At 40.3% G+C, this 144,179-nt stretch overlaps 5 protein-coding genes and 4 long non-coding RNA genes across 14 annotated transcripts in view; 5 read left to right on the top strand and 4 right to left on the bottom strand.

Moving 5' to 3' along the window:
- Positions 1–38,745, bottom strand: part of trmt44 (tRNA methyltransferase 44 homolog) — a 188,757-nt gene extending 150,012 nt beyond the window's left edge. Inside the window, exons 1-3 of one of the 2 annotated variants that reach the window (XM_082152033.1) lie at positions 38,229–38,745; positions 38,036–38,150; positions 5,877–6,096 (exon numbers count right to left, since the gene is read on the bottom strand). In XM_082152033.1, coding sequence (XP_082008159.1) covers positions 5,877–6,096; positions 38,036–38,150; positions 38,229–38,568 — 675 coding nt within the window. In that variant the 5' untranslated portion in view covers positions 38,569–38,745. The remainder of the gene's footprint in view (positions 1–5,876; positions 6,097–38,035; positions 38,151–38,228) is intronic. The other variant, XM_082152032.1, reaches the window with a different exon arrangement.
- LOC309486341 lies at positions 24,696–27,861 on the top strand. The gene is made up of 3 exons (XR_014201486.1): positions 24,696–25,177; positions 26,302–26,437; positions 26,553–27,861. It is a non-coding gene; the product is annotated as an uncharacterized lncRNA (long non-coding RNA).
- An 18,839-nt stretch (positions 38,746–57,584) lies between the features above and the next one.
- LOC309486329 lies at positions 57,585–65,180 on the top strand. Of its 2 annotated transcripts, XR_014201481.1 has the most exons (5): positions 57,585–58,964; positions 59,201–59,329; positions 62,252–62,336; positions 62,477–62,569; positions 64,583–65,180. It is a non-coding gene; the product is annotated as an uncharacterized lncRNA (long non-coding RNA). The 2 variants fall into 2 exon arrangements; XR_014201482.1 differs by lacking the exon at positions 57,585–58,964 and having other exon boundaries at positions 58,966–59,329.
- Positions 65,181–76,319: 11,139 nt separating this feature from the next.
- Positions 76,320–81,487, bottom strand: LOC309492982 (DNA transposase THAP9; the record flags this gene model as incomplete). Its single annotated transcript, XM_082162009.1, has 4 exons — positions 76,320–76,448; positions 76,542–76,697; positions 77,984–80,555; positions 81,420–81,487. 4 exons carry the CDS (start codon positions 81,485–81,487, stop codon positions 76,320–76,322), a joined length of 2,925 nt encoding a protein of 974 aa, XP_082018135.1.
- Positions 81,488–87,159: 5,672 nt separating this feature from the next.
- Positions 87,160–95,165, top strand: rpl34 (ribosomal protein L34). The gene is made up of 5 exons (XM_082153464.1): positions 87,160–87,212; positions 87,619–87,689; positions 87,810–87,909; positions 94,412–94,515; positions 95,041–95,165. The coding sequence occupies exons 2-5, from the start codon at positions 87,625–87,627 to the stop codon at positions 95,123–95,125; spliced, it is 354 nt and encodes a 117-aa protein (XP_082009590.1). The 5' UTR covers positions 87,160–87,212; positions 87,619–87,624; the 3' UTR covers positions 95,126–95,165.
- On the top strand, positions 87,916–93,969 carry LOC309486337. Its single transcript, XR_014201485.1, has 2 exons — positions 87,916–92,248; positions 92,285–93,969. It is a non-coding gene; the product is annotated as an uncharacterized lncRNA (long non-coding RNA).
- Positions 95,133–99,799, bottom strand: LOC309486640. Its single transcript, XR_014201627.1, has 2 exons — positions 98,527–99,799; positions 95,133–96,310 (listed from the first exon to the last, which is right to left on the bottom strand). It is a non-coding gene; the product is annotated as an uncharacterized lncRNA (long non-coding RNA).
- Positions 99,800–114,575: 14,776 nt separating this feature from the next.
- Positions 114,576–121,658, top strand: LOC309488788 (uncharacterized protein; the record flags this gene model as incomplete). 2 transcript variants are annotated; one of them, XM_082157169.1, is made up of 9 exons in its annotated part: positions 114,576–114,597; positions 116,038–116,120; positions 117,153–117,287; positions 118,714–118,879; positions 119,132–119,534; positions 119,916–119,977; positions 120,308–120,375; positions 120,669–120,712; positions 121,134–121,658. In XM_082157169.1, the coding sequence occupies 8 exons, from the start codon at positions 116,043–116,045 to the stop codon at positions 121,192–121,194; spliced, it is 1,017 nt and encodes a 338-aa protein (XP_082013295.1). In that variant the 3' UTR covers positions 121,195–121,658. The 2 variants fall into 2 exon arrangements, with proteins under 2 accessions (XP_082013295.1, XP_082013294.1); XM_082157168.1 differs by lacking the exon at positions 114,576–114,597 and having other exon boundaries at positions 116,007–116,120.
- Positions 121,659–130,594: 8,936 nt separating this feature from the next.
- Positions 130,595–139,118, bottom strand: LOC309482199 (uncharacterized protein). Of its 3 annotated transcripts, none has more exons than XM_082147444.1 (17): positions 138,907–139,118; positions 137,070–137,145; positions 136,840–136,969; positions 136,476–136,544; positions 135,562–135,954; positions 135,316–135,417; positions 135,001–135,233; positions 134,508–134,686; positions 134,155–134,248; positions 133,555–133,681; positions 133,228–133,439; positions 132,887–133,004; positions 132,706–132,797; positions 132,405–132,522; positions 131,663–131,848; positions 131,396–131,575; positions 130,595–131,144 (listed from the first exon to the last, which is right to left on the bottom strand). In XM_082147444.1, the coding sequence occupies exons 2-17, from the start codon at positions 137,139–137,141 to the stop codon at positions 130,894–130,896; spliced, it is 2,556 nt and encodes an 851-aa protein (XP_082003570.1). In that variant the 5' UTR covers positions 137,142–137,145; positions 138,907–139,118; the 3' UTR covers positions 130,595–130,893. The 3 variants fall into 3 exon arrangements, with proteins under 3 accessions (XP_082003570.1, XP_082003569.1, XP_082003571.1); XM_082147443.1 differs by having other exon boundaries at positions 138,910–139,118; XM_082147445.1 differs by having other exon boundaries at positions 134,508–134,656; positions 138,910–139,118.
- Positions 139,119–144,179: the final 5,061 nt, after the last annotated feature.

Raw genomic sequence — 144,179 nt, 5'->3', positions numbered from 1 at the left:
TTTGCATACAGCTGATACTTTTATCTTTTAAAGGAATACCTGAACAATAAATAATGTTGAAACTAGAAATGCTATCATTGCTATAAATATTATTTTTCCAAAGTTTGTGTGACTGTCACTCAAAAAGTCCTAAAGACATTTCAATATGATTTTAGATTCTGGTTCTTAAACTTTTCTTTTGAAATCTTCATTTTCAAGGCACTATATGATTTAATCCCATAGACATGGGGATCTCAATGTGGCTCCATGTTCAATTTGTTGGATTTTACCCATTTGCAATGGTCAGAAACCAAATGTGATTCAATTTGCACACAGCTGATACTTATTGCATTTAAAGGGGAATGTCTGAAAAATAAATGATGAAACTAGAAATATATATTGTTTCCCTCTATCAAAACAATTGCATACAACATACCTCTATGAGTGCCAAAAATACACTAAAATAGTCAAGTTGAGGCACATGAACTTGCTCTTAAGTGTTTTTATAAGAATCTATATTTGAATCAGTTTCAGGAATATTTGGAAGAAGGGATTTTGTTCATTTGAACAGCTTCTGAAGTGACCAAGAGTTCAAATACGCTGTATTGTAACTACGTTACTGCATTGAAATCCCAATATCTCTGGTATTGAACCATATAGGGTCTTTAAAATGAAGATATTGGCATATAATGCAACAAAGATTACTGAAGTAAACAGATTTAACTAACCAATCTCAAATAATGATGCTGCTATGTTTTTACACCCCTGTAATTTGGCTCCAAATCTCAAGTGAAAATTGTCATTTTGACCCCCTCTACAAAACCATGAATTGCTTAGTAAATATTAGGGGTGTAACAGTACATGTATTCATCACCCGTAGGTTTCTGAAGAGCATTTTTGAATCTTGGCAGATTTAATCTTTCAACTGCGTAAAGATATCTATAAAACAGCTTGAGAATAATATGCCTTTCTGCCACCACTCATCAATAAACAAAGATTTCATGTTCACTGTTATACATCTGTTGTTCCAGATTGACATGTTATGTGGGCTAAAATTATGTTTTGTAAATTAATTTCCAGTATAATAATACTTGGTGAAAAGCAGAAAGTTTTAGAGGGAGTTTAGAAATCTCAAAGTCACATTGTAACAAAAAAAAACTTGAACTTTTTGAATACAGCAATAGGAATCTCAAACCAGAATGAGGACTAATCATTAATGAAAGATTGATGTTAAGTTTGATGACCCCATTCATAATATCAAAGTCAATCGATTTAAGGCCACATTCTTCATAATCTTTTACCATGACTCTTGATTTTCCATATAAAATCAAAATTTAACTTATTGCCTTTATCTTTTTAGCAGAAACTACTAGAGAGAAACATGGGTAGATAAATCTAGAAAGATTCTCTAGTTCCGTCAAAAAAATTATTCCAAAAATCATTAGCCAAGCTCTCTCTGCAGCCAAGTACTCATTATTAATCTACATTTCTCTGAATTATCAATATTTACATTTTCTAAATCATCCACTGTCTAAAGCACTATTCACACGGGATAAGTATTACCTGGTGACCTCTAGAAATTTGTAATAATTGCGGAGATTGTCTGTGATCTTAATCCCGTGCGAATCGGCCATGTCTGTAATTTGTAAAAAAAGTAAAAATTCCCCCGCAAATGACCTACCATATTTCACCGAACACCGAGGTCCTGTGATAATATTAGTCCCGTGCGAATCAGCATCTCAGCATCTGATTTGGCGGGGTCGTTTATCATTTTTTCAAGGTTTTTGTTTCCTGTGCGCTTTTTTATCCATCTTTTGCGAAGAATGGAGTTGGAGTGTTTAGATAATATTTTGGGTGCTGGGTCATATCGCTATACACTATGATACGATACAACTATACAATTTGCAGAAAGAGAAAGCTGAAAACCATCATAAGAGTAAAAACAAAAATAATGATTAGATGGAGATGGATGACATGTATAGCAGCATGTGGTAAGGGACATTCTTCTGTTTATGTTAAATCATACAGCTAGACCTATAATAATGACAAGATATTTCCAAGCAATAGCCAATTGACATCATATCCGGGAGATAAGTCAGTAATTTCGAGTAAAATCACAGGCTTCGTTTATCCCGTGCGAATGCACCACACGAAATTCAGATGTGGGTGGGTAATTTCTAAATCACACGAGGTCCCCAGATAATACTAATCCAGTGCGAATAGGGCTTTAGATAACCAAATACCTAAATATTTAACTTCGTTTTTAACTGGGATACTGTACATTGTTATATTAGGACGATCATGAATGGCCAATCCCTCGCATTTTGACATATTTAGCATTAAACCTGAAGCTTTTGAAAAAATCTTGATTAACTGAAGTGTTAGGGGTATTTGCTGTTAATTTCTTAGGAAACGAGTAGTTTTGTCAGCAAATTGACCGACAATAAAATTATTCCGGTTTTCAATCTAGAAGCCAGTGCTTTAGTAAACACTTTGTAATCCATATTTCGTAGTGTAATGGGGAGTAGGTTAATAATCTCTTATCTTTTCCTGGCTTTGGTATCAAAATTATAAGCCCTTGTTTCATAGTTCGCAATAATTCATTATCACTTATACAATCATGTAAGGCTTCAAATAAAATATATTTTAGGTCATCCCAAAATAATTAATACAAATCTGTGGTTAAACCATCAGGACCCAGTGATTTACCAGGTTTACGTTGTTTAACAGCTGCATCAATCTATTGTGTGGTTATGTCGTCTGATTCACAAAAGTTGACTGGATATTATTTATTATCATCTGAATTTTTTTTTTTTATAATAGAGGAAATGGATGAGGAATACAATTTAGAGTCTAATGTAAACCTCTTTTGCTATTATGTAATGATTTGATTGTTCTACTTTGTACACAATTAAACTGTCTTTCTTGTCATCTTTTTTCCAAATTAATGAAGTATGAGCAATTATTCTCACCCTCTTAACCACTTAGCCCTAGATCTCACATATGCCCCTTTTGCCTTTTTAATATAGATTTCATCTAAAATGGAATGTAGCTAAAGTTTTTCTTTCTCTTCTTCTGACATTTTAAGTTGGCAACAACATTTATTAATCTCTTGAATTAACTGCATTTCTTTTTCATGTTTCATTTGTATCAGATTTTTGCTAAAGCTCATTGAATATTCTCTCAATTTGTTTTAAATATTCCCATTTAGTACCACTTGACATCTTTTTTACTTTAAATTCTGCAATATTCTGACCTCTGCATTCCACTTCCGCAGACTTCACGAGCATGTTCATGGCCAGTGCAAACAGAGACACAGAGATTGTGCAGCTTGTAATGATACCCTTCTCCAGACGATGCCACTCCGAGACTTAAGTCCCAGAGGACACCCTAAGACTAAAGTTGTTATAATAGTCAAGGATGAGATTTCGAATCTTCTCTGGGATGTGGTACCTGCTCAGGGCCACTTCCACCAATCTATGTGGTATCGATCCATAAGCATTGGCCAGGTCCAGCCACAGCACTGCCAAGTCCCCTTTGCCCTCTCGTGCCTCCCTGATCAGCTGTGTCACCACTCCTGTGTGTTCGATACACCCTGGGACCCCTGGGACTCCTCCCTTCTGCACGAGGTGTCCATGTAGGTATTCTTAAGGAGAAATCCCATCAGACGATTGGAAACAATCTTGAAGAAGATTTTGCACTCAACACTAAGGAGGGAGATTGTCCTAAACTGCTCGATGTTACTTGCATTCTCCTCCTTTGGAATCCACACGCCTTCTGCGTATCTCCACTGCTGAGGTACTCTCCCTCTTCTCCAGGTGGTTCTTAGAATCTTCCAAAGACGTTCCAGAAGCCTGGGGCAATGTTTGAAGACCTTGTATGGAACTCCACTTGGGCCCAGTACTGATGATGTTCTGGCAGATTTGATGACCTCTTTGACTTCCTTAAGGGTGGGTTCGTTGATGTTAAAGAGGGTGCTAGGTTCAGGTGGGCATATAAGGGCTGCACAGTGACCAAGGTCTTGCTCCCTCATGCCATTGCTGTAGGTGTTGCGGATATAGCGGTTGATATCCTCCTCAGGACATGAGAGTTGACCACTGCGTTTCTCTCCCAGCAGCTTCCTTGTAAAACCGAATGGATCTGCAATGAAGGCACTGCGCCTACGGGCCCTCTCCTTGCCCCTCTTCCTGTGCCACTCAGCACGCTGAAGGGTGATTATTTACCTCATTAAACAGCTGCGCTATACATTTAAAAGATGTCTTAATTGTATAGTATATATTTATAAATATGTTTTTCATGAATGTATTTTACAACCATACAAAGAGCAATGTAAACATTTTACGAGATTTAGTGCTACGCTTATTCACTCTTATTTGTTACACTCTTACTCGTATCATGTTTTTTTCACTAAATGTTTAGATTTTATACAATTATTGTGCACTCATGATTTTTCCAGATTAACTTTTGCTGATTATTTATCCACTAATCTAGTTTATAATAGCAGTTTATGACGTAACATTCTCATTTTCCACTAGATATTTTCCTCTAAATCTCATCAGCAATTTCGATTTTGCCACGCTCTGCAGCAGCTGACCAATAAGGAGCGAATGTACAGTGACGTGACATAACTGCCAGATTCAAACTGTGCTTTCGCGCTATGGCTGGCGCTGAGCCAAAGACGTATATCACAACTATTCAGTGTCTTTAACCACATAATGTTTATTTTAGGTTTCAGACATTTAAATACATATAATTTATAACAAAACAATACATTTATAGTTTGTAAAATACACAATGGTGTCTATGGAAGCAGCAATAACAATCCATTCAAATTATATTTGCCGACGTGTTTTATTCATATCAGATAGACAGTGTAAGTAACTATAAAGTTAACTCTATTCTTCTCCCAGTTCACCGGCCACTTACTTTCATGTATTTCAGGAGAAACTGATGAATTCACGTGCTGTAATAAATCCAACAGACAGGAATCTCTGAACTGCAGCCCAAACAAACATGACGGCGCCCATCTCACCTTACAGATCAAGATCATTTATAAAGGTTTTTAAACGACAAAAACTCACTTACACGTATTTGAGAATCGGAATAGAAGATAGATGATGACATGGTAAGCAAGTTTGTTAATATTTAGAAATAAAAGCGCTATATCTGTCATACAGTGCTATTTTGGCTGTGGTGGATCAAGTGACACGTCACCATGGAAACATGGGGGGGGGGGGGGTCGCGAGAACGGCTCAACATCGTGATGACTGTCAGCCATTGCAATGGACGATGGTATCGTCTAACTGCCCAACCCTAGCTGGTGTCAGATCGGTATCGGAACGAATCTGAAAAAAATGGTATCAGTTCATTCGGTTCGTTATCGGTTCTACAGCAAACTTGCAACAATGTACTTGGAATGAATAATTTAGTAGATGCACGCCGGTCTGTTATCGTATAAACATCGACTTTATATTTTCACGCCCCTAAAAATGATGCGGAACAAAATGAACTGTCATTGGTTGCGTTACATGTCGGTCAGACATCCTCCTTGGCTAATAAGAGCTGCGATGGAGTCCAGACCTTCTGCAGTCAGATAGGGAGTTTGATTTTGAGCTTTGTCTTTGTATGGGGTGGCGACAAAGAACACTGCCTACATCATCAATGCCAGGATGCACCACTGCTTAAATTAGCTGGCCAGAAAACACTGACAATTTCAGAATATTTTCTCACTTAAAATCTTTAATTTGTGTATAATTTTGGATTCATAGTAGGTCTATAAGTTGACCGTCTCACTGGAGAAATCCTGGTTCTCTTTACGACCAATTCATCGCTGATGCATGTGGAAAGACACAGTCAAGATTTAAATTGGAAAAAAATAAACAAAATCACTCCCTTACCTTTACTAATGCTTTGTACTTTTCTTTCAGCTGCTGGTAGAGAATACCGTATTTCTCTACAGGTATGAGGGACAGGGTGCTCTTAAACTCACTGGCCTTGCTCTCCAGAGCCCACCGTGATAGTTTGGGTAGAAGTTCTGAATGGAGCCAGGAGAGTTTAGGGTAAGCTACTCCATCATTGTACCACTGTTCAGGCCTCAAAGCATGAATAGACAACTTCCTGGAAAAGATTTTTACCACAAAAAAAACAAAAAAACAAAAAACACATGAAACCATATTGTTTTCATATTCTCTATCAGTCAGCTCTCCAGTGATAGTACACATTCTGCTGCATCTATATACAGTATTATGACATAAGCTAATAAAATGTACATTAATAAAGTACTTAAAAATCAATTGCAAACTATTAGTTTATAGTTAAATCAGTTTATATATTGTGGTCTCTAAATTGTTAATATATTAATAGGCTATATACAAATAGTAAGTTCTTCATTCATTGTCACTGTAATTAACAAAATGATTGTATATTAGGCTAAAATTCAGCTTTACCACGATACCACAGCAGTATAATCCCAAACTTTTGTTGTGTTCCCTTCATTTTAGTGACGACTGCTTCTGAAATCTCGGAGTTCAACGCATTCGGATTCGCAAAACGCTTGCTCTTGAAGATGGGTCAGTACCCAGTTTATTTGGACTAACTTGCTCATCAGAATCACAACCTGTAAGTATGACTAATTGTTGATGTATATATTTTCTACCGGTTGTTCAAAATACTTCGTTTTGTGTTTTATATTGTGTAAGTTTCCAGCTAACTGGCTAACTCGCGTTATTACTGTCTGTCTTACTGAAATACTTATTCTAATCAGCTGTGGGCCCACTATTACCTAAAACTGCGTCTATTAACGCAGGTTGTCTGTCATTCTTACTACTTTGAGTAAAGATAAAGGATGGAGCAAGATTTGTTGTGTATCGCAATTAATTAGAAATATACACATCGGTTTGTTGATGGACATACACTTGCTAATGCTGATGGTGAGGAATTACAGTTGCAACATCTCATTATGTACCTCAAACTGAGTAGTGTATCACTATGAAACGTCCTTGCAATGGAGGTTCGGATTGAATAACTAGTTCTGCCAATCTTTCATCTTCGGACTCACGCTCAGATTGATTTGGTAAAATCGACGTCATAGTTCATTACTGTCTTTAGTTTATGGTGTGTACAATCACTGAGATGTATGAAGCCTCCGGATGGAGCTGACGTTCAGTTATGGCAATGGGCGTTTTTGTTTTCGACGTGCTGCATGTGGTAGACCAATCAGAGCAGAGCAGGCTCACGGAAAGGAGGAATTTAGAGACATTGATTCATCCATCAAGTCGTCTGAGAGTCATTGAAAAATGTGGTGATGTATATTATGAGAAAATGAAACAGTTTTTTTATATCTGATGCATGTAAACCTGTTGTAAAAGACGTTCAAAACTAAATTAGGAGCCTTTAAAATAGCATAATACGGGCACTTTAAACAAACCTTTATTGAACATTAATTGCATTAGAACTAAGTGTAAAAATGTACATTAAAGGGGAAATGAAACGTCCATGTTTTGGCACTGGTAGTAGCTACATATATTAGAAAAATCACCCTGCCAAAATTTTTATTTAAAAAAGTTGTTAAAACCACAGATATGACAAAATTATTTTCGTAATTTCTAGCTATCTATCTAGCTAGCGAGTCACCATTTTGAAGTGACGTCACAGCCTACGTAACGGGGTTGGTTGGTTCCGCTGGTGAGTGAAGAGAGTGAAACGTTACTGGACCGGACTGAATACGCAATTGATTTGAAATGGAGGAAGACGAACTTGAAAGACCTGTTGAGCCCGTGTGTCCCATTGCTTATGCATTTGAGTCGATACGGCGTGGGAACCGAGCAGTGGTACGTTGCTATGTCGAACAGCCGGTGATACATGGCCGTAGCCAGCTATGAGGTCACCGAGGTCCGGACCTCGGCCATTTTTTTACATTCAAAAAGAAAATGTCAAGCTCTCTGAATGATTAATTAGCCATTTAAACCACCTCATATGAGTGTTTGCAATTCATTTTGCTGCGAGAATCTAGCGCAGTGAATGGGGCTTGCGAGCGCGTTGTGAGGGCGCGGGTGCGATCCAGTGTTGCCAGATCCATCTAATGGAAAGGTGGCAGTGGTCTTCTGGACTTGTTTTTCTGATTTAATGTCACACTTTAGGAAGTTATTAAAGTGGAAAGTTGCATGTTAGGGTTCGTGATATATTAATCTTATTTCCAAAACACAAGCTTTGAACTTATTTCGGATTATTATATAAAAAAAAAAATTGTTGCTTGTTTTTCGTAGCAATATCTGGCAACATTTTACTGTCGGCATTAATAAAAAAAAAAAGCTTATAGAAAAACTGTAATTGCTGAGAAGAAGATACCACATTCGGTAAGACAAACGCAACGATCATCGTGATTATCTGTAAGAAATGTATAACACTATCAAAAACAATAGCATAATACAGATCTGTATGTTACAGAATCAAAAACAATAGCATAATACATATCTGTATGTTACAGAATGAAGCAGGAAGACGGCTTTTTTATTTTGTCATTTCAGTGAGCCAAGGATTGAAGAGAAGTCCACACACACACACACAAGCTATAACGTTAGCAAATAGCCTGTAAATAGTTTGTAACATGTCTGTAAAATGTAAAACATTATATTGAATAAAAAATTATTTCACAAACATCTACAGTGTGCAGTTTGTTAACATAACGTTAGACGTCGTCTTTTTGTCTGGTACTAATAAACTTCACTAGCTAAACACTAAGTTAGCGTTATTTAGCTAGTTCATGCTTACAGCTGTTAGCTAACAATGTACTGTACCTAACGTAACTTTGTTCGCTGGTTCGACCAGCACATGCATCTTGTTAACGAGCCAGTGTGATGCAAACATGTATGAGAGGTTTGACATGATAATATGATAGCAGATGAACGCTTTTTATGCGTAGTTTAATGTTAAGTTTTATGTCTTTCACTGCGTTTTACTGAACTCAGCCCAGAGCCTTTAAAGCCAACCAACCCCGTGACGTCACATGTTAGAATACTGCACAATGGCGGCGCCCTGGCCGCGAAAAATATAACGGTTTTTCTTTTTTCTTTTATATGTTTACATTTGACATGTTTCTTATATAATAGTTGATTATAGTGGAAATCCATTTTGTAAATCATGTAAACTTGATTGACTGCTTCATTTCCCCTTTAAGCACATACATATATACATATATATATATATATATATATATATATATATATACACATACATACATATATATATATATATATATATATATATATATAAAATTCCTTAACCCTACCCCCAAAGCTAAACATAACCACTATTCACAAAAAATAATTATGAAATAAAAAATGCAGTCAATATGTCAATACTGTGTCTTTTATGTTTCTATTACTGTATGCCAATACATTGTGTCTACGCAAATGTAAAATGTACATGTGGTAGAAAAAATACATACAAATTATCATGTTAAAATACATCAGTAAGGGTTCGGCATAGGGGATAGAATATACAGCTTTTACAGTATAAAAATTATTTCTATGGACAGTCCCCAGACAGTAATTTAATTACAGACAGTAATTTATTTGTAAATGTTTTAAGGAACACTTAATATGAATGCAATTAATGTCCAATGAAGTTTAGTTTAAAGCACTTAATGACATTTTCAGATTTTCCGTGACCTAATCTAAAGTGAAAACGTACTCGGTTACTAACGTAACCTCGGTTCTCTCTAGAAGAGGGAACGAGTACTTGCGTAAGTATCTTACGCTAGGGGAAAACCTCTTTTCCTCGAGATATTGAAGCCAAAAATTATCCTTAATTTTGCAATAATGTAAAACGCATTGCAGCAGCATGCAGACATGGGCGAGACAGCTCGCGCGCCCATTGGCTGCTCTGCGGCAACTGCACCAGCCTATCGATAGAGGCCCCTCATGACGTCAGAACCAATGAGGGTTCTTCGCGCTCATTACGTCATGTCCCGCCGAAAGCGGGTGGGGCTAGGGCTATAAATACGGCCCAGAGAGGCTGGTTTGGTCAGTTTTTTCCATCGCTGAAGCGAATCAGAACGTGACGCATGCACGGCAAGATACGCAAGTACTCGTTCCCTCTTCTAGAGAGAACCGAGGTTACGTTAGTAACCGAGTACGTTCTCTTACGAGAGGTTCTCTCGTACTTGCCTAAGTATCTTACGCTAGGGGAACACAGTGTAAAACGCTGTGCGTGCTTGAGACATAACACTAAAGTCCCAAGGGCAGGTGTCCGGGGCTCATACAGTGCCTAATCACAAGGGACTCACAGAGAATCCGGGAAGAGGGGCTAGAATAGCATCATTCCTGTAATATGGAGCTCTGATAAGAGCATATTATATCAAGTGTTCCACACAGCCAGGGCGAACTCGGCCTGGACTGATAAATATGGGGGACTTACGCACTGCCCACAGAAGTATACAGACGATCAGTGATCGACGCTCTAGCAGTTTCAGCATCCTGAGCCGATAGCATCGGGCGGGCAATACTGAAAAATTAAACCGAGAGCAACCTAGCTTGTAAAGCGGGAACCTCGAGGTTATAAAACCTTATAAATGTAGACGGGGAGGCCCAGCCTGCCGCCATACAGATATCTTGCAAGGCAATCCCACTGGACCAAGCCCACGACGAGGCCATGCCTCTTGTGGAGTGCGCTTTGACACCTATCGGGCAATGCAGGCCCTTGGATGTGTAAGCTAGCGCTATAGCATCAACTATCCATCTGGATAGACTCTGTTTTGACGCAGCAAGTCCCTTAGAACGTCCGCTGAACAAAACAAAGAGCTGCTCCGTCTGTCTGAAAACAGATGAGCGAGACACATAGGCTCTTAACGCCCTGACCGGGCAAAGGAAGCCTGCGTCCCCTTCCTCTTCAGATACCGGCAGGGCTGACAGGGAGATAACCTGTGCCCTAAACGGTGTATTGAGGGATTTAGGCACATATCCGTGCTTTGGTTTGAGTATGACTCTCGAGTCATTAGGCCCAAACTCCATACACGTCGCGCTCACTGAGAGCGCTTGCAAATCCCCTATGCGCTTCACTGAAGCGAGAGCCAGAAGAAACACTGTTTTGAAAGACAAGAGTTTCAGGTCTATTGACTGTATTGGCTCGAATGGGGCACCTTTCATGGCTTCCAGAACCGTGGAAAGGTCCCAAACGGGAACTGAGGGAGGTCTGGGAGGGTTCAGCCTCTTAGCTCCTCTAAGGAAGCGAATGACCAGATCGTTCCTTCCTAATGACTGGCCAAGCGGTGGTTCAGCGAACGCTGCCATGGCCGCCACATAAACTTTGAGCGTGGATGGGGATTTTCCTTATCCAGAAACTCTTGTAAAAAGGAGAGAACCTCCGGCACCCCACAGCGTGAGGGTGAAGTGCCACTCGCTGTACACCAGCTAGTGAACACAGACCATTTTGAGGAATAGAGCCGCCTCGTAGATGGAGCTCTAGCCTGTGTGATCGTGTTTAACACTCCCGCTGGGAGGTTAACGGGTACCCGTTGATGGCCCACACATGTAGGGACCAAAGCTCCGGGTAAGGATGCCAGATCGAGCTGTTTGCCTGCGAGAGGAGATCCCTCCTCACCGGTATCGGCCACGGGGCGGTACTCGTCAGCTGCATCAGGACTGGAAACCAGACTTGGTTTGTCCAAAAATGGGGCGACGAGTAGCACCGGGCATCCGCTCTCCCTGATTCGCTCTAACACCTGGGGTAGGAGCGTGACAGGGGGAAAACGCATAGAGCGGGCAGCGGGGCCAGACGTGAGCCAGCGCAGCCCTGCTCTTGGAGAAAAATTCCTGACAATGAGCGTTCTCTTGAGACGCAAATAGGTCTATTTTCGCTCTGCCAAATGTCTTCCATAGCAGTTTGACTGTCTGTGGGTGTAAAGACCATTCTCCTGCCGGAAGATAGTTTCTGGACAGTCTGTCTGGTCCCACATTCAGATGGCCGGGCACATGCACTGCCCTGAGCGAGCGCAGATTGTGCTGAGCCCAGACCAGGAGGCGTTCCGTCAGCCTGTGAAGGATTCTGGATCTGACACCTCCTTGGTGATTTATATAAGCCACCACTGACATGTTGTCCGAACGGACCAAGACGTGGTGTCTTTTTATCTGGGGACAAAAAGCGCTTCAGCGCGTTGTCGACTGCCATCATTTCCAGGCAGTTTATATGCAGAAGCTTCTCCCGTTCCGACCACTGGCCGAATAACGGTCTGCCCTCGAGCAGCGCTCCCCATCCCGAGGTTGAGGCGTCCGTAGACACCACCTTCACACTCGAGGAAGTCCCCAGGCTTACTCCTGACCGGTACCAGTCAGTCACTGTCCAAGGTTTCAGAGCTGCGACGCATTTCTGATCGACCTTGAGGCGCGCGAGACCGGAGGTCCAAGCTCTGCGCGGCGCGCGCGCTTTCAACCAATACTGCAGCGGGCGCATGCGAAGCAGACCCAGCTGAAGCACTAAGGATGCTGAAGCCATGAGACCCAGCATCCTTTGAAACTTTTGAGCGGGACTAAAGCGCCGTGGCGAAAAATCTTTTTTTTGGGTACCAGAAAATATCTGCTGTACATGCCCCCTTCGCTCTGAGCTTGTGATAAGGGTTCTATAGCCCCTTTGCTCAGTAACTTCGCTATTACGGCTCGAAGTAGGTGTGCTACTTCCTTTTTCACCGTAGTATCGATTCGCGCCGCTTTGCGTTGTGGGCGTTGCGGGCGTCGACCGAACTGTAGCGAATAGCCTCTTTCTATAATGTCTAGCACCCACTTCGAAACCCCGGGTAGCCTTGCCCATGCGTTTGCACGAATGGCTAGGGGTTGAATGCGAAGCGCGCTCTGGTCGCTCAGCGACAGAGGGGCTTCAGTGTGCTGCAACATAAGCGTCGCGCTTATGACATTTGAGGCAGGGGGCGCGCTGATAACAGCGGGCAGATTGCCCGCGCTCGACTCCTCTGCGGTGGTCAACCGAGAGGGGGAGGGCTGGGCGAGTCCCGTAAGACCTGTCATGTCTATGTGTGAATGTGGGCGTGGGATAGCGGGCACATTTACAACACTGAGAGCATTGTCCGCCTGAGCAGAGCGAATGCATGTTGGTTTCGTTTTACAGAAACCTTGAGACATGCAGAACGTAGTGTTTGTGGGCACTGGGCAGTGGGCACATTTACCACATGCGCAATCGATCTGGGTCGATTTCATGTGCGCGAGCCCTGTGTGACGGGCTGTGTTTCTGTGTAGGAATGAGCACTGGGCAGTGGGCATTTTATCTACACTCATAACACCATCGGCCGTGGCCGGAACACCAGAAAATACACTCTTATGGGATTTATCTGGGTAGCCATAAAAGCGGCGTTTGTGTGCAGGCAAGCGGGCTGTGTCGCCGACTTGTTTACTGCAGAATACACTGGAACAGTCGCATTTACTGGAACTGAACGAGCGAGAAGTTGCCATAGAAACAGAGAGCATCAACATGCTGGCGTTTGTTTGCATGCGTGCGTGTATTACAATAGGCTCGTCCACTGCAATATTGACTTTTCCAGAGAAATGTGTGAGAATGGAGGTAGGTCCAGCCGCAGCTGGACTAGGAACACTCTTTTCTCCTTTCGCCAGTGACGCACGGAAACCATAGAAACGGTGCTTGGGTGCAGGCGAGCGGGTTGTACAACGCGCTCGTTGGGTGCAGGCGAGCGGGTTGTACAACGCGCTCGTTGGCTGCAAAAATACACATCTGCAGTCGCCTTTCAGGGAACTGACAGAGCGAGCATTGACGGCATAATTTTATCTGCCGGTAGACTCGGGATCGAACACGGGTCTCTCGCGCGAAAGCCTGAGAATCTGCCACTGGGCCACAGGGGAAGACACATAGGCATTTAGTTAGCGCGAGTATTATCAGAGAGCGTCAACATGCTGACGTTTGTTTGCAGGCGTGCGTGCATTACAACAGGCTCGCTCACTGCAGTATTGACATTTCCAGTCGCCTGAACTTCAGAGGGGAATGAGAAATGTGTGAGAAATAGAATTCGGCCCGGCCGCAGCGGGACATAAACACTCTTTTCTCCTTTCGCCAGTGATGCACGGGAACCATAGAAACGGTGTTTGGGTGCAGGTGAGCGGGTTGTACAACGCGCTCGTTGGCTGCAAAATGCATATCTGCAGTCGCCTTTCAGGGAACTGACAGAGCGAAGCATTGGAGGCATAATTTATCTGCCGTTAGACCGGGATTCGAACACCGGTCTCTCGTGCGAAAAACCAAAGATTCCGGCACTGAGCCACATGGGGGAACACAAAGGCTTTCAGATGCACGAGCATATAAGAGCGTCAACATGTTTTCTTCGGCGTTTGCTTGCAGGTGCTGCAATATTTATATTTCCAGTCACCTGATCAGGGAACTGAGAAATGTGTGAGAAAATTCAGGTCAGTCCAGCTTCGGCGGGACTATAAACACTCTTTTCTCCTTTCGCCGGTGAGTGACGCGTGAATGGGGCGCAGGGGCAGGGTAGCTTTCTTGTACGTAAAGAAAAACTAACCCCGACTGTCCGCTTCCAGCCTCCCCTGTGAACGGCGCAGTTTGCGCGGCTCGAACAGAGGGAGAGAGAAAGCTAGCCCCGTGACCGTCCGCTCCTGACATCCCCTGTGAACGGCGCGGTTTGCGCGGCTCGAACAGAGGGAGAACAGGTATCATCCTCCAAGCAGGCAAGGCAAGTGGGCGCACCAGCAGTCTCGGAGAAGGATGCCAGGTGAGTCCGCAGAGTCACCATAGGCAGTAACTAGCTCGCAGTGAGGGCAGTCGCCGTCAACGAGCGTGAGAGCGAGAGCTGCGCGTCCTCAGGAAAGGGGCGTCTTGAAAAAGACGCCCGGCTCTTTTAGTGCAATGAGAGTGAGTGTCGCGGCGGCGAACACACACATACACAAAACACAGTAGCAGAAAAAAGGATATGTACGCCGGAAAGCGTGAGCAGGAACGGCGACTGAAGGCGGCGAGTTGTCGACCGGCAGCTTCAGATGCAGAACTAATCCCGCTGAGTGCTTGAATCAGACGGGGCGGCTTCCTCTCAGGATCCAGCGATCCGTAGGCTCGCTGAAGAGATAAAAAAACTGACCAAACCAGCCTCTCTGGGCCGTATTTATAGCCCTAGCCCCACCCGCTTTCGGCGGGACATGACGTAATGGGCGCGAAGCACCCTCATTGGTTCTGACGTCATGAGGGGCCTCTATCGATAGGCTGGTGCAGTTGCCGCAGAGCAGCCAATGGGCGCGCAAGCTGTCTCGCCCATGTCTGCATGCTGCTGCAATGCGTTTTACATTATTGCAAAATTAAGGATAATTTTTGGCTTCAATATCTCGAGGAAAAGAGGTTTTCCCCTAGCGTAAGATACTTACGCAAGTACGAGAGAACCTCTCGTAAGAGAACCCATTTACTCCTAATAACAATTAACAACTCCTTTACTACTTGTTTAAGATCACTTATATGATTAATAAGTTAAAGCATAAAAAAAAATTATCTAACAATTTTTATGAGCTAATTAAATATTTGTTTTAATACATCACTTTATTACTTTATACTTATAAAGTGTTACGCAAAAAAACAAATAGTTAAAATTAATAAAATAAATGTAATGTTGGCTGTTTGTACTCTGACGAATAATTACAACATCATGCCTACTGTTGTTTTTTAATCATTAAGCAGTAACACACCGGTGCCAATCACCCAGTCAGTTATTTACACGGCTGCAATACTTTGATTCCTGTCTTGTGTGGACTTTTGTTATTTCCTGTTCGGTGCCATGTTTTGTAGTCCTTTGTTATTTCCTGTTCGGTGCCATGTTTTGTAGTCCTTTGTAGTTTTTCTTGTTTATTAGTCTCTCCAGGTGTTTCTAATTAGCCCCCCCCGCCCCCCCCCCCCCATTAGCTTGTTTAGCTTGTTTGCCTGTGTATTTAAACCTCTGTTCTTCAGTTGTTGTTTGTTTGGTCGTTGTTGCTGTACCATGTACCATGTAACTGTCCTGAGTTCCATTGTTTTCCCTGAATTACCTGTTTGTTTTATTAAAGTAGTGCTTGCATGTGGATTCTCTTCTCTGCTTCGTTCCTGCCTCTTTGTTACACTAGGGCTGTGAATCTTTGGGTAGACAGTGAATCGATTCGATTCACGATTCATGGGTTTTCGATTCAAGAACGATTTTTGCAAATTCAGAACGATTCGATTCAAGACGATTCACAAAAAAATTTGATGCGATTTGATTAAATCAATTCTGCATTTTTTTTATATGCATTCATAGGATTATTGAAAAGCTTCCCCCAATGTGTCTTAGTCAGGGTGTGAATTACACATAGGCCTTCAGGGGGTAAGAGAGTGGGGACAAAAAAAACTAAAACATTTTGTTCATTGTTAATGTTAGTTCATGTTAGTTTTTAATGATGCTATTATTATTAAGTTTATTTTAATAGCCTATAAACTGGCATTTGTAGAAATTTACATAAGCCAAGATTTAAAAAGGCTTCTTTGTTCTCTTTATACGGAACATTTTCCTTATGATTCTGAAAGAAAAACGTGTCTACTTTGCTATAATAGCGAACGCAACTTTAATGCGCATCTGACTGATAGATAAACCACGCACTCTTATTTTAGTGTGTAGCGACAATGAGAAGGAACCAACCACAAACTAATCTTCTTCCAGAATATTAATTCAAACTCTCTGTGAACAAAGAGGAAGATTTGGTCAGGACTTCGTATCCTCATCCATCTTGTCACGGGATCCAGGCGCCGACCGGTCTGACTAATTACAAGAGCCCCCAGCACTAACACATAACTGGTCAATGCTAGCTTTGTTGCCAAATTACTGATTGGTTAAGAGAAAGACAGAGACCAAAGTCTGGACACAAGAGTCTTCACATCCCAGACTCAAATCACAAACCAGAGCCATAAATCACCCAGGCTCCAGAGAGTCTGTAACCAAAGACTTTTATTGGTTAACTGAAGGAAGAACTGGTCAACTTCGATAGTTTGCAAGACGGATCGATACCAGCAGATGTTGTTAAACCCCCACAACATTCCTGACCCCTTCCCCGTTGGGACCTCTGAACGAACAAACAGAGTCCTTTTCTCTCTAAACCAGAAAACTGAGATTTTTCCTACAGTATACATAAAACTCATTCAAGAACAATTTTCAATGGACTTACAATCAAACATCATGCAACTACATAACTCTATTTTGTGTCTGCAACTTATATGTGTGTTTAATATGCTTAGATACCATATAACTCATGTAATGTTATTAGGGTTGGGCGATGTCCCCTAAATTGGCAGTTGACGATGTTTACAGTAAAACATCGCGATGGACGATGATATCGTCGGTGGGGGGTGGGTGGGGCACATTGTTGCTACTTACATCTACAGTGTTTACGCCACGGGAATACTCGGCTTGGCATTTTGAAATGTTTATTTGGCCGTTCAGGCGCGCAACCGAAGACAAAGACTACTTGACCATGTTGCGCTCGGAGCGCGCGCGCACCATCCTGTCAGTAGAATTCAGTTCTCTTTCGTGACTTATCGTGCTTTTAATATTTCTTTTCAATAGCACATCCTGCTCTTTTCTTTCTCATTCATGTTTTGTTATATCTATATTTTGTTAATCTGTGCGGATTATCAACAATACGATACATTTATAGGACATAAAGGGTCTCTGCGGCAAAAGTGAAAGTACCAGCGGCCAACGGGTGAAATGTTTCTCTTTGCACAGCAAAGCACCCGTTTCAATAAAAGGATATATTAAAGTTTATAAAGCCTACTTTTACATTTTCATTGCCGTTTTAAAATGAATATCGCCATCACCTTAAACAAGCTGCTCTGCTTGAATCCCAGTGCAGGAGCTGTAACTGTTAGGTTTAGGTTACCACAGAAACATAAGCGTTTGGTTGATTGCTGTGTGGTGACTCGTGACACTCGCGAACAGCACTGAACACACACGTCTTAATTTTTTTTATCGTTTGTTGGTAAAGGGTGAGAGACCTTGCAAACCACACGAGCCAAGGTTCCCAACCACTGGTGTACACACGAAAACGAACTGCCGTGAGACTGGGCTGGTCTGACAGGGTGGGGGGCGTGGCATCACGATGGTGGCTCTCCATCGTGATGTCGGTCAGCCATCACGATGGACGATGATATCGTCCATCGGCACAACCCTAAATGTTATAACTGTTAGATGTTTGAATGAAAGTGTGTTGTGTTTCATATCAGTATGATCGTATGCTCTTGATTCAAAAGATGGCTTGATTGAAATCTGTGTAAAATGTTTCGTATTCTTATAATACTGATCATGTCTAAACTGTGGCATCTGTTCTCTCTGTTAGTAAGGAGAGCACAGATAAGCATGATTTACGATCAGAACTGAAAAGAACGCCACCTCCTAAATTTAGCCAGTGTCTAATTGGCCAGAACTCATCCTGGAGGTTGGACAAACTTTGAGTTTAAAATCTTAAGAACCGAACAAAGTTTTAGAAGAGCAGAACCAAAAATGCAGCGGGAGATGAAGATCTAGACAGACAAGTAACCATGTAAATGTGCAGACGAAGAACCCAAATCAAGATCTGAAGAACATGGGTTAACCCTCTGGGGACCAAGCTGTTTTTGGGGCCCTTGAGATGTTCTGACATGCTCTGACATTTGTGCTTTTTTCAGTTATTTATAAACATGTTAATGGCAAAGGTGTAAATTCACTCTATATAGCACAAACAGGCCTACCATAATATGCGAGCAACATGTATGTAGATGTTTGTATTTTTAAGAGAATAATGTTTATGCGTGGTTATTTAAAAAAATAAAAATGAAAGTTGCTGAAATAAGACCACAAAACTCATACAAAATATGTGCCCACAAGACTTTTGACTAATGGATGTTTTCTCTTGGAGTTCTAGCTTCAAAATTATGTGAAAATAGTCTTGCTTTATCGTTCACAAAAAAAAAATACATTGATTTAAATGGTGTAAAACAGGTTTTGCTTGGAAAGCCAATATGCGAGGGGGAGGAGTAGTTTACACCTTAGATTACCCAGTCCCACCCACTCTGCATAATGACTCTGCATAATTAGCCATTCATTCAGGTGTGACACTGACTGAGCCACAATGCAAGGACAAAATAGCCTATATATTTAGAAGAAGACTTATATTGACCATTTAAGATTTTGCTTACATCTATCTTGTAAATATGTTTTGCTATTTTATTAAAAAGGTTACAATTACAACAATAATTACAATTTCAGCAATATTTCTGCAAAAAAAGTACTCTTTCTTTGTAAAAAAAAAAAAAAAAAGATTATAGGCCTACATTTTATCATATGTATTCATTAGTTTGAATATAGCCAACATTGGAACATCTTAGTCTATGACTTTATTTTTGACAAAATAGTATTTTATATATATGAGCAGAAAAGCTTATTTGATGTGACAGTATATTCTACAGTAAAAACTGTACCCAAATCTAGTCAACAAAATGTTGTCTTTCATACTTCGCCTGACTGTAACGCAGTAACTGTAACTGTAAAAGCAGTTTATTCTTTCACACACAGACGCGCGATTCATATTTAGGCTAAACAGTCTTTACAAATATGTACCCTTCATTCATCTCACAGAAACGCTATTCATATTATAGAAACGCGATTCATCTTTTTGTTTACATAAGCCTACAACGTTATTCCATAACGTTATTCCACATTAACACTTGAGAAAGGATAACTTAGCCTACCTCACTCCTCAGCGGGATCTGCTCCTCATATCAGCACGGAAAATTTTCTCCATAAGGTAGGCTATATTATGCCTCTTTGTTTACAGCTGATGTGGGGGCGTTTCACAGACTGAAATGGTTCTCAGAATTTGCGTTTGAATAGCACGCGCTCTCCGGGGCGTGGTCAAATTACTTTTGAATGGCTCCTAATGAGCTCGACTGGAGTCGCTCTCTTTTTATACAGATTACAGAAGCTGATAATATTTGTTTTTTATATAAATTACTTCATTTAAAAGCTGCGATCTCAAGCTTTATGCCCGTGGGTCTGTTTGCCTGTTTGACTGAATTTTCGCGGAGTTATAGATAATTTTCGAACGCGTTTCAAATGGGAGTTTACTGACAGAGAGAAGGCAGAAATAGCATCATGTTAGTTTTTCTTTATTTGTCAAAAAGCAAAACACTTTATTTGTATTGTGAGTATACAGAAAAAAAATAGAAACTGAACAGGATCGATTGATGTATTACACGAAAATGAAAGATCAAAATTAACAGAGCATTTTGTGTTTATTTTTCATTGCTAAAAAAAAACCGAGCAAAACGCGCGGGCGCGTTTTTGGTCCCCAGAGGGTTAAACAACTTCATTCAAGCCATCATCTACTCTCCTCTCAATTTCCTTTCTTTCTTTGTGTTATTCTTCTTTTCCGATTGAAAGTCTCAGTTTTAAGTTAAGTTTTGCTGCAAAGTTTCGGTCCACGATTCACGGCAACGCACGCTTTCAACTTCAAAGACCTTCAACCATTCTCCAGCCACCACGTGACTGGTTTTCCCTAAGCTCTATCCAAGCAAGAGGAGATCAACCAACGGACCCCGAAAAACACCCTTTTTACCCAACAAAAGGGAACCTTCAAACGGAAACGCAAGTAGACTACCTCCAGACTCTTAAGCTAAACTGGTGTAGTGATATAAATTAAATAACCTGTCTAAGAAACGGCCAGGGTTAAATTAATGATTGATGGTTCGTTCAGGTCATGTCTTGAGTGCATATAGAAATTCGGAATTTTCTTCCTCTTACCCTTAAACCCATTCTTTCCAAACTCATTCTTCTTTTTGTATTTATTTCTTTATTTATTTCTGTAACTAGTATGAATGTGTGCGTATGCGTGTGCGTGTGTTTGTGTTAGATATTAGTTGTTAAAATAATCAATAAAGTCTTGTTTGTGTTAGATATTTTTTTTGATAATTAGCTTTATGTGTTAGTATATAATCAATAAAGTATTGTTTGCATTTGAAAAGATATTGCTTGTGTACTGCTTACAAATTTATTGTCTTAAACTTCGATTTAAGTTACCGATGCTTTTACCCGTGATTATTTCTTAATTTATTGTTAGCTGGGGATTAATTATTTCTTGGCCAGGAAGATATTATATTTCCTAGGGTTAATACTTGTTTATGCTTTCTGTTCATTGGATGAACTGATAAAATGATCATACTATTGATTCTGCTACAGTAAATTCTGAAAATAATTTAAAATAATTAAAATATAAATTATTGATCATAATCCGTTATGAATAATAATTAATTATATTTATACGTGGGCGTATAAACCCTACAAGTGTTATTAATATTGTAGTTATTTCAGCAGTTTCCTTCATACATTCAGTTTAACGACATTGTTCAATTTCATTTATCATTCATGATTCATCGGAACTGTGTATGCATTTTAGACACCTATTATGTGTTTGCTCTTTCCATGCAATGAAAGCGTTTTATTTCACAGTGCCCACGCAATGACTAGGCAGCTTTATCAATGGCTTGAGCAGATTGACTCAGGACTACTGCTGTCTCGATAGAGAGCTGTCATCTGCTCATGTGAACAGCAGTGGCTGTCCTGAGGAGAGCTCAAACATGGACTGCTCAACAATGTGTAGATGAGAGCTATAGGGACCGAGTGCAAGCACTCTTTACCGTCTTTCACTGTATTTGTGAAAGACGGTAAAGAGTGCAGCGAGTATCTGGGAAGGAGAGCTGTGAGGGCGCGATTGACGCCACACAACATCTCCATTAATTTGCGCAAGTAGTCATTTAATGTTTATATATTTTAAAGCACTGAATCGCTACCGAACCGTGATTATTTCGATTCTTAGCATTTTAAATCAATTATTCGAATTTGATTTGATCGAAATAAACGATTCACAATAAAAAAAAATACATGATTCAAGATCGATGCATATGCATCGAGAAAACAAGTGAATCGTTACACCCCTACTTAAAGGGGACCTATTATGCCCCTTTTCACAAGATGTAAAATAAGTCTTTGATGTCCCCAGAGTGTGTATGTGAAGTTTTAGCTCAAAATACCCCACAGATAATTTTTTACAGCATGTTTAAATTGTCATTTTTTGGTGCTCAGAAAAATGTGCTGTTTTAGTGTGTGCCCTTTAAATGCAAATAAGCTGCTGCTGCACGGCACAGGGGGCTCAGTCTGTCTGAGGACAATATCACCTCACGGAATGATGATAATATTAGAAACTCTCAGTAACGGTGTTCATTTCGACCCGGAGTCGGACAGTAATACCTACAGAGTCAGAGTTCTGTATGGAGATGCAACAGGTATAGTTTAGTTTAATTACGGTTATAACGCATTTGTCATCTGCTTGTATGTATCCACTATTAATAGCCTACAAGTCTGCTGTTTCGGACCAGGTCCGAATAATGATCAAAAATATACTGATGAGTTTAATAAAGTTTATTGTACATCACACAAAAGATGAAGCGTTAGTTTTACTCCAGAAAATCACCGTAAGAGCTGAGTAAACACAGTATAAGAAGTGTGCAAGTAACTTACATAAACGAATTTCGGTAGAGTTGAGGGAGCATTTTCTTTGAAAACAAAATAATTCCACCTCGTCTTCAGCGGCTGCCTCAGATTTCGGGAGTAAATAGAGAGAGCTATGTGGATTAATACATCCAGCCACACAACACCTACAACGCTGGGAGACATTCTCGCCAGTGCAGTAATTGCGGAACTCGCTGTAAACTCGATCAGGGCGGGTCTATGTTGAAACGGCAGTGTCTGTCAACACTCGTGGGCGGGGCCTGTGGCTTTAGTGACGTCACTAAAGCCGCATTCTGAAAACAGGTCGTTGGGAGACACTGCTGATGATTTATGGGGATTAAAGTCGACATGAAATCAAAATTGAACCTATTTACTTTGTTAGCGCATATTACTAGTCTTGTGGTGAACAATTAATCCGTGCAAGTTAAGACACAGAAAAAAATTGTTTGCAGTGGTAATCTTTAATCAAAGTCTGAAAAGTTACTTCCGGTCTGGAATGGCGGTCCCTCTCTGATGACATAGGCTTGACGGCTTGGGTTGAAAAACGCTTAACCACTCCCCTCAAACCGTTAGTCTGCTATGAGCAGAGATGGAGAGGAGGAGCGCAAGAGTAAAACCCTGCCCTCTGTTCAATATTCCGTTTCACTGGGAAATACGTCACAACACTGGAGAAAAGTTGTTTGCAACTTCCGGTTCACGGGGACTTTAATAAAAAAGGAGTGAGTGGATTTTTATCACTATTGGGTGGTTGTGAACACACACTGCCAACACACATTTATGTCCAAACTTGAATTTTGCATAATAGGTCCCCTTTAAGACGAATATTGAACATAGATTAGTTAGCTTGATTCCGGCACGGACAATAGATGCATTGCATAGAACATCCAGGTTATAACACGTATAGGTCATAGCAACATACATAGGTGCCTCTAGCCCACCTGGCATGGGTTTTCTGCAAAGGTTATTACTGTGTTTGGGAGAAACCACAAACGATAACGGTTTCCTTGTCTGTGCTTTTTACACCGAGATTGTGAGTGCTGGGAATTCGTCTTCTGACCACGACAGACCGCTGCACTGAGACAGGGTGCTGTCATGGCCTAGTGGTTAGGGAGTTGAACTGGTAACCCAAAGGTTGCTGGTTCGATTCCAGAACCGGTGGGAAATGACTGAGGTGCCCTTGAGCAAGGCACCTAACCCCTTATCGCTCCTCGGGCGCCACACAAAGGCTGCCCGCTGCTCTGGGTGTGTGTATCCACGTTTGTAGTGTGTGTGTGTGTGTGTTAACTACTCACTACTCTGCTCCTAATGTGTGTGCATTAACTTGGATGGGTTAAATGCAGAGGTCAAATTCCAAGTATGGGTTACCATACTTGGCCGTCACTTTCACTTTCACTTTCTGTCTCGTGAATGCTGGGAATTCGTCTTCTGACCACGACAGGCCACTGCACTGAGACAGGGGTTGCTTATCGTGTGACTGAGGAATTTAAGTGATTTGTGCTTTGTACATGGCAGATCGCCACTCTAGGCAGGGAGCTTTGCACATATGCAGATCAAGGGTCCATGCTTAGAACCTTAGCTGCAGTCTCAGCGCTCGGCTCACAACTCTACCACAGGGGGAGAGCGTGAAAGGCCGGGCTTAAATCCTTTTAAAGGGTTGGGTGAGAGGAGCGCGACACTTAGTCGGCATAAGCTCATCACCGGAGTTCATAAGGTCCACCGATAGCATAGAGGGCAGACGGACTGAGGGATGCCCAGGCAGAAACACCGCGTTACGGGAGGCATCTGAAAGAATGTGTCATACTCATCAGAACGCTGCGGGAGGAAGCGGCAATGCAGGCACCGTCCCCCGGATGACAGTACCTCAACGGCGAACAGTAGATGAAAAGAAAGGAAAAGATTCTGAGGCAATGGCGTTCAGCGCCGCCTAATAGTAAGGGGGAGATCGCCTCTATTTCGCCCACGAGATTTCAAAAGGCTTCAGTAAATTCGAGGAAGGAGGGGATAACCCCAAAGCGCCATCTTCAATGACGCAGTGTCGAGAGACCGACACGAAGGGGAACTAGGGCTGCCCTCGACTAAAGATTTTTCTAGTCGACTAGTAGTCGTTCATTTAAGCCATAAGTCGCCTAATCGCGTGTTTATATTAATAAGCCATAAATCATAATAATGTCCCAGACAGCAGGTGACTGCGATCCGGATCCGTCTTCAAACCGGCAAATCCGCATCACAGTCACCTCCGTTTCACTGCTCTAAAACGGATCCAGCCCGGGCCCGGTTTCAGTGGGCGGGAACAACAGTCGCAAAACAGATTCGGGCCGTATCCGTGGAAACGAGCGCGCGAAACAATTTTTCTGGAGTTTAGAAGAGGAGGCTGCCACGGTCGCTACTCGTTATCCTACCTCAAACACTTCACCAAGGTAAGTCACACATGGTCAAACTGTTTTATTAATTAATACATTTCTTATTGATTATATTGTGTACTCGTTAGCTTTTAACTAACTAACTAATTTTTAACTTAAGTTTTGGAGTTTGTATTGCTCCTTAGATCGGTACTGAATCGTAATGTTAGCTAGCCTAACTCTTATTTATGTTTTCAGAGGGCATATGCTAACACGAAGACGACCCAGAGGATTGTAATTATATGTAATTGACGAATTTTAACTGTTTTCATTTATTTTCACTGTTGTTAAAGTTTTTACTGCGGTAATGTTAGTGATAGGCTAGCGTTAGCTTAGCTAAGGCCTCCCGCAGACCTTCACTTTATAATAAGGTTTCATTTGTTAACATTAGTTAATATTAATTACAATTAACTAACCATGAACAATACATCTGTTACTGTAGCCTATTTGTTAATGTTAGTTAATATAAATACTAACAGTTGTTCATTGTTTGGTCATGTTACTTCACACTGTGCATTAACTAAGGTTAACAAACAGCCTACAACATTTTATATTAATAATGCATTAGTATATGTAGAAATTAACATTAAAAAAGATTCATAAATGATGTAGAAGTGCAGTTAATTTTTAGTTTGTCAACTAATGATGGTATTCTCTTCTGCTCACCAAGACTGTGGTTATTTAATCAAAAATACAGCAATATTGTGAAATATTATTACATTCTATAGTAAAATATTGGCTAATTTATTCCTGTGATCAAAGCTATAATTTTCAGCATCATTTCTCCAGTCTTCGGTGTCACATGATCCTTCAGAAATCACTCTAATATGATGATTTGATGCTCAAGAAACATTTATGATTATTATCAATGTTGAAAACAGTTGTACTGCTTCATATTTTTGTGGAAACAACTATACCATTCAAACATCTGTAGTAAGTTTAATACTTTTATTAACCAAGGATGTCTTAAATCGATCGAAATTAAGTCAATGACATTTAAAAATGTTACAAATTAATGTCTTATAAATGTCTTAATTTAATAAATGCAAATACATGCTGTGCAACTTGAACTTTATATTTATCAAAGAATCATGAAAAAATTGTTAATGTTAGCAGCACAACCGTTTTCAGCATTGATAATAATAATAAGAAATGTTACCTGAGTTCCAAATCAGCATATTAGAATGATTTCTGAAGGATCGTGTGATATCTGATTCTGATCAATTTAAATGAATGTTTAAGTAATTGATATAGGCCTACCAGTTTATCCCTTAACTGATCTACATTATAGAAGAAATATAAATCAGGGCTCAGAAGCTTATTAGCTGGAGGTTGATGTTTTTTTGCACATTTTTTTTTTCTTAACAGGAGCTGTAAGGAAAAAACAGTCTTCTACCAATGCAGCAGATAGTGGAATAGGTTCTTGTGGAATCTGTTGATTTGACCTTTGACCCGTGACGGCGGCTGGAAGGAACGCTCAAGAGCCAAAGAGGCCTTAACTGAGGTAAATTTCAGATATAAGAAGCACAGCACAGTACAGCCGTCAGATTCTTTATTTAGTGCGACAATTACATGAATATCTAAAATCTTTCTCCTTGGTCTTTTTTTTTCTTTTTCAGATGCCTCATGGGAATTAAACGGCACATATGAAGTGGTTTGTAATACCATGGCTTTCCTGTCCTGTCCTTGATGTGTTTACAGTTCATTCTATAAAATTATTTTGGTAACACTTGACAATAAGGTTCATTGGTTAACATTAGTTAACTACCTTAGTTAACATGAACTAAGAATGAACTGCACTTCTTCAGCATTTATTAATCTTAGTTAATATAAATTTCAACATTTACGAATACATTAAAATCAAACGTGATTTGTTAGCATTAGTTAATGCGCTATGAACTAACATGAACAAAACAATGAACAGCTGGATTTTTATTAACTAACATTAACAAACATGAATAAATACTGTAACAAATGTTTGGCTCATTGTTAGTTCATGTTAGTTAATACATTAACTAATGAAACTTATTGTAAAGTGTTGCCATTATTTTTTGTATGTTTTTTCTTTGCAGCTTTTCACTGCCTCTGATCAATGCCACATTTTTTTGGGATAAATAATACATTCATGAGGCTTATGTCACTACACAACATGAATACCCATTCAAAACATTCTTTCAAATATACATTGAGAAAAGTTCTGAGCTTGTGTCACTGTTTTAAAGGGAAAGTTCACTGAGAAATGAAAATTTGCTCTTAATTTATTCAACCTCAAGCCATCCAAGATATAGGTGACTGTTTTTCAGTTAAACAGTAAAGAAGATTTTTAGCTGAAACTGTGGTCTTTGGTGATTCATATAATGCAATTCAATGGCTACTGTCACTTTGAGAGTAAAAAACAAATATATTACAGGCAAAACACGACTGCCGTGACAGGACTGTTTGCAGATGCTGTGGATTACAGGTAATAATGTTGTAAATAATGTTCAGTTTCTTTGACAGACTAATTGTTTTGCTTCATACGACCTCAATGAATCGTCAGGAGCCACAGGTATTAATTTTGTTTTCCCTGTAATGTTTTTTTAACTCTCAAACTGACTGTAGCTATCGACTTGCATTACACGAATCATCAAGGACCACATTTTCAGCTAAAAATCTTCTTTACTGTTCAACTTGTAGTTGCGTAGCTGTCAATGGAGGGAAAGAAATCTCAGATTTCATTAAAAAGATCAATTAATTTGTGTTCAGAAGATGAATGAAAGTCTTACGGGTTTGGAATGACATGAAAGTGAGTAATTAATGACAGAATTTAAATTTTTTGTGTGAACTATCCCGTTAACGGCAAGTAGAGACTTAAGTGTTTTATATAAACTTTGAGTACTTGTGCAAAAATGATCAAAATAAAAATAAAAGATGCACAGTGGCACTGTTTTGCATTGTTTTGTGAATTTGTTTTAATATGCTTAATAAATAAAAAATTTCTCAAAAGATAAAGCCCTTGAATATGTCAAATTTATTGTCCAAATAATTTTTCTTTCAATGCATGTTTACTGTGAAGTAGTGGCTGTGAGTCAGTGCTGACACTAGATTATCAGGTGGTATTTTAGTGTAAAAAAGTACAGTAATTCAACTTTTTATTGCCTAAGCATTTTGTGTTAAAAACAGAAAAAATATCAGTGGCATAAGACCATAAGATTAGATCATGTAAATGAGAAGATTCATGAAATTCTAGATATGTATACTACTTAGAGCGAGCGAGTGTGTTTGTGTACTGTAAACAAAATGAGCTGGCCCTGATCCGGCATGATTCTGGACCAGATCCAAAACAGAGCTGGACCAGATCTGGCCCACAATTAGGCCAAATCGCCATAAAGGAATCCGGAGCTGGCCCAGTTCTGGTCCAGATGAGAAAAAAACGGATCCGTGCCGGTGTTGGCCCGTTGTGCCAAAAGACACCGGCCCGAGTCCGTTGCGCGGATCTGGCCCAGAACTTACGAAGTGTCTGGGCCAGATCTGGGCCAGATGATTTTTGCTATCTGGGGTGCCTTTAATTGTCTACATAAAATACATAGCCTTAAAAAAAAAAAGGTTTTCACATTGTGAAAAAAACAGAAGGAGACTGTCCAGTGTTTCCCCTACCATTATATAAGGGGGGCGCCCCCCCCTCCCTAATGGCTCGCCCCCCACCCCTGAAGGTCAAGTACATTTGATTTGATTTTCTTTATAGCGCCAGATTACAATTTGTTATTTTATTAAACAAACTAAATAGTCCTTAAGTAATATGTTATTTATCTTATTTCCATGATGGCATGTCTTTTCTGTCTGTGTTTGTGCATTTACAATTATCCCAATGAGTGCGCACGCAGTCGCAGTCACATGCACACGCATCTGCCCCGAACTATTCATTATCCGCGTGCTGCTGCTGTTGTTGTTGTCTTTGGATACAGGAAGAAGAATCGGAAATGACGCATATTGCGTCTTAAGGTTGTCCGTACGTGCAGACGCTAACCGTGCGTCGCCGTTTACATCGGGATATTGCCAATTGATTACAAATTCCATGTATACAGGAGTAACTCTCTCTGCTCACGCATGTAAACGGGTTATTCCGAATGTTTCAGAAACCCAAATAGTGACCTTAACCCGACCATAACCCGATATTTGACAGCTTGTAAACGTAGTCAGTGTCGCATGATCACGATCGGCTCGCGCTGCACTGGTCCAAACTGATAAACGGTCCTTCAACCACATAATAACGAGCAGTTTCGTTCCGCTTGCATTAAGTTTGCCATTTGATGTTGGACAATGTTGTGGTCGCGCCGGCGTCTCTTACATTATGAGCACGCTTGCCACGCGCAACGCGCCTACATTTGAAATAACGAAATTTTGGTCGGCAGGAAAAATGGTCCAACGAACCGTTCGGTTTGAAAATGCGTACCGAAAACCGAACCGAAAGGTTCAATACGAATACGTGTTTCGTTACACCCCTACGGATTACATAATCTGAGAATATTTATTTTCCATTCACATTTGTTTATTCAGAAGTAGACATGTCAAGCTTTCTATTGATATGTCTGGGAGGGAAGTATACACCGAGTTTCGGGAGGAGAGGGGGTTGTGACGCACTCAAGTTCACTGAGACAGAGACAGCAGAAAGCGCTTCCTATTTGTTTTCTTTATTTTACGAAAGCACAACATTTTACTGTTATTTTGAGTTTACAAAAATAAAAGTACACCCTTTACAGTTTGCATTACAAAAATAAAAGTACACCCTTTACAGTTTGCATTACTCTTATCTGTATGACAAAAAATGACAGAGTATTTTAAGTTAAAGAAACGATCTGTCCGTAACAGCCTGTGTGACTTCGCCACCTCCTATGGAGATTTTTTCGTCCTGCGACTAAAGGACCTTGCACACTGAGTCCGAAATTCGAATCCAAAATTTTCGCACGTTAAAAAATAAATACGACCTCACGTTATGTCAATCACGCTTGCACACTGCCTCCGAAACTTTCGTCCGTCATAAAAAATTGTGGATACAGAATTTCAGGTTCGATTTTCGGCGTTTTTCGCATCCGTAGCAAGCATTTTGAATGGTGTTTTGACAATTCAGAGCCACCGAATCACGAATACGAAAAAACGCATGCGAAAATTTCGGACTCAGTGTGCAAGGACCTTAACAGACTAATAAAATTTTGGTCGACCAAGCAGTTGGTCTAGTCAGTTAGTCGACTATTAAGGGGCAGACCTAAGCAAAACAGCTTTCAATAATAATATTTCCTGCATTTACAGGCAAATTCTAAAATTAGCATTATTACTTGTTTTGAACCATTGGCACAACTGCTTAAAATATAAAAACTGCTAAAGTTTGTTTTTGATTGAGTGGGACAAATCACGTGCTTATCTCTTTATAAACAATCAAACAAAAACAATTAATTCATCATATCTTTCTTTTGTTTTGTTCTTTCAATGTAACTGAGTATCCCAAAATTAGGGATGGGCATTTCAAGCAAAAATAATATTCGAAGATTGCTGGGATTTATTCTATTATTATTCGAAAAATCGCACCCCTCCCCACATGCTCACCGGTAAAACGGTGTTCGCTCAGATCCTGCTCCAACATTAAATTTCTCTGTACTGTACTATACATGTTGTAGCCATTAAAGAAAAAGTATTTAGTTTCATATTTATGTTTAAATAATTTCATCTATGTTGATTATATGAAAAGTGAACAGCATGAGTAAAATAGGACCATAAGATGCGCAATATATCGGGAGATATATGGAGTGGGTCAGACATGATTTTGACCACTTTATTAAGTTTTGTTTTGTAGAAAACCTTTCTTTAAAGTGAATTTCATTTTGTATAAATTGTATCTTAATTTTAATAAATTTTTCATCAACCAATATTCTGGATTTAATTAATATGAAGCAAATATAGCAGACAATATAATCAGGACATGGAGGCGCCGGCGCGATTACTTGCATTGCACGTGAACTGGAGCTCGTCTCATAAATAGGGTTGGGAACCGAGAATTGGTTCTCATCCAGAACCGTTAGTGTTTTTGAAAAATACAGAAACCGTGCAAAATTCCTAAGTTTCGGTTGAAAAAACAGCTTTACTTTCAGTCTTTTCAACCACACAGTATCGATATTTCTGTGTTACAAATATTCAAATGATCGCAGAAGTACTGAGATCAGTTTATAGTTCGAGTATAAACACTGATGTTGACGGTAGCAACTAGGGGTGTAACGATACACAAAACTGACGGTTCGGTACGTCCCACGGTTTTGACGTCTCGGTTCGGTTCGGTTCGGTTCATTTAGGTGGAGTGGGGGGTTTAGAAAGCTAAAATTGTTTTTGTTTTTAAACAGATAATTTAATTAACAAATTGTGTCCTTGTCTTTAAATTAATTCAATTACAAGTAAACGTTTCGCAAGGATAAAACTAATTATCTGCTAATGCTGTAAACTATATAGGAGCCCTTACTTGCACATTACTATAACATTAAAGCTTAACAACAGAGCCAAGACTTTTAGCCTAAATTCAGTTGCTATTTATTTTTAGATATAATAATAATCAACACTCAAGTAACAAATTGTATGAAAACATGTAAACTGCACATAAGGCAGTTTTTACATTAACATATGTTTTTACTCTAATTTATTATTGAAATATAATAATTTACACAGTTGCTGTCATTTTCATGACAGATATTTTAAACATACATAAAATAATCAAGATGTCATTAACAGGTTAAGTAAAATATAATATATAGGCTAATATAGTGCATTTATTTAGTGAAAGAGTTCATTTCCTTAGCAAACCAACAAGCTGTGGACACTGAATGACTTGCCTGAGGTAAATAAAGCTATGTGAAAAAAGAAGCGTTTTATTGACATATTTCCGCTGTTGAAACACTGACTGAGCGATTACACGAGTTATGATGCCTTTCAGTAAGTATACTGTATCTTTCAACATACCTTCAGGTGTCCATTCATGTTTATTCTGTAACTGAGGAAGAGAATCGCGTTTACTCGCGCTCCGCGCTGCCGCTTGAAATGAGGAGCCTAGTAGCCTACGGTGATCTGTCACGCCACATCAAAGAGCGCCAAAACGACATTTAATGTTTGAATTTCGTCATCAAATAGACAGAATTTGAAAGATTACACCTTGCTTATTATCGAATGTAACAAAACACTGAGCTTATTGCGATTAAATGTGGTTAATGGTGGTTAGGCAACGCTGTATTCGTTGTGTACACATAAGACATGAGGTCCAATGAGCCGGGACAGCAGGGGGCGGGGCAGCAGGGGGCGGGGCGGGCGTGTTCGGTACGCCATGAGAGTATCGCGATTCGTATCGTGGGTGGTGTATCGCGGTTTTTCAGTTCGGTTCGAATATCGTTACACCCCTAGTAGCAACCAAAATAGAGTAAATCACCTTTTGAAAGTCGCTTCAAATAACGAGTGTATCGATTACATCTGATGATTCAAAACATTCAGAAAGACAACTGTTAAAGCTGCAGTCCGTAACTTGGTGTTCAGAATTTAATAATAGGGGTTATGCGCAACATACTTCCGGGTTCTACAAAACAGATATAACTACTTCCGGTCGTCAGCTACTGAGGTAAACACAGCGTAGGAATGGCGACCTTTTATAGCCGGTGTTTACAGGAGCTACCCATTCTATCCATTTCAGATACATCGTATTGCCAAACGGACTTCCAGACCCCCGAGTACTCCGTTAGATAAAGGATTTAAGTTTTACGCCTCCTCATTTATTCATGATTATGAAGGTATGTAAGTTAGTATGTAGCTTTTGCTAATGGCACCCGATGTAGAGTTAGCTAACTATCAGTAAGTTAGTTTAGACTTGTATGCTATCATAGTAGTTTAACCTTTTATATTTGCTTGCAGACGATTAAAACAATCAAATGAAGACTGCATTTAATTTTTTTTATAAAAAATTTTTTTATGATACTTAAGCATTCGTGACATTTGAATTAAAACAGAAATAAGAATTGTTTTCTAAAAAAGCGAAAAATAAGTTACCTCAGAGATCACCTACTGCTGCAGATGCATACGGTAGTGCAAACCGGAAATGCTTATACCTGTTTTCCGGTTCGAACGTTGGGCGTTCCGCATATCCCCTATTGTAGCTATATAATGAGCGAGTACATCATGAATGCCTCTTTTTAAACCGTGTTTTTGTCTTATCCTGAATCACTACGGTAAGCCTGTAATAAGCATTTATACTCGGACTACTTTACACCGGTCGGGTCGGCACCGCTGCGGAGAAGCCCAGTGACTCATCATAGACATAAACAGAGAGAAGTAGCTCCGGCTACAATGTTCTTCCGCAAGACGCATGCAGTTCTATTTATTAACCGCGAAACAAGTGAAGTCTTTATGAATCAATCATTCAAAACGATTGTAAAAATATTCTGTTTCACCTGTCTAGATCTTACATGTGTGTTCAAGCATTCAAGCCTTCTGAGAGGGTATTCTCCACTGCTGGAAATACAATAAGCTAGGAGAGGTCCCAAATTCTCCTAGAGAATACAGAAATGTTTTTTTTCCTTCAGAAAAATTCATTATTTTTACAAAAATTGCTAAATATGTTGAATTTGTTGACATTACCAGTCTGTTAAACTCATTTGACAATAAGAGAAATAACCACAAAAAGGATTGTGCATTTTTCCCTTACAACTATTTTTTATTAGTTGTTTTAATTATTTTTATTGAATGGGAACCGGAACCGAAACTGGAATCGGAAAATTTCTTACGATTCCCAACCCTACTCATAAATTAACCGAAACTCATCATACAGGCTACTTGCCTCACAGACATGAGAAATATATCCATAGAAAGCTTGAAATGTCAATTTTTTAAACAAAACAATTCAAAACGAAAAGAAACAGACTACTCTCTGCTTATGTAATCCGTAAATGTGCATCTCTCTCTATAGGCGCGTTCACTACTGCGAAGATGGTGAGTCAGCATCGTCAACTTCATCTTTGTAGCCGACAATGACACAGAAAACACTAGTTTATTAATAAACAATTAAAATGCCTCCTTTTCTATACTTGACATTCATAATCATTAGCCTACTTTTGCCGGTTCTTTGTGGCAAGCTTTAAGCGTACACTTGAGTGCGGAATAGGCTATATTACATAAAAGCTCATTATATTATATTATATTATATTATATTATATTATATTATATTATATTATATTATATGATACAAGTAATTCAATTAATATAAATATGCGATTAGTCAACATTAGTTTAAACATTATTTAAATGAACAACTACTGGTCGACTAGAAAAAACTTTAGTCAGGGGCAGCCCTACTTATTTCACAAATTTTCGAACCAGCATGTCACAAAGTGCACTCTGGGTTGAACGAGCGGAATCTTCAGAAAGGCGCTCTCCGCTCTGCAGGAAATATCACCACTCCGCTCACATGCTCTGGTGTGAAACAATGTGTTCTTCGGTTGTCTGAGAGTTTATTGACAGCTTTTAGTTGTGTTATTGGCAGCGTCACTCTCTGGTTACATGACCCACAGCATCAGCAACAAAACCATGGGGATTTTATTTTTTTAAACAATGAACGCACAACCTATTTAATGTTCTATAATTAAATCAACTAATCGAATATTCGAAAATCATGACTCATCCCTAACAAAAACAAGTCAAAACTTCAATGTACTCATTGAACCGTTTTCACATTTTGAGGCCTTTAATATTCCATTCAAAGACACAACATTGCAGCAGAGGCTCACCCATAGAGGGCGCTGGGACGCCGACCTCCCGCCGACCTGCCTGCCTGTTTTTATTTATATATTTTTATAATCTCTCATTTTGAAAATTAATCTGTGTTAATTACATGATAATATTGGTTTTACTTTAGAATGTGTTTAGAACTCTCCAGAATGATATTTGCATTCACTTTTATGTTGTTGTTGTAGTAGTAGCCAATAGGCTGTCTTCCCTAGGCTCCAGTTCGCTCAGCCCTACAGTGCTGGAATTTAAGCCAATGGTTCCCCGGTTGCTACGTAAAAAAAGTTTATATTTCGCCAATCATCGTCGTCGAATTTTATAGTTTAGGGGCTCTGAAAATATCGCCCATAGTACCAAGACTAGAGCAGTGCACCTACTGCACCACGGGACATTTACCTCAGAGAGGAGTGCGAGTGCAGCATGGCGACGCCGGCGACGTCGAGTAGCACTTATGTAGTCGTGGGAGTTGAGCTAGCCCCAAATTCAGTTAAATCTCTACACCTGTATCCCTTTGAAAGAAGAACATTAGCGGATAAACTCACTGTAAAAGAACTCGGACCAGACAAGCCAGAAGTGAATATAACCCAACAGGCGCGAGAAAAGGAGAAAACCTACAAGAGAACCTTTTCCCAAGGTTGGTTCGATCGAAAGGCTTGGCTAACTAGTTGTGGGTACGCCAGTGAACTGTTAGACTGCATGTTGTCAGTTCTCAGAGACCGCATTCTGGAAGAGGTGAAACAGTCAATATTGCCATTCAGGCAAACGAGACAACCGACATCTGCACTCATTGTCAGCTTGTGCTTGTGCTACGGTACATAGATGGCCACAACAACATTTAAGAACGCTTTGAGTTTATCGCGCTTCCAAATGCGACTGCATTATTGGAAAGGCTGAGCATCATCCTTCCTGCGGGACAAGAGAGAAAATGTATTGTCCAGGCCTATGATGGTGCCGCAGTGATGAAGGGTGCTACCGGTGGAGTGCAGCGTAAAGTGCAAGACGTCTACGAGAGTGCATACTACGTTCACTGTTATGCGCATCAGTTGAACCTCATCATGCAGCAGGCAACATCCTAAAGATCGGCCAGTTTTTTTCAGACATTGCAGGGTTTAAAAAAATAAATAAAAATCCAAGTCATTCAAACGAACGGCAGTGCTGGATGAAGTGGTGGCACACCGACTTCTAGGTGCTTCAACAACGCGATGGAACTTCCACAGTCGTGTTTGTTAACACAGTTTACGAGCACAAAGATAAACTAGTTAAGTGCTTAAGTTAAGTGCTTAAGTTAAGTGCATGTTAGACTAGTGAATTTATTTGTGATGAATCTAGATAACATTGACTAGGCCCAACGCAACAATAGCACATATTTTAATACAGTTTCATTAAAATTATTTTTATATCTCCAGCAAGTTGGTTTCTGATAAAGTAATTTCACGGTGAACAGTGACTTGTGAAACTTGTTTTGGATCAGGGACTCCGTTCCATCTCTAGTTGAGAATGAGGAGTATAGGGGACCTGTACAGCAACCACCCCCGAAGAAACGGAGGGCAATGGGAGAAGAAACGCAACAGCATCTGGCAATAGAGGTAAGCATTATAAATTTAAAATTATAGTAAAATTATATTTCTGTATTCTATTAGTCTATATGTATTTGTTTGCACATTTTTGTATTCTGAATTGTTATTATTAGACATATCTATCTACTGGAGAATGCAGAAATTATATGATTATTTTCACATTTATGCTTTTAATAATTATTGTGTATATGGTGTGTATTTGTGAGTGAGTGAGTGAGAGAGAGTTACAGAGACAGCCAATAAAGCTTATTGAACTGAGATAGTGTATGTGAGACTGAGTAAGAGAATGACAGCTAGTGTGTGTATTATAATTATAATTAATAAAACTTACTTGCTCATAACAAAATTGTAACTGCTATAATTATATGCTGATTTTATTGTATTGTTGAACTGAGAAATGTGAAAACTTAATGTTTTCTGTGTTTACTTTTCTACAATTATGTATCATTTCATGTGATACCATTATGAGCCAGGAGAGGTTTTCTTTCACCAAGCATCTCAGCAGTGCCACTCTGCCACTCACTCAAAGCTAGACTTAAAACAGAACTGTCCTTGATCTACCAAAATGAGGACTTCCAGGGTTGCAGTGGTGCACTGGCTCTCTTTCAGGTTCTAATGGAAAATAACCTTCAAGAGACATTCACAAAACTGTAAGTCTTAAGATCCTCATCACCACACCAATGACAACAGCAGAATCAGAGAGGTGCTTCTCTAGTTTAAAGAGGATAAAAACTTTCCTTAGGAACACTATGGCACAAGATTGCCACAACGCTCTGGCTATGCTCTCTATAGAGAAAAAACTCACACGGGAAATTCCAGATTTTAACACAAGGGTCATTGAGAGATTTGCCACTCAGAAAAATGGACGAGCAAAGTTCAAAGAGTTCTCCATCCCCTTCACTCACTCACCACCCCACATTCACTCTATCTACCTCTCTACACACAAATCTAACTGTCACAGACACCATATCTCTCTCTACTCTTTACTCTCTCTTTCTCACACACACACACACTCACCCTCCATCTATCGCTCCAACTCACTCACTTTGAACCACACACACAAACTATGTCATTCTCTTACTCAGTTTCTCTCTCTCTCTCTCTCTCTCTCACACACACACACACCCCTGCTATCTCAATTCAATAAGCTTTATTGGCTGTCTCTGTCACTCTCACTCACTCACACATACACACCATGTTTCACACACATTTGCCATTAAAATAGTGATCTCATTAGGAATGTAACTGTATGTAACTGTATTTTTGCTTTGCTTTTTTTGTTGTCTCTAAGTTCTGAGCTGGATTACTGTGTTCTATACTAGTTAAAATGTTAAAATCATCTTTCTTCTCATACTTGGTGTTCACTTCAAGAATGTTGTCCCACCCTTCTCTCTCTCTCTCTCTCTCTCTCTCGTATCAACACTGTTATCCAATTGTCAATCTGTCTACAGTGAACTTTAAAGATATGTAGCCTAGTCTACAGCTGGGGATTGATTAAATAACTAGATTGTTGTATTCCCTGTTATAATTTATCATTATGCGTTTGCACTTTTTCTATCTGGACACGGAGCATAATAAACATGCAACTCGTTCATTATCATTACCTGTGAAACTGTTGATTTCTACATGGCAGTTCAATTAATATAGTCTTTTTAGACCATTGGTATTGACTGGTTTGAGTTCTTTTATTGGTATAGGCAAGGGACCCCCCTTTTTTTCCCCCATTTCCATCCAAGTATACTCACCATTCATCTGGCTTTAACTGCAGTTGGATTTGATAAATATTACTGCTCTTGAGAGTAACCTGTCCGACACCATTCACTTCAAACGGGATAAATGTCACTGCATTTCGAACCATATCTAAAAAAAGAGAGACATTTTTAAAAAACAACAAGAAAGACAAAATACCCAAAAGGTTAATTCCGTGCTGTGTCTCACCTTTAATGACAACCTCTTTGTACCGACAGTCTCCGGTCTTATTCACTTTGGGTATAATAGTTCTTACTCCAACACACCAGCGTCCTGCAGTTTCATGCTCCTCAACCACAACATCAGCGTGAAGAAACACAGAAATATCAGTCATCTCAATATTGGTCCCCAGAAGACTAGATAAAACCTGATTTAATTCCGCAGTGTCCATGTCCCTGTACTCTGGCTCTGTCACGCCACACAGTCTCTTGTTTACTACATGTGGTTTCTTGATCCAGACGTCAGCAGCGGACCACATGCTCTCTGCGCTGCGCTTATCTGTCATGTTTATTTCAGAAGGCTTCGACATGCTTCCGACCTCAGTAATATATATAAAAACAGCCCAACATTACTAGAGTACTCTCCACTCTAACCACGAGTAGAAAATCGCTTAAACCAGTTGGTTGACGTTGACGCTGACGTCGTCTTCTTCTTCTTCTTCGGTGTTTATTCGGGGTTGGCAACCTAACTTATTGGTTCATTACCACCACCGAATGGACTGGAGTGTGGATCAGGGTATATGTGTGATGAAAATAAAACATAAAACAAATAAACAACCTAGAAAAATAAAACAAAACAAATAGACAACATTTTTTTATATATATTCCTTTACTTAAAGGGATAGTTCGGCCAAAAATTATATTAAACCCATGATTTACTCACCCTCAAGCCGAGATGCATTATTATGTCAATCATTTTTCAGACGAACACATTTTCAGTTATTTTAGAAAATGTCTTAGCTTTCAGTGGTTATAATGTCAAGTTATGGGGTCCACCTCCTTCAAGTCCCAAAAATGTGCATGCATCCTTCACAAAAGTAATCCATCCGGCTCCAGGGGGATAAACGAAGGCCTTCTGAGGGTAATCCGTGCGGTTTTGTCGTAAAAATATACATATTTAAAACTTTATAAATGAAAATAACTGGTTTCCGGCAACGGTCGACGCGCGTTCTTTTTTTTTTTTCTTTTTTTTTTTAATTTATTGACAGTATTTGCAGTTACAAACAACACATACAAGTACACATACACACAACTACAAAACACATACATAAATAAACATATTCCAGGGAGTCTGCAAAGTCCAGCAAGGCTAGTCAACAAGTAGTCCAATTCATAGTATCACTTACAGTTATAAGAGTTTAAGAGTTCAGTGTTCAGTCACGTGACGTCATAAGTTTTGAATATATCTGCACAGTCTTCAGAGCTTTACAGTTCTTTGAATATTTTATGGAGTCCAAATATTCATTCATTTCACTTTCAAATACAGGAAAAAATGGTTTAGAGCCCCTGAACTTGCATTTATGGATGTGATATTTAGCAAGTAGAAATAAAAGATTAATAATGAAATATTTTCCTTCCTTGTCCGTCTTAAGGTCGACTACACCAAAGAAAACATCCTTAAAGCAAAATGAGAAATCTGTAATGAGATAGGTTTGGATAAATTCAAGGACATCTGACCAGAATTTTTCTGTATAGGAACATTTCCAAAATAAATGGGAAATATCTTCATCTGACCTTTTACAGAAACAGCATTCAGATTCAATATCTGGTTTATACCGCTTAAGCACACGCTTTGCTGGGTAGAATGTGAATTAATTTAAACGTAACTTCTCTCACTTTATTAGTAAGCATATATTTGAAAGGCAAAGACCAAACGTTTTTCCAAGGGACATTCTCTATTAAACTGTTCCAATATGGGATTATATAAGGAATAGTAACAATATCTTTTTGGTATAAAGTCCTAATTGTTTTATTTTTAGTCTGGTGCACCGCAGAAAAGCATAAACTCCCCACAACAGTATCAGATAAATCCATATTGTGAGTCAGTGGCCATGGGAAATGAATGCCTCCCAGCAGCATTCTGATTCCAGAAGGAATTGCATCAAAGACAATTGCATATTCCTTAACTGAAACAGGAATTTGAAATTTCCGCAAAAAATCTGAATAACTGTACAGTCTGCCATTTGTGTCATAGAGTTGGCCAACAAGTAAAATATTATTTCTGTACCAGGTTTAAAAAAATAAAGATTTATTTTTGTAGAGAATGTCCTTATTATTCCAAATGTAATATCGATGAGGTGAGAAGTTATGTTTAAATAAGAGAGACCAAGACAAAAGAGAGACCAAGAAGGGGCTCTCTAACAAATAATGCATAGTAGTTAAATTATAAAAAGATGCTTTAGAAATATGCTACAGTAGGAGTGTAGGCTACATGAAAATACTATTTGAAGGAAATGTGTAATATTATCCTAACACAACTTCTATTGTGATTGTGAAAATGGTCATGACTTTCAGAGGCCAATTTAAAATATGCTGTAATTATATGTAGGCCTAGTTGTAACCTATATTCTGAAAAGTCATTGTTGAACATGTATTTTCACCTTAAAAACTGCTATTTACAAGCTTAATTTAGGTTCTCTGTGTTTGAGCAAGAGCAGCACCAAACCAGTAGGTGGTGCTAATGTCCCAAATTTAGGTACGCGTTAACACGTCATTTACGCGTTAACACGCAATTTACGCGTTAACACGTAAATACGCGTTAACGCGTAATGACGTGTTAACGCGTAAATTGCGTGTTAACACGTAAATACGCGTTAACGCGACAGTAGGTGTGTTCGACATCGGCTGCGGCTGGATGTAACCGATCGGCGAGAGTAGCCGCGTGCAGGCGGGGAGGAGCTGCAAACGGAGACGTGAAGTCGGACACTTTCTGGTTCCCGTAGTGACCGCTCACGTGGTGTTTGCATACTTTACCACAGCTGCAGTGAAATAAATGCAATATTTGCCAAATAATACACAGATGTTTCATTTCATGAGACATGTTCATTCAATACTTTATGTACTGCTTCATACAGCGTCTGTTTGAACAAGAATAAAGTTCAACATAAGCAACTATCAATGAAGTGGAGTCTACGTTTTTTAAGCAGTTTTAATTTGATAAACATGACACAATATAACATGACAACGACATGAAAAGAGTGTTCACTGTTATAATAAACTGATTTGAGAGCATTAGAGGAACTAAAGGTGTTCGAATAAACACGAAACACACGTGATCGTTGTCATGCGGTGAATCCGGCCAATCGTGGAACAGCTGTGTCGTCATCAGCCCTCCTGCAGCCCAGTGCAGCCGCTCTTGAGAAGCTGCGCTGGCTGAGTTCTCCGGCTACTCTCGAAACGCTCTCGCGGTACTTTGATGCCATACGTCACAGTCACGTGGCGTCGGCGCTGTATCAAGTCGGACAAAATTTCTAACCGGCATGCACTGCTTCAAGTCAGCCGCCGATCGTTCTGCGCAGAGCTGCATGAAGTCGAACAAGCCCATTTTCACACGTTTTGGCCCTTTTGGCCTTCCATAGTGCAGCTTCTCAAGAGCGACTGCACTGGGCTGCACGTGGGCTGATGACGACACAGCTGTTCCACGATTGGCCGGATTCGCCGCATGACAACGATCACGTGTGTTTCGTGTTTATTCGAACACCTCTAGTTCCTCTAAAGCTCTCAAATCAGTTTATTATAACAGTGAACACTCTTTTCATGTCGTTGTCATGTTATATAGTGTCATGTTTATCAAATTAAAACTGCTTAAAAAACGTAGACTCCACTTCTTTGATAGCTTATGTTGAAATGTATTCTTGTTCAAACAGACGCTGTATGAAGCAGTACATAAAGTATTGAATGAAAATGTCTCTGAAACATCTGTGTATTATTTGGCAAATATTGCATTTATTTCACTGCAGCTGTGGTAAAGTATGCAAACAACACGTGAGCTGTCACTACGGGAACCAGAAAGTGTCCGACTTCACGTCTCCGTTTGCAGCTCCTCCCCGCCTGCACGCGGCTACTCTCGCCGATCGGTTACATCCAGCCGCAGCCGATGTCGAACACACCTATAATAAATATATGCTGCGTTCTATTATTTATCCATGTTATTTATACTAGAAAGACAGACGTTGCCTAGCAACACGCACCAACACGCCCCCTTTCCTCGGATTTTGCCGCTCGGAAGTTTGGACAACCGTGAGGACACTGTCGGTACACGATAGGTTCCACCTGCACGATCCGTTTCACGCATGCGCGTAATTACGAAGTAGAAAACGTCACGGTTTTCCTACACTATCGGAACCACGCATGCGATGGCACAACTTGCGGCATATTTGTGTAACGTTAGTTGTATTGTGTTTAACATTTCACAGCAGGTCTATTTTGATGCTTTTAAATGTAGCTTACGCTATGCATCACGATGTGTTTACGTGGGGGCGACGAGTAGCACCGGGCATCCGCTCTCCCTGATTCGCTCTAACACCTGGGGTAGGAGCGTGACAGGGGGAACCGCATAGAGCGGGCAGCGGGGCCACGTGAGCCAGCGCATCCCTGCTCTTGGAGAAAAATTCCTGACAATGAGCGTTCTCTTGAGACGCAAATAGGTCTATTTTCGCTCTGCCAAATGTCCTCCATAGCAGTTTGATTGTCTGTGGGTGTAAAGACCATTCTCCTGCCGGAAGATAGTTTCTGGACAGTCTGTCTGGTCCCACATTCAGATGGCCGGGCACATGCACTGCCCTGAGCGAGCGCAGATTGTGCTGAGCCCAGACCAGGAGGTGTTCCGTCAGCCTGTGAAGGATTCTGGATCTGATACCTCCTTGGTGATTTATATAAGCCACCACACATCATTTCCAGGCAGTTTATATGCAGAAGCTTCTCCCGTTCCGACCACTGGCCGAATAACGGTCTGCCCTCGAGCAGCGCTCCCCATCCCGAGGTTGAGGCATCCGTAGACACCACCTTCACACTCGAGGAAGTCCCCATGCTTACTCCTGACCGGTACCAGTCGGTCACTGTCCAAGGTTTCAGAGCTGCGACGCATTTCTGATCGACCTTGAGGCCCAAGGTCTGCGCGGCGCGCGCTTTCAACCAATACTGCAGCGGGCGCATGCGAAGCAGACCCAGCTGAAGCACTGAGGATGCTGAAGCCATGAGACCCATCATCCTTTGAAACTTTTTGAGCGGGACTAAAGCGCCGTGGCGAAAAATCTCTGTCATGCGCTGAATACTTAGTCTGCGCTGCGGCGACAGCTGTGCTGTCATAGACAGCGAGTCCAGATCTGTGCCCAGAAAAGATATTTTCTGACTGGGAGACAGCGAACTCTTCGCCCAATTGACTGTGAGACTAAATTCTCGAGGTGATCGAGTAATATGGTCCTGTGTTCTATGAGCTCCGACTGTGATCGAGCTAGAACCAGCCAATCGTCCAAATAATTCAGCACTCGTATGCCTCTGAGCCTGAGGGGTGCGAGCCCTGCATCCATGCATATAGTGAATGCCAAATGGCAGGACTGTGTACTGATATGCCTGACCCTCGAAGGCGAATCTCAAAAATCGCCTGTGACGTGACGCTATTTGTATTTGAAAATAAGCGTCTTTCAGATCTATCGACATGAACCAGTCCCCTTGGCAAATTTGCGAGAGGATTTTCTTGGTCGTGAGCATTCTGAACCGTCGTTTCAGAAGTGCTTTGTTTAGTCGTCTTAGATCTAGAATGGGTCTGAGACCCCCGTCTTTTTTTTGGGTACCAGAAAATATCTGCTGTACATGCCCCCTTTGCTCTGAGCTTGTGATAAGGGTTCTATAGCCCCTTTGCTCAGTAGCTTCGCTATTTTGGCTCGAAGTAGGTGTGCTACTTCCTTTTCACCGTAGTATCGATTCGCGCCGCTTTGCATTGCGGGCGTCGACCGAACTGTAGCGAATAGCCTCTTTCTATAATGTCTAGCACCCACTTCGAAACCCCGGGTAGCCTTGCCCATGCGTTTGCACGAATGGCTAGGGGTTGAATGCGAAGCGCGCTCTGGTCGCTCAGCGACAGAGGGGCTTCAGTGTGCTGCAACATAAGCGTCGCGCTTATGACATTTGTGGCAGGGGGTGCGCTGATAACAGCGGGCAGATTGCCCGCGCTCGACTCCTCTGCGGTGATCAACCGAGAGGGGGAGGGCTGGGCGAGTCCCGTAAGACCTGTCATGTCTATGTGTGAATGTGGGCGTGGGATAGCGGGCACATTTACAACACTGAGAGCATTGTCCGCCTGAGCAGAGCGAATGCATGTTGGTTTCGTTTTACAGAAACCTTGAGACATGCAGAACGTAGTGTTTGTGGGCACTGGGCAGTGGGCACATTTACCACATTTAATGCGCAATCGATCTGGGTCTTCATGTGCGCGAGCCCTGTGTGACGGGCTGTGTTTCTGTGTAGGAATGAGCACTGGGCAGTGGGCATTTTGTCTACACTCATAACACCATCGGCCGTGGCCGGAACACCAGAAAATACACTCTTATGGGATTTATCTGGGTAGCTGTAAAAGCGGCGTTTGTGTGCAGGCAAGCGGGCTGTGTCGCCGACTTGTTTACTGCAGAATACACTGGAACAGTCGCATTTAGTGGAACTGAACGAGCGAGAAGTTGCCATAGAAACAGAGAGCGTCAACATGCTGGCGTTTGTTTGCAGGCGTGCGTGTATTACAATAGGCTCGTCCACTGCAATATTGACATTTCCAGAGAAATGTGTGAGAATGGAGGTAGATCCAGCCGCAGCTGGACTAGGGACACTCTCTTTTCTCCTTTCGCCAGTGACGCACGGAAACCATAGAAACGGTGCTTGGGTGCAGGCGAGCGGGTTGTACAACGCGCTCGTTGGCTGCAAAAATACACATCTGCAGTCGCCTTTTCAGGGAACTGACAGAGCGAGCATTGACAGCATAATTTTATCTGCCGGTAGACCCGGGATCGAACACGGGTCTCTCGCACGATAGTCTGAGAATCTGCCACTGGGCCACAGGGGAAGACACATAGGCATTAGTTAGCGCGAGTATTATCAGAGAGCATCAACATGCTGGCGTTTGTATGCAGGCATTACAACAGGCTCGCTCACTGCAGTATTGACATTTCCAGTCGCCTGAACTTCAGAGGGGAATGAGAAATGTATGAGAAATAGAATTCGGCCCGGCCGCAGCGGGACATAAACACTCTTTTCTCCTTTCGCCAGTGACGCACGGGAACCATAGAAACGGTGTTTGGGTGCAGGCGAGCGGGTTGTACAACGCGCTCGTTGGCTGCAAAATGCACATCTGCAGTCGCCTTTCAGGGAACTGACAGAGCGAAGCATTGGAGGCATAATTTATCTGCCGTTAGACCAGGATTCGAACACCGTTCTCTCGTGCGAAAAACCAAAGATTCCGCCACTGAGCCACAGGGGGGAACACAAAGGCTTTCAGATGCACGAGCATATAAGAGCGTCAACATGTTTTCTTCGCCGTTTGCTTGCAGGCGCTGCAATATTTATATTTCCAGTCGCCTGATCAGGGAACTGAGAAATGTGTGAGAAAATTCAGGTCAGTCCAGCTTCGGCGGGACTATAAACGCTCTTTTCTCGTTTCGCCTGTGAGTGACGCGTGAAAGGGGCGCAGGGGCAGGGTATAGCTTTCTTGTACGTAAAGAAAAACTAACCCCGACCGTCCGCTTCCAGCCTCCCCTGTGAACGGCGCAGTTTGCGCGGCTCGAACAGAGGGAGAGCAGGTATCATCCTCCAAGCAGGCAAGGCAAGCGGGCGCACCGGCGAGCTTTGCGTGTTGGGGGGGCGGGGGGCGGAGGCGCAGTCTCGGAGAAGGATGCCAGGTGAGTCCCCAGAGTCACCATAGGCAGTAACTAGCTCGCAGTGAGGGCAGTCGCCGTCAGCGAGCGCGAGAGCTGCGCGTCCTCAGGAAAGGGGCTTGAAAAAGACGCCCGGCTCTTTTAGTGTAATGGGAGTGTGTGTCGCGGCGGCGAACACACACATACACAAAACACAGTAGCAGAGAAAAGGATATGTACGCCGGAAAGCGTGAGCAGGAACGGCGACTGAAGGCGGCGAGTTGTCGACCGGCAGCTTCAGATGCAGACTAATCCCGCTGGGTGCTTGAATCAGACGGCGCGGCTTCCTCTCAGGATCCAGCGATGCGTAGGCCCGCTGAAGAGATGAAAAACTGCCAGCCAAACCAGCCTCTCTGGGCCGTATTTATAGCCCTAGCCCCACCCGCTTTCGACGGGACATGACGTAATGGGCGCGAAGCACCCTCATTGGTTCTGACGTCATGAGGGGCCTCTATCGATAGGCTGGTGCAGTTGCCGCAGAGCAGCCAATGGGCGCGCGAGCTGTCTCGCCCATGTCTGCATGCTGCTGCAATGCGTTTTACATTATTGCAAAATTAAGGATAATTTTTGGCTTCAATATCTCGAGGAAAAGAGGTTTTCCCCTAGCGTAAGAATAAGATACTTATGCAAGTACGAGAGACCTCTCGTAAGAGAACTGCGTATCATAAGCACTACAAATACAATTTGTGGTATTCGCACTTTCATGAGATCGGGCTGAGCAAACACATTTACGTTGTGGCAACGTCTGCGCGAAATTCAACAACTGAGAGAGATGACAATACATTTTTTATGCTAGATATCCCCCATTTAGCATGTTATGTTTTGAGGTTAATTTTTAATTAGTCAGATGTTAGATAATTAAGTTATAGCCTATACTTTTTAAATATTGTGTATCCTTATTAAAGTAAATTAGAAACAAAACACCTGCAAGTGTACACTTAGAAGAGTAAAAATGACAGAAGGCTACGTTAATTCAACTTTATTAAAACTGCATATGGCAATCAATTTGCACTTCCAAAAGTCATACATTTGTGGAAAAAAACGAAATAAACGAATATACAAATTTATTTTAAGTATAATAAAATAAAACATAAAAAGCTTAATGAACAAAACCGGGTTCTGTACATGGCAGACAGTGGAGCGAAAGCCGGGCGATAAAGGTCGGTAATGTAATCAGTCAGGATACATCCACAAATCCAGAGGAGCAAAGAAACTAAATAGCAGAAAAATCAAAGGAAAAACTAAACGGGTGTGCAAGCCGTTACCAAAAAAAAAATTTCTCAGTGAGTTTCCAAAAAAGGAAAAAACATTAACGTACAACAAGTCTATGCGCTTAAGTCGCTGTCTGTTTGGTTTCCATGGTGACGCGTCATTGCTTGTTACGTGACACACCGCAGCCACAACAGCGCTGAATGAATGATGAGCTGCTTTTATGTCATTTTTCCTTTTTTACATTTGTTAGCTATGGCATGAAATATTTGATATTCCGATTGTCAAATATATGCAACGCAATATATACTGTACCGGTATATAGCAAAAAGTATTGCAAGAAAAAGGCAAAATGAATGCGATCTTAAAACGATTTTTTAAATACTCGACGGGCCGGATTAAACAGCCCAACGTCAATGTTGTTTACAGAAGACAATAAGGAACATAATATGCATTTATTTTTTTAAAATAATATGCATGGAACAGCTCGTGCAGTGTCGTAAATTGTCGCAAAACAGAATTATCATTTGCGCATGTGCGTTTTCTACTGCGTCTACTACGCATGCGTGAAACGGATCGTGCAGGTGAAGACTTTTTAAATTTTTTAATTTTTTTTATTAACATTTATTTAAACTTCAAACCATACAAAACACAAAGACATACCAAATAACAAACGACAGTTTCACATTACACCTTACAAAAAATCTTGAGAAAAAATAATCCTCCCTAACAAGCAACAGATACCTAACCAAAATAGTTTGACCCTATCAGCTATAATGTGTGAAAATTAATAAGTACATAAAACAAGAACAACTCAACCAAGGAAATATACCTAAAAAATAAATAAGCAAACTTAAGAACAACTCAAATTCCCTAACATAGGGGTTTATATCAACTGATATTCTAATATAAGTGAGAAGAAGTTAATAGCAGGGACTGTATCAATTTGATTTACAAAATAAAGAAAAGTCATTTTTTAATGCATTCACATTTGGAAGAGATTTTGTGAAACGACATTTGTGGATATAGAATTTAACAAACAGTATAATGTTATTTATCAAATATTCAACTTTTTTATTTTTCATTAAAAGTCCATATTTGATCCCATTCCAGGAAAAAAAAATTCATTTGAATAGACTTAGAAATCAGCCAGTTATGTATTTCCTTCCTCAAATTATGTACAATCTCACACTCAAAAAAAAGATGTTCTGTTGATTCCGACAATGATTTACAAAAATAACAATTCTCCGTTTCAAATTTGAATATTTTTTGAATAAATTCTTGTGAAGGATAAATTTCATTTACCATTTTAAAATGGATTTCTTTCAATTTAGGAGGAATAGGAAATTTCAAAAACTTAGTTCTAATTGATCTAATTTCTTGTTTAAGTTTATTATGGAGTCAATATAGGGCCATATATATCTGCAAAATAAAACAATGTTTTGCAAAAAAAAAAAATGTTTTGCAAAAAAAAAAAATGTTTTGCAAATAAAAATAAGAGTATTGAGATTTTTTTTTTTGCTTTTTTGCAAGTAAAAAAAAAATTATTGCAAAAGAAAAGTTAACCACTGAGAGAAAAAATAAAGTTTAGCAAAGTAAAACTTCAGCAGCATTGACTTTGCAACACATATTTCCCTTTGCGCCGCTCCTTTAAATCCGCGTTTCAGTCATCTGTGCCTCTGCGGCGCAAGCTTTCCTTTGCGCTTCATTTTTCTTTGCGCCTCGCTTTGTGTCCCTGATTTGACGTGGGGGGAGGGGTCAAGAGGTTGGGGTGTGTACAAGGGACGAAGGCGCGTCCCTCTCGTAACGTCATCAGCGCGAGCCCCAGACCGACTGGATCGATCGAAATGGCGGAGCAGAGACATGTGAGGCTGCGTTCCAGTCCACTTTTAGACACGCACTTGCGAACTTCCCTAAGCACTTCCCCTTGGGGGAATCCCTGCCGCCATTTTGAAGTGCGTTCCACTTCGTGAAGTGGACGAGGGAAGTTTATATGGACAGACCCTCGTTCCCTCGATTTTGACCGAGGGAGCGAGTCTGCTTCAATGTACACTTCAGGCACCTATATGTCCCACAATGCAGTAAGATTGTGACGTCACCACATATCTCATCTAATCACCACCACAACAGACAACTCTTATGATATATTAATAATATATATTTTTAATTTAAAACAACCCAAACACACCTATAAACATTTGGATGCTGCATTAAACAAATTCTTAAAGGGAAACAAAATGTAAATAATAAATCAACTCCACAGCTGATTCCAAGTGATCAAGGGCTTAGGACGTTCCATTTCAGCCCATTGCAGTTTCCGCCAGTAGTGAGCACTCGCAATGACGTACATCCGAGTGAACGAGACGGAGGGAAGTTAGCGAGTGAAGGGCATGACAATTTTGGACTGGAACGCAGCCCGGGTGATGGATCACGTATGTATTATTGACAATAATAGTCTGGGGCTCGCGCTGATGACGTTACGAGAGGGACGCGCCTTCGTCCCTTGTACACACCCCAACCTCTTGACCCCTCCCCCCACGTCAAATCAGGGACACAAAGCGAGGCGCAAAGAAAAATGAAGCGCAAAGGAAAGCTTGCGCCGCAGAGGCACAGATGACTGAAACGCGGATTTAAAGGAGCGGCGCAAAGGGAAATATGTGTTGCAAAGTCAATGCTGCTGAAGTTTTACTTTGCTAAACTTTATTTTTTCTCTCAGTGGTTAACTTTTCTTTTGCAATAATTTTTTTTTTACTTGCAAAAAAGCAAAAAAAATTCTCAATACTCTTATTTTTATTTGCAAAACATTTTTTTTTTTGCAAAACATTTTTTTTTGTTTGCAAAACATTGTTTTATTTTGCAGATATATATGGCCCTATATTGACTCCATAGTTTTTAAATAATATGTTCTTTTAGAGGGCCCAGAATAGATCTCATCAATTAGCAATTTTCTCAGCAACCGGTTATTGCATTTTTTGTCCCCAAAGTTCATATCATTGATCTGTGTTTTATGTAATATCGGGTTCAGGGACTGATCCAAATTATTCCTTATTATATTAATCATAGCCATAGAAACCGACTACATTTCTGTAGTCCTCCAGCGTACAGATTATTTTATATTTATGACTAAATTCCTCACATTTTAATAGATTTCCTTCTTCATTCATCATATGAACAATGGACCAAATTTGTTTTTCCATCCATCCTTCCAAGAATATTGATTTCTTCCTTCTTAAAATCACCCTGTTATTCCAAATCGGGATGTTATGTGGACTAAAGTTATGTTTGTAAACCATTTTCCAGTAGAGCAGCACTTGTTGGTGGAAGGCAGAGAATTTCACAGGTAACTTTGAAACCTCAAAATCACATGTCAATAGGAAATCTATACCGCCTAATTTTTTAAACACAAAATAGGTAAAGAGAACCACGTGTCTTCACTACAATTCAAAAACGACTGGAGCCATTTTAGTTTAAGTACACCATCCATGGTCTTAAAATCAATTGCATTTATTCCTCCCTCCTCATATTTTTTAATCATGTCTGCTTTTCTAATATAATGGTGTTTATTTTCCCAAATAAAGTTAAAGATGAGAGTGTTTATTTCTTTTAGGTTTTTAATGGAAAGCGGTAATGAGTACGCTGGGTATATTAGTCTGGAGATAAGTTCAGTTTTTGTCAATAATGATCTTCCAAATAATGTTAGGTCTCTCTGCAACCAATTATTTAATATTTTTCTGGATTTTTCAATAGGCTTCTGGATGTTCTTGTTGTTACTGGTTCTCGAGTCTTTGGAAACCCATATACCCAAATAACGAACCTCCTTTTTCACTGGGATGTTATACAACATAGTTTCTGAACTGTCATGAATACTTAAAAGTTCGCATTTATTAAGATTAAGTGTTAGGCCTGAAGCCTGGGAGAATAATCCCATCCTCTGAAGAACGACAGGTATTTGATCCTTATTTTTTAAAAACAGTGTCGTGTCATCCGCTAATTGACTGATAAGTATTTGTTTTCCGTCTATATTAATGCCTTCAATTTCAGAGTTTTTTAACCAGATGGACAATAACTCAGCAACTATAATAAATAACAGTGGAGATAAACTACACCCTTGTCTTATCCCTCTACCAATGTTGAATCTTGGGGTTGTACCCTCAGGGAGGAAAACACAGCTACTAATATCTGTATGTAACATTTTAATTATATCCAAAAAATATTCTCCAAATCCAAAGTATTCTAATGCGTGATAAATAAAAGAATGTTCAACCGAATCGAAAGCTTTTTGAAAGTCAAGAAATAAAATATAAGCATCATCTTCCACCAAATCGTTGTAATCTATTCGATCTAAGACCAATCTGATATTATTATGAATTAATCTACCTTTCATGAATCCTGATTGCGAGTTGCTTATGATTTTTGAGAGACCTACTTTTAATCTAAATGCCAATGCCATGGTAAGGAGTTTATAGTCTGTATTGAGGAGAGTGATAGGCCTTAAATTATTTAATATTCGTTTGTCTTTCTCCGGTTTGGGTATTAGTTTAATTAACCCCTGTTTCATCGTTGTCATCAATTCTTTTTTATCAATACTCTCTATAATTGCATCAAATAATAATCCTTTTATTTCTTCCCAGAAATGTTTATAGAAATTAGCGGTTAATCCATCTGGACCAGGTGAACGATCAGATGCTATTTTTTTAATAACTTCATCTAATTCCTCTAATTTTAAACCTTCTTCACATAACTTTTTTAAGTGATCATACATTTTTGGGATCTTATCCACTATTGTTAGAAAAAAATGTTTTGAATCCTGTTCATTGTAAGAAGGAGAGTAAATGTTACTATAAAAGTTATAAATTTCTCTCGCTATTGATTCTGTGCAATCTTCCCCATTAATTAATAGACAAGAAATTGCACTTTTTTCTTGTCTTCGTTTTTCAAGCCTATTAAAATAGGCTGAATTTTTTTCCCCATCCTCTATCCACTTCGCCCGTGATCTAACAAATGCCCCTTGGGCTTTGTTAAGGTAAAATTGGTCTAATTGAGTCTGTATATTTGAAATGTCTATTTTATCCTCTGCTGACCAATCCAATTTAGAGTAGTAATTGAGCAATGTTTTCACCAAATGGTTTTCCTTCTCTCTTTTTTCCAATTCTAGTCTTTTACTAAAAGCAATAGAGCGTTTTCTTATGGAAAATTTTAAAAAATTCCCATTTTTGTAACCGGGATAAAATGGTATCTTTGTTAATGTCTAAAATGAATTCTTTAATTTCACGACAGTAACCATCATTCTTTAAGGAGGGATGAGTTAAACTTCCAATAATCCTTCCTACTCCTTGAAAGAGTCTGATTAGAGATGGTCAAGCTTATTACACAATGATCGCTGAGTGGGTTTACAGAAATATTAGTAGATACTTTGAAATGCATTATGGGAGCAGAAACTAACCAGTAATCAATTCTTGATTTATTGTTTCCATTAGGTTTTAACCATGTAAATTGTCTTAACTGTCCTAACAGGCTTAACTGTTAATTGTCCTAACATTTGTTCTCCATATATCCACAAGATAATTTTCGTTCATAAAATGACCAATAATGGGGTTTGGATGGCACTGATTATATTTTGAGGGCCACCGATCTATCCATTCATCTACAACAATATTAAAATCCCCACCTGCTACAACAAGATCAGTAACATAGGTTGTTTTCAGCTCCTCTATAACATTTGTAATTTTGTAAAGCAAAGTTTTGTTTCTAAGTTCGTTATTGTAACCATAAATATTGATCAAAATGAAAATGACTTCTTCTATTTTCAAAACACAAGCTGCCCAGTGACCTTCACTATCTGTCCTTTGTGCAACAACTTCATCATGAAACTTATAAAAACAAATAGCAACTCCTGCGGAGCGATTAGAACCGCATGACTAAATATCATTTTGTCTCCCCATTGCTGGGACCAAAATTTGACATCCGACTTATCAGAATGAGTTTCTTGAAAAAGGAAAATATTTGACCTTAGTCCCTTACAAAAAAGAAAGATCGCTTTTCTTTTGACAGAGTCTTTTAAACCCCTTGCATTAAACGATGAACAAGAAATTACACTTTGATGTGGCAACATTGAACACAGAAAAAAACAGAAAAAAGTCAGTTAAGGAGGTGAAAGCAATAACTGTGAACGTCCCCTTTTTAGAAAAGTCTTTCCCCATAATGTCCCTTTTTTTTATTTCTTTTTTTTATACTCAGCCCGCTCCTTTAGGTGTCACCTCGATGCGCTTGCCATTGATGTATCCATATGGACCTCGGAAACCTGCGGTTTTCCCTTCTTTTCTCGCTTGTTCAATCTTGGGCCACATCTCTTGCCTTGCCAGAAGGTCATCCTTAGTTAGATCCTCAGCAAACCGGACCCCCGCCTCCCTGCACGTCGCTGATAATTTCGTTCTTTTCCAGATGTCATCTCAGATATTTCTTTTGGAGAAGAGAACGATTACCTGTCGGTGCCTGTTCTCTATCTTTCTTCCTACCCTGTGGACGATGTCCACCGCGTCCTCCATCTTATCAGCCAGGTCTGGGGCCACTTTGCACAGCAGATTGACGGTATCGGCTCTGATGTTTTCATTTACATCTTCTTTTTTCCCTTTAATCCGAAGACTCCATCTTCTTTTGTACCTTTCTTGTTCCACCAGCCGTTCTTTCAGGTCCCCCTTCTCTTTGAGGAGGGAGCCATCCTGTTGCTCCAAGGATTTGATTTTTGTTTTGCACACCTCTATGTCTTCTGAGTTAAGCTGTGTTGTTTTTGCAACAGAGGCTAGCATGGCACTATGTTGTTGTATTTGAGAGCTAATATCGTCCATGCGTTCATTTAGCCGTTGTCCAAGTTGATTAATAGCCGCCAAAATGTCTTTCTTCAAAACATCACTTGCACTTTCTTCAGGTGTATCTTTAGGCTTTTTTTCCTGTTGTTTTTTTTCTGGTGTATTTGTTGGGGTCAAGTCTTCTATTCCCCGCTTAGCAGAGGAGTTAGCAAGCTCCGTTTGCATAGCATAGTCATGCTCCGCCGCTTTTTCCGAACGTTTAGAAGAGAGGGATTTGGACCGCAGGAGGGTTCTTGGCATTTTTCATCTTGTTCACGGGTGAGTATACTACAGTCTCGGTATTAGAAAATGGAGATATCAGTCTTACATGATAACAAATCCGGGACGGTGAGCAGCTTCAGTAGAACTCGACCACTTCCCTCGCCATTCCACCGGAAGCCCGTGCAGGTGAAGACACCGAGCAAGAATTCCGATACGGAATCCAAGATGGCTGCGCCCTGTGTGACTTGTTTTCATTGTTTTTGTACCGCTTTGGTTGTTTAAATGACGTTGTTTAAATTTTACTCACTCGTCGTATTACTGCAATACCTTCCTGCGTCCGTATCACTGCCTGTGGGTATGGGAATCGGTCTTGTTGTGAGTGCAATATTGATTGAAGCCTTGTTTCAAACGTGGCTAGCGTTGCTAACAGAAGGTAAACTAGTTACTAGGTGAAGCACATACTTATTTTGGAGCGCCTGGACTGGTACTCGGCCAGTGCTACCATAACAACAGCTTTCCGGGTGGCGTCCATGTTTTTCTCCGACTCAGACGCGCAAATCATACCAGAACGCTTGAAGTGTGGAAGTGACGTCATATACGAGGTCCAAGTCGGTTCGTTGACAATAATAGAATGCACCAATAGACGCCCTATTGGCCGCTTTGGAACGTTGCTGCGATACGTCAACGCGTCCGCCATTTTGCGGAGGGCAAGACTGCGCTGTAATCAAATGCAAGTAAACAGGTGAGCTGCGGTTTTTCTGGATAAAAACCAAAAAAATTATACATTTATCAACTGATTTCAGTGGTTTGTATGTGGTGTACAAAAAAGTTCCATCTCTAGTTATTTAAAATCTCGATAGTAAGACTTATAAAATATTTTTTTTGATAAGGAATGGCCAAAGCTCAGGCTTGTCATGTATTTGGCTTTTTATTCTTGGATAAGAATTGTAAACTACTGAGATATAATTAAATTTTCACATTAAATTAAATAAAGTTTTTTTATTGTGGAAAAAGCATATTCTGTCATTGACCCGATTTTAGCAATAACAAAGATAACTGATGGATCCTTTATGGTAATGATGTGGTACAACTACAGTGCAATGCAAATAGTAAATATAAGATAAAGTGAGAAGTAGGCTAATAGTAAATAGTTTAGTCAATAAATAAACAAACAGTATACAGCAAATAAAATAGTAATGAAAAGTATAATTATATAATATCATAAGTACTGTAATATAATAATAATAATATCAGGGATGCAAACAGCGCGCTTTTCGGCGCTTCGCGCTTTTTTCACGTCAGTTTGGGTGACTTCCCAGCAAACACGCGACGTCAGATAGACGTTCAGATCATGTCTGTATAACGTCCGTCAGTTCAGAACCACTTTTGTACGTCCTGTGGACGTGCAAAACAGGTTCAAAATTTGAACGTCTGACTAGGACCCCCTATGGACGTCTGTGGACGTGCAAAACAGGTTCAAAATCTGAACGTCTAACTAGGACCCCCTATGGACGTCTGTGGACGTGCAAAACTGGTTAAATATCTGAACGTTTGAATAGGGACTTTTTTTTACGTCTGTGGACGTGCAAAACAGGTTCAAAATCTGAACGTCTAACTAGGACCCCCTATGGATGTCTGTGGACGTGCAAAACTGGTTAAATATCTGAACGTCTGACTAGGGACTCTTTTTGACGTCTGTGGACGTGCAAAACAGGTTCAAAATCTGAACGTCTAACTAGGACCCCCTATGGACGTCTGTGGACATGCAAAACTGGTTAAATATCTGAACGTCTGACTAGGGACTCTTTTTGACGTCTGTGGACGTGCAAAACAGGTTCAAAATCTGAACGTCTAACTAGGACCCCCTATGGACGTCTGTGGACGTGCAAAACTGGTTAAATATTTGAACGTTTGAATAGGGACTTTTTTTTACGTCTGTGGACGTGCAAATCAGGTTCAAAATCTGAACGTCTGACTAGGGACTCTTTTGGACGTCTGAGGACGTGCAAAACTGGTTCAAAATCTGAACGTCTGACTAGGGACTCTTTTGGACGTCTGTGGACGTGCAAAACTGGTTCAAAATCTGAACGTCTGACTAGGACCCCCTATGGACGTCTGTGGACTTGCAAAACTGGTTCAATATCTGAACGTCTGACTAGGACCCCCCTATGGACGTCTGTGGACGTGCAAAACAGGTTCGAAATTTAAACGTCAGACTAGGGACTCTTTTGGACGTCTGTGGACGTGCAAAACTGGTTCAAAATCTGAACGTCTGACTAGGGACTTTTTTGGACGTCTGTGGACGTGCAAAACTGGTTCAAAATTTAAACGTCTGACTAGGGACTCTTTTGGACGTCTGTGGACGTGCAAAACTGGCTCAAAATCTGAACGTCTGACTGGGGACTTTTTTGGACGTCTGTGGACGTGCAAAACTGGTTCAAAATTTAAACGTCTGACTAGGGACTTTTTTGGACGTCTGTGGACGTGCAAAACTGGTTCAAAATTTAAACGTCTGACTAGGGACTCTTTTGGACGTCTGTGGACGTGCAAAACTGGTTCAAAATTTAAACGTCTGACTAGGGACTCTTTTGGACGTCTGTGGACGTGCAAAACTGGTTCAAAATCTGAACGTCTGACTAGGGACTTTTTTGGACGTCTGTGGACGTGCAAAACTGGTTCAAAATGTAAACGTCTGACTAGGGACTCTTTTGGACATCTGTGGACGTGCAAAACTGGTTCAAAATTTAAACGTCTGACTAGGGACTTTTTTGGACGTCTGTGGACGTGCAAAACTGGTTCAAAATGTAAACGTCTGACTAGGGACTCTTTTGGACGTCTGTGGACGTGCAAAACTGGTTCAAAATCTGAACGTCTGACTGGGGACTTTTTTGGACGTCTGTGGACGTGCAAAACTGGTTCAAAATTTAAACGTCTGATTAGGGACTTTTTTGGACGTCTGTGGACGTGCAAAACTGGTTCAATATCTGAACGTCTGACTGGGGACTTTTTTGGACGTCTGTGGACGTGCAAAACTGGTTCAATATCTGAACGTCTGACTGGGGACTCTTTTTGACGTCTGTGGACGTGCAAAACTGGTTCGAAATCTGAACGTCTGACTAGGGACTCTTTTTGACGTCTGTGGACGTACAAAACTGGTTAAATATCTGAACGCCTGACTAGGGACTCTTTTTTACGTCTATGGACGTGCAAAACTGGTTCAAAATTTAAACGTCTAACTAGGGACTCTTTTGGACGTCTGTGGACGTGCAAAATTGGTTCAAAATTTCAACGTCTGACTGGGGACTTTTTTTGACGTCTGTGGACGTGCAAAACTGGTTCGAAATCTGAACGTCTGACTAGGGAACCCTTTGGACATCTGTGGAAGTGCAAATTTGGTTTAATATCGAACGTCTGAATAGGGACCCTTACTGTGGATGTGTGTGGATGTGCAAGAAAGCCAGGACTCCTTTTGGACAGAAGACTATTTCAGTATCTGAACCAATCTGAAATGTGTCATTGTGAAATGCAAGAAGTTTTTTGACAAATAGTCATACGAAATACTGGTAAATAAAAAAATAAAAATAATCACATTATTATGAAAATGGCAAATGATATTGCATAATAAGTTGATATTATGCAATCATTCTAAAATGAATAAATTATTTACAATTTATTTAATATATGGATTAAGAAATAGAAACTGTGAAATTTCTGAAAAATTTGTATTTTGGATGTGAATGTGTGCTCAAACTTGTACATTCAGTGCATGCACATTTCCAGCATTAAAAGCAATTCAGTAGAATTACAACCCACTATCAAGTGGTGCAGAGCACGCTTCATGATTCTCTGGATCTTCCACATAGGGTTGAGCCCACAAAGGGCCTAAAATGTTACAGATTTATATTAAAAATGTTGGAGTGGGATCATATGTGTATTTTTGTTTTTGTAAAGACTCCTAATTCAATGCTGATTTAGCACATATCTCATCACAAAATGTCCTGATGTCATTGGAGGACACAGAATCCTGTACTGATGAACAAATATAGCGAATACTTATGTGTGAGATTAGGGTTAGGGTTAGGATTAGGGTTAGGGTTACCCTACCCCTAGCACAACATATTTCAATATACAGCAAAGAAGGAAAATCAGAAGCTAAATCGATAATAAAGAAAGAAGTTATGAGAATGTGGCAGGAACAATAGAATAGAGGAAACGGGAGGGGAACTATTTTTATAAACCCTTAGGTTGGGGTACGAAGGGGGAAATCATTGCAATGTTATTGTTAGGGCACACTAGACTAAACAAAACTCTGCATCTACTAGGCAAGCATGATACTGGTTTATGTAATAATTGCAATGTACCTGATCAGCAGAGTATTGTTATGATGTGTAATAAATATGATAGCAGTAGTCAAGAGGAAAATTTAGGGCATGGGAGAGATTTTAAAAGAAATATTAAATAAATCGTCAGGCCATAAAATAATTTAATATTTATTTTTAGTTTCTAAGAGCTACCAAGCTGGATAAAATCATTTGTTTTATTTATTTATTTCGTATAATGACATAGCATGTAAGCCAGAGATCATTTATAACCTGAGGGTGGCGGTAATGCACTAAAACAGTTTGCGACCGCCGTTAAAAAATCAAAGAAGAAGAATCGCACGTCACACTGCAACGTCACCAGGAAAAGTAGTATCCTGCTGATGAAAGAGGCTGCTGACACGTGGAGAGAGACACTGCATCAAATAGAGGAGTCAGTTGAGCATGTAATTCTTCACTGTCAAAAATTCTCTCAAGAACGGGAAGTATTACGGGTGGAAAGTAGAATGTTAGAACAGGAAGAATTAAGTCTAAAAAATGTTTTTGATATTGAAGTAGGGAAGTTATTCTGTTATTTGAGAGAAACTGGATTGATAAATAGAATTTAGGGTCATGAAATATTATTAGTATTATTAGTATTATTATTTTTATTTATTTTGTTTCTGCAAGGGAAGGAAAACTCTGGCCCACACTCCAACATAGTAGGTGGCGGTAATGCACCATAATGCTGGTTGCCACCCGCCATTAAACGTTACAAAGAAGAAGAAGAGAGACACTGCCTTAATTGGACTAAAACAGGTAAGTAAACATTTTTAAAAAATAAATTGAATATGTTATTCAGTTAAGAGATGATATCAGATGAATTGGAAGTCACACATGCCCCCTAATACCTTGAAAAACTTCTTAAAACTGCGGCAATTTGCGCGGTCACATTAACCGAAAAGTCGACAAATGCGCCCGCGCGTTTTGCAGTTTTTTTTGTCTTTTCACATAGCAGCAAAATAGACTTAAAATACTCCGTCATTTATGGTCATACAGACTTGAAATATGAAAAAAATAAACTGTAAAATGTATTTTTTATGTGTCCACTTACAATCGAAACAAAACATTATGCTTTTGTGTGCTTTCTGCCTCCTTCTCCATGAACTTTTTTTCTGGAGCAGTTCTCTAAACGTAAGCAAAACTCAGCAAATACACACTGGCAAGAGTAATCTTTATAATAATTTAAGCGTTTACTTTTTAATGATCTAATTCAAAACGAAAGAGAATATTCTGTTTATGTAATCTATATAAAAAGAGAGACGTTAGTCGTTCTCATGGCAACTCATTATCTGCTAATCACCCGCTGAAAAGCGCGCGCTATTCAAACGCAAATATCTTTGTTCTAATATGAATCGCGTTTGTATCTGTAGGTTTGTATGTGTGATGAACGGCTCAGATGCTCGATTACTACAATTACAACATGCTATTTTTACATGAACGTAACGCTATTATAGTTTAGCTTTTCCGTAACTATATTGCAATACTGACATGAGTAAAAATCTGCTGAAATATGTTCATGAAATATGTTGTTTAAATAAAATGCAATGTTTTAAACGTATGCTATTACACTGCAAATTAAAATTTATACGCCCTATATTAATGTATCATAAAAAAATATATATGTTTGAGACGAAATATGAATGTTTTTAGACAATAGTAATGAATCCTTAACTTTGAAATACGTATGATAAAATGTATGCTTTTTACAAAGGAAAAATTACACTTGGAGTAGTTAAAATTGTAATTGTTGACTTTCATATTATTGTTTCATTAGTCACAAATTTGGGGAGAGGATAAATATTCCAAACCTTTCTGAAAATACAATATGATGATTAACTGCACAATTACTAGAAAAGTTTACCTTGAATATTATAAAATTTGCTTGCATAAAAATTTGTTTAACTTTAAACCAATTCTGTAGAATGGCCCATATATCCTATTTGAACAGGATTTGTTTCCAGGTATGACTGTGGGCTTTTGACTTATATTTATATTAGAATTATTTTGTTGTTAACTATATGCTAAATAAATTAAAAGCAATATGTGTCTGTGTGTATGTGTGTGTATATATATATATATATATTAGGGCTGTAGCTATCGATTATTTTAGTAATCGAGTATTCTACGGATTATTCCATCGATTAATCGAGTAATCGGATAAAAAATTGTGGTGATAAAAATAGATCCAAGTGAACAACAGCCTTTAAAATTACTTAAAGACAAATAGGTAACACTTTACAATATGGTTCGTTAGTTACTCAGAATGAACAATATTTATTTCTACAGCATTTATTAATCTTAGTTCATGTTAATTTCAACATTTGCTAATACATAATTAAAATTAATGGTTGTATTTGTTAACATTAATGTAATGAACTAACATGAACAAACAATGAACAGCTTTATTTTTTATGAACAAATGTTAGTTACAGATGTAGCTATTGTTCATTGTTAGTTCATGTTGATTAATACATTAATGTTAACTAATGAGCCTTATTGTAGTGTTACCCAAATAACAATAACAAGCAATAATTATTGGTTCAAATAAAGTATCAAAGTAATCATATGGGTTTTATTGAACAACGCTGTTAAAATACACCATGTAAAATATATGATAACTAATAAACATAACATTTAATTCAAATGTCAACTTAATCTTTCATATTTGGTCACTTCTGTACGATAGAAATGCAACAGCTGCCGTCATTTCTTGAAAAGAACATGTGCACGTCAAAACATGCAAGCAGTGCAAGGGTTAAACTTCTATTTTGAAATCGCGATGAACAACAATTCGCACATGAGAATATATGCAGCGTTTACTGTGAACGGAGCTGAGGTAGGCCTACTTTTAACACAATCTGCACGCATGTAAATAATTCAACCGTCATGCTTCTCTGTGGGAGAAAAAAAACAGTGCATATATTTATTTAACTTAATCTTAGCCTTTGTGATTTCACAATATCATGATTGTAAACAGTTAAATATATCGCGTAGCCTTAGAAAACTGTGTAATGCGGTTCATGGACTCTCGTCTGTGGAATGCGCCACTTCCGGTATTTTGCCGGTTACTCGACACGGGTAAATTGCAATCGAGGATTTTTTTAAATCGAGTACTCGACTTTAATCGAGGAATCGTTACAGCCCTAAAATATATATATAGTTATGCGTTATATATAGTTATATATATATATATATATATACACATACATATACATTTCTTGTCAGCCGTCGTCTTAGGTGTGTCTTCTTAGCTACAATGAAGTTTTAAGAGTTTTTATCCAGTCATCAATGGCTTATTGATCATTATAGGTGTTATCAATAATTAAGTTGTTGTTGCTAGTTTGAGTCGAGAAATACACATTTCAGCATTATCATCACTAATCTGTGTGTGCATTTTCCTTGAGAACCAAGCAAGTTGACTCATGAAACCATTTGTTTATTATATTGCGATCGCATATCTCAATCACAATATTGACCTCAATAATTGCAATATGACATTTTCCCCAAATCGTGCAGCCCTAGCCAGAAGTATATAGATCTCTTTACACTGTCCGCTCAGTACAACAGAGGCAGGAGCTCCGCACTCAGGGTTGCTCGAGTTATATGGGCACACAACTTGCTACAAGAGCTCCACTATTACGAACAATAAAGTAATATTTGACAAATTTTGTCTTTCAGATTATGAAAATGTTCAAAGGCCAATCTCAAGATACTCTGGGAGGTCTTTCTCAGAGCAGAGCTATCAAATGGTCACTTCTAAGAGGTTTGTATAATCGATTCCAGAAAACAACAGTGTCCCATGCCCCCATTTCTTTAATCCACTCTTGGCACTCTCACCCATGCTACAGTTCCTGTAGATTACCACACACATGTAATTTCTAAATGGTGAATTTGTTTCTTCAGGCTCTTTACCAACCGGCTGATGGCAAAATTCAATATGAAGGGGAAGGTGAAGAAGCGGAAACTGCCTCTAGAGACGACTAAAACTTTTGAAAGGTAAAGGTACACAGCGCACCCCCCTTAAGCTTTTAGTTAAAGCTTAACTAAGAGACAAATTATGTTTGATATGTTTGTTAAAATGATACCCAATTGTACTTTTTAAACTGGTAACCTACTGAACAAACTTTAAAAAAATTGCAAATTGAAAAGCACATGCTACATGCATAAAGTTTAAAATCACAATGAACTAATTTCTTTGTTTTTATACTTTAAATAGATCTCCAGTTTAACTGAATTTTTTTTACATTGTTCTATTTTAATAAATTAAAAGCACTCAGATAGACAAAAGTAAGGGTAACATTAAGACAAATCAAGACAGAGTTAATCATTCAAGGGCTGTGAGTATTTTCTCTTTGCCTTTTGTTTTATTCACATTAATGGTGCAATCATCCGAAGGTTTATTAGACTGAATGCAGATCAAATAATACCAATCTCCCCTTTTCTCCAAACTATTTACACCAATTTAAGATATTAACTGTGTTTAAGTGAATACTCTCCAATCCGGTCATTTTGACATATTTTGTTGTTTATTTGATGGTTAAATGCGCACACAAAGCCTAAAGTATAATTTGCTTGTCTAGTTGCGGTCGGTTTCGGTGCGCACACACATAAGCCACCTTGAAGTTGGAAACAGTGTCCCTTGCTCGGATTATTGTTCATTATTACATGGCTTGGTTGAACTCTAATGTAGAAAGCGGTGTGTTATTTCTTGATAACAGAACTCTGCGAAGTATAACACACCGTTGCCATGAAAAACAGAGCGGTGCTATAGACGCAGGATTCTAACCGTAGAGACGGAACAGAGCAATACAATCCTTTTTAAATTAATAAAATCCTTTTTAAATCAGTTTTTTATGTCAAATTATAAATTTATTTGGTGGGTAGCCATGTAATAAGCGAGATAATGTAGAGCGAGGCGGTTGTTATAGCGAATACAACCCCTTCAGGCAGATTCAAGACCCCTCCGCATCAGCCTGTCGGGGTTCTATTCGCTATAACAACTGCCTTGCTTTACATTATCCCTTACTTAAATAGCTCTTTATTATCAAACAAGTAACCGCAATGCAACAGTAGAGACTGCATTTTACAACAACTCTCTTCTGCATTGCAAATATCAAAAATGCTTCATAGACAGATGATTTAATATTATCTCGTATAGAAACGGCTGGCAAAGATAGAATTTGCAAGATAACATCTATTTATCATTAATAAATAGTAAGTGCATTTTCTCAATTTCTCCAGTACTGACAGCAGAACTGATAACGTTGAAGCTGGATACTTCACTGGCTTACCTCTTTCTAAACTCATCTACAAGTAATCTAGTATTTGCTAAAATGGAAGTTATAGTATCTAAAAGCATTACATTTGGGCTGTGCCTGAGAAATTTTATTATATGCAGTCTCTCTCAATTCATAATTGCTATCTTAAATATCTTGTCACCCAAGGCCACTGTCTATTGCAGTCTTACACCTTCCTAACATACAGCGATGCGAGTTTACAGAACCCATTTTCAGTCATTTGTTTGCTGCCATATACCACACCATTGGTCACTGTAGTATTGCCACTTCAAGGATTAGTTCACCTCAAAATGAAAATTTCCTGATAATTTACTCACCCCAATGCCATCCAAGATATTCATGTCTTTCTTTCTTCAGAGGAAAATAAAAGTTTTTTGAGGAAACATTCCAGGATTTTTCTCCACACAATGGACTTCAGCGGTAACCAAATTGTTGAAGTCCAAATCAATGCAGTTTCACGCTGGACGTAGGCAGAAGTACCGCCCCGTTGTTTACAAAGTGAACTTGCGAAGACTAAAACAAACCATTTTAAATAAACTGACAAAAATCCATAAATATGTCATTCAACATACAATAAATTTGAACAATCCTCCTCCACGCTTGTAAACAATGAGGCGGTATAAAAATATTGTATGTTAACTTGCAATGTTAACAATGTAACTGGTTTTCTTTACATACTTATGGATTTTTTGTTTTTGTTCAACTCTTGCAGCTGCAGTCATGAAATGGGATAAAGAAGCTACAGAGGCTACAATCAAGCATCATGCAGCAGAACATCTTAAACGTGCCGTGGAGGGCATACAGGGGTGGAAATGAGGAATTTTACATGAGTACTGTAAGGCATGTGTGTTTATTTCTAGTTTAGGGGACTTTATATCTCACTCCCCTTTCCAACCACCCTCCCCCAATCTTGGTCTGGAGTAATTTGTTTTTTGTTCACTTGGCAGTTCAGTGTAACCATTAGAGTTGTTTTATTTATCAGCCTGTTCATAATTTGCTGAAAACCTCATTAAAGATGGAAAAAAAATTGTAATTTCAAACTATTTTTGCATTTTTTTATCAATAATCAGATGTCACTTATTTCCAATTGCAAAAATATAAGGCTACTAAAACGTATTTGCATGTTTTAGACAGGTGCATCAAAGGGATAGGTATTAATTTATTATTTACAATTTTAAAGCAGTAGTTCTGCACACTGCTTTTTACTATGACTACAATGAGTTTTATTGAATACCATGTTGTCATCCAACCTTGGAACAAAAGCCTGTTTGATGACCAAAACATGGTTTAATAAAGCTAATAGTAAAGCTAATTTGGTTTCGTGCATCTTAACTTTTATGAATGTTCTTTAGACGTCTGTAACTGACGTTGAAATGACGTCGTGAAAACTTTAATTTACAACATTGTAAAGATGTCACTTGGACATCAAAAATCAACATTTAAAAGAGACGTCTAATGAACGTTCAATATGTACGTCAAGAGTGAACGCTAAAAAGACGTCTAAAGACGTCAAAAACAACTTTCATTCAGGCTCTTCAGCGGACTTCTTCTGAACGTTCACTTTTTATGTCAGTTGGACGTCAACAGTGAACGTCAAAAAGACGTCTAAAAAAGACGTCATAACTTTCATTCTGGCTACTCAGTGGACGTCTTCTGAACGTTCACTTTTTATGTCAGGTGGACGTCAACAGTGAACGTCAAAAAGACGTCTAAAAAACACGTCATAAAAACTTTCATTTTGGCTCTTCAGCGGACGTCTTCTGAACGTTCACTTTTTATGTCAGTTGGACGTCAACAGTGAACGTCAAAAAGACGTCTAAAAAAGACGTCATAAAAACTTTCATTCTGGCTACTCAGTGGACGTCTTCTGAACGTTCACTTTTTATGTCAGTTGGACGTCAACAGTGAACGTCAAAAAGACTTCATAAAAACTTTCATTCTGGCTCTTCAGTGGACGTCTTCTGAACGTTCACTTTTTATGTCAGCTGAACGTCAAAAAGACGTCTAAAAAAGACGTTCAAGCTGACTCTTCATTGGACGTCTTTTGAACGTTCACTTTTTATGTCACCTGGACGTCAACATTGAACGTCAAAAAGACGTCTAAAAAAGACGTTGCAAAAACTTTCATTCTGGCTACTCAGTGGACGTCTTCTGAACGTTCGACAAAGACGTTGTAATGACGTCGTTTGGACGTGTCTGTGCTCAGTGGGTTGGGTCAGAGAGGGTCTGATTATAATTTCACAAAGTCATCTGAAGCCATTCCATAGCTTAATGTGAGGTACAGAAGTCTTACATCATTAAATTAAAGTTTACGGAAACTCGTTTTCCCTCCTCTGCGCAGTAAGGGTAAATCTTTCCGTGGCAGGGGCAGCTGCCACCGCTATATGCGCCTGTCACTAGACCTGCCACCGCTATATGCGCCTGTCACTCGACCTGGCACGGGTATACTCGACTGTCCCGCGACCTGTCACTGGTATACTCGCCTGTCCCGCAACCCGTCACGGCTATATGCGATTGTCCCGCGACCCGTCACGGGTATACTCGACTGTCCCGCGACCTGTCACGGGTATACTCGACTGTCCCGCGACCTGTCACGGGTATACTCGACTGTCCCGCGACCTGTCACGGGTATACTCGACTGTCCCGCGACCCGTCACGGGTATACTCGACTGTCCCGCGACCCGTCACGGGTATACTCGACTGTCCCGCGACCTGTCACGGGTATCTCGACTGTCCCGCGACCTGTCACTGGTATACTCGCCTGTCCCGCGAACTGTTACGGGTATATGCGGCTGTCCCGCGACCTGTCACGGGTATATGCGGCTGTCCCGCGACCTGTCACGGGTATATGCGGCTGTCCCGCGATCTGTCACGGGTATATGCGGCTGTCCCGCGATCTGTCACGGCTATACTCGCCTGTCACTCGACCCGTCACGGCCAGGGGCGGCGCCAGAGATTTTTTTGTGCTGGTGGTGCTAGATCATTGACAAGGGGAGCTGCCTGTCGCCTATATAAATGAGCAAAACTTGCCCACTAAATATTTAATATTCAATTATTTTAATGACCACAATTAAAGTTTTAATTTTATTAAATTGAACAAGCGCAACATTCTGCATTCAATCAAATATAAAATATGTATTATTAATAATAATAATGTTATTTCAACATAATATCTCGTTATTCCGACATAATATGTGTGCGTGCAACAAGCGAGATTTTTATTAATAAACTAGTGCTGCAAATATGAAGTTGACGATCGCCATATTCGTAGTGAACGCGCCAATTAGGCCTAGAGAGAAATGCACATAATGGATTACATAATCATAGAGGAGCCTTCTTTTCCTTTTGAATTATTTCGTTTAAAGACATTTCAAGCTTTGTTTTATTTGATGTATTTCTCATGTCTGTGTGAGGCATACACTGAGTTTCGTTAAGTTAGGATGAGATGCGCTCCAGTTAACGTGCAATGCAAGTGACCGCGTGGGCGCCTCCATGATTATAGTGTCCATTATATTTGCTTCTATTACTTATTAAATCAGATTCCAGGCAATTGGTTGATGAAACATTTATTAAAATTAAGATACAATTTATACAAAACGAAATTCACTTTAAAGAAAGGCTTTCTACAAAACAAAATTGAATGAAGTCAAAATCATGTCTGACCTGCTCCATGTCTCTCGATATATTGCGCATATCTTACTCGTGCTGTTCACTTTTCTTAAATCAACATAAATGGAAAAAAAATAATACTATAATATTTTAACAAATATGAAACTAAATCCGCTTATTTAATGGCTACAATAGTAGGCATATAGATTCTCTATTTGTACAAATTGCTGTACATTCATTTAGCCTAATTCTGAATTTTGCACGTCAAGTTGAAAGACATTTGTTCAAATCAAGTTCATGGATAATTGTGCGTGCATTTATTAATCATTATGATACTAAAATCATAACAAAGTAGGCTATGCTATTGTGACCGAGCGTTCTAACAGGGTTCGCCTAACACTTAGAGATAAGAAAACAATAAACGATAGCAGTTTGAACTCTTCACTCTTCTCCACTTTATTATTCAACACCTCAGATCACCAACTCCAAAAAAACCCGCGACACTCCAGTACCAAGTGTGCATGACACATGCCTATCTACGGCAAGCCCCGAAGGGAAAAATACATTGCATACACACATATACAACGAGCGCCAGTACATCCAGAATTAGTGCATCATAACAGAATTCAACAAAGTCTGTTACACTATGTACAAAAATCAGATATGAACGCAACGTTTAATTACACGTTAAGCATTTTCCTCCCATAGAAAACCATTATAAGAACGCTTAATGTGGCTTAATGCAGATTATAATGTCCCCATTATTTCATTCATTTTCATTTAGCTGACGCTTTTTATCCAAAGCGACATCCATTATGTCGAAATAACGATTTATTATGTCAAAATAAGACTTCTTATGTCGAAATAACGAGATATTATTTCTTAAAAATGCGGTTCAGGGCTTCCATAGAATACAGCCAAAATATAATTGCTTCCAGAAATTATTTTTGGGGGTGCTATCGGGGTGCTTTGGTCTTTCTTGGGGGTGCTGAAGCACCTATAGCCTACCACCCACGGTCACGGGTGCGGCTGTCACGCGACCCGTCACCTACTCCTGTCACTCGACCTGTCACAACTTTACTCACCTGTCACGGCTATATTCGCCTATCACTCGACCTGTCACATATACGCGCCTGTCCCGCGACCCGCCATCACGGCTATGGTCCCGCGACCCGTCACGGCTATGCGCGCCTGTCACTCACGGTTAAATAAAGATGTCTTGGGCTAGTTGTAATTCTACATGTAGCCTACACAATATAGTAGTAGGCTAGGCTTAGCCTAATAATAATTATAATAATACCAATAATAATATTGATAATGATGATAATAATAATAATAATAATAAATAATAATAATCATAGGCTATATCAAGCCAACCTCGCATGCTATCTTAAGGTAAACTTGCACTAGCTACTGTTGGACTGAGACGTTAGTCACGGCCAAGCTATTGTAGCCTATATACAATATTTTGTAATTCAAAGGATATTCAAAAGATTTCAAGTCAGAAAGATTTCAAAATCACATCGATTTCGTAACTGCGCCACCTATTGGTCGAAAGTGATAGCCTACCATTTACCATCTTATAAGTTAGGCTACTGTATGATTTTTCAGCAATTTGCCCAAAATCCTCTAATTGCTGGTTGCAGTTGGTCTGTTGGCAGTCTTCTCGTCTGCTTTTCAAATCTTGCCTAAACAGTGTTACATTTTAATGACAAAAAAAAAAAAACCATTCAGAATCGGGATGCGGTTTCCAGGTCAACTTTGTTTTTTTAACAGTAACTTCGGGTCACGTGACACACACAAACAGTGGTTCGAGTGAGAGGCGCATTTAACGCTCATGGGACGCAAGGCAGATGCATACGGCTGTGACGGGTCGAGTGGTAAGCGCTTATAGCCGTGACGGGTCGCGGGACAGCCGCGTATAGCTGTGACGGGTCGCTGGACAGGCGAGTATAGCCGTGACGGGTCGCGGGACAGCCGCGTATAGCTGTGACGGGTCGCTGGACAGGCGAGTATAGCCGTGACGGGTCGCGGGACAGCCGCGTATAGCTGTGACGGGTCGCTGGACAGGCGAGTATAGCTGTGACGGGTTGCTGGACAGGCGAGTATAGCCGTGACGGGTCGCTGGACAGGCGAGTATAGCCGTGACGGGTCGCGGGACAGCCGCGTATAGCTGTGACAGGTCGAGTGACAGGCGCGTATAACCGTGACAGGTCGAGTGACAGGCGCATATAGCGGTGGCAGGTCTAGTGACAGGCGCATATAGCGGTGGCAGGTCTTGTGACAGGCGCATATAGCGGTGGCAGGTCGAGTGACAGGCGCATATAGCGGTGGCAGGTCGAGTGACAGGCGCATATAGCGGTGGCAGGTCTAGTGACAGGCGCATATAGCGGTGGCAGGTCGAGTGACAGGCGCATATAGCGGTGGCAGGTCTAGTGACAGGCGCATATAGCGGTGGCAGGTCTAGTGACAGGCGCATATAGCGGTGACAGGTCGAGTGACAGGCGCATATAGCGGTGGCAGGTCGAGTGACAGGCGCATATAGCGGTGGCAGGTCGAGTGACAGGCGCATATAGCGGTGGCAGGTCGAGTGACAGGCGCATATAGCGGTGACAGGTCGAGTGACAGGCGCATATAGCGGTGGCAGGTCGAGTGACAGGCGCCGGTGGCAGCTGCCCCTGCCACGGAAAGATTTTACTCCCTCTCCCTCTGCGGCTGACAATCATTCTCCATTCAGTATTCAAACAGCGCGCGCGCGCCTCCGGTTACAGCAGGATGCACGGTAAAACTCTCTCCAATATGATATATTCACATTATAATGCTTGATCTGTAGATAAAAGGCTTTGGATTTGCATAAAATAAATTTATTTGTATTTTACGTTTGTTGCTGTTTTTAAACGACTCGCTACCGTGTGCCTGTTACTAGATCACACACATCACAAGGACTATAAATCGGCATCAAACGCACAATAACTGTAATTTAAAACTGTGAAGAAACAAATGATCAATAAACTGTTGGACAGATATAACGTACACTAGGATTTGTGCGCTCGACATTTCTTCGCTTTGTGCCGTGAACCTGCAGCAGCGCTGCACACTGTGACACCATGTTGCTTTGAGCACATCATTCTGCACCCGCGATGCGCATACGTTTTGTGCGCTCTGTTTTGAAGCGTTTCATATTATCATGGTTTTGCGCACTGAAAGATTATTAAAAGCATATATTTTTTATACCTAGCCTGCACAATACATTTAAAATAGGCATTATTTAATTTTATATTATTTATATACAGCCTACACTTCTGAATTCTTGACATTCATATATAAATATAAAATTGTGAAATGTATGATTGCCTGATTGAATTTTATAAGAGTACTAATAGTAATTTGTTTTTATTAACATGTTTAGATTTTATAAAATTACTGTGCATATTTTTTCAAGAATTACTTTTTGCTGCTGATTTATATACTCACTAAGTTTAATAAAAATACATAATACATTTATATAATATTTAAAGGTGTTAACTGTAATCTTACACTGCAAAATGATAACTTACAAAGGATTAAATTCATCACAATTATGTAAGTATCTGGATATTTGCCGCAGGGCGAGGGCTTCGATAACCTCTCTCTTTTGTGTTTGCATCCCTGTAATATATTGATAATAGCATATAGTTTATGTATAATAGCAATAGAATATGAAATATCAATTACAGAATATAGACAATAAAAAATAAGTTAAATAGTTACTATGAATAGTACAATAATTTAACAGCATAACTATAATAGATTGATAATCGCAAGTGGTTATTATAATAACAATAATAAATAATGTAAATTTATATATGTTGTTTAAAGCTCGAATCTTTGGTTTATTTATAAAGATAGCGCCTATTTGAAAATTTGATCTGACGTTTTCGGAGTTGTGACCCAGGCATGCAGGCAATCGGACGCTCGGCGCTCATGTACCCCGCCGAGAACAGCCTTTCCTCGGTTAGTGCTGCTGACGTTTGTCGCTGGCCCGGATGTCTCTAGACTAGTGGTTTAACATGAGATATAAATCGTCTTGTGTATATCTAATGGGCGATTTATTTATTTATTTATTTTATTTGTCTCATTAATATATAATTTGTTCCCTGGCAAAACGTTTTGGCTGAGGGCAAAGTGAAGTTTCATAGCTTTATATATTTAGTCTATTTAACTTTAACGTTGTAGCCCAGAGAGCTGACTTATGTTTGACTGAATCGTTTGCTTAATTATTGTATAGCTTCTTATACCTTTTAGGCTACTTATACTTTTATAATGGCTATTATTGATCATTAAAACTGACATTTAACAAAAAAGGTTATGTCATTTTATTTTATATATTTAAAACATATAAAATATTTTATTATACGTTGCCTACATTCTCTTCACTGTATGTAGCCTACACAATTAATCAAATAAAATGACACAACCCTGTCTCTTTTAGCTAAATGTCAGTTTTAATGATCAATATTATAATATTTTTTATGTATCATATTTTTAAAATGAAAGCAAAAAGAGTCAGGGTTGTGTTTTATATTTCGTGTTGTTATAAATATATGCAGTGAAGATAATCAATTGCGTTGCCTGAACCAGGGATGGACTGGGACAGAAAATCGGCCCTGGCATTTTGGCCTAGACTGGCCCACTACATATGATCATAAACACCACCCATCTTTGCACGCCCTTGAATATGTTTTTGTTCAACTCCTATTCATTAAAACCACTAATGCCATGTAATGAGTGAGTAGAAATGAGTGAGAGTTAACAGATGAAATAAGTACAAAATTGTAATTTATTAATACAATTGAACTATACTCCACAGTGATGCATCCAAAAAACAAGCTATAAGCTGCATTGGCATAGCAATACCAGTGTTTCTCACAGGATTTTTGGTAAAACTGTGGTGGGTGGACCTCAGTCCTTCTAGCGGGATTTGGGGGCATGGGCATGGGCATGGGTCCTGATGAAGGTCCTGCTGCTGCAGAAAACATATATATTTTGACACATTTTACAGCGTCTGCTTGAAGGGCCTGTATCTATTTTTCACGCTGTTTCTCTGCACATTCCTTGCGTTTCTTCTCCATCTCTCAGACTATTTTGACAGATACACACTTGACACTGCACGCTCACTCAAAGCCCAAAGGGGGAGGTGTTTAAAGATGTGATTGGGCCAGCCCAGAGTCAATCAAGAAAACAACCAATGGGCCGCTGATGTACGCGTTTCATGGGCCGGTCTGTCAGTGGAAAAAAAACTAACGCTTACTTTTTTTTTGAACAATGCATTACACCAGCACTAACCCAGCGCCGTCAATTAAACAAAACAAAACAAATGGGCCGCCGATATACGAATTTTATGGGCCGTAAAAAATAAATAAATTATGAAATGTATCGGCCCAAAAAGCACGTCGGCCCACCGGGCATTTGCCCGGTATGCCAGATTACCAGTCCAGCCCTGGCCTGAACCACATTTGTGTGGCCATTAATATGTTTAAGTTTTTTTTTTTTTTTATGAAAATGAAAAGAGGCGCCTACTAAAACATATTTTGTTTTATTGTAGAATAAATATACATAAAGAGATAACCGGAGTAGCCAGAGCGAGCTGAGTGACGCTATCAAATACGCCGCTGTTCCATTTGCAGAATTATCGGACTTGCATCCTCCCGTCCTCGGGAGTTCGTTCTCCTGAGTCGAACTTGTCAAGTCCGAACTACCAAGGACTCAAGTCCGAAGTTTGCGTACTTGGTATTGAGAAACGGCCGTTGTGTTTTCTGACATTCTATTTTGTTTTCAGATTTGTCGTTTTGTTTTCTGACTTGCTATTTTGTTTTCAGATTTGTTGTTGTGTTTTTTATTTGTTATTATGTTTTCGGAATTGTTGTTGTGTTTTCTAAATTGTTAATTTGTTTTTAGTCTTCATTGCCTTTTTGTTGTTTTGTTTTTTGGAGTTATTATTTTGTTTTCGGAATTGTGATTTGTTTTGCACTTCTCGGCCACCGTAGTACGCGTGACCTGACCGCAGTACTCCCATAGACAGTATATAAACTGGACACAGCGACCCCATAGGTTTCAACGGAGAAAAGTGAAGCACATTAGAAGCACATACTTCCTGATTGCCGAGCGAACTGCGCAGACTCACACTGAGCTTGATGACGTGGATGTGACGTGAGCAACCTGTCTGACAGTGGTAAGTCTTCTAGTAGCTGTGCCAAGAGAAATCCTTTACTGCCGATCTGAATCATTGAATCAATGAGCTATAAGAGCAGGAGCAACTTTTGGTAAGTTTTCTGATTAATTATTTTGTCATTTTGCATAGTATTTATTTATTTTAAAATGTAACGCCAGTACGCTATATTAAGTTAATGCATAATATTAAGGAATTATGTAAAATTATATTCAAGAACTTGTGATATGAATTCATACCATAGACAGTAATAGGTATAGGCTATATAAGGAGATAACATACTAGGCACAGGTTAATTATTGCTAACTAAATGCTAGTTAACATGATTAATTAAACTTAAACAGCTAATGTAAGTCGAATGTAAGTTAAATAAGGCATATTTATTTAACCGCCCAGGGAGCGCATATTTTAAATATCATTTAACGTTAAGCACGATGAAATTAGGCATTGGAAAAGATAATGTGCTTGCTGGGCACATAATTAACATGGTTAATTGATGCACATGATGTTGTAACGTTAATGATCGCCGAATATAACCACAAAATGGCGTTAACTGTTATCAACATCGCATCATAATAAAAAAGTTATTCAGTAAATCGCTTTGGACAAAAGCGTCTGCTTTGGCCTGTTAAATAACATATATAAAAGATGGAAAATAAGGAATGTCACCAATAACATCTATAACTAATGGTTGCCCTTTTCATTTTTCTTTCCTCATAGGTTCAAATACTAATAGCTGCACTGAAGTAGCACTACACCATGCCTAACAACAAAGGTAAGCCTTGTAAGCGGGTAGTATAATTCAGATTAAAGTCAAATATTGAAAGCAACACATTGACCGTAAGAGAGAATAAAATAATAAATGATCCTTGCACCTACAGTATATTTTCATATTATTGACCGTAAGAGAGAATAAAATAATAAATTAACCTTGTGTAATACCTATATTGTCATAATATTATTTCAATGAACAGATAAGAGCAATTAATTTGTGTTTTATTGTATATCTGCATAGATTTTTTTTTTTCTATTTTATTGGATAGAATGAAATCAATGGCCCAATACAAGTTACTTGTGTGTGTTAAAATATGTGTACTGACACTGACAAAACAATGTTTTTATTGTGATTGTTGTATGCTATTAACAGCTCCAGTGGTTTGGATCATCGGGAGTAGCTACATTCGTCGTGGGGAAGAGAGGGCCAGAGAGACCATAGGGGCCAATCTTGGCCTAGCGGCCAAGGTTCACTGGTTTGGCTGGGGTGGACTTCGATGGCACGGACTCCTTCCTTTCTTCTACCGGTCCTTTAGAGGAAGAGCAGCCCCGGATGTCCTGCTGATTCACTGCGGCGGGAACGACTTGGGATGCAGGAAGAGCATCGATCTCGTCGCAGCAATGAAGCAGGATCTGCAACATCTCCATCGCCGTTTCCCTCAGATGATCATCGTGCTGTCTGACATCACCCAGAGACGTCGGTGGAGATCGGGCCTTCCGGGGAAAATTGACAAGTCCCGTAAATGGGTGAACAGTGTCATGGCTACCTTTGTCTTGGGAATGCAGGGGGGTATCGTGCATCACCCTCAAATTGTATTTAACAAGCCTCAACTGTTTCTAAGGGACGAAGTTCATTTATCCACTATGGGTAATGATATTTTTTTAAATAATTTAGCTGAAGGCTTGAGAGTCTTAATCCAGTAGGGGTGATGCTGGATTAAACCTCTCAACATGTTTTAAACATGAAACAGTTGAAGAATGTGAAATTGTTTTGGGGTTGTGTATGTGCCTTTTTTTCTTTAGTTTAATACATTATCACATTGGTAGACATAACACTGTTCAATAGTCACTGCTCTTTCTTCCCCCACCCTTTCTTCCCCCACCCTTTCTTCCCCCACCCTTTCTCCCCTCCGTGCCATTTATGTATCACCCTAGCCATCCACCCCATGGCCTCTCTCTTTTCTTCCCCACGATGAATGTAGCTAGAGGGTATCGTGTAATAACATGGATTTTTTATTTATTATTATTACTTTTTTTTAAATTGTTTTTATTTGTCTTTATGGTTTTAATAAAGCAAAATTTATTAACAAAATGATTCAATATTTCTTATTAAAACACACAGTAGACACTTCAAGTAGACATGCTTTGACAGAAATGTCATGTGGTTTTATTACTTATGTTTTAGAACTTCGTCATGATATTCAAAGTCAGTGGTCTACACAGTGAATATTAATAATGGAGGTATCAAGACACCTTTAGATTAGATTAGATTTATCTTTATTGTCATTGTGTAGAGTACAAGTAAAGAGACAATTCAATGCAGTTAGTGTCTAACCAGAAGTACAAAAAAAGTACAGTATAGACAGGTAGTGTAGTATAAACAATAAATGACATAGTGCAGTGTAGACAGTAGTATACAGTTAACCTAATGGTATGGTACTTTACAGTAAGGATATGTGCAGTGTATTAACAGTAGCATTATAAGAGCAGAACACATGGGTATGCAGTATGAACAATATAGACAGATATGTACAGTATGTATAGATATGTGCAGTGTAATAGCAGTAACATTGTAAGAGTAGTGTGTAGGGGGGGGGGGGGGGGGGGGGGGGGGGGGGGGGGGGGACGACGTTGATGGCTACCTCCTTGTTGCCCCTGTCAGAGCAGCCCCATGGACGTGGTTCAGCTCATCAGGCACAGGCAAGGAGGTGTCGGTGGGCTTCCTCTGAACCTGCTGGTCCAGGTGCATAGAGACCTGTAATGCATCCTGGAAGAGAATGGGGTGAACAGTGTAGTTGAGGTGAGATCAGTCTTTGGTGATGCTGTGCGTCTTACTCAAGCATCGCTTGCCCTGGATGGCCTTGATGGAGGGGTGTGAGGAAGCAGTGATGCGCTGGGCCGTTTTCACCACCCTCTGCAGTGCGTTCCGGTCAGAGGCATAGCAGTTGCCATACCATACTGTGACACAATTGGTGAGGATGCTCTCGATGCTGCAGCGGTAGAAGTTCACCAGGATCTATTACACCTGTAATAGCAATGACATAATAATAACATAGCTGAGAAAATAATTTACCTCACTTAATTGCTTTGGTCTGATAGGTGGCTGTAAACATGTTGGCTAGAAAAGCATATAATATAGTAAACTACAGATGTTGTCTGAGTTATCTAACTTAACTTGGCTTAACAGCCAAGTGAATAAGTATAACTTAACTTTGTATGTGTGCTTTGTATGTGTACTGCTCTTCACTGTCCTCAATCTGAGTTAAAAGTTATTTCATACTTAGCAGTGTTCGTTACTGGAGAAACTTGGAAACAGCTACCACCAGCATGTCTGAAAAAGAGAAAGAATGAACAGCATCTTGGCTTTAACTCTCAACATCTAGCCTGGCTTAGTTAGAAGCCCACTCACCACGTCAAGGTGCAGGCTCAGAGTGGGTAGACAGGACAAGACAAACGTAACAAACAGACGCCACAAACAGATAACACTGAAACAATTGAACATTTGAGTGTAACATTTGAACAGAACGTACTGTATAATAACAAAAAATAACAGTTTAACCTTACAACTTCATGTAATTTGTCGATAGCATTTGAGTAACAGCGAACAAAAATATGTTACTTACAGGTTTTTCTTATGTAAAGGCAGGTTTCTTACAGCAAGAGAGAAGCGTGACAGCTGAACATATGTAAAGTCAGATTCTCACAGCAAATGCTTATGCCCCGTTGATGCGGGCTCTAAGCAAAGCAAGTGTGAGCGAAGTATGAACGTGTAAAGTCAGATTCTCACAGCAAATGCTTATGCCCCGTTGATGCGGGCTCTAAGCAAAGCAAGTGTGAGCGAAGTATGAACATGTGTAAAGTCAGGTTCTCACAGCAAATGCTTATGCCCCGTTGATGCGGGCTCTAAGCAAAGCAAGTGTGAGCGAAGTATGAACATGTGTAAAGTCAGGTTCTCACAGCAAATGCTTATGCCCCGTTGATGCGGGCTCTAAGCAAAGCAAGTGTGAGCGAAGTATGAACATGTGTAAAGTCAGGTTCTCACAGCAAATGCTTATGCCCCGTTGATGCGGGCTCTAAGCAAAGCAAGTGTGAGCGAAGTATGAACATGTGTAAAGTCAGGTTCTCACAGCAAATGCTTATGCCCCGTTGATGCGGGCTCTAAGCAAAGCAAGTGTGAGCGATACACACAGAAAGTGCTGTAAACATTATTTGAACAGGAAGATGTGCACTAAAAACACCATACTATTGGTGATGGAAAAGTATTAATTTGTTCATCCTCCTTCTCACAAGAGCCCCTGTTACTTTTTCAGTTTCTCGTCTTGCCAAATGATGAAGGCGTATCTTGCAGTACATGGAGGCTGCCATCTTAACCAAGGTGTAAACATGATTGTCCTCAACACTGGTCTCAAACATGTGGTCGTGCAACTCTGAAAAAATATTCTTGTCAGCACAATCACTCAGAACCTGAATAATAATGGCAGCTGTCACTCCTTTTCCTTGAGGAAGCTTTCCTCCACTAGTATTCAGTAGTCTTTGAAAGCACCTTTCAGAGGCTTTACACACCTCCACAATGCTTGTTGATGGATTCTGTAAGCCTCCCCTGTTCTTCTGGGCAATGAAAGCATGCATGCTGGAATCAGAACTCAGTGCAAGAGAACAGGGCATGCACAAGATTTTCTCCTTCATCTTTTTCACCACAAATCCAGCAATGTAATGGATAGCGGCGTCCTTGAACTCGGATATTGACTCGACATAAGGTAAGATGCTGTAGTCGTGGTCAGAATCCAGAGGGAGTGCTGGTGTGACATCAAATTGACGAGAAGTTGGACCAACTGTCACTGCCAACATGTTGGTTCCATCTCTAATGAGACAGTTCCCTGTTCCATTTTTCACTTGATGTCTCACTAGGAGGCGTTTGTACGCAGCTTTGAACTGTCGGGCAGTAGGGTTGTTGTTGTAGCCTCCGCGTGCCCTAACTGCAGAAAAGAACAGCTCAAGATGATCCTGACTGAGTTTGTAAGTGAGGAGATACTTACAAGGTGCATCCTGTGCTTCAACCAGCTCTTTAAAAATGTTGGAAATGCTTCTGGAGCTGGCAACAAATCCAATGGGACCTGTTTTCCTAGGACCTGCATAAAGATGTCTCCCAGAGCTATCTCTGAGCTGCAGAAGGAAATGTTCAGCTCTCTCCAACAGACTCAGCATGTGAAGTTTATTACAACTTCTCAAAGGAGCTTTGGAACCCTTTGCCAGAGGGTTCCTGCTGTTGAGAACATCAAAAGCTAAGTCGATTGTTCTCAGAAATTCAACGGTTTCCTCTGAACCATGAAACTGAGGCAAGTGAAGTTCCTTGTTGCAGAATTCAAGGGCATCTGCAACGCTGCTGCTGAAAACTTGAGCAGCAAGATTTACCTTCATCTTCTGATTTCTCCACAGAATATGTGCCATCTTCAGCTTATTACCCAGCCTCAAGCCCTCAGTCTCCTGAAGTTTGTTTAGGTCTTCTAGGTATTGCCACCTAATCTTTTTGCCACTGCCTGTCTGGAAAACGCGTCCATCAGCAAAAGCGTTCCTCAAGAGTTTCAGCATGTGACACACGTCAAAAACAACATGCACAGCCTGCATTGGATTTGCAGGGTGAGGAAAAAATGGCTTCATGTTTCCAACTGTGATATTGGCTCCAAGAGCCTGCATCATGGTGAAGTGACAAGACGGTCCATCACATGTCAGGGAAACAACGCGCACTCCAATGTCATGCAGCTTGTAAAGACACTGTGTGACAATATTTGCTCTCTCTTGTCCGCTTAACCCGTCAAGGAGAAAGTAAGCCACGGGGATTTTCCAAGATCCATTAACAGCTACAACCATAAGGACCAAAGCATCCTTGGCTACTGGCAAAGAGTCATCAACTTTGCCACATCCTACATCAACATACCCATGGAATTTCCCTTCAGCATATTCAACATGCTTTCTGATGGCCATTTCATCCATCATAAGAGCACAAACAGTCTCCTTACCATCTTTCCTTCCTTCTTCCACATGGGATTGGAGGGCAGCGAATGATGCCTCTGTAAAGCCTGGGTCTGCAGGAATGCTGCTGTACCAAGACCTGATTGTTTGAGGATGAGGCAGATTACAATCAAAGCTGTCACGAACAAACTGATAAGCTTTTGCAGAGTAGAAATGGAGAGTCATGGCAAAAGATCTCAAATTGTCAGAGATTCTAGCAGATTTAGTCTTGCACTTGGCTCTTGTAAGAATTTCTTTAGCAACACCGCTAAATGAAGCCTCCAGCATATCGCCACAGCTGGTGGAAACAAGCAGCTTCTCTTTCAGATCAGTGACAACTGAAGAGAGAGACTTCACTTTCCGTTTCAGTCTACTGACTCTCTGCTTTTGAAGCTTCAATTTTTTTGTGCAAGAACGCAAGTTACTTTGAACAAATGCCACCTTCCTCTTTAGAGGACTGGGGGAGTTCTTCAATGTGTATGCACCATGATCTTCAGAATGGCTATGGCTGCAGCTGGCTACACTCACCTCGACTGTCTGTGGTTCACTGTGAGTGCAACTGATGTAATCATGGTCATGACTGACGTTCCTGCGTTTACCAGCTTGTGTGTCAGAGTTAGTCTTACTAACCGTTGTGTTCTTACTGACTCTGGTGTGCCTCACCTTGGCCTTCACCTGGCAATGGGGGTAGAAGATGGTTGGCACCGCGTCTGGTTTAAGGGTGTTTTTTCGTCCATGGACAGGGATGAAACAGTCCTGTGTGAAGTGAAGGGAGCAGAGGCGAGAATGCTTCTTTGGTGTCCAGCTCTTTCTCTTTACATTGTGTATCCACTGCTGCAACCTGTCTTTATCATTGAAGGGGAACCTGACAAGAAAAAAAAAAAACGTATCACATTGTTTAAGAAAATGAATTAAATGTAATTTCCATTAAATGAATGTCATGTCATTCATTTCATCAAATGAATTTAATGTAAATTAAACCAAAAGGATGAGGAGTGATGGGTTTTTTCTCTCTCAAAGAATCTGCATGCCATGCTACCCTAAAATGATCTCACTACCCCCCACCCCAGTTGAGAATCAATTGCAGTGACAATGCACAAGCTGATCTGTCACTCACATCCAACCAAACAATAAAATGTGGCTGTGGTGGTATATTAAAATTGGTAGTAAGCATTCAACTGCGCACTATAGGCTATTGTATGACACACACACACACACACACACACACACACACACACCCATATGAATGTGCACCTACAGACATGCACACACAAATGCACACGTGCGCATACACTCCTTATATTCACAAATATTTTATTCTTACAGCCATTCATTTAAAATAAACCTGTTGTTATGGTATATCACTTGCAGTACACTTAGTTTTTGTGCTTGGTTTCTGAATCGCAGGTGTTTGATTTTGGAGATGAGGTCATGACTGCAGCTGCTGAGGCCGAAACCAGCACATTCAGTGCAAGTAGACTTTGACTAGTTAATTTTAGTTAACATTATTTTATATATCCTCTATATTGACAAGGTCTTTTTGAATGATATTGGTTTACTTATAGCCTTTTTGTGCACTTGAGCTTAACTGGGAGTTTGTAGACGTTTATAAGGCTGTTGTGTCTACCTTGATTTATTGCAACGTCACTCTTTACACTTCTGCTTAAGCCTATATAATGATGATTCAAATAATCATAATGTATTATACTGATGGAGACAGTGGACTTACCTGAAAAAGCTTAACTTGGAAGAAGAGACTTGTCTCTTAGAACACATGTATGCTACACAGCAAGACATGTTCGCACGAGGGACAATTATGCTAGCAACAAGTAAATTGAAGTAAATCAAGGAAGATGAAATCACGAAAAAATAAAAAAAAGGCAACAAACAGTTAACACACTGAATTAACAAAATACCACCTATAACACAATACTTGTCTTGAATGATGATCAGAAGTTTCCAACGTCGAAGTCTCACGGCTCTCCAGAAAAAAGGGCTTTGATTAGGTGTTATCATAAAGCGCATGCAAGCTGACCAATGATGTGTCAGATTCAGAGTAAACTCACATTGAACATTAATGTGTGTGTGTGTGTGTGTGTGTGTGTGTGTGTGTGTGTGTGTGTGTGTGTGTGTGTGTGTGTGTGTGTGTGTGTGTGTGTGTGTGTGTGTGAGAGAGAGAGTTTGAAAATTAAATCGTATAATATAGTAATAACATAATATAATGTATATTAATATATTACAATTAATATAACATCTTACGCTATATAATTACAATATGACATCTTAAATTAAAACATTATAGGCCTGACAAAAGAAGTGGCTAAAATCGACTTTAAAATATAGCTATAATAATAAACTTTTGGATTGTAATCGTTTGATTAGCCTATCGGCAGTTCTAGTCATTTTAGTTAGTTAGTTTAGCTTATTTTGAACATGTTTAATATATATATATATATATATATACACACACACACAATCAAATAAAAAATAACAGGTAAAGTAGGACTACATGTCAGCACAATCTTCCAAAATTATTAAAACTGATTCAAATAAGCACAGATGCACACATACCATATAGGCCTAGGTGTTAAATCATGTGAGTTTGCCTAATAAATCATGGTAAAAAAAAAAAAAAACACTTGAACAGAAACGTTTTTCTTTATTTCTTTATTTCACATTTAGGTTATATAGGCTAGGACATGTTGTAGATGGCTTCCGACCAGGATGAAAGGGATCACATTCATCTTCATGTAAATGTAAATAAATTTATAAAAAATAAATAAATAAAAGGAATAACGTTAACCGCGATTGACATTGAGATTTTTTTTTTTTTTTTCATTGCCTGTATAATTTCCCCATCCCCCGTTAATGTATGGCCCGTTACCCATACTCCATATTTAATGAAGTAGATAAATTATTTAAAGTTCGTGGATGAATGTTACTTCATATGTTTTCACTTGCTACACACCGAATTATTTACAATTCCTCAAAACGTTGTTGAAATATTTTGTTCCGTTGCTTTTATGGACTCTCTGGGCTTCTCCCTTGACTTTATCGGAATTTATCAGAATTTATGCCTCCACGTCTCCCCGACTGCGAGTGTGAGCTTCTCCTCCTGTCCAGAGCCATAGAGAGAGAGAGTTGCGACACTCTTTGATGTCGCCGCTATGGCTGTCACGTGGTTCATGTAAGCCCCAATAGTTCCAAAACGCACGCTGGCTGTCATGTTCTTCTATGGGACAGACAGCAGCGATTGCATTATTGAACGGTAAATATAAAATAAAACACACACAAGTACTTTTTCAGCTGTTATTGCATTATTGCATTTTGTTAATGTCAGTTTTGCATTTGGAGATAAGTTTTAAGCTATATTTTTGGAGGGAAAAGCTTAGTGTTCATGTTCGCATGGGTAGTAGCACTGGCTTTAGCGGCTCTAACTTAACTTTTCCATATCATTCATCTGATGATGGACGTCTCATGATATTTATTTTAGCACAACTGGGCTGTATTAGGCTATTGATTCCCGTGATTTTGCTTATAAATTTTGATTCAGCCATTAGCCTACCTTCGTGATCACGCAAAGAGGTCTGCCGTGGCGGTCCGTTCAGAATTCGCTTAGAATCTAGCTCACTTCTTCTGATGAAAGTGGCCACCCCCAGGACCACAACGTGAAACATGATCATGTTAAGACTAAGAATATTATTTTAAGATTAAGGCCATACACATTATATCAAAACTATAACAGATTAAAAACGAATTTAAGCATGGCTGATACAAATGAAGGTTTTCAAATAAAATATTTTTTATTAAACAATGACAGACAACAAAAATGTGTGCTTGTGTGTGTGAACAAGAAAAACAAAAACCAGGGGCAGGTGATCCATGAAACAGACAGGACTGGTGATGGCCATAACAATCCTAAAGGTCCAGCATTGTTTTCACAAGCCGCTTCACTCAAGACAATAATAACATAATGAAAAGTTAGTATATCCCAAAAAATTAAATTAAATAAAAGTTGCTATAAAGGTGGTAGCGATTCATTACCGAACTCTTAGCTGACGAAGTCGCGCTAGCTAACTAACGTTAGCTAGCAGGCAGTGCTTGAAAATTGGTTGAAACAACCAACATAAAATATAAATAAATACGCTGTGCATGTACAAATGAAGACCAGTATAAGCATCGCAAAGGGCCTCTGATACAATATAGACAGTTGACAATTCAAAAGAGGTCGATATTTCGGCAACTTAACTCTGGAACAACTCGACGCGCAGCAATGTAAGTGAATGGTGTCCAACGCCCAAATGACAGTGTTTGGAACTATTCCGATCTTCATATCCCGGAAGTAGGCGGTTAAAAGCGCCGCCATTATTTACAACGGAGGTCTATGGGAGTGTCGCAACTCTCTCTCTCTATGGCTCTGCTCCTGTCTATACGGTAATTTCCAGAGAGTCGCGTGGTTATGACGCAATCGTTAGCCTATTTTTACAAAAACTGCTTCTACGGGGCCATAACGTAAGATACAAGGTAATGGAGCCTTTTATACATTGTCGTGTTTCTTTAGAAATAAACAATGGACAAATGGAGTCTTTAAACGCCTCAGATGTAAAGTTATTCGCTGTCAAAGTGACACCAAAATGAATGGGAGTCAATGGGATGCTAACAGCAGGTGAAGGCTTGTTAGCCAATGGCGGCTTCCGGGGGTGGTACGGAATTCGAGCGCTGGATTGACCCCCTGGATTGACCCCCTGAGCATAGACATGTATAGAAAGGCTAGATAGCTTACCGGCGCTGAGAGCCAATGGGACCCGACGACGTCACACGGCGGCCATCTTAGGACAGGACCGCTTGTCCAGTTATAACATTAAAGTCTATTGTGCATGTAGTGCTGAAATAACTATATTTTGCTCAATTTTCAACCGATTTTCAAACGGCTTGGTGTGTCATAAACGTCAGGGATGCAGCTATTTAACTGCATACTTGTGAAAAATTATAGCCACAAACGGCATCAGCACAAATCATAGCCACGTTAATAAGGTTTGTAATAAACCAAACCGTTTGTAAATCCGTCAAGAATTCAGCAAGTTACGAGCATTTTAGTTGGCGTATGTCACTCACCTTCCGTCCACAGCAGCAGGGAGCAGCAGCGCAGTCTCCTGACCTAAGATGGCCGCCAAGTGACGACACAGCTGACTCCGCCTTGAGCCATCTAGCCTTTCTATACATGTCTATGCCCCTGAGTACTCCAGCTGACGGTGACGTCACGCATTCCCTCTATTGGCAGTTGGCAAACCACCTTATGGTGCATTACCGCCACCTACTGAACTGGATTGTGGAGCGTCGATGATTAGAGGGGACAAAACTTTACCAACTTTATATTCTTATATAATTTACTGTTTCTTTTAAATTATTTATCAGAGCTATTCTGTCTATTCCTTTGCTTTTTACTCAATAAATAGGCCTAGCCTACTCTAAAGACATGTTGTTCGCACCTTTTTTTTTAACTTTTGTGTCCAATGTTAGTCGTTCATTATTATATGCTCTAGTGCAGAAGGACATGCTCTACTGTTTTATACAATCCACTGTACCTACATAATCCACAAGGATGTTTCTTAATTTTGTATAGATTTCCATTGAATGCTGTATGTCTGATTCTGATTCTTGTTATTACTGAATCTTCTCATCTGTTTAACCCAGTTTCATTATTCCATATTCTATACTTCCCTTTGAATAATATATAAATGTATGCCAAACTTTTCTTTACCCCAAATGTTTTGCCATGATTTTATTAAAGCTTTATTAATAATTGATTTTACTTCTGTTTTGCTGATGCTTATGTCAATTTCTATATTATCCATGTTCAATGAGCTTTTAGCAAACTTATCTGCCAACTCTTTTCCTTCTATTCAAACATGCACTGGAAGTCTGGAACCCAAATAAATGAAACAGCTGGTGCCTTGATTCTGAATTCTGCTAATGCATTATTTCCAGGATAAGATCTTGTCTGAGATTGGCTAGAATTAATGCTTTTTAATGATGCCATTGCCAACGAATCTTCTTTGTACGTTGTTCCTCTCACTGGAGGGCCAAAACAATAGCTACCAACTCTGCAGTAAATACAGATATATTAGAGTTATTTTTTTTATAATTATTTCATGTTGTGGAATAACTACTTCTTCCTGTTATAGATTCTGGATCCTTTTATCTGTAAATAACTGTATCACCATAAAACTGATCAATATAGTGATTAACTCATATATTTATTTGATCACAACTCTGTTTCTTTACTTCTATTAACGGAAGGTCTATTATAAACAGTCAAGGTGGAATTGACAATTGAACTGTATTACTTTATATGTTTCAAACCAATACATTCTGCTATTTCTTCTCTTTCCCTTCCTATATTCTTATTACCTCCTCCATGTTCCCAGCTTTTCGATAATATTGCCTTAGTTGAATGTTCATTATTGTGTCTCTTCAAGAATGCCCAATATACCAATTTCATTCTTTCTTCTAATGGCATTTCTCCCATTTCATTACCATGTGAATTGCAAAACAGAATAGCCAATCCTGCAGATTTAGTTGAACCATGGTCAAAAAGAATTTTGTCTCCCATTGGTTTACCCAAAATTTCTCATCCTCAGGTTTTGAGTGTGTTTTTTTTGTAACAAAATAAAATGAGCTTTTTCGCCCTTACAAAAAAAAAAAAAAAAAAAAAATAGGCCTATTGATTTTCTCTTATAATCCCCTAGTGTTAAGTGAAATACATGAAAACAAATATTCATAATAAAAAAATAAACAAGTGTTTTTCACCTAGGCTATATAGTAGGGAAGTATGTGTTTTCGGATGCAGCCAATCACTAACTATTATTTATTAAACAGTAATGTAGAGAAATAGCCATTTTAGAAGTTTAAGTAGCTTATTTTTGTGAGAAAATATCACATACTAGGTGTTTCTCAATGTCAAGGATCCTTCCTTGACATTGAGAAACGGCTATTGTGTTTAAAAAAATCAACAGCGCATGAGAACGGTTCCGTAGTCTATTTTTATTTGAGCTCCATGAGATGATGCATATTAAAGACTCTCAGCCAACCAGATTCAAGATCCAGAACTAACTGTTGTATAAATATATATTTACAAACACATAGCCTAATGTAGGCTATATTACTTTTACAATTCTTTGTAAATATATTTTTTAATCAAAACCAAGACGAAAGAAAAAATGCAAGGGGAAATTTAAATACAGATAAAAATCTTCAAAATAAACATTAATAATAAAAAATAGCCTGCACTTTGTAAAGCTCAATTGCCTGGTTTCAGTTAGTTTACTTTTTTAATTAATATATTTGCATTACAATGATTACAAAAATATGTATACTATTTTATAGACTATTTACTCTAATATTTAGAAATAGCTAAATAACTTTTATTTTGCTCTCTGCAAACGTATTATTTCCGTTGCGGGCAGATTTTGAACTTTCACCCCGCCTCTTGTTCTTCCTCTTCCGCCTGCAGCGATAAAAGGTATGGTGGACTGTCTTTGCGCTTAAAATATGATTCAAATATCCATCGTCATCTGCCGTTTCTGAAGATAAAATATATGATATTTAGAGTTATATGTGTCGTTCACAGTCTAATCGAAGAGACACTTGCCATATTAAGTCATATAATACTCTCAATAACAGAATTTAGTTTCTTGTCATTACTCCGTACAAACACGAACGCATCAGACTACTATTTTACATTTGATACGGTCTTTACAACAGTAGTGAAAGTGTGACACGGTTTTATTCGTTGATTTCGTTTACGCATATTTGACAGGTATTTGTGTATTTTTAGCTTATACTCTAAATTATGCTTCTTCCGCTATTACCTCCACAGAGGGTTTGCCATCTCTCATACAGACATAAAGATCTTGTAATTTTTTCAGGTCAAGATGGTGCAGCGCCTGACTTACCGCCGTAGGCTTTCCTACAACACTGCTTCAAACAAGACTAGACTGTGAGTGTGATTACTGCATTGATTCAAATAGATCTTCACCGTGTGCCGATGTTCACATAGAATAGAGTGTCTTGTGTAAACATCAAAAGCTGTACTTAATGACTACATCATGTCACTCAGGTCCCGTACTCCAGGTAACCGCATTGTATACCTGTATACCAAGAAGACTGGCAAGGCACCCAAGTCGGCATGTGGAATCTGCCCCGGTAGACTACGTGGTGTAAGTGATGATCTGTGTACAATTTTATGTGTGCATGTACAGTGATGTAAATAATGTTTGAGAATAGAGACCTTTGGATAAACTTTGGGGAATCTAGAAAAAGAACAGTGTTGAATTTTCAGCTCTTGTAGTATTGTATACAGCTCTGTTGTACAGACAATTTTTTGGGAGTGGGGTCTTGAGGTATTAAGCATGGTATAACAATGTTAAAGGAATGTGTAGTGTAATATATTTTGGAAGTCAACTAATGTAGAGAAATCAATTTGTACAAAACGGCTGATTCATTCAGGAACAAAACAAATTACTTTGTCAGTCTTTATGAATGGCTCAACAAAAAAAAGATTAGTTCAGGAAGGAAACACCACTAAGAAGCGGAGAAGTGCAACAACTTTTTCATTGGCGAAAACATCAATATTGACAATGTTATTTCTAAAATGTAATATAATATTAACTTGCAGTTTATTTAACTGTTGTATGATATCAATCATGTTTGCAATATGCTGACATTCTGAAAAACGACACTCTTGCTTGTGTCATTGTTAAATTATATCATGTCATAAACGTTTTAAAAAAAACAAGAACTCATACAGGAGCTTTTTTTTTTTTTTTTCCATATTTTGTATTAAAACATATAATGTGATTTTTAACATAAGGATTGACATAATTGATAAGGACTGATTGCAATTGCTGCCATGTTGATGAATCTCAATGATGGTACTAGAAACTTAGATATTGTTAGATACATTTTATCAATGAAGAGTAGAACACCAGATCTGGGGACCAAGAATAACACGCTCACAGAAGTGCAGTTCTCTTAAAGTCAGCTTTATTGCTTTTTAGACTAAATAGCAAGTCTAGGGTGTTGGCTGAAACTAGGGATGCACTGATTTGAAAATTTTGGCCGATACTGTTAACCGATAATTCTTTACATTTGAAAGCCGATAATCGATAAATCTAAATTCAAATTTGTATATACTTTGATAGTATATAATGAATACCTGAATACAAAAAACAAAAGGCTTGCCATTAAAAGCCATATCCCAAACACTTCAACATAAATCAAACGTATAAAATACAGTAGCCTAGTTTGAACTTTTAAAATTAATTTTACGCTCCAATGGCCAACTTTCTTTATTAAAAAATGGTAACACTTTATAATAAGGTTTCATTTTGTTAGCACTAGTTAACTTGATCCAACAATTAAAGAACAATACTTCTACTCTTAGTTAATGTTAAGGTCAACATTTAAGATCCAAAGTTGTATCTTTTAACTTTAGTTAATGCACTGTGAACTAACGAACACAAATAGGCTATTTTATTAACATTAACAGGATCCTAAACGCTCTCTGTTAGTTAATGCATTAACAAATGAGACCTTATTGTAAAGTGTAAACAAAAAAATAATAAAATACCTAAACAATGCAAACGTCATTGGATAAGATTGGGCTGCATATAAAGAAACAAAATGCATGTGCCATGGATAAATAAAATGGAATTGCCTCCGCACGGACAATAAGGAAATTATTTTAATCAAACCATATTGTTGATGAAAATAATACAAGAACAAGTGTAAATAACGCATCAATGTGTTTTTTTTTATTAAACATTAATATTACAGTAATATTAAACATATTTAATATTAGGCTTACTGTTTCAAATTACATCATTGCTGTGTGAGCTGCGTGCGCTGAAGCCGAACAAAACAAATTGCTGAAGAATGCAACTAAACCCAAATAATTTACAACTTTTTTTATTAATAGTGTATACAATTTTAATATGACAGTCCCAATCATAGCTTTTAATGTTTTGCATTGCTGTTTGATCGTGCGTGCTTAAGCTGAAGAGAACGAGCACTGGGAAACTGAAGAACTTTTGTAGCGGGTGAACTCAACGAAACGCATCCAAATTGAGATTAATCTGGCATTTATATTACATAAACTTAATATTACAACTTGCATCTGCACAAAATGACATGAATGCTCAAGCAAACTTGACTGTGCTGGTCAATGTGTAGTCTGACCCCTGTTCTGGGGTCTGTGTGTAGTCTGACCCCTATTCCCACAACCACGCGCAGAAATGGCAACTAAACCAAGATAATTCACGTTTTATTACAATAGTTCTCATTATAATGGTGCATTGTTTGAGTTGCGCACGCTAAAGATAAAGATGATCACCTGTACAATGAAGCGCTTTACTGCATCGTTCATGAACTCAACCAAACGCATCCTAAAATGGATTTGATGTTGAAAAGTGATGATTGAGCTGCTGATTTAAGTTGTTACCCTTTTTGCCTGAGCTGCTAATTTAAAATTCAGTCCCTTTCTCCTGAAACTGCAGCAAGAACAACAACATGCGACGTCTCATTGCTTGCAAAATAAACTGGAATCAGACGTGTTTGAACTGAAGTGTTGGAAAACACATTACAATATAATTATTCCACACCTTATTTCCAAAGGCAGCGGTATTCAAAAAGATTTGTAATGTTGTTGCAGTCATAAGTGTTTAAATGAGCGTTTTAGCGCAAATCGTGTAACTGCCAAACAATAGGGATGTGACAGTGAGGACATTTTCCCACCGGTCAATCGGCGTGTCGCTAATTCAAAAGGGGCATATTGCTTTTATAAAACGGTTACAGGGCTCTACAGTGCGCCCATTTCACTCGCACATGCGAGTAAATATTTCGGCGTGCGAACGTGAAAAAATATTTGGGCGCACTCGTGCGAGTGACACAGCATTTTTCTATAGAAACAGCTGCAAATACATCATCATGAGGAGGGGCAGAGTAGGACACTATATTACCGCAGGGCTCTACAGTGCGAGTAATTCACTCACATTTGCGCCTAAAAATAGTTATGTGCGAACTTGACAAATAATTTACGAGCACAGTGCGCGAGTGACGGGCTGTTCTCAGTACACTGAACAACAGCGCGATGAAGCGACGCATACCATTGATTTCACATTGAAAGCAAGCAAGAGGATGGGGTCGCAACTGCGCGATTTGAACATAACATGACGCGCTTAACTCTATTCAAATGAGAGCGACGATTCGCAACCAATGAGCCAATCACTGAAATAGTGTGGGAATGGGCGGGGACTGCTGGATTTTTAAGTGAGAGAGTCAAGTGACTCTCCCCACCGGTGCTAAAAATAAACGTGTGAGAGCGTGTTATAGCCAGATATGATGACGCTACTGCAACACGCATCACGACAGATGAGCGATCTATTCATCAAGCCAACGCGCAAACTGCCTCAAATGAAAGTGAAAGTAAGTCGTAGATGCTCAACACACAATCATATTCATTAATAGTAAAGAAACGAAATGATATTAGGCTACAGTGCTGCTGTCGCTCTCTCCTATCGCTGATTTTGAAATGAGCTTTTGATCAATAAAATGCAGGTCATATCTGTTGCTTTTGGTGACGTGAACTCTGCATAGGCCTACATTAAATCTGCATATAGCGCGGGAATAGAAGATCCGATTTATATCAGTTTTGCGAAAACACTTATGTGACTAACGTTAGGTGTAAATGGAATCGTTTTGATCAGTAAAAACGCAAGTGACCAGGTGTAAACAGGCCCCTACACCATAAAAAAAAAAAAAAGTCAAGTAAACACTTAGTGAGCTAGATACGCAACACAGTATGAAGCCTATAGTCATTATCTCAAAAGACCAAGTGCAAAAAAACAAAACGAGGAACTCAAGCACACTATCAATACTTGCAAATGAGTATCAACATTTTATTAGCAACGTTTAGGTCCCACCAAAAGACCAAGTGCAGAAACTTGAAGTTACGACCAAAACAGTCGACACTGAGGACAGGAAGACGACAAAAACTAATTTTTGAGGACAACTTAATGTAGTCTACTGCAAGTACTGCAAAGGAAAAAAGCAAGCGGGCATTTGTTTTGTTTTTAGCACTTTATACTTTATTGAGGTGTTCATTCTTTTTATATATTTTGAAGTAATATAGCCCTGGGTTACTCCATAAAAATATTTATTTTATTTAGTGATCGACCGATATGTCGATCGGCCGATACGCGGCTTCTGCGTTCGTCGATAGTTTTTTCTCGGCATTATTTACAGACAGGCGTCCGCAGGCAGCTCTGTCTTGCTGGAGACGCTGCAGTTCACGTGCAGCCCATGCACTGCCCCTCCCACACTAGCAGAGTGCTGGAAGCCTCTTCAAGACAACTGTAAGGTTTAAACTTTCAAAGCATCTTTTAACTGTTTGACTTAGCTGAAATATTGCCACACACTTTGAAAGTGGAAACACATTGCTCTATATGTGCGTGCAACTATAGCTAAGCAAGTTTGTGGGTCCAAATGGAAAACGCCTAAGTCTATAAAACTGCTTAAGTCATTGTGTTTAGGGAGCTGCAAATAACTAAGTTTGAGTCTATCCATATGCATACGGCAGCTGTTACGAACACTGGTCATAGGATTAAATAATGCCGACGTTGTTCCGTGATATTTGTGGGAGTTTTATTCAGTGAAGTTTGGACGTGTGCTCATAAAAGAAGCGACACGCATGCGATGCAGCGCGCTCGTTTGTCCAGGCGCTCCTATGCCGTGGTGAGATGAAAACATCTAAACTTTTCAGAATGCTGCAAGCGCAAGCAGGTCATGTGACAAAAAACAACTGACCTTTCCATGACAACATCGAAAGCTCGACTGAACAGCTGATCATAGCTGGACAGGGCGGGTTTTTATTTCTCATCTCCATAAATATATGTAGTCGTAAAGGGCTAGAAATAAATGAATCCTTACTTCCTCGTCATCATGGAGAGCGCAGTTCATGGTTGCATAGCAACGACAGAAGCCACGGGAGCGCAAGCGCTTGTGGAAAGGAGAAAGTGGTGCGGCCGTGCTTTCCACGCATTTTTAGACGCGATATGTGAACAGTCCCTAATTCATAATAAACTGAGAATCTATTTGGTTTAAAATCATTTTTGTTTTGTTTAAAATGGAGATCATGATTACATATATCAGACAACTACACAGAATAACATGTTCCAGTCTATTTATAAAAAAAACTAATGTTAATAATTAATTCAAACACGTTTAAAATGAATGAATTCAGTCTCAGCAGTAAAGTAGTATCGTCTCCAAATATCGGCCCAAGAAAATCGGCAGCCCGTATCGGTCATCGGCTAAGGCTGATGAAAAAAAATCTGCATCGCCACTAAAAAAAATCCATATCGGTCGATCCCTAATTTTATTTATAAAATAAACACCAGCAACAAAAAATATAACGTTATAACACATTTATTCCTCCACCAAGCAATATAGTTCCAAAGAGGTTGCAAAGCAAAACATACATGAAAGAATGAAGAACTGGAACTATCCGTTTTATAAGCGAAAGTAAAAATGTGCACGAGCATTCATAATGCATTTTCAATTAATTCCTTTGTAAGTTGAGCTTCCATAGGAATGAACTGAAAATGCTAGCTCTGCTCTGTGCCGGACACGCAGGGTTATGAATGCCTGTGCCGATTTAGATTTAGCGCCAATTCGGCTGGCAATTGCTTGAATTTTGGGTTCATTATTATTCTTAATGAAAAACACAACAACTAGAAAAACATAACTAATCATTTGCAGGTTCCCTATTAGCATTGTTTAAATCCATAATATTGCAAAGCTTTTACATTTCGCTTCGAGTCCAAATCTTATGCCATCATTTTGTCAGTCAGCTCCTCACTCTGGTGATAAATGAAATCTGACTCCTGTTGCTGATCTGCTGAGCAGACACATTCAGTTTAATTGCAGTGTCTGTTCTCTACATTGTTAAAAGCGCTATATAAATGCAGATGACTTGACTCTAACTGAACTAAATTATTTAAATTACTATAAATAAATAATCAAAATGATGGTGGGGGCCGGTGCCGTGGTGGGCAAGTGATGTTACCGGTGTTGCGGCTGAACACCGGTATCGCTGACTATCGCAGCAAGCCTGCCATACAAACATGACTTACTGTACTACCATATTAATGATACAAGTATTAGGAAAAATGAGTATTGCACTACTGTTTTACCAACCTTAAAGTCGCCATGAAATCAAATTTTACAATTCGTATTTTTATATGTAATATTGTAGTTTATTACAAATGATATATCTGTGCACTTCATTAATTTTTTTAAATTCATGTGCCCTTATATTCTTTAATCAAATATGTTATCCTTCCCTCCCCCTCGTTACGACTTCTCTTCTCGTCATGTGCTATGGCGCGAGGGCGTGGCAACTCCCCTCAAACCGTTAGTCTGCTATGAGCAAGAGATGGAGAGGAGGAGCGCTAAAGTAAAACTCTGCCCTCTATTCAATATTCCATTTCACTTGGAAATGTGTCACAACACTGGAGAAAAGTCATTTGTAACTTCCGGTTCATGGCAACTTTAATAACTACATCAGATTTGATTACCAAATAGGTCATTTAAATGTGCTGTTAAACTTGACACATCTGAATACGTGATTGAAACCATGTTCTAATGTTTTTTCCTCAATAGATCCGTGCTGTGAGGCCCCAGGTTCTCATGAGACTCTCAAAAACCAAGAAGCATGTTAGCCGAGCTTACGGTGGTTCCATGTGTGCCAAGTGTGTACGAGACAGGTAAAAAACTGAGATCATTGAGTTATTTGTAAACGAGTAGATTGATAAGATGAACTATCCCTTTATTTATCGCCCGTCCCAAAGTATAGTTAATCTAAACATTTTTTGTCTCATGACAATACAGATTTGTTTGAATGTTCTAAAACACAAAAGGAGATGTCTAAAAGAATTGTAATGAATACACTTTTCCATGTGATTAAAGATGGGGACAGAAGATTTTTAAAGGTTCAAAAAGGATGCAAATGCACCATAATGTCATTTTAAGATTTGGTTGTACAGTACAGAACCAATGAAATTTGTGTTTGGATTTCATTGGCTCTGTACTGTACTCTACAAAAATTTGTTTGAATGGATGACTAATCATCCATGGAATCATCCTCTGTTGGAAAACATTATATGAAATAACATGAGTAAATGATGACAGTGTTTTGGTGAACTGTTAATTTAAGTATGTTCTAATTAAACTATTTGAGTTAAATGCATTCTATGAGCACATGACCCATATCCATCTGCATCACTTTTCAGGATCAAGCGAGCTTTCCTCATTGAGGAGCAGAAGATCGTCGTCAAAGTACTGAAGGCACAGGCACAGAGCCAGAAGTCTAAGTAGATGTCGATTTGTACTCTTTAAATAAAAGATTTGGAAATCACTGTTTTGTGTGTTTGTTTTCCTGTGCTGATGGAATGCCCTTTATTCTAGCAGGAAATTAAGTTAATATATGCTGAGCAAATTTATATTTTAGTTAAATTGCATGGCAAGCTGTGGAAGCTTCTGTTATGGAATAAAGATATTGGTGACTTAACTCGCAATTCTGACTTTTTTTTTCCTCACAATTGCAGGTTACAGTGTCCAATTATGAGAGAGGGGGGGGGAATCAGAATTGTGGGATGAAAAGTCACAATAACTTTTTTTTTTCTTTTTTATTCAGTGGCAGAAACTAGCTTCCATAGCAAGCTAACCGGTTTTAGATGGACGTGTGTACATCCTTGCACGTGATATACTGGCAAATATATTTTTTTTTTTACTAAGGATACTGGGCTAATGAAAATTTAGAATACTTATTGTATCTAAAGAGTTTGTCTTTAAACTCAATTGAAGGGCAATTTTTTGTATTTTTTTTATTCTTTGAATAGAAAGCTCCATTTATTTATTTTTCAAATAAATACAGCCTTGGTGAGCATATAAGAGACTTCTTTTAATAAAAACGTTAAAAAAAAACATACCGATCCCAAATTTTTGAACAGCAGTGTATATAAAAATTGTTTATACATGTCTGAAAATATACTCGTACAATTGTAGGTATCTTAAATTGTATTTGTCTAACCCAAAAAAAAAAAAAAAAAAGTCGTCTAATTTAAAGATATCTATAAGGTATATGGTTCTGAAATGGATTTCTGACTACAGTATTATGGCAATATCCGTTAAAGCATTTAATACACCTAGCTCTACTAGTCGTAATTTAGTTTTGATTTGTGAAAATACAAATTCTAGGGGCCATACTTTTAAAACGTCTAAAAATGCTTTTAAGAATAGGTTTAAGCTTTGAAAGAGTATTAAAAATGTTTTTAGTAAATAGGACTTGTTAAAGAGTATGAGCTATGTATAAAGAGCTAAAAGCAATTTTTAGCAAAGTCTAAAGCTGCGTCTTAAATCGCATACTTTCCTACTATATAGTAGACGAAAAACAGTATGTGACAAAAGCAGTATGTCCAAATTCACAGTACTGATAAAAGAGTAGGCAAAAAAGTACCTGGATGACCTACTACTTCCAGCAAGATTCTGGTGTGCATGATACTAGGTTGCACACCAGAATACAAATGTTGCAGGTTTGAGAAGCCCAGACTCACACCTGCTCTGATTGAATTGAATTGAATTGAATTGAATGAATAGCTTTATTGGTCACTAGTCACAAGTACCAGCGAAATTCCGCCATCAACCTGTCCATACAAACATACATACAATATGACAAGGGGGTAGACAGGACAGGAAGACAGAGCATTTTAGGAAAGAATACAGCATAACATGAGGAGAAAAAAAAGGCCACCCCCAGACTACGCTCCTGTAAGGAGTCCAGTTTGGGAACAGTAAAAAACACCTCAGCAACATTGGCACATAATCAGTACACAACATGAACACACAAGACTTGCAAAAGGGGAGGATAGTTGGGGATGGAGGTAACCCAGCACAAACAAGCAGCCATCCGGTTCCTGCAGCCATTCTTCGGCGCTGGTCGGACCCACCTGCCAGACTGGTGATGCTGATGTGCACTTCACATCCACCATCACCTCCTGCAACCACTGCCATCCAACCTGAGCTTAAGGTCTGTGTGGAGGACGTGAGCCGAGTCTTCAAAAAACAGAAGACTAGGAAAGCTTCAGGCCAAGACGGCATCTCATCTGCTTGTCTAAAAGCCTGCGCTGACCAACTGGCCCCAGTCTTCACGCAGATCTTCAACAGATCATTGGAGCAGTGTGAAGTTCCCTGCTGCTTCAAACGCTCCACTATCATTCCGGTTCCCAAAAAACCTAAAATCACTGGACTTAATGACTACAGACCTGTCGCTCTCACGTCTGTGGTCATGAAGTCGTTTGAAAGACTGGTGTTGGCCTATCTGAAGGACATCACTGGACCCCTGCTGGATCCCTTTCAGTTTGCTTACAGAGCAAACAGGTCTGTGGATGATGCAGTCAACATGGGACTGCACTATATCCTGCAACATCTTGACAGACCTGGGACTTATGCACGGATCTTATTTGTGGACTTCAGTTCGGCCTTCAATACCATCATCCCTGATCTTCTCACAGCCAAACTGACTCAGCTCTCCATGCCATCCTCAATCTGTCAGTGGATCTCCAGCTTCCTGACGGACCGGCAGCAGCGAGTGAGACTGGGGAAGCTCACATCCAGGACCCTCACCATCAGCACTGGCGCCCCCCAAGGGTGCGTTCTCTCCCCACTGCTCTTCTCCCTGTACACTAATGACTGCACTTCTAAAGACCCCTCTGTCAAGCTCCTGAAATTTGCAGACGACACCACCGTCATCGGTCTCATCCAAAATGGTGACGAGTCTGCTTACAGACTGGGGGTTGAACAGCTGGCTGTCTGGTGCAGCTATAACAACCTTGAGCTGAACACGCTCAAAACAGTGGAGATGATTGTGGATTTCAGGAGAAAATCCCCAGCACTCCCCCTCTCACCATCATGAACAGCACTGTGGAAGCAGTGGAGTCATTCAGGTTCCTGGGCTCTACCATCTCTCAGGACCTGAAGTGGGCAAATCACATTGACTCCATTGTGAAAAAGGCCCAGCAGAGACTGTACTTCCTTCGCCAGCTGAAGAAGTTCAATCTGCCACAGGAGCTGCTGATCCAGTTCTACTCAGCCGTCATTGAGTCTGTTTTAAGCACTTCCATCACTGTCTGGTTTGGTTCAGCTACCAAATCAGGAGACATCAGGAGACTACAACGGACAGTCCGGACTGCAGAGAGGATTATTGGTGCCCCCTTGCCAACCCTCCAGGACCTGTACTCTTCCAGAGTGAGGAAGAGAGCAGGTAAAATCATCACAGACTCCACTCACCCTGGACACCCCCTGTTTGAACTGTTACCGTCAGGACGGCGACACAGATCACTGGCCACAAGAACATCCAGGCACAGGAACAGTTTCTTTCCACAGGCCATTTCCCTTCTGAACACTTAACATGCCCCCCAATGCATATGCCTGTAAGTGCAATACTCCCACTGTCTAGTGTAATATTCTCTAACTCGGGTGATATTTATACTTATATTATTCATACTACTCAAAATACTGTAAATATGTTCATAATCTGTAAATGTTTATTCAGACTAAACCCAACTGTGACCCCTTTTTTTTTACTTTTATACTATTTTTATTAAAAAATAAATATTTGTATATGTGCACTGGAAGCTTCAGTACCAAGAAAAATTCCTTGTGGGTGCAAGCACACTTGGCAATAAAGCTCTTTCTGATTCTGATTCTGATTCTGATACTATAAGAACATACTTTTTTTAGCTGCCCTGAAGTAATTACTCAAATTCAAAATAAGTACCTACTCTAGAGTATGCGTGTGACAATGTCATAAGTTACCTCTGATTGCGGTGTATGCCATGTGTTTGGTTTATATATTTTGCATTATTTTTTTATTTTTTATTATTTGGTTAAATATGAGTTTGGTAACTTTTTTTCTAATCTAAGGTGCACATTAGACATGACAAAAGACACCTAGAGTTTTATTTCTTTATTTTGAATTTATATCAGTTGATGTAAATGAAGCAAATGTCTTCCTATCTTTCTTTGAGGAACATTGTTTTTAAACATTTCAATAATTTTCTCACGTATTTGTTGGAAAACTGGCGATCCTCTGCCCATCTTTGCTCCTAAAGGACTAGACCTTTCTTGGATGCTGCTTTTGTACCAAATCATAATTACAATGACCTGTTGACATCACCTGTTTGAAATCACATCATTATTTAACCAATTTACCTGATTACTAGCCCTAAATTGCTCCTGTCCCAACCTTTTTTGGAATGTGTTGCAGGTCTGAATGACAGGAAAGGATGTATATTTAGGGGTTCAAGCATGAAGTGCTGAAAACCTATTGTATTTGTACTGATTTTTATTAGGGGTTGAAGCATGAAATGCTGAAACCCTATTGTAATTGTAAGGATTTGTAAAACGCATCGTGCAGGACAAACCGTAAGGCCTAGAGACTTGAAACCTGGCCAGATGGTAGGCCTCAATTTGGGGACAACCTATCAGAGTATGACACCGATTGGCCCATAGGTGGCGCTACAGCAACCAAAAGTTCAAAATTGCTCATAACTCTTAGACCGTTTGTCCCAGGATCAAGTGTCTTATATCGTTGGAATCCCTGGCTCAAGGCGGACAAAATGGCTATCTCCGATTTGGATGTAGGCAGGGAAAAATTTCTGCTATGTCGAATTTTGTCCAAAACCTACTTTTGCGAACTAGTCCCTGGTTTTTCGCCCGATCGGAACCAAACCAGTCTAGGACAATTCTCTGGACTCTCTAGATCAATAATTATCGAAAAAAAGTTGAACTTTGGCATTTGGGTGGCTGTAACAGGGTCATTTAGAAAAGGGGGCGTGGCAAAATACACTCAAAAGCCTATAAATCCCAAAGGAAAACTCAGAACTTCACAAAAATTGATGAGCATATGTGTCAGAACATGGTGAGGAGCATGCAGAGTTTCATGGAGATCGGACCATAGGTGGCGCTATAACTGGCAAAAAGCCTTCATTCTTATTATTAGGGGTTCAAGCATGAAATGCTGAAACCCTATTGTAATTGTAAGGATTTGTAAAACGCATCGTGCAGGACAAACCGTAAGGCCTAGAGACTTGAAACCTGGCCAGATGGTAGGCCTCAATTTGGGGACAACCTATCAGAGTATGACACCGATTGGCCCATAGGTGGCGCTACAGCAACCAAAAGTTCAAAATTGCTCATAACTCTTAGACCGTTTGTCCCAGGATCAAGTGTCTTATGTCGTTGGACTCCTTGGCTCAAGGCGGACAAAATGGCTATCTCCGATTTGGATGTAGGCAGGGACAATTTTCTGCTATGTCGAATTTTGTCCAAAACCTACTTTTGCGAACTAGTCACTGGTTTTTCGCCCGATCGGAACCAAACCAGTCTAGGACAATTCTCTGGACTCTCTAGATCAATAATTATTGAAAAAAAGTTGAACTTTGGCATTTGGGTGGCTGTAATAGGGTCATTTAGAAAAGGGGGCGTGGCAAAATACACTCAAAAGCCTATAAATCCCAAAGGAAAACTCAGAACTTCACAAAAATTGATGAGCATATGTGTCAGTACATGGTGAGGAAGCATGCAGAGTTTCATGGAGATCTGACCATAGGTGGTGCTATAACTGGCAAAAAGCCTTCATTCGTATTAGGGGTTCAAGCATGAAATGCTGAAACCCTATTGTAATTGTAAAGATTTGTAAAACGCATCGTGCAGGACAAACCGTAAGGCCTAGAGACTTGAAACCTGGCCAGATGGTAGGCCTCAATTTGGGGACAACCTATCAGAGTATGACACCGATTGGCCCATAGGTGGCGCTACAGCAACCAAAAGTTCAAAATTGCTAATAACTCTTAGACCGTTTGTCCCAGGATCAAGTGTCTTATATCGTTGGAATCCTTGGCTCAAGGCGGACAAAATGGCTATCTCCGATTTGGATGTAGGCAGGGAACATTTTCTGCTATGTCGAATTTTGTCCAAAACCTACTTTTGCGAACTAGTCCCTGGTTTTTCGTTCGATCGGAACCAAACCAGTCTAGGACAATTCTCTGGACTCTCTAGATAAATAATTATCGAAAAAAAGTTGAACTTTGGCATTTGGGTGGCTGTAACAGGGTCATTTAGAAAAGGGGGCGTGGCAAAATACACTCAAAAGCCTATAAATCCCAAAGGAAAACTCAGAACTTCACAAAAATTGATGAGCATATGTGTCAGAACATGGTGAGGAGCATGCAGAGTTTCATGGAGATCGGACCATAGGTGGCGCTATAACTGGCAAAAAGCCTTCATTCTTATTATTAGGGGTTCAAGCATGAAATGCTGAAACCCTATTGTAATTGTGAGGATTTGTAAAACGCATCGTGCAGGACAAACCATAAGGCCTAGAGACTTGAAACCTGGCCAGATGGTAGGCCTCAATTTGGGGACAACCTATCAGAGTATGACACCGATTGGCCCATAGGTGGCGCTACAGCAACCAAAAGTTCAAAATTGCTCATAACTCTTAGACCGTTTGTCCCAGGATCAAGTGTCTTATGTCGTTGGAATCCTTGGCTCAAGGCGGACAAAATGGCTATCTCCGATTTGGATGTAGGCAGGGACAATTTTCTGTTATGTCGAGTTTTGTCCAAAACCTACTTTTGCGAACTAGTCCCTGGTTTTTCGCCCGATCGGAACCAAACCAGTCTAGGACAATTCTCTGGACTCTCTAGATCAATAATTATCGAAAAAAAGTTGAACTTTGGCATTTGGGTGGCTGTAACAGGGTCATTTAGAAAAGGGGGCGTGGCAAAATACACTCAAAAGCCTATAAATCCCAAAGGAAAACTCAGAACTTCACAAAAATTGATGAGCATATGTGTCAGAACATGGTGAGGAATCATGCAGATTTTCATGGAGATCGGACCATAGGTGGCGCTATAACTGGCAAAAAGCCTTCATTCTTATTAGGGGTTCAAGCATGAAATGCTGAAACCCTATTGTATTTGTAAGGATTTGTAAAACGCATCGTGCAGGACAAACCGTAAGGCCTAGAGACTTGAAACCTGGCCAGATGGTAGGCCTCAATTTGGGGACAACCTATCAGAGTATGACACCGATTGGCCCATAGGTGGCGCTACAGCAACCAAAAGTTCAAAATTGCTCATAACTCTTAGACCGTTTGTCCCAGGATCAAGTGTCTTATGTCGTTGGAATCCTTGGCTCAAGGCGGACAAAATGGCTATCTCCGATTTGGATGTAGGCAGGGACAATTTTCTGCTATGTCGAATTTTGTCCAAAACCTACTTTTGCGAACTAGTCCCTGGTTTTTCGCCCGATCGGAACCAAACCAGTCTAGGACAATTCTCTGGACTCTCTAGATCAATAATTATTGAAAAAAAGTTGAACTTTGGCATTTGGGTGGCTGTAACAGGGTCATTTAGAAAAGGGGGCGTGGCAAAATACACTCAAAAGCCTATAAATCCCAAAGGAAAACTCAGAACTTCACAAAAATTGATGAGCATATGTGTCAGTACATGGTGAGGAAGCATGCAGAGTTTCATGGAGATCGGACCATAGGTGGTGCTATAACTGGCAAAAAGCCTTCATTCGTATTAGGGGTTCAAGCATGAAATGCTGAAACCCTATTGTAATTGTAAAGATTTGTAAAACGCATCGTGCAGGACAAACCGTAAGGCCTAGAGACTTGAAACCTGGCCAGATGGTAGGCCTCAATTTGGGGACAACCGATCAGAGTATGACACCGATTGGCCCATAGGTGGCGCTACAGCAACCAAAAGTTCAAAATTGCTAATAACTCTTAGACCGTTTGTCCCAGGATCAAGTGTCTTATATCGTTGGAATCCTTGGCTCAAGGCGGACAAAATGGCTATCTCCGATTTGGATGTAGGCAGGGAACATTTTCTGCTATGTCGAATTTTGTCCAAAACCTACTTTTGCGAACTAGTCCCTGGTTTTTCGCCCGATCGGAACCAAACCAGTCTAGGACAATTATCTGGACTGTCTGGATAAATAATTATTGAAAAACAGTTGAACTTTGGCATTTGGGTGGCTGTAACAGGGTCATTTAGAAAAGGGGGCGTGGCAAAATACACTCAAAAGCGTATAAATCCCAAAGGAAAACTCAGAACTTCACAAAAATTGATGAGCATATGTGTCAGAACATGGTGAGGAAGCATGCAGAGTTTCATGGAGATCGGACCATAGGTGGCGCTATAACTGGCAAAAATCCTTCATTCTTATTAGGGGTTCAAGCATGAAATGCTGAAACCCTATTGTAATTGTAAGGATTTGTAAAACGCATCGTGCAGATCGTTTCAAGTCTCTAGGCCTTACGGTTTGTAAGGCCTACAGACTTGAAACCTGGCCAGATGGTAGGCCTCAATTTGGGGACAACCTATCAGAGTATGACACCGATTGGCCCATAGGTGGCGCTACAGCAACCAAAAGTTCAAAATTGCTCATAACTCTTATGCTGCGTTCACACCGGACGCGAATAGCGCGTCAAATTCGCGTCTACCGCGTCTAGTTTGACGCTTGACCACTTTGTGTTAATTCGCGTGTCTAACGCGCGTAAAAACAAAAGTTTGAAGCGAAATTTACGCGCGTCAGAGGTGAAAGTTTTGCCGGCCATCTTTTTTAGATGTTTATCGAGCATTAGCATTAGCATTAATCGAGAGAGTCACCGCTCGTATATGCTCTGGAGAGCAGAAACAGCTGCGTAGGGGACATCGTCGCTGTACTCGGGTCCACCAGACCCTCCGGAGGGTTTCAGGAGTTTCACAATTTGCTCCAGGAGCTAGGTTTGATGGACCTAACGGTGAGGACGCTGACGAGGACAGCGTAGGCCGTATAAGGCCTCGGCCTCGAGTGGTCTATTCCTGTCGAGCCCGCGCTCTACAGCCCGGCGCGAGGTTCACCCTCGCCCCCACCCACCTAAACATTTATTTTTGTTTTGATAATAAATGGAGCCAGCCTCCAAAAGTGAAACCTGTCCTGTGATTTTTAACAAAGTTTTTATACACTAAATTGTGTTTGTTGTCTTTACATTAGAATAATAATGTTTCATATAATCTAGAATAGATATGGAATAAATAGCATTCAAAACAAAATGAGTATCTCTCATATATTGAAATCGTGTTTTTATGTGAAAGATTTGCTTTGCACACCAAGCATTTTAGTCATATTACAAAATAATTTATTGAGGCCAAACATAAAATAACATTATAAACTGTCACTTCACCACGTGACAGCAGCAAGCAGGCTCCTGATTGGTTAACGCGGCGCGAATTGACGCAGAAGTTCAGATTTTTCAACTCGGGCGGCAGACGCGAATTCGCGTCAAACACGAGAATGCACAAATAGCACTACATAAAACATTCGCGCGTAACGCGCTTAACGCACCAGACGCTCAATTCGCGCCATTCGCGCGAACTTGACGCGCGAATGAGGCGTATTCGCGTCTACCGCGCCGCGCTCTACGCCTCATTCGCGCCGCAGGAATTTTTTGCGCGCGTAACGCGTCTTTGCATTGACTTAACATTGAAATCACTCGCGCCTGACGCGCTATTCGCGTCCGGTGTGAACGCACCATTAGACCGTTTGTCCCAGGATCAAGTGTCTTATGTCGTTGGAATCCTTGGCTCAAGTTGGACAAAATGGCTATCTCCGATTTGTGTAACAGGTGGCTGTAACAGGGTCATTTAGAAAAGGGGGCGTGGCAAAATACACTCAAAAGCCTATAAATCCCAAAGGAAAACTCAGAACTTCACAAAAATGTATGAGCATATGTGTCAGAACATGGTGAGGAAGCATGAAGAGTTTCATGGAGATCGGACCATAGGTGGCGCTATAACTGGCAAAAAGCCTTCATTCTTATTAGGGGTTCAAGCATGAAATGCTGAAACCCTATTGTAATTGTAAAGATTTGTAAAAGGCATCGTGCAGGACAAACCGTAAGGCCTAGAGACTTGAAACCTGGCCAGATGGTAGGCCTCAATTTGGGGACAATCTATCAGAGTATGACACCGATTGGCCCATAGGTGGCGCTACAGCAACCAAAAGTTCAAAATTGCTCATAACTCTTAGACCGTTTGTCCCAGGATCAAGTGTCTTATGTCGTTGGAATCCTTGGCTCAAGGCGGACAAAATGGCTATCTCCGTTTTGGATGTAAGCAGGGATAATTTTCTGCTATGTCGAATTTTGTCCAAAACCTACTTTTGCGAACTAGTCCCTGGTTTTTCGCCCGATCGGAACCAAACCAGTCTAGGACAATTCTCTGGACTCTCTAGATCAATAATTATCGAAAAAAAGTTAAACTTTGGCATTTGGGTGGCTGTAACAGGGTCATTTAGAAAAGGGGGCGTGGCAAAATACACTCAAAAGCCTATGAATCCCAAAGGAAAACTCAGAACTTCACAAAAATGTATGAGCATATGTGTCAGAACATGGTGAGGAAGCATGCAGAGTTTCATGGAGATCGGACCATAGGTGGCGCTATAACTGAAAAAAAGCCTTCATTCTTATTAGGGGTTCAAGCATGAAATGCTGAAACCCTATTGTAATGGTAAGGATTTGTAAAACGCATCGTGCAGGACAAACCGTAAGGCCTAGACAGAGACTTGAAATCTGGCCAGATGGTAGACCTCAATTTGGGGACAACCTATCAGAGTATGACACCGATTGGCCCATAGGTGGCGCTACATCAACCAAAAGTTCAAAATTGCTCATAACTCTTAGACCGTTTGTCCCAGGATCAAGTGTCTTATGTCGTTGGAATCCTTGGCTCAACTTGGACAAAATGGCTATCTCCGATTTGGATGTAGGCAGGGACAATTTTCTGCTATGTCGAATTTTGTCCAAAACCTACTTCTGCGAACTAGTCCCTGGTTTTTCGCCCGATCGGAACCAAACCAGTCTAGGACAATTCTCTGGACTCTCTAGATCAATAATTATTGAAAAAAAGTTGAACTTTGGCATTTGAGTGGCTGTAACAGGGTCATTTAGAAAAGGGGGCGTGGCAAAATACACTCAAAAGCCTATAAATCCCAAAGGAAAACTCAGAACTTCACAAAAATTGATGAGCATATGTGTCAGAACATGGTGAGGAATCATGCAGATTTTCATGGAGATCGGACCATAGGTGGCGCTATAACTGGCAAAAAGCCTTCATTCTTATTAGGGGTTCAAGCATGAAATGCTGAAACCCTATTGTATTTGTAAGGATTTGTAAAACGCATCGTGCAGGACAAACCGTAAGGCCTAGAGACTTGAAACCTGGCCAGATGGTAGGCCTCAATTTGGGGACAACCTATCAGAGTATGACACCGATTGGCCCATAGGTGGCGCTACATCAACCAAAAGTTCAAAATTGCTCATAACTCTTAGACCGTTTGTCCCAGGATCAAGTGTCTTATGTCGTTGGAATCCTTGGCTCAACTTGGACAAAATGGCTATCTCCGATTTGGATGTAGGCAGGGACAATTTTCTGCTATGTCGAATTTTGTCCAAAACCTACTTTTGCGAACTAGTCCCTGGTTTTTCGCCCGATCGGAACCAAACCAGTCTAGGACAATTCTCTGGACTCTCTAGATCAATAATTATTGAAAAAAAGTTTAACTTTGGCATTTGGGTGGCTGTAACAGGGTCATTTAGAAAAGGGGGCGTGGCAAAATACACTCAAAAGCCTATAAATCCCAAAGGAAAACTCAGAACTTCACAAAAATTGATGAGCATATGTGTCAGAACATGGTGAGGAAGCATGCAGATTTTCATGGAGATCGGACAATAGGTGGCGCTATAACTGGCAAAAAGCCTTCATTCTTATTAGGGGTTCAAGCATGAAATGCTGAAACCCTATTGTAATTGTAAGGATTTGTAAAACGCATCGTGCAGGACAAACCGTAAGGCCTAGAGACTTGAAACCTGGCCAGATGGTAGGCCTCAATTTGGGGACAACCTATCAGAGTATGACACCGATTGGCCCATAGGTGGCGCTACAGCAACCAAAAGTTCAAAATTGCTCATAACTCTTAGACCGTTTGTCCCAGGATCAAGTGTCTTATGTCGTTGGAATCCTTGGCTCAACTTGGACAAAATGGCTATCTCCGATTTGGATGTAGGCAGGGACAATTTTCTGCTATGTCGAATTTTGTCCAAAACCTACTTTTGCGAACTAGTCCCTGGTTTTTCGCCCGATCGGAACCAAACCAGTCTAGGACAATTCTCTGGACTCTCTAGATCAATAATTATTGAAAAAAAGTTTAACTTTGGCATTTGGGTGGCTGTAACAGGGTCATTTAGAAAAGGGGGCGTGGCAAAATACACTCAAAAGCCTATAAATCCCAAAGGAAAACTCAGAACTTCACAAAAATTGATGAGCATATGTGTCAGAACATGGTGAGGAAGCATGCAGATTTTCATGGAGATCGGACCATAGGTGGCGCTATAACTGGCAAAAAGCCTTCATTCTTATTAGGGGTTCAAGCATGAAATGCTGAAACCCTATTGTAATTGTAAGGATTTGTAAAACGCATCGTGCAGGACAAACCGTAAGGCCTAGAGACTTGAAACCTGGCCAGATGGTAGGCCTCAATTTGGGGACAACCTATCAGAGTATGACACCGATTGGCCCATAGGTGGCGCTACAGCAACCAAAAGTTCAAAATTGCTCATAACTCTTAGACCGTTTGTCCCAGGATCAAGTGTCTTATGTCGTTGGAATCCTTGGCTCAAGGCGGACAAAATGGCTATCTCCGTTTTGGATGTAGGCAGGGAAAATTTTCTGCTATGTCGAATTTTGTCCAAAACCTACTTTTGCGAACTAGTCCCTGGTTTTTCGCCCGATCGGAACCAAACCAGTCTAGGACAATTCTCTGGACTCTCTAGATCAATAATTATCGAAAAAAAGTTGAACTTTGGCATTTGGGTGGCTGTAACAGGGTCATTTAGAAAAGGGGGCGTGGCAAAATACACTCAAAAGCCTATGAATCCCAAAGGAAAACTCAGAACTTCACAAAAATGTATGAGCATATGTGTCAGAACATGGTGAGGAAGCATGCAGAGTTTCATGGAGATCGGACCATAGGTGGCGCTATAACTGGCAAAAAGCCTTCATTCTTATTAGGGGTTCAAGCATGAAATGCTGAAACCCTATTGTAATTGTGAGGATTTGTAAAACGCATCGTGCAGGACAAACCGTAAGGCCTAGACAGAGACTTGAAACCTGGCCAGATGGTAGGCCTCAATTTGGGGAACACCTATCAGAGTATGACACCGATTGGCCCATAGGTGGCGCTACATCAACCAAAAGTTCAAAATTGCTCATAACTCTTAGACTGTTTGTCCCAGGATCAAGTGTCTTATGTCGTTGGAATCCTTGGCTCAACTTGGACAAAATGGCTATCTCCGATTTGGATGTAGGCAGGGACAATTTTCTGTTATGTCGAGTTTTGTCCAAAACCTACTTTTGCGAACTAGTCCCTGGTTTTTCGCCCGATCGGAACCAAACCAGTCTAGGACAATTCTCTGGACTCTCTAGATCAATAATTATTGAAAAAAAGTTTAACTTTGGCATTTGGGTGGCTGTAACAGGGTCATTTAGAAAAGGGGCGTGGCAAAATACACTCAAAAGCGTATAAATCCCAAAGGAAAACTCAGAACTTCACAAAAATTGATGAGCATATGTGTCAGAACATGGTGAGGAAGCATGCCGATTTTCATGGAGATCGGACAATAGGTGGCGCTATAACTGGCAAAAAGCCTTCATTCTTATTAGGGGTTCAAGCATGAAATGCTGAAACCCTATTGTAATTGTGAGGATTTGTAAAACGCATCGTGCAGGACAAACCGTAAGGCCTAGACAGAGACTTGAAACCTGGCCAGATGGTAGGCCTCAATTTGGGGAACACCTATCAGAGTATGACACCGATTGGCCCATAGGTGGCGCTACATCAACCAAAAGTTCAAAATTGCTCATAACTCTTAGACTGTTTGTCCCAGGATCAAGTGTCTTATGTCGTTGGAATCCTTGGCTCAACTTGGACAAAATGGCTATCTCCGATTTGGATGTAGGCAGGGACAATTTTCTGTTATGTCGAGTTTTGTCCAAAACCTACTTTTGCGAACTAGTCCCTGGTTTTTCGCCCGATCGGAACCAAACCAGTCTAGGACAATTCTCTGGACTCTCTAGATCAATAATTATTGAAAAAAAAGTTTAACTTTGGCATTTGGGTGGCTGTAACAGGGTCATTTAGAAAAGGGGCGTGGCAAAATACACTCAAAAGCGTATAAATCCCAAAGGAAAACTCAGAACTTCACAAAAATTGATGAGCATATGTGTCAGAACATGGTGAGGAAGCATGCCGATTTTCATGGAGATCGGACAATAGGTGGCGCTATAACTGGCAAAAAGCCTTCATTCTTATTAGGGGTTCAAGCATGAAATGCTGAAACCCTATTGTAATTGTAAGGATTTGTAAAACGCATCGTGCAGGACAAACCGTAAGGCCTAGAGACTTGAAACCTGGCCAGATGGTAGGCCTCAATTTGGGGACAACCTATCAGAGTATGACACCGATTGGCCCATAGGTGGCGCTACATCAACCAAAAGTTCAAAATTGCTCATAACTCTTAGGTCTCTGACAGAGTCAACGCGAGCAACGTGAGCGACGTGCTCCCTTTCATAGTCTACACGTCGGACGCAAGCAACTTGCAGTATCGCCCCCACCAACAACGCATAGTATTGCATGCAACGGTGCGTCGCGTATCAAAAACTGGGACGACACATTTTGCTACGCATAGACGCATAATGGTGGCCGAAGCGTAGCGATGCGTAGCCTTGCAGGCGCGTATGGGTATCGATGCGTTGACTCTGTAAGAGCCCTTAGACCGTTTGTCCCAGGATCAAGTGTCTTATGTCGTTGGAATCCTTGGCTCAAGGCGGACAAAATGGCTATCTCCGATTTGGATGTAGGCAGGGAACATTTTCTGCTATGTCGAATTTTGTCCAAAAACTACTTTTGCGAACTAGTCCCTGGTTTTTCGCCCGATCGGAACCAAACCAGTCTAGGACAATTCTCTGGACTCTCTAGATCAATAATTATCGAAAAAAAGTTGAACTTTGGCATTTGGGTGGCTGTAACAGGGTCATTTAGAAAAGGGGGCGTGGCAAAATACACTCAAAAGCCTATGAATCCCAAAGGAAAACTCAGAACTTCACAAAAATTGATGAGCATATGTGTCAGAACATGGTGAGGAAGCATGCAGAGTTTCATGGAGATCGGACCATAGGTGGCGCTATAACTGGCAAAAAGCCTTCATTCTTATTAGGGGTTCAAGCATGAAATGCTGAAACCCTATTGAAATTGTAAGGATTTGTAAAACGCATCGTGCAGGACAAACCGTAAGGCCTAGAGACTTGAAACCAGGCCAGATGGTAGGCCTCAATTTGGGGACAACCTATCAGAGTATGACACCGATTGGCCCATAGGTGGCGCTACATCAACCAAAAGTTCAAAATTGCTCATAACTCTTAGACCGTTTGTCCCAGGATCAAGTGTCTTACGTCGTTGGAATCCTTGGCTCAAGTTGGACAAAATGGCTATCTCCGATTTGGATGTAGGCAGGGACAATTTTCTGCTATGTCGAATTTTGTCCAAAACCTACTTTTGCGAACTAGTCCCTGGTTTTTCGCCCGATCGGAACCAAACCAGTCTAGGACAATTCTCTGGACTCTCTAGATCAATAATTATCGAAAAAAAGTTGAACTTTGGCATTTGGGTGGCTGTAACAGGGTCATTTAGAAAAGGGGGCGTGGCAAAATACACTCAAAAGCCTATAAATCCCAAAGGAAAACTCAGAACTTCACAAAAATTGATGAGCATATGTGTCAGAACATGGTGAGGAAACATGCAGATTTTCATGGAGATCGGACCATAGGTGGCGCTATAATTGGCAAAAAGCCTTCATTCTTATTAGGGGTTCAAGCATGAAATGCTGAAACCCTATTGTAATTGTAAGGATTTGTAAAACGCATCGTGCAGGACAAACCGTAAGGCCTAGAGACTTGAAACCTGGCCAGATGGTAGGCCTCAATTTGGGGACAACCTATCAGAGTATGACACCGATTGGCCCATAGGTGGCGCTACATCAACCAAAAGTTCAAAATTGCTCATAACTCTTAGGTCTCTGACAGAGTCAACGCGAGCAACGTGAGCGACGTGCTCCCTTTCATAGTCTACACGTCGGACGCAAGCAACTTGCAGTATCGCCCCCACCAACAACGCATAGTATTGCATGCAACGGTGCGTCGCGTATCAAAAACTGGGACGACACATTTTGCTACGCATAGACGCATAATGGCGGCCGAAGCGTAGCGATGCGTAGCCTTGCAGGCGCGTATGCGTATCGATGCGTTGACTCTGTAAGAGCCCTTAGACCGTTTGTCCCAGGATCAAGTGTCTTATGTCGTTGGAATCCTTGGCTCAAGGCGGACAAAATGGCTATCTCCGATTTGGATGTAGGCAGGGACAATTTTCTGCTATGTCGAATTTTGTCCAAAACCTACTTTTGCGAACTAGTCCCTGGTTTTTCGCCCGATCGGAACCAAACCAGTCTAGGACAATTCTCTGGACTCTCTAGATCAATAATTATCGAAAAAAAGTTTAACTTTGGGCATCTGGGTGGCTGTAACAGGGTCATTTAGAAAAGGGGGCGTGGCAAAATACACTCAAAAGCCTATAAATCCCAAAGGAAAACTCAGAACTTCACAAAAATTGATGAGCATATGTGTCAGAACATGGTGAGGAAGCATGCAGAGTTTCATGGAGATCGGACCATAGGTGGCGCTATAACTGGCAAAAAGCCTTCATTCTTATTAGGGGTTCAAGCATGAAATGCTGAAACCCTATTGTAATTGTAAGGATTTGTAAAACGCATCGTGCAGGACAAACCGTAAGGCCTAGAGACTTGAAACCTGGCCAGATGGTAGGACTCAATTTGGGGACAACCTATCAGAGTATGACACCGATTGGCCCATAGGTGGCGCTACAGCAACCAAAAGTTCAAAATTGCTCATAACTCTTAGACCGTTTGTCCCAGGATCAAGTGTCTTATGTCGTTGGAATCCTTGGCTCAAGTTGGACAAAATGGCTATCTCCGATTTGGATGTAGGCAGGGAAAATTTTCTGCTATGTCGAATTTTGTCTTAAACCTACTTTTGCGAATTAGTCCCTGGTTTTTCGCCCGATCGGAACCAAACCAGTCTAGGACAATTCTCTGGACTCTCTAGATCAATAATTATCGAAAAAAAGTTGAACTTTGGCATTTGGGTGGCTGTAACAGGGTCATTTAGAAAAGGGGGCGTGGCAAAATACACTCAAAAGCCTATAAATCCCAAAGGAAAACTTAGAACTTCACAAAAATGTATGAGCATATGTGTCAGAACATGGTGAGGAAGCATTCAGAGTTTCATGGAGATCGGACCATATGTGGCGCTATAACTGGCAAAAAGCCTTCATTCTTATTAGGGGTTCAAGCATGAAATGCTGAAACCCTATTGTAATTGTAAGGATTTGTAAAACGCATCGTGCAGGACAAACCGTAAGGCCTAGAGACTTGAAACCTGGCCAGATGGTAGGCCTCAATTTGGGGACAACCTATCAGAGTATGACACCGATTGGCCCATAGGTGGCGCTACAGCAACCAAAAGTTCAAAATTGCTCATAACTCTTAGACCGTTTGTCCCAGGATCAAGTGTCTTATGTCGTTGGAATCCTTGGCTCAACTTGGACAAAATGGCTATCTCCGATTTGGATGTAGGCAGGGACAATTTTCTGCTATGTCGAATTTTGTCCAAAACCTACTTTTGCGAACTAGTCCCTGGTTTTTCGCCCGATCGGAACCAAACCAGTCTAGGGCAATTCTCTGGACTCTCTAGATCAATAATTATTGAAAAAAAGTTGAACTTTGGCATTTGGGTGGCTGTAACAGGGTCATTTAGAAAAGGGGGCGTGGCAAAATACACTCAAAAGCCTATAAATCCCAAAGGAAAACTCAGAACTTCACAAAAATTGATGAGCATATGTGTCAGAACATGGTGAGGAAGCATGCAGATTTTCATGGAGATCGGACCATAGGTGGCGCTATAACTGGCAAAAAGCCTTCATTCTTATTAGGGGTTCAAGCATGAAATGCTGAAACCCTATTGTAATTGTAAGGATTTGTAAAACGCATCGTGCAGGACAAACCGTAAGGCCTAGAGACTTGAAACCTGGCCAGATGGTAGGCCTCAATTTGGGGACAACCTATCAGAGTATGACACCGATTGGCCCATAGGTGGCGCTACATCAACCAAAAGTTCAAAATTGCTCATAACTCTTATGTGTGGACAGAAGTGCATGAGAACAGCGGAGTGTGTGTGGACAGAAGTGCATGAGAACAGCGGAGTGTGTGTGTGTGTACAGAAGCGCAGAACAGCGGAGTGTGTGTGGACAGAAGCGCAGAACAGCGGAGTATGTGTTGACAGAAGTGCATGAGAACAGCAGAGTGTGTGTGGACAGAAGTGCATGAGAACAGCAGAGTGTGTGTGGACAGAAGTGCATGAGAACAGCGGAGTGTGTGTGGACAGAAGTGCATGAGAACAGTGGAGTGTGTGTGGACAGAAGTGCAGAACAGCGGAGTGTGTGTGGACAGAAATGCATGAGAACAGCAGAGTGTGTGTGGATAGAAGTGCAGAACAGCGGAGTGTGTGTGGACAGAAGTGCATGAGAACAGCGGAGTTTGTGTGGACAGAAGTGCATGAGAACAGCGGAGTGTGTGTGGACAGAAGTGCATGAGAACAGCGGAGTTTGTGTGTGTACAGAAGCGCAGAACAGCGGAGTGTGTGTGGACAGAAGCGCAGAACAGCGGAGTGTGTGTGGACAGAAGTGCATGAGAACAGCGGAGTGTGTGTGGAGAGAAGTGCATGAGAACAGTGGAGTGTGTGTGGACAGAAGTGCATGAGAACAGCGGAGTGTGTGTGGACAGAAGTGCATGAGAACAGCGGAGTCTGTGTGGACAGAAGTGCATGAGAACAGCGGAGTTTGTGTGTGTACAGAAGCGCAGAACAGCGGAGTGTGTGTGGACAGAAGCGCAGAACAGCGGAGTGTGTGTGGACAGAAGTGCATGAGAACAGCGGAGTGTGTGTGGACAGAAGTGCATGAGAACAGCGGAGTGTGTGTGGACAGAAGTGCAGAACAGCGGAGTGTGTGTGGACAGAAGTGCAGAACAGCGGAGTGTGTGTGGACAGAAGTGCATGAGAACAGCGGAGTGTGTGTGGACAGAAATGAGAACAGCGGAGTGTGTCTGGACAGAAGAGCATAAGAACAGCGGAGTGTGTGTGGACAGAAGTGCATGAGAACAGCGGAGTGTGTGTGTGGACAGAAGCGCAGAAGAGCGGAGTGTGTGTGGACAGAAGCGCAGAAGAGCGGAGTGTTTGTGGACAGAAGTGCATGAGAACAGCAGAGTGTGTGGACAGAAGTGCAGAACAGCGGAGTGTGTGTGGACCAACCCGTTCTCATCGATCTGCGTATAAATAACACGACTTTACACTTTCAAACTGCGTGTAATGCGTACGCCAAAGTCCAATTTTGCGTGCATATGATACGCCAATCCTTCCCATTACTTCGGTGGAGAGCAGATGCGTCTAAATACCACGCATCACCTTCAACGGCAATGACGTCACCAGCGAGGCTCAGTTCGACCAGTTCGCCTGCACCTGATGCGCGTACCGTTACGTTACACCTTCAAACAGGTAAGTAAGGGCACTAAACCTTTTTTTTTTTTTTTGTAATGAGATCACTGTGTTAACTGTATTATTTTAATTATTTCAGTGTTTCTGTTACATGGGGCCATGTGTTAGTTGTTAGTGGAACCGTGGGCTGCTCCGTTAGCACAGATGGTATCCTACCATTGACATTAGCCTAAGCTAACTTCTACTGTATGCCTGTTGCAGTTTGAAATACATAAAAAAAAACAGTTTTTAATCATGTTTTGACATGGCTGATGACAGCACTACAAATCAACAGACTGAATTAGTGTTTGCTAACGTTTTTAGCTAAAGTGGCATGGTTAGCCTAAGCCTACGGGACCCCCCAGGGGTCAATAATGTGGACTAATCAGTGCGCATGGACTTCTAAACCGGATTTATTCCCAAATTGTGGGCAACAGGGAGGGGGGAGGAGGGGGGAGGTGTTTCTCTAACACAAGATCCAGGAGGCGGGGTTGGATCCAGATCCAACGCCTCCCACATTACATATACCTAAACCTACCAATCTCCACCCCCTGGATCTCGTGTACTGCAGTGAGGGAGATGGTCCTCACTGCAGAACATGAAATCCACGGGGAGGAGTCGGATCTAGATCCAACTCCTCCCACCTTACATATACCTAAACCTACCCATCTCCACCCCCTGATCCCTAAACCTACCCCTAAACCTACCCATCTCCACCCCTTAATCCCTAAACCCACCCCTAAACCTACCAATCTCCACCCCTTTATCTGGATCCAACTCCGACCCCCGGATCTCGTGTTCTGCATTGAGGTGCTACTGCAGTGAGGTGCTACTGGGAACTTCCGGGAGACTTGGGATGTCTGCCATTGTGTCATTCCCACTATTTCACAATAGTAATTGGGTAACATTACTGTCACACAACCTTATCTGTCCTCAAGAATATGGAAGTTCCATTAATTAGAGAAGGTAGTAGTAAGCCAATGCTTCCAAAGTATTACATAGTGCATTGCATCAATTTCTACATTGATGTAGTACTGTTATAATGCTAATAATTACACATTTTTGCCAAAAATGTACACATTAATTTACAAAAGTTACTTGTCATTACCATAAAATAAGTTACTTTGTGATATTACCCTATAATGTGTGTTGTGAAAAGTGCTACCCATACTCACTTTGATATGAAACTATGATACTTTACCTACTTTACTTTGCAGTTCAATATCATTAACATCAATTGGAATACTTAAGTTAATATGCAGTTTGTCTGATGTGTTCTATATCACCCATCCCTAGGTCCAACACAATTTATCCATGGTGGACAATAAAGACAAATTTATGTCGTTTTTTATCTTTATAGCGACATTGGAAAGGCATAGGATATGCTCACATCAGGCCCTCCCACAGAATTAAATATTTTGTAACGTGGCATGTCGATAATTATATATGTTTTGTTTGTAGTGAAAATGCCAGGTGGATCAACTCTTCGACAGTGCACCCATTGCCTGGAAAAGATCAATTGTGCCAATAGAAGATGCACCAAGGTAAATAATGTACTATAGGCTATTGAACTGTCTAACTGCTAACCCCCATTTTCATGCATTAAAGCCAGAGTCATTAAGTCCAAATTAAAATAAACTTTATTGGCATTAAATATCTCAGTATTTGAGAACAGGAGTTTGCAGTGGAGACATTAAGTTCATCATACAAAAGACAGAAAGAGTTTTGTTTTGTTACTCTATAAATTTGCATCACTGTAGGTATTTTTCAAAATGTTACATTTCCCACCTGATGGAAAGGTACCTGCTGTTATTGAAATTTTGACTATTGGTTCCTTTAAATAACATCCTCTTACAAGGCTACATATTTGACATTGAATCTGTCTATTACAGACTGTACTTTGTATTGCGGTGAATCTCAACTGTGGTCACTCAGTTCTTTTAGATTATCCATATTTTAAGAAAATGGCAACATCTCCACTAGCACATACCATAATGACAACTTAAAGGGATAGTTCTCCCAAAAATAAACCTGGATGAGTTTCTTTCTTCTGCTGAACACAAATGAAGATATTTTAAAGAATGTTGGTAATCAAACAGTTGAAGCACCCATTGACTTCCATTGTAGAAAAAAAAAAAAAAATACAATGGAAGTCAATGGGTCAATTTGTGTTCAGCAGAAGAAAGAAGCTCATCCAGGTTTGGAACAACTTGAAGGTGAGTAAACAATGACAAAATTGTCATTTTTGGGTGAACTATCCCTTTAAGTTATAATGTCTGTGGCCAGATAATGGACATTCGTATTTTCCATTAAAATATGGATACATATCTAACTAGGTTTTAGCATTATGCCTTTTAATATTATTAAAATGTGCCGGTGCATTGACTCAGCTGCATATTTAGTCTGTCTGTTCAATGAATTGCATAAACTTGATATCCAAGTTATTAGTTAGGCCCTTGTAAATAGAGGGCTAGAAAATCAGCAATGCTTGATCAACTGGACCCCAGTTTAGAATTTTTTTTTATTTTTATTCCCGTGAGTCATGCCGCTCTCTCTTGTCTCTCTCCCTTACTCAGTGTGGGAAGCTGCTGGACATGAAGTCCAGGCAGACGGCCCGTATGAAAGGATTCCGGACCAGAGCCAAGGAATGGGCACAAAAAGTCAAAAAGTCCCGCAATCAGGCAAAGATTTTTGACAACAGTGCCCTGCTGGTAATACAAATTTTGTCTTTCTCTTTTGGTCAGGCATTTCAGGTTCCTGTCAACAGTACAGAAATATAGAATTGTATTTACATTGTGCAAGGAAGCAGCGACTATGGTAATGTCATGCAGTTATGTGTCATGATGTCATCAACCCAACTGCATTTGCAATATTTCAGATAATAATGAGCTAGTCCGTATATAAATATTAAAACAATACACAGAATTTAGCCCTGCCTACAACTTGTATTCATTCAGCCCCAGTATCCAAGGCCACTTTACACTGAGGTTTTTCTTTTGGTTCACTGCACTGTAAAAAACAAAACAAAAAAAAACTGTGAAATGTATGGCAGCACAGGGTGCCGAACGTTTACCATTAATGAAAATATTGGTTAAAGATCGTTAAAAAAGAAATGGTCAATGACTGGCAGAAGTGTTTGCCAAACAAAAACTGTAAAATTAAGGTAAAATATCCTAATTCATAAGTGTTTTACAAAAAACAGTTATTTTACAGGTAGTTCCAAGATGATTATTGTGAAACATTCTCTATAAAATGTAAATCTCTTGCAGTTACAATTAGCTAGCAACAGCACATATGAATGAGCTGATATAACTATCATTCCATCAGCAACTACAGGACAAATCAGTTATTTCCTGTAAAATTTGGATTTTTTTTTTTACTGTGTGGTCATGCAGAAGAGTAGGTTAAGTCACTTGCTGATGCAGGGGCAGTACAGAATCTTTTAGAGAGAAAGTTTGATTTCTTACAGGAAAAGATACATTTGCATATGCCTCAGTTACTCCAGAAAGGACATTCACCCTTATAAAAACTAGGGGTGTAACAATTATATTGTGTCACAATATATCGCAATACAAAAATGCAACAATATGTATCGTGGATAGTGACAATATGTATTGTGTATAGTTAGTGTTAGTCAGAACTTCATGAAACTACTATATAATGTTGAATATAATGTATAGTGATGCAATGGGGGAATATGTGTGGGTCCTGATAATGCCAAATGTCTGATGTTACCAGTAAAAAGTGGCCAACATTTTTAAATATATCTAGTCAGTGACAGAGTGCAAGCATATTCATCTAAAATGATTCTGTATTTTCAGCTTCAGAATCATAAATATTTTTTGCCCTGTGCATCAGCACCAAGTCCAAGCCTATTAATTTACACCCACAATGTAATATTAAATTTAGCATTTTAATCAACAGCACATTTTTTGTTAACCTTGTACATGTCTTGAAGTATCGCAATAGTATCGTATCGTGAGTTCAGTATCGTGATATGTATTGAATTGTAACATGAGGGTATCGTTACACCCCTAATAAAACCCATACTAATTTTTTAGACAGCTTGTATGTGTATAATAATAATAACATCTTTCTTGCCTTTATAACCCTGTCTTATTGTTTTTCTATGTTAAGGTGGAGAAACTGAAGGCCCTTGGGTACTTTCCCCTCCTGCTGTGGGGAAAGTACAGACCACAAAACAAAAAGTGGATGGCCCAGCTCCAGTTCCCCTTTGAGCTGCCACTGGTAGCGCATGCAGTCCTGGAGAAGATATTGTGCCTATTTGAAGGTTTGTTAGAAGGTAGGTCACATCACAACATCAGTACATTCATGACTCTCTATTAAGATTGATCCTGTATTGTGTACCTATCCAGTTGGATCGGTTTTAAATGTCAGTACAGAGAATTTTTCACACAATCTAGATTGCTGGTGGTGGGTAATTTTGTTCTACTTATCTTTTGTCTTAAACTTTTTATATTTCTTTGGTTACTCACATTTTGAACCACATACTGCATCTTAAATGTCTTGTTTTGTTTTATTTTTTTTATCACAGCATGTGATCTTGAAAGAGAGGAGGTGGGGCAGCAAGAGAGGACAGGAGAAGAAGATGAGGCAGAAAGAGAAATAGATGATGAAGACCAGAGAGGACATGAGGGGCAACGTGAAATAGGAGAGACTGAGATGAGGGACATGCAGGAGATGGAGATAGAGGCACAGGAAGACAGAGTAGAGAGTGAGAGAGTGGCGAAAGGAGAGATAGAGGTACAGGAAGAGAGAGTAGAGAGTGAGAGAGGACAGATAGATGTACAGGAAGACCAAGTGGAGAGACGAGAGATGGAGAGACAGGAAGACTTCGAAGAGCTGGAACTGATGGAGACAGACAAGCAGAGAGAACAGGCAGAGGAAATGGGGAAAAAAGAGATTGAGGCGAAGAAGAAAGTAGTAGCAGCAAACAGGTAAGTGTCAATACAGAATAGAAGAGGCAGAGCATTAAGGGCAATCTTGACTATGTAGAATATGATATACAGAATGGTAAAGAATGTGTCCATGTACAAAAAGAAGTAGCACACCACACTAGACTCGGAAGTCAGATGGTATTTCACAAGTTGCTCTTTTTCTAGTACTTTTTCTTATAACGTGGAGTTATTTGTATGGCAGTAGTTTGGCATCCGGTGTGCCATAATGCAGTGTGGCAATGCCCAATGGTGAAGTCATCAGAGAAAGTGTCAACAGATTGTCCTGCATTGCGGTGTACTCGCAAGTATTCACCTGGTTTGCAAGGCAGACACCACACACCTCTATTGCAATTTACACATGTTTTTTATTTCTCTATACAGGAAGTCAGCTGTCAAAATTTCAGCTAAAAGGAAAAGTAAAAGAAGCCAAAACAATGATGATGGTAGGTTAAGTCCTAAACTCTTAACTAATCCTAATCTAATAGCTTTTTGGCCCACAATATAATATCTTCTTATTGCTAGTTTAGTACATTACAGGCCTGATAACAAATATAAAACTATTAACGTAATATTAGTTGAAAATGTTTTTTACTTGCTTAATTTACTCATTTTACATTGGAGTTTTTGGGGCTTCGGAATAATCCAGGGAAATTATGATGTGCATTTACTTCTGGTCTTATATTTCAAAGAGAAATGCATACAATACCCTTTCTGTGGGTTTATACGGTTACATTGCAATGGTTTGTACTTAATTTGTTAATTTTTCTTTATAGCTTGCCAGTATCACAGCACATTGGACATTTTCCCAGTGCAATATGTGTCCAAGACACGTGAAAAAAAGGTGAGCAGCTATACGGAGAACATTCTGTATGACTGTAAGTGCATAAATTGATACTATACTACACCAGGAGAATAGTGCTGAAACTGTTGCCTTTTGTCAGAAAAGTCTAAATAAAAAGTAGTTAACATGTTAAATCATTTGCTGTTAGAGCGTTCTAAATATTAAACCAAAACTTTGATGTTTTGGTAATTATATGGCAATTGATTTTTAGAGGCTGGGACGAAAAATTAAATGAAATATTTAATTATGAAATAAAAGTATGACTTTGGTTTGTCTTTTACCCTCTTCCCAAGGGCTGTAAAGAAGTCTTGGTCCATTGGCTCCCGTGTCCGTCATGGTAACATCAGCTTTCTTGTTTAACTGTCTTATGAGTTGTCCTTAAATGAATTGGGAGTTATTTAAGTTTATGTAATAAGCACCTGGACCAGTGTTACATTTCTTTTTGGGAAGTCAGGTGGGCTGCTTAATTCGGATGAACTAAGACCTCTCCACATGTGGCATCTGTTTTTGCCTACAGAGAGATTAAGCTACACAACTACAACATACATGTACAGTTTAAAATGTCATTACAAAGTGACAATAATATAATTTGGATATAAATATACATTCTCTTCTGCTTTCTCCACCCCATTCTGTCAAGGAAATATGTAGAAGCCTAACAGGGTTTATAAACCATGTCAGAGGCTATCCTTATATTTAACCTATTTCAGAAATTAAATACATAATTTCTGTATGTTTTATTTTGCCATTTCTTTCAGCCAAAAGGCCTGGCCCCCATCTTGGGAACCGCAGGAGAACATCAGAATGACTGTGTCATAAAGGAAGGTCTGCTAAAAATACTGTTGTCACATTGATGGTGCAAAGAAACAAATGTTGTGAAACATATGAAATAACACTTATTTTTAACAATAAAAGTTCTGTTGTGGGTTTTGTTGTTGTTTCTCCCTCTCTGAAAACATGGAATTGACATTGTTACTGGAGTACTTGAGGGTGTATAAATATCTTTTCATCATCCAAAAGGCCAATCGTTGTATTGTGCAGTTTGCCTTTTCACAACCTTCCACCCAGAAAAACTAGTTTGCATTGTTTGGCACTTCCTATGAGCATTTCACAATAAAAGTTCTGTTGCGGGTTTTGTTGTTGTTTCTCCCTCTCTGAAAGCATGGAATTGACATTGTTACTGGAGTACTTGAGGGTGTATAAATATCTTTAATTTTGTCCTATGACAAAGTTTCATTTTCACCTCATTCTGGCCCCATGTATTCAAGCTAGTTAATAAAGCACAAGCACACCTGCATGTACAATAGTAACCCCCAAAACTTTCAAATACCAAAATAATAGAACATTACACACAAATAGATATCCCCCTATATTCATATTGAGCAAAACATATGAAATAACACTTATTTTTAACATTACTGTATTTTAACATAGAGGAAAGGCATGCTGGGAACTAGAAGTCTGTTGTAACCACTGATTGTAACTCATTCCGTGATTGGGTGTAGGCTATATGTGTGTATAATACATTCACATTTATGGGAACAGGTAAGTGCAATATATGTACACAATAAAGGATAAAACTTTGTGAAAATTACATGTAATGTTATTTTTGTCTTCATTTATAAATATTTAATAATATGTATCAATAGCAGTATATTCCCATACATTTTTGATTCGTTTCCTTTTTAATCCTTGTAGTACTCAAGGTATATAGCCAGCTTTGGTGTTAAGAATAACCTTACAGTTGCATTTTGTTTTCATAATCTTCGTTCTTTAGTTGTATCTTCGTTGCTATGGTGGTTGCTATTGATGTTGCTATCGCTGAAACGTACTCGGTTACTAACGTAACCTCGGTTCTCTCTAGAGAGGAAACGAGTACTGCGTAATATCTTACGCTAGGGGAAATCTCTTTTCCGCGAGATACTGAAGCCAAAAAATTATCCTTAATTTTGAAATAATGTAAAACGCGTTGCGGCAGCATGCAGACATAGGCGAGACAGCTCGCGCGCCTATTGGCTGCCCTGCGGCAACTGCAGCAGCCTATCGATAAGGCCCTATCGTGACGTCATCACCAATGGGGGCGCTTCGCGCCCCATACGTCACGTCCCGCCGAAACGGGCGTGGCCTGGGGCTATAAATATAGCATCGAAAGGCTAGCTTACCGGTTTTTCATCGCCGGAGCGAACCGGAGCGTGCGCAGGCACGGCAAGATACGCAGTACTCGTTTCCTCTCTAGAGAGAACCGAGGTTACGTTAGTAACCGAGTACGTTCTCTTACGAGAGGTACTCTCGTACTGCGTAATATCTTACGCTAGGGGAAACAGTGTAAAACGCCGTGCATGCTATGATCCAGCACCAAAGTCCCAAGGGCAGGTGCCCGGGCTCATGTAGTACATGATCATAAGTGACTCACAGAGAGCCCAGGAAGAGTGGCTAGAATAGCATCATTCCTGTAATGCAGCATCCTATAAGAACAGTTATAGTGATGGTATTTACTCAGTCAGGGCGACCCCGGCCTGGACTGATGAATATAGTGGGTCTTACACATTGCCCATAGAGCTGCGCGATCTAAACGAGCGTTGCTCGCGCTATTTCGGTATTCTGGGCCGGACGTACTCGGGGCAGACAGTACCGATTTTTAGACTGAAAGCAGCTTAGCTTGCAGAGCGGGAACCTCTAGGTTATAAAACCTTATAAATGTAGACGGGGAGGCCCAGCCTGCCGCCATACAGATATCTTGCAAGGCAATCCCACTAGACCAAGCCCACGACGAGGCCACGCCTCTCGTGGAGTGCGCTCTGACACCTAATGGGCACTGCAAGCCCTTAGAGGTGTAAGCCAGCGCTATAGCATCGACTATCCATCTGGATAGGCTCTGTTTCGAAACGGCGAGTCCCTTAGAACGTCCGTAGAGTGAAACAAAGAGCTGCTCCGTCTGTCTGAAAACAGACGTGCGGGACACATAAGCCCTTAGCGCCCTGACTGGTCAAAGGAAGCTGGCGTCCTTCTCCTCGTTAGAGACCGGCAGGGCAGACAGGGAAATTACCTGGGCCCTGAACGGTGTATTGAGGGATTTAGGGACGTACCCGTGCCTTGGTTTGAGTATGACTTTCGAGTCATTTGGCCCAAACTCCATACACGTCGCGCTCACTGAGAGCGCTTGTAAGTCCCCTATGCGCTTCACTGAAGCGAGAGCCAGAAGAAACACCGTTTTGAAAGACAAGTGTTTGATATCAACTGACTGGATAGGCTCAAATGGGGCACCCTTCATGGCCTCCAAGACCGTAGAAAGGTCCCATATGGGGACTGAGGGAGGTCTGGGAGGATTTAACCTCTTAGCTCCTCTAAGGAACCGAATGACCAGATCGTTCCTTCCTAGTGACTGACCAAGCGTTGGTTTGGAAAACGCTGCTATAGCCGCCACATAGACTTTGAGCGTGGATGGGGCTCTGCCTTCATCCAGTAGCTCTTGTAGGAAGGAGAGAACCTCCGTCACTCCACAGTCCAGGGGTGAAAAGCCGCGTGCTGTGCACCAGCTGGAGAACACTGACCATTTTGAGGAATAGAGCCGTCTCGTAGAGGGAGCTCTAGCCTGCATGATCGTGTTTAACACTCCCTCTGGGATATCAGAGGGTACCCGTTGATGGCCCACGCATGTAGGGACCAAAGCTCCGGGCGAGGATGCCAGATCGAGCCCCTGGCTTGAGAGAGGAGGTCCCTCCTCACTGGTATTGGCCATGGGGCAGTGCTCGTCAGCTGCATAAGAACTGGGAACCAAGCCTGGTTCTTCCAGAACGGAGCAACCAGTAACACTGAGCATCTGCTTTCCCTGATCCGCTCTAATACCTGAGGTAGGAGCGTGATGGGGGGAAAGGCATAGAGCGGGCAGCGGGGCCAGACGTGGGCCAGCGCATCCCTGCTCTTTGAGAAAAATTCCGGGCAGTGAGCGTTTTCTTGAGACGCAAACAGGTCTATCTTTGCTCTGCCGAATGTCTGCCACAGCAGTTGGACTGTCTGCGGATGCAGTGACCATTCTCCTGCTGGAACATTGTTCCTGGACAGTCTGTCTGGTCCCACATTCAGGTGGCCAGGCACATGCGCTGCTCTGAGCGAGCGCAAATTGTGCTGAGCCCATACCAGGAGGCGTTTCGCTAACCTGTATAGGTTTCGGGATGTGATGCCTCCCTGGCGATTTATGTAGGCTACCACTGACATGTTGTCCGAGCGGACCAAGACGTGGTGTCCTGCTATTTGGGGACGAAAGCGCCTCAGCGCGTTGTCGACTGCCATCATTTCCAGGCAGTTTATGTGCAGAAGCTTTTCCCGTTCTGACCACTGGCCGAAAAACGGTCTGCCCTCGAGCAGTGCTCCCCATCCCGAGGTGGAGGCGTCCGTGGACACCACCTTCACACTCGAGGAAGTCCCCAGGCTTACACCTGACTGGTACCAGTCGGTCGCTCTCCAGGGTATCAGTGCTGAGACGCATTCCTGATCGACCTTGAGACGAAAGAGACCTGAAGTCCATGCTCGACGCGGTACTCGCGCTTGTAGCCAGAACTGCAGTGGGCGCATGCGAAGCAGACCCAGCTGGAGAACTGTGGATGCTGCTGCCATGAGACCGAGCATCCTTTGAAACTTCCTTAGCGGGACTATAGTGCCGCGGCGGAAGGTTTCTGTCATGCGCTGAATAGTCAATCTGCGCTGTAGCGATATTTGAGCTGTCATTGACAGCGAGTCCAGTTCTGTGCCCAGAAAAGATATTCTCTGACTGGGAGACAGTGAACTTTTCGCCCAGTTGACTTTGAGACCCAGATTCTCGAGATGTTCGAGTAAAATGGTTCTGTGTTCTATGAGCTCCGTATGTGACTGAGCTAGAACCAGCCAATCGTCCAAGTAGTTCAAAACTCGCATTCCCCGAAGTTTCAGGGGAGCGAGGGCTGCGTCCATGCACTTCGTGAATGTACGGGGTGCTAGGGACAGGCCAAACGGTAGGACTGTGTATTGATAAGCCTGGCCCTCGAAGGCGAATCTCAAAAATCGCCTGTGACGTGACGCTATTTGTATTTGGAAATACGCGTCTTTCAGATCTATTGACACAAACCAGTCCCCGTGGCGAATTTGCGCGAGGATTTTCTTGGTTGTGAGCATTCTGAACCGGCGTTTTGAAAGCGCTACGTTCAGTTGTCTTAGATCTAGAATGGGTCTGAGACCCCCGTCTTTTTTCGGAACCAGAAAATATCTGCTGTATAGCCCCCCTTCGCTCTGAGCTTGAGATAAAGGCTCTATTGCCCCTTTGCTCAATAGTTTCGCAATTTCGGTACGAAGTACACTTGCTACTTCCTTTTCTACCGTGGTTTCGACTCGCACCGCACAACGGCGGGGACGTCGAGCGAACTGTAGCGAATAGCCTCTTTCTATAATGTTCAGCACCCATTCTGATACACCGGGAAGCTTTGCCCACGCATGTGCGTGCATAGCTAAGGGTTGAATGAGATCGGAGCTCTGGTCGTGACATAGTGGCGACCGGGGAGCTTCGGTATGCTGTATTATAGACACCGCATTTGCAGCGCTCGAGGCGGGGAGTGTTTTGATCACAGCGGGCGGTTCGCCCGCGCTCGGCTCTCTCGCGGCAGGTAGCTGAGAGACGGCGAGCGTGGGGGAAACCGAGGGATTCGTCATGTCTGTGAGTGAATGTGGGCGCAGGACAGCGGGCACATTTGCACTGAAAACACCATCGACCTGAGTCGGTGGTATGTGTGTTGGTTTCGTTTTTACAGAAACCGAGAGACATGCAGCGTGTAGTGTTTGTGGGCACTGGGACGTGGGCACGTTCACTACATTCTGTGCGCAATCGACATGAGTCGATTTTATGTGCGCGAGCCCTGTGGGGCGGGCTGTGTCTGTGTGTAGGAATGGGCACTGGGCAGTGGGCATTTTTACTACACTCATAACACCGTCGGCCGTGGCCGGAATACCACAAAATACGCTCTTTACAGGATTTATCTGGGTCGCCGTGAAAACGGCGTTTGTGTACAGGCAAGCGGGTAATGTAACCGACTTGTTTACTGCAGAGTACACTGGAACAGTCGCATGTAATGGAACTGGACGAGCGGGAAGTTTTGGTGGAAACCCGGCCGCAGCAGGGCTTGAACACCGTCGTTTTCCTAAGCTGGCTAGGAAGACTTTGAGGCCTCGGGCTTCATCTCAACCTTCGGCCGAGTCCCACGCTGTGGGGGGCGGCGGCCGGCAGAGCGAGAGCGTGGTCTCTGGACCCGGGCCTGTCGACGCTGTGAAGCGGCGGCGGGGGGCGGTGGCTGCGAGCTGCGAGCAGACGGCTGTTTAGAGCGGCCTGATGCGGAGCTAGAGCGCTTTGGCAAAAAGTGCTTCATGGCCTGCGACGTCTTTTGTACCTCAGCGAATCTGTCCGCGAAATCTTTGACGGACGATCCAAAGAGGCCAGTAGCAGAAACGGGGGCGTCGAGGAACACAGAGCGCTCCGAGTCCGGCATTTCTGAAAGCGTCAGCCAGAGGTGTCTCTCAGCAACGGTGAGAGAGGCCATGTTCCGCCCTATGGCCTGTGCAGCGGATTTCGTAGAGCGAGGTCCGTAGCGCTCCTTAAATCCGCCACGTTGACTGCTTCCGTGCCTTCCTCGTCCAGCTTTCGGAGAAGGTTAGCTTGGAAGATCTGGAGAGTGGCCATAGTGTGTAGCGCTGATGCAGCCTGCCCAGCGGCGGTGTAAGCGCGACTGTGCAGGGTGGAAGTAGCGCGGCAGGCTTTTGAAGGTAGCGCCGTCTTAGTCCGCCGTCCAGCAGAGGGCGGGCAAAGATGGGCTGCTACTGCCTCCTCCACTAGAGGGAGAGCGAGGTATCCTCTGTCTTTGGCACCGTCCACCACGGAGAATGCCGCCGAAGCAGAGGAACGTAGCCTGGCTGAAAAAGGGGCGCTCCAAGACTTTGCCAGTTCTTCATGAAGCTCAGGAAGAAACGGGGCGGGTCTTGAGGGCGTGGAAACGCGGTCCCCTTGCAGAAAACAGCCGTCCAGACGGTTGCGTGTAGGCTCGGCGGGCGCGGACCACTCGAGGCCGAGGCTCTCTGTGGCCTGTGTGAGCAGACGCATCAGCTCAGCTTCAATGCTGGCCCGTTTTCCTGACGACTCGCGGGCAGAAGAAGGGGCGAGGTCCACAGAGCTCGCCCAATCCTCGCTGTCCGAAGCCAGGATAGAGCAGTTGTCCTCCTCGAAAACTGCCGCTTCTTCCTTGTCATCTCCGGCGGAAGCGGCGGCCAGCGGCGGCCACTGTCCGGGAGTGAGAGACTCGAGAGAAGCAGACGGCGAAGCTGGCAGGCGCACCGGCGAGCTTTTCTCGGTGGGAGGCTCAGGGATCCGCTGAGCACGGCGCTTTTTGCGGCGCGGCGTCGAAGCGGGAGGTGCAGGCTCGTGGAAAGTTGCCATGCGAGTCCTCAGAGTCGCCATAGGCATAAGCTCGCAGTGAGGGCATCCGCCGTCAGCGAGCGCTAGAGCCGCATGTCCTTCACCCAGGCAGGAAACGCAGATGACATGGCGGTCCCCGTCGCTGAGTGGGGCTCGGCACGAGCCACAGGATGGACGAGACATCTTGAAAAAGACGCTCTGCTCTTTTAGAGAAGGAGTGTGAGTCGCGGCGGCGAACACACACAAAGCAATAAAAGGATATAACGCCGGATAGCGTAGCAGGAACGGTGGTTGAAGGCGGCGCGGCCAGCGACTCCAGGTACCGAACTCGTCCCGCTGAAATGCTGTTTCCACGGCGCGGCTTCTTCTCTCTGGATCCAGCGATGCGTGAGCTCCGCTGAAGAGATGAAAAATCGGTAAGCTAGCCTTTCGATGCTATATTTATAGCCCCAGGCCACGCCCGTTTCGGCGGGACGTGACGTATGGGGCGCGAAGCGCCCCCATTGGTGATGACGTCACGATAGGGCCTTATCGATAGGCTGCTGCAGTTGCCGCAGGGCAGCCAATAGGCGCGCGAGCTGTCTCGCCTATGTCTGCATGCTGCCGCAACGCGTTTTACATTATTTCAAAATTAAGGATAATTTTTTGGCTTCAGTATCTCGCGGAAAAGAGATTTCCCCTAGCGTAAGATATTACGCAGTACGAGAGTACCTCTCGTAAGAGAACCACGTAGCTTGCATTCGCTTGCATTACGTAGGCTACTTCCGTCTTCACAGACACCCGCTTTTTTAATGATATCTTCAACATTTCTCCACAGAAAAACAAATTGATAACTCAACAATACGTTATGTTCATGTTAAGGCTATCACTTTTAATAATTTCTCCTTGGAAAATGAGAAAACTTTCTTCTTCTTTTTTTCAGTTTTTGGTAGCATAAGATTACGGAAGTGCTTTGTGTTGTGGGCGGAGTTTGCGCGTTATACTGTTTTGGCTAAAATATCTGAAATAAACCAACATATCTACTTTTTGTTAACATAGATCATCTAGATGCAGTGTAATTACTAGTTCGGCTGTACTAGATATTTAATATATTCAGTAGATATATCTTTTTACAACCCTATTTTACAACCCTACTTTGCAAACCAGAAGAACTACAACTGTAGTGCTGATTTGTATCAAGCTGCATGGTGTGGATATAAGGGAATTGTAGTTTTTAAAACATTAGTGTTTTTCTTACAATTGGAGGTTGTAAATAGTGAGTTGGGAGTATAGTGGGGGGTTTAGTGGGATGGTAAACACATCTATGTAATCAGATTTTAAATATCTAATTGTTAAATGGGGTCAAATTAATTAATCCATATTTTATCCATATTTGGTTAACTGCCCCCAGTTGTTGACTATACTCAGGTCAAGAGCTCTCTATAACAGTTGGTATGGGACCATAAGGGGATCTGTAACCCCTTTTGTTGCTGAATTATAAGCCTTCAAACATGCACCGAGGTGAAGTTTCAAAGGTCAGTGTTTCAAAGCAGGAGCCATGTAGAATCTTCATACTAACATATGTTACTCTCCAGGTCACGGCCTTTCCAACGATGTATTTGGTTCAGCTATACAACAAAGTTTTAATTTTCTAATTTTTCTGACACAAGCCATCTCAGGTCTAGTTTCAGGGAGCATGCAGACTCAATATATAAAATAAAGCTTTTTGTTTGTTTCTGACTGTGTAAACAGATTTATACACACACACACACACACACACGCACGCACGCACGCACACACACACACACACACACACACACACACACACACACACGTTTGTATCTATCTTTGTGAGGACATTCATTGACAATGCAATCTCTATGTCCTTACCCTAACCTTACCCATCACATCTAAGTGTCTGACCTGAACCCTGACCCTAAACCTGCCCAAATCCTCATTATAACCTGATCCCTAAAACCAGCTCTTGACCCTCAAACTGACCTTTACAGGCTCTCAGAAAGTGAGGACCGGTCAAAATGTCCTCACTTTACTCTCTTGGTCCTCACTCAGATGGTCTAAAACTCAAACTGGTCCTCACAAAGATAGTTGTACAAGTACACACACACGGCTTATATGAATATCTATTTATGCTAATGCTGCTATGATGGTAAAAAAAAAAAAAAAAACACACTAAAAGACCATGGTCTCTGATGGGTAGTCGTCTCCTCTTGTACTTGTAACATTATTATTGGGATTTAAAAAAGATTTTTAAAAAGCCCTGTTGCATCCTCTGTATTTATTTCTGTTTAAAGGTTTTTTTGATCTCTACAAAAAAGGGCAAACAAAAAAAATTTTCTATTTACATTTTCCTCCTTCCAACACCTATCACTGTGAGAAACTACAAACCCCATTTCCAGAAAAGTTAGGATATTTGTGCATCATTGCCCATGGCATGGGTGAGAAGGTAAATTGCATAACTGATTATTAATATTGCCATGTTGTTTGTATTCAAAGCAATCTGACCCAACCCTGCTAACCGATCATCTGTATAACATGTGATTAACTATATGGTTGATATATATTTAGACAATAACTACAATGGTTTTACATAGTCAGTATTGAAGTACATTACATTGCCAGTAACTATCAGATGTATGAAACTTACATACTGTACACTATCTTAATATGTGACCTGTTGTGACTGTGACCTCTACTGTTCCAAAATGTTGGCAGTTCAGGTTGAATCTGAAAGCTCCCAGTTCTCTCTTTTTGTAAGGATTGATGTGTGATGAGCAAAAGTCAACTCAATAGTCTGATGACAAATCAAATTTGTATTTCTGTTTCCATACACATATATACAGGTATCAGCAAATATTTACAGACATTATCAGTTGCAAACATAACCATGCTTATTACATGAGTATAATCTGAGAGCATATGTAGCAAAATACAGATAACTGCAGGAACAAACAACTGAGGAGTAACTTTGTCACTTTCAATCTAACTCACTTAGAAAAACAGGATCTTTTGTCAAGACTTTAGAAACCTTTTCAAGTCATCAAAGTACAAGTCAAAGCAAAAGGGATTACAACTGTGACTTGAGTCCCAAATCAAGTGACTTGAGTCCCCACCTCAGCATCATTATCTTCCTCATCATCATCATCATCAGAGCTGAGGTCACGTTGCCAGTCCATTTCCTCCATTTCCCCTTCATCTTCTTCCACCAGCCTAGGAGTTGGTTCGAGAATGCCTCTGTATGTGCATGCTACAGTCTGCTGCTTGAGTCTGAGGTTATGCAGTCTTCTCTTAAGTAGACTGATGAGGCCCTTGGACGCCTCCTCTGTGAATCCATTGGGATAGCCTATAAGTTCACACATGAAGAGTAATGGAATTACCGTCACACTAAACATTTTATCAGAGAGAGCTTATTTATGTTAGAACAAATGTTAAATACAAAGTCAAATTGGAAAATAAAAATTTGATAAAATAATCTTTGAAGGCCATATATCCTTAGTTCTTGAGCCAATACTAGCATGATTGCTTTTCACTTGAAAATAGTTTGACCTATGAATTTTAAAGTGCATAAAGCCATATAGTTTGATTTACACTTACTTCCTGTTTTTATGCAGTCTGAAATGGTGGCTATAAGTGTCTGGACCTTTGCAACGGAGTCCTTCAGGTACTGACAGTGCTGCATCATCTCCTTCACAAGGATCTGCTTTTCTTCTGTCAGTCGTGAGACCAGCATTAGTTGGTCAAAAAGCTTCTTCTTGGCAAGAATGTCTATACCATCTGAAGGAATGAAAAGATCATACATTAATAAACTAATTTGATGATGATACATTTTAAAAAACACAAAGTTAAATATTAATACAACACCTGTGTTCTGTTCCTGCCAAGGCCAGATCATGCTCTCTGCAGCTTTGTTGGAGAGTTTCTGCACAACTGAGTGTGTGTCCACAGGATCACCATCAGGTTGTTTGTTGTATCTCTGGATCTCATCTAGCAAGCGCTTCTTTTCTTGGGCAATCTTCTGAGTAATCTTCTGACGCCTTTTGTTGCGATCTGTAATAAGAGCAAAAACAATGGTATCTGATATCCTCTGTACTGACAGAAGTAACACGTGGTGCTCTTGCGGATTAAGAAAAAAAGTGAAAACCTTAGGTTCATAGCTTCTCATTGGAAACTAGATCTGTAGAAAACTGAGGGAGGGGTTCTAGCAGAACAACCACTGCGCTTGCGTCCGCATAGAATTGACGCGTTGTTACATTTTTACATTTCATGTCAGGGTACGCGCGCTACACACAGCCTACAACGTAGCTACGGCGGGAGTTCGACGCAGAAGTATAAATTGGGCTTTACTGGCACATTGTGCTTGGTCTGTCATTTCCTACCTCAAATAATATTGTTCCATTTTGGTCTGATTTGCATGAACATGCACCAATCATTCTGTTTTCATTGCTAAAATGTTTACTTTCTTTAAGTCAAAATACTAATTGAAGACTTGTGACTTGCAAATAGTGCCCATCCCCACATCATAATTTAACATTAAGCTACAGCTACATGCATTACAACCAAATTACTCCAACAGTGTTTATGTATAAAACAACATTGCCCTTACCGCTACTGGCCCACTGCTTGACATCAACAACCCACTGCTTTAGCATGTCATCACTGCAATGCAACTGGTCCTGCATCTTCTTCAGGCTCTCTGTTGCATCTAAGGTGTTTTCTACTGTCTGCAAAACAGCAATACACAACACACTTATCTCATAAAATACCAAAAAGTATATGTTCCTGCATGATTTAATATAATGACATATTTGACAACATATACATAGCTGAAGTGATGCATTTTGGGTGGACTTTAATTTCAAATTTAACGGTTTAAAAGTCCATCCTTTTTCAATACATGAACATACCTTTTTGAATCTGGAAGACAAGGCAATGTGGAGGCCGTTCTCTTTACGTCGATTCCACCCAATAGCATGGACAGTAAGCATATCAGTTCTTACTGTAAAGAACAACAGAAAAATCACAATAAATTGTAAAACGTTAATGTGTACATTTACAGGGGAGCAGGGGGCAAAGAAGCTTACAAACCTGACTTGGACATGTACTTTGTGGTCAGGGCACATCTGGAGAGAAAACTATTGACCTGCTCCACTTCTTCACCAAGAGTGGTTCCGGCACCTTCCTGGTTCCTTGCATTCCACAGAATCTACAGGAAGCAGTGGACTTGTTAAACAGGGTGGACAACAGGGTGATCAATATTGATGCATATCCCAAGGTCACCAGCTGTAGAGGACAGCACATAGGGGCTCATGTACAACTCAAAACACACTCCTGGGTTGTTGTTTGGGTCACAACATCATTCATTATGGTACTTTACATTAATTGTTGGCTACATCACTCTGAAATGTAAAAGTAGTTAAAAGCATCACCTCGCATTTTGTATTGTGGGCTTTGGCATGCATCACGGACAAGCAATGTTTCATTTTCTTAAGAGGTTGAAGATGAGTCAGGGCCTCTGACACCTTCTCAAGGTATGGCACATAACGGCAGGTCACATCCATGGCCAAAAATGCAGCACCCTGGAACTCTTTTTGGAGAAACATTGGATATGCAAAGATTTCTCCTCTATACATATTCAGACCTTTTGAAAAAAAAGAAAATAAATAAGTAGAGAGCACATTGCACACTGAAGAATAGGCTTCAGATGTTTCATCTACAAATATTTTTCATTGCAATTTATCAAGACCAATACCAACCTTTGAGGAGGAATCCATGCCTGCACACAGCAATTTCTACACCTTCTTCATCCAACTTGTTGGCCTGCTTTGATGTCTCTCTTGCTGCTGTCCAATGGGATTCCCCACACATCGCTCTTCCTGCCGTCTACCAAAGTAAAAAGTTAAATAGCAGGGCTGCATGCTCAAACACACCAACAATTACAGTCTGATTAGATTTTGTCTTTGATTGCCTGACCCATCTTCCATCTGCAACTTCCTGGAGTATAACAAACCAATTGAAATTATTTGCCATTTAGCATGCAGGAGGATAATTGCAATAGTCTAACTTTGTCAGAAATTGTGTCAGACATACTGTATTGTGCGGCAACCAATACTATAGATACACTGTGCCCTCTGGATTAGAATCTAGTTGTATTTTTTTTCATCCAGCTCTGCAACTTCACTCTTTGTGAAAGTCCGATTGCATCGCTAACCTCAGCAACCTGCCATTGCCATCTCAACACCTGATCAAAGATTCCCTCACCCGAACACATAAGGCTACAGTGTTTCCAACTTTACTTCCAATTAGTTATAAAATAAGCCCGAGATACCCGCTGCTCAGCCTGATTGAAAACTTACACTCTTGACAGCCCCCCGGACTTCCTCAACAAAACTGGACACTTCAGAGTCTTGGGATAAAAACACTCCATCAAAGAACCCTGGCTGTTCACTCCTACAACAAAATGTATTCTGGATAACCACTGTAGTAAGAAGTTTTACATAATAATAATAAATTATAATAATTGTATTTATATGACACTTTTAAAAAAAAACAAGGTTACAAAGTCTAACATGGATATTATATTCAACAGCTACAGTATCAACAGCTTAATTTTAAATAACAAAATGAGAACTATATTATTATGATAATGTTAATAGCAAGTACATACATTAACTACATTGGCTGTTTTTAATGTGTACACAAAACTCACTGGTTTGCTTTCTGGAACCTGTAGAGTTTTCTGTTGCCATCCACTGAAACAGCCACCATTTCAGGACTACAGGCTGGACAGACAAATGGCTCCTTTTCCAGAAGTTGGTCCTCTTCAGAGTTGCAGTACACATATTGCAGAAAGCTCCTCTGAAAAGCATCTGCACTCACTTTGCCAGTCTGAAAAACAATTTATAGAACAGCTTTAAATGACAATGAACTACAAGGTCACCCCATTTATGTTTTGTCAATGTACCTTTTCAAACCCAAGAAAGGATGCAATTGGCAATGCTGTCTAATATGGTCTTCAGTTCAGTTAATTTCAGTAAACCTGAAATATTACAGCCACTTGTGGACCTTGACTTCATATGTGGGTATATTTGAATTTGTGCCCTGTTTGACCTCGAACACCCTTTTTGCCATTCTGTCCAGCCTTACAGCTACTTATAATAATAACGAATGCATTTGTCTTTCAGCTTCAAATGTTTACTCACTCTTCCAAACTGCTTTGTTCTCTGGTCCAACATTGCTGTGAAGGCTTTCACTGACATTCCTGGAGCTGTTGTCTTCATAGCTTCAAAGGAATGGAACAGATCTTGGTGGAAAAGTGTCTGTGCTTGCATGGTAGCGGGCCAGTAACCACTCCTTACAAAGTCACTGACTTCTGGAGCCCATTGCTTATTGCAATGTTTGCATGTTAGCACCGGAACTTGAAGATTATAACGGCCTGAGAGCAGATGAAAAACAAATACCTAACAAGGAACTAAAGTAATATGTTAGATAAACAATATTTTTTTACCCAATCCTACCATTTATGCAAACCAGTATGATGGATCTACCAACAGAGATTGCAACATCACCAGTGTCACAGGAGCATATATTTTGAGGAAAGGCTGTTGGCAGCAAACAATCTGCAAGAGCAAGAGCAAAGGACAATCAGGATGACATTAAAGAATGTTTGGATTGTTAGCAAGTACTTGGAAAACATAATGAATCATTTAATAATGTTGTGTGTTGATGAAAAAATGCAAATCAACTGAAAAAGAGACACCCACCTTGTTCACAGATGATGTACTTATCATCATGGAGTTTCACAAACTCTGTTGGGGGAATGTATTTATAAAAGCCATACATGGTGGTCTGCCTACTGTGCAGAGTGTGGCGTTTATGTACCAATTGATCACACTCTGCACAAAACCACTCTGAGGGCAAACATTCCCTGCAACGAATGATGGCTTCGGTCACGTGACAGTGGTTGCACTTCATCTGGACAATGTTCTCAGCTGACAACAAATTGTGAATGTTTTGTGGCCTCGCCTGTTGCCAACATTGTTGGACTCCTTTTTGTCTTTGACACCAACTGGACAAAGATGGCTGCTGAGCAAAATCTTGCCCATCAATGCTCTCCGAATCCCGTAGAAGGTCCTCAAGCCTCTGCATATTAAAATCTTCAGAGAGAGAAAGAGAAAAATAAAAACATACTAGAAATCCAACATTTCAATTCCACTACCCCTGACATCTTTTGAGGCATTTCCATTGATTTTAATACAGGGACAGTCCAGTGATAGCAGAGAAGGCAGAGGGTGAAAGGATAGTTGGAAATGGGCAATCAAATCCATGACCCTTAAGATTCTGTGTAGTTGCTGGCTGTCAGTAGTGTTGCCCACTTAATTGTGAAACTAAACAACAACCATGTGATTTTGCTGAGAAACAGTGATGCTATTGTCTAAAGTGTTCCTATTTCTGTCATGTTGACAGGGCTTGATGCACCAAATTGTGGTAACTTTAGTATTTGAGGCATGTTAGGGGACTGTGGAAAAAGCATTTAGAAAAGGAACATCGTTAGATGACTAGTTACTAAACATAGCAAAAGTGCAGGTATAATGAGGCTTCCTTTTTACGTAACTCCTTGTTTTCATTTGAAGCACCATATTAAGAAAAGTGTTTTTAAAGTAGTTTTTCTACTTACCAGGATCTTGGTAGCTAGTACATGAAGTTGTGATGGTGGAACTAGCACATGCAGAAGTACCGGTACCAACTGTTTGGAAGTAAAAATAACATAAACCACATTAGAATTCTTATTAGAGTACAATTCTTTCAAACTCTTTGCCAGATGTACAAAAATAAAAGCTGAAACCTTTGGCAAACTTACAAACATGGAAACTATCAAACCTAAATGTATTTGCCATTATAATGTAATTTACATTATAAATGTGCAAGCATACAGAATATTGAGTAACAACAGCATTATCAAACCAGCACCTACTCTAAATCACACATCATCACTCTCCATTTAAAGTATTTGACATAAATTTGATAAGATGTACACTAACCAGCAGATGAACCTTTTTTCCTCCGTTTGCTGGTGATCACACGCTGCCCATCACGGTCCCTCTTCCACCAGGTCACTTTAGATTGTCCTGTGACTTCAGCCTTCTGAGTTTGTAACTCTGTGTTACGTTTCTTTATGCACATGTAATGAAAAGTAGATGGGTGAAACATAGGCATTAACTAACTGGAGTTAATTAATTACACATTTGTGTATAACAAGAATGAAACTTGCCTGTATCTCTTCAACAAATGCATCCCCGAGCTGAAGAACAGCTTCTAGTTTGTTCTTATTACCTCTTGACATTTTACTTAAACAGAAAATAAAGGTGTCAGTTAGATCTGAGATCTGCCTGCAACTCAAACTTGCTGACTATTATAATTGAATGGAAATTTTGACCACATCAGTGATATGAGGGTAAAGGTTAAAATTTTACATTTTCCGGTAGAGGATAGTGGTGTCTGACTATTTGCAGGAGAATGCAGATTTTCATTACAACCTTTGGTTGTAACTATAATGATATTTCTGTATTCAATTATTTATTTTACCAAGGCTACAATTATGTCACCTAACATATTAGCTATTATTATCAACTACAGATTCATGTTTTTTTTTTTTTTTTGTAAGCGGTTACTGTTTTTCAGCTAGAGACAAAAGGATCTAGTCTAAATCTTGCTTAATTTTCCCTTTACATTTAATCATTTAGCAGATGCTTTTATCCAATGCCACTTACAAATGAAGAGAGCAATAGAAGCAATCAAACCAACAATGTGCAATTTAGGTAAAATGCACTATATATGATGACATTAGAAATCAAATATCTTGGGGATAGGACGGGAGTCTAATCCAACCATAGAAAGTATATAAACGAATCCAACCCTACAGTATCATGCATCTGCAAGCAACTAGTAATGTCTGCACGTGCCTGAATTATTCCATGCGCACTGATTAGTCCACATTATTGACCCCTGGGGGGTCCCGTAGGCTTAGGCTAACCATGCCACTTTAGCTAAAAACGTTAGCAAACACTAATTCAGTCTGTTGATTTGTAGTGCTGTCATCAGCCATGTCAAAACATGATTAAAAACTGTTTTTTTTTATGTATTTCAAACTGCAACAGGCATACAGTAGAAGTTAGCTAAAGGCTAATGTCAATGGTAGGATACCATCTGTGCTAACGGAGCAGCCCACGGTAGTGATGTGACATTTGAACCGAGGCGTCGGAGCTTGTGTCGAGAAAAAATGGGCGTGCCAGATGAAGCCGCGATTCGAGGCTTGTGTTGTTAACGTGAAAATCACGTGACTGATGACAAACGAGGCCTCGGTTTGTGTGGATACGTCATCGGTTCGGTCTGAGTGTCGCTTCTGGATAAAAGGCGGTTCGAAACTCGCGCCACCTTGTGGGTGTTGTCAGCAGTAGTAAAAAGCAGATGTAGTAGTGTTAAAGAGTCATAGAGAGTTAAATAACTATCATTGTCATTGTCGTTGTCGTTATTGTGTCATATGTGTTAGGGCTGTATATTATTACATTATCAGGTTAGAATAGTTATAGTATATTGTTATTATTAATTATAGTAGGCTTAGCTATATTATAGTCTTGTGATATTAATTAGATACGATTATTTGGATTGCTCTGGATTTTTTTATTTGGATTGTCCTTTTGGATTTGTTTGCTTTTTGTGACTCTTCCTTTTTCCTGGTAATGGAGCCAGCAAGAAAGAGGGAATCCTGCCCTGTCTGGGCTCAACAGAAACACACACTGGTTCAGAATGAATGAATTTGTCTGCTATTTCTTTGCACAGTAGCTAGGTGTCACTAGTGAGCAATGCTGAATGAAGCTTCGAGTAATGAACCTTTGGCTGAAGCAATGGCCTGCGAGGTATCAGTGGTTCAGGAAGCCTCATTTTGCCATCACTAGCCCACGGTTCCACTAACAACTAATTTTAACGCATTACGCTGCCATTTTGACACATGGCCCCATGTAACAGAAACACTGAAATAATTAAAATAATACAGTTAACACAGTGATCTCATTACAAAAAAAAAAAAAAGGTTTAGTGCCCTTACTTACTACCTGTTTGAAGGTGTAACGTAACGGTACGCGCATCAGGTGCAGGCGAACTGGTCGAACTGAGCCTCGCTGGTGACGTCATTGCCGTTGAAGGTGATGCGTGGTATTTAGACGCATCTGCTCTCCACCGAAGTAAATGGGAAGGATTGGCGTATCATATGCACGCAAAATTGGACTTTGGCGTACGCATTACACGCAGTTTGAAAGTGTAAAGTCGTGTTATTTATACGCAGATCGATGAGAACGGGTTGGCATGAGAACAGCGGAGTTTGTGTGAACAGAAGTGCATGAGAACAGCGGAGTGTGTGTGTTGTTAAGTGAACATGCAATTTATTCTCTTATAATGCCTCATATATATGGGCTGACATGATATTATCCACACTTTTAACTTTGTAAGTGGAATATATATGCAATTTATTCTGTATTAACTAATGACTTTCATGTATAAGCTTATGTATGTTATTAACCAAGTTTATGATTTAGTAAGAAAGAGTGTTGTATAAGAAAGACACTGCAACTGGTTTTGTAAAAGTCTTTATTGAGAATCTGTTTTATTAAGAAGGACACCACAACTTGTGTTATAAAAGTCTTTATTATGAATCTGTTTTATTAAGAAAGACATCACAACTTGTTTTTGTAATAACCTTTTATTGTAGTAATGCATGCAAGAAACGACAATGATGTACTCATACTAAAACATTTAATCAGTAGATAGAAGTAACACTAAGCAGTAAAAAGCATGTATCTTAGCAAAGTAGAAATGGCAAGCATTACCCGTTTGATGAGGAGCATGATACACAGGAGAAAGGCAGAGGGTCCAGAACAGCAAGCAAAGGAGAACAAAGGAAAGAGCTTTATATATAGAGTTTGCAAGGGGGTTTCCAGAATGGAGGACAGTTCAAGACTTCGGATTGGACAGATTGTCTGTAAAGGACTGAATCTGTGCGGAGGGCGTGTGGACTATAAAAAGTATTGTAAGGAATGTCAAAGTCAGACGCTGGTTCACCAAGGACGGCCTCTCCGGTGTTAGATGCCTTGCCATTGCCCCTCATGAAGATGAAAGCTTGCAAATTATTTAATTTTGATTTACTTTTATTTTTATTTTATATATTAGTACCTTTTATGTAAACTAGTTAACCTGTATTCAATAAAAAATACATCTAATTTAAATTAAGAAGCTCGCCTGCCTTAAGTCTCTGTTTTACTAAATATTGAGCTGAACTAAACCACGGAGCAGTCTTTCGACTGAATTGTAAGTATGGAAATGTATGTACTTATTGTTTAGAACGAATTCGACTGACTTTACCTAACCTGAGAATAAACAAAATAAGGTAGAAGGTGTCTATATTTAAGACCCGAACAAGGGGTTAAATTAAGCACCATAAAACATGGCGCCCAACGTGGGGCAGATTGATTATCGATCCCTGGCCAAGATCGGTGATCAATTGCTCAAAAAACTAAGATAGTCGAGTAATATACACGAGAGTGTAGAGCTAAATAGGAAAGGATAATAAACCCTAAAAGCAAGAAAGAGCTGTGGAGGTTTATTTAGCCGATAAAGATGTGAGATAAATCTTATACGGCAGGTCTCAGAGAGGCTAGGAAAGCCAAAGAGACAGGGTTTCTGTGAAGGGGAGGGAAGCCTCCTTAATACAGAGCAAAACTCTTCATTCAAGTTAATACGAGTGATCCTCGCGTACTTGTAGTGGAGAAAAGTGAAATATTAAGACAACCCAGAGGGGTTGGATAGACACTAGGACCGCTGTATAAATTACACGGAAGAAAGTAAATCCTAAATAGAGGAAAAATAAATCCTAAGCTAGAGCTCGATCAAGGTAAAATAATTCTAAGAAGAATTATTGAAACAATCCACTAGAAGGAAATAGTAGGATTGTGTGAATAGTAGTGTTAGAATCTCAAGGAATGAGATGTATATTGGATAAAAGAATATCCAGTATATGAAAATAATTCATAGAAGAATTATTGAGAGCTCATAGAAGAGCTAAGTGCATGCACGCACTACTATATATCTCTACGAAAAAGTGAGAAGATAATTCAAATAAGAATTATAGTAGAAAACTTAGAGAAGTTTGAGTAAGTAGTAGAGATAGACTAAATCTAAGGAAGATTTAGTGTGAGCTGTATAAACCATCTAACAAAGTGCACGTTGTTGGATGGAGAGGACAGCAAGAAACCCATAATAGAGTATATACTTTTGGTTATAAAAGAGTACTTGAATGGGAAGGAGAAGCGTTGAGAGCGAATACATCAGCAATAGAAATAAATAATGATTTGTTTGTGCTTTGGCTTCCATCCAGAGACCAATTGAGTGAAAGAAAATTTAATGAGACTGAGGTAGCCACCTCAGTAATATGGTGGACACAAATAATAAAAAGTGAAAGAAATAGAAGTAGAAGTTTATGATGGGTTGTTACAGAATACCAGAGGAGGAATGATAGTCCTGAATGGTAATTAAGAGAACGGGGCTGCATAAGTGATTCAGAATATGTTAGGAGCACAAGCCCTGAAAGAAATTAAAAAGGAAAAGGGAGATTGAAAGTGAAATCCCGGGGGACAGTAAGAATAGTTCTGGTGCACCTCACTGGAATGTTGTAAAAGCTGTGATGGCAGATTGTAGAACAAAATTATGTACTACTAAATGCTCAGAGTCAAAAGCTGAATTAAAGATGTAGTCCTCAATTCAAAATGAAATTAGTGGAAAGGTTATAATAATGAATTTAACCTTAATGGGGACAGGACAGTTTAAACATTCAGTAATAGCTGTGATTAGTAACAGGAATAATATAGAATTCAAAAGAGGATTTTAAACTCATAGAGAGGAGTTTAAGCAAGCGTATAATAAAATAAGAGTAACAACAATGACTGCCGTAATAGCAGTCTCTAAGTTATAGAGAGATAGACAGAGGTCTAGGGAGTTTGAAAACGGCTCAGACGGAAAGCAGGAAAATGAGTTAAATTCATCAATAGTAAATACAGAAAGTGAAAATAGTGAAACAAAGATATGGATATGGAAAAGACTATGGAAAATAAATAAATAAATAGATAAATTGCAGTTGAAAAGAAGAACTAAAGAATTCAAAATTAGGAGTTAAAGGAAATACATAGGAATCCTAGCAATGAAAAGAGCGCTGATAAGAAACTGGGAAAAGGAGATAGTTCCTGACATAGACTTGACTTATGAGCAAGAGACACAGCCGAATACCTCTGGCTTCAAAAAATAGTTAAAGAAAAGGGATTGTGAAAGTCAGGAGAACAGAATAATATGATACAATCATATTTTAAGTATGAATTTAAGAGAAGAATAGTGAGAGAAATATAAAAAATTATAAAACCATATAACACTAGAAGTAAAGAGACTAAAAGGAATGCTGGAAACAAGGAAAAGTCAGCAAGCAATAAAGCTCTTAAACTCAGAGATATCTGAGAACTAGGAGAGTGTAGAAGTAAAGCAGAGAAAGGGCGATAGAAGGGGACCTTTGACTTCTGTTAGGAAAGGAATCCAGTCGGACAACTGGAGTTTAGAAACCTTAAGAAAAGTGAAGAGAAATAATTGGAGCCGTAACGGATGTGGCCAGAAAACAGATAGGATTAAAATGGTTAAGAGAAGACAACAGCGCTTATAGAGATTGTATAATTAAAACATCTAAAAATGTGAATTTAAGTTGAGAAGCAATTAACGTTGATTAATTTGGTATAGCTATAACAAACTAGAAGCTATTGACAAAATGAGAAGTTTAACAGGGACAAAGGAGAAATATGAAAGGAGATATTAGTTAATGCATCTAAAGACCAAATTCCACTATTAAGTGTATGGTTATCAATACAGGATGAAATACCTATAACAGATAGAGTAAGGTTACTAAGAGAAGTAGGTCGGAAAATAACAAGGTTGATAAATTTGTAATGATCCTGAATACTGTAACTAAGTAACAGATAGAGGAAAATATAGCTGAATATGATTTAAGCTATCAGCATGTGAGAATAGTGAGGAAAACAGAATAAGTTAAGATAGAAACAAAAATTAATCCTTTCATAGCACAAAGTGTCAAGATGGATGAAGAAATGACATACAATACCTATTTTCAAGTGAAACGGAGAGATGGAAATGAGTTTAGTATAGCCTACTTAAAACACTTAGTATATTTTAATTCCCTGTTGTCACTGTAAAGACGATTTAGAACAATCTACATTGTTAAAAGCACTAAATGAATGAAGGTAACTTGACTTGACTGGAGACAGAAGAATAGAATATAAAGGCACGACAGAACATAATGCAGGAATTTGTGAGGATGAAAATGGTATACAATAGACAAGTTATATCTAATGATAAATTGAAAGAGATAACCCTAGAACAAAGACAGGTGATGAGTGAAATAGAAAATTCAAATAAAAAGACTTAAACAGAATAAATTGTCAATAAAAAATAAAATAAAGCTTGATGAATAAAAAGAGCAATAGATAAAAAGGACAGGATATATTGAAAAATGCTTAGCCTATAAAAAAATAAAAAATAAAATAAAATAAAAAAACATTTGTGATTTAAAGATATAATTAAATTTAATTTTAAAGATATGGTATTAAAGGTTAGATTAAAGAGAACATAATCTAATTATTAAAAAAGATGGAAACTCCTTTGTTAATGGAAAAATAAATGTATTTTAAATGAAGTTGCTCAGGTATCCTCAACAACAGAGCCAATGCAATTTACAGAGAATATCTTTATAAAAAAATAAAATACATAAAAATAAATGAATGAGTAGGAGAGAAGAATTCAGCATTAAAATAATGGAGAGTGCAGATAATTTGCATAAAGGAAGAGACTTAAAGAAAGTCTTTTGATTAAAAGTAAATATTGAACAAGAATATAAATGAAAATGGAATAAAGTTTATTAGTAATTAGTGAAGCATATACTCATAAAAAACTGAGTAAGATACATAAATTAAAAAGATAATATCTAATTAATATAATGGATAAAGAAAAATTAAATAAGGCAATACAAGAGTTATTAGAGCATATTGAAACCGTGAAAGAAAGGCTTTAAGTTAATTGGCTAACCAGGGCTGGATTAAAATTAAATAAATAAATAAACAAAGTGTAGTAATGGCAGATATGGTTCATTTAGGATCTGAGGTCTCTGTAAGAAACAAAATAATTAATAAATTAGTGAAAGAGCGGATAACAGGTCTAAGAACCCCAGAGAACATTAGAAAGATACAAAAAGAGGTAAAGGGGCTTATGAATTATATGAGAG

The sequence above is a fragment of the Leuciscus leuciscus genome (genome assembly GCF_965113295.1).
Source record: "Leuciscus leuciscus genome assembly, chromosome: 2".
Taxonomy (NCBI): domain Eukaryota; kingdom Metazoa; phylum Chordata; class Actinopteri; order Cypriniformes; family Leuciscidae; genus Leuciscus; species Leuciscus leuciscus.
Note: the sequence above shows the minus strand (reverse complement) of the source record. Positions and strands in the feature narration are given on the sequence as shown.

What these genes read in the sequence shown, in the direction of transcription:
- rpl34 (XM_082153464.1), top strand. Translation starts at nt 87,625, where the DNA reads ATGGTGCAGCGCCTGACTTACCGCCGTAGGCTTTCCTACAACACTGCT. An exon ending in GCTTCAAACAAGACTAGACT is followed by an intron (nt 87,690 to 87,809) that starts GTGAGTGTGATT and finishes CATGTCACTCAG; the next exon opens with GTCCCGTACTCCAGGTAACC. An exon ending in GCCAAGTGTGTACGAGACAG is followed by an intron (nt 94,516 to 95,040) that starts GTAAAAAACTGA and finishes ATCACTTTTCAG; the next exon opens with GATCAAGCGAGCTTTCCTCA.
- LOC309482199 (XM_082147444.1), bottom strand. Translation starts at nt 137,141, where the DNA reads ATGTCAAGAGGTAATAAGAACAAACTAGAAGCTGTTCTTCAGCTCGGG. An exon ending in TACTAGCTACCAAGATCCTG is followed by an intron (nt 135,955 to 136,475) that starts GTAAGTAGAAAA and finishes CTCTCTCTGAAG; the next exon opens with ATTTTAATATGCAGAGGCTT. An exon ending in TTGGCAGGAACAGAACACAG is followed by an intron (nt 131,576 to 131,662) that starts GTGTTGTATTAA and finishes TCATTCCTTCAG; the next exon opens with ATGGTATAGACATTCTTGCC.